The sequence below is a fragment of the Strix aluco genome, chromosome 20, assembly GCF_031877795.1.
Source record: "Strix aluco isolate bStrAlu1 chromosome 20, bStrAlu1.hap1, whole genome shotgun sequence".
Classification (NCBI taxonomy): domain Eukaryota; kingdom Metazoa; phylum Chordata; class Aves; order Strigiformes; family Strigidae; genus Strix; species Strix aluco.
The window spans coordinates 15,887,371-16,029,738 of record NC_133950.1 but is presented as its reverse complement, the minus strand read 5'-3'; the positions used below and the strand labels follow the sequence as shown (position 1 = coordinate 16,029,738).

At 53.9% G+C, this 142,368-nt stretch overlaps 1 protein-coding gene across 7 annotated transcripts; it reads right to left on the bottom strand.

Annotated features, from left to right (window-relative positions):
• Positions 1-26,996: 26,996 nt before the first annotated feature.
• MVB12B (multivesicular body subunit 12B) lies at positions 26,997-93,977 on the bottom strand. 7 transcript variants are annotated; one of them, XM_074846671.1, is made up of 11 exons: positions 93,929-93,977; positions 88,649-88,735; positions 87,458-87,580; positions 81,512-81,619; positions 78,203-78,299; positions 75,176-75,305; positions 74,759-74,881; positions 61,361-61,458; positions 41,175-41,230; positions 39,864-39,923; positions 26,997-27,605 (listed from the first exon to the last, which is right to left on the bottom strand). In XM_074846671.1, exons 3-11 carry the CDS (start codon positions 87,566-87,568, stop codon positions 27,507-27,509), a joined length of 882 nt encoding a protein of 293 aa, XP_074702772.1. In that variant the 5' UTR covers positions 87,569-87,580; positions 88,649-88,735; positions 93,929-93,977; the 3' UTR covers positions 26,997-27,506. The 7 variants fall into 7 exon arrangements, with proteins under 7 accessions (XP_074702772.1, XP_074702769.1, XP_074702771.1 ...); XM_074846668.1 differs by lacking the exon at positions 93,929-93,977 and adding an exon at positions 93,568-93,767; XM_074846670.1 differs by lacking the exon at positions 93,929-93,977 and adding an exon at positions 93,568-93,632 and having other exon boundaries at positions 88,649-88,767.
• Positions 93,978-142,368: the final 48,391 nt, after the last annotated feature.

Sequence of the window (142,368 nt, the reverse complement as noted above, 5' to 3'; positions counted from 1 at the left end):
ACTCCTTGCGGACATGAAAAGATTGAACAACTTGGGCCAACACGCCATGAAATCCAATGAGCTGATCGCTGCAGGAGAAGGTGACGTTCTGAACTTTGGTCTGGAAAATACATGTACATGTATGTTTGGCTATGGCATGGCATGCCTGGTGCTATGGCCCTTCTAGCGAGAACTGATGGAAGAAGCTATAGGATGCCTTGGCTCCACGCAGTGCAGCAGGTACCCTGTTACACAGACGACACATACTTTAGAAATGGGTCTTACGTGCCGTCAAAATAACAGACACGTTTTGTATCCAAGAAACAAACATTTTAGTCCATTACGGTGGGCCAAAGCCCTCTGCTGCCTCGTCATTTGGGTTCTGATGGCACTGGTGAATCTGTTTGAAATCTGAACGTACAGTCTGGTTGTGGGATGCTAAACCTGGACTGTGAGATGCGTTGCAATGAGATGAGAGGGAAATTGCTATGCCATTGAGGATTGTATGGTTTTGTGTAGTAAACATGCTTCAGAAGCCAAACTTTGCTTATTTTATCCATACTAGAAGCCTACTGAAAAAATGTGATATTAAATAGTCGAGACAGGCAGAATTTGGCCTGGAATCTGGATTTCACATCTGAGGTTTTTAAAAAATCAGAGGAACAGATACAGCAAAATAAAATCGGACTTTTTAAACGAAGGAGTAACACACACAAAAATTTTCTATTGGGTTCCTTCTAATACTGATTTGGGCTTCCACTCTTATTGCAGGAAAACCTGACATGGTCAGTGTTGTCAGTAACAAATGGCAATCTAGCCCAGAGCTCCATTTGCTCACAATGAAGCTTGTAAGTAACATTTCCTTCCTAACTACTTAACTCTGTGGATAACTTTCCCACCTTAAGCTTTTAAAAATCCTGCAATAACTTCTGACTGCTTTTGCTTCCTCATCTAGATACACAAGCACATGTTAGATCCTCAGAGACCATCTACTTCCCATCAGCAATTCAGTGCCTCTGGGCATACTGAAAACTTTTAGCCGTGCCCATGTAGTTTTAATGTTATTTTACAGTGTCAGGTGTAACCAGAAGGGCTAATTCCTTTCCATGAGGTCTCGCACCCCGATCTCAGCACAGGGACAGATTCACTCCAGGGATTCTGTGTGGGCAGCACAGGCTGCGACCCGCCAGTGCTGGTCCTGCCTGTCCCGCGGCCTCGGGGAGCACCTTGCCCTGGGCTGGGAGCCCCCAGAAGCCGGGGATGCCCGTAGCAGCAGCCCCAGCAGCTCAGCCGCTGCCTTGCCGACCCCAAAGCCGGAGCTGCGCCCTCAGAAGCACCCTCTTTGCTGCCTGACTTGGGGTGCGGGAGCCTCGGCCCCTTTCTTGCCTCAGTTTTACCCAGTCACACCAGGTGCCCGCACTCTGATCGAAGAGCTCTAGCTGCTCTCATGATAGCAGTAAACGAGCCATCATGAATGCGGCCAATTATCACAGAATTGGCAACATCGTTTGGGCAAACTCCAGCACCTGCAGCTGGGGTTGGCCAGCGCCTGTCTCCAGCGCTGACAAACGAGTGAAACCGGAGTGAAAACAAAAGCCTGGACACCCAGAGGGTTGTGGCACAGAGGGGGAAGAGGACGGCCCCCACGGACAGACCCAGCGCTGGGATGTGCCGCCAGGCCTCACCCGTCACCCCGCGGCAGGAGCGGCCGGGCCCCCCGGGCCCCGACACCAACCCCCGCCCCGTGTCCGCGGCTGACACCCGCGAGGAGCCGGGCTTCGAGAGGAGAAACCCACGGGGGTGCGTCCCCCCGGCCTCGGAGCGCAGGGCACGAGGACTTCAGGAGGTTTTCATTAAACTTAGCACGCAGGAGTAAAACTCAAGAAGATTACACGTAGGCCCAGATACTGCCCTGAGCAGCATCCTGACAGGTTTCAAACGGAGCCTAAACTAACATGGGATCATACATGTGTTTTGAATGTTTTTGGCATTTCTTTAGCGTGCTCGCAGTGTTTGTACTACTAAACCACAGCTTCCTTCTTTGGGGAAAATAAGAAAGGTCAGAGGAATATCTAATAAACACAAGCAGAAAAAAAAAAGCGAGACGCATTTCACATCCTGCTGGTATGCAACCGAAATGCTTAAGCTACCAGGAAAGAGCAGGTTTGAATATTTGCTCCAGTAGCTGCACGGCTGCCCCACGCGAGGCCGGACACCCCCGGCCCGGTTCTGCTGAAACCCGACCTTTTGTCCAGCGCTCGCACCCCGCGCGGGGCAGCTCCGCCGAGCCCAGGGACCAGGAACGTTGGAAACGCCCCATCTTATGAGAAAGAGTGGGGTTTTAAACTATTTCAGTTGAGGTTCACACATGAACAATTAAGCCAAGCCTATGAAGTTTCATGTGTTAAAATCCAACACAGGAATTTTTAGTGTGCAGAAGAGAAGGAAAAAACCTCAGTCTCTACACGTTCAAATGTTTTATCCTCAGAAGAGACAATCTGGACAGTCTAGCTGGAGCTTTCGCTGTTGCCGATTTCTGCATTGATCTCGATAAGTAATGCTCGTGTTAAGGCAAACCTGTGCCTCCTCCGGACTTAAAAGCTCCACAGAAGGCAGCATTTGCCCCATCCTTGGTTATCTGCAGAAAAGCTTAATTACTGTTATTACTACAGATAAATGCTTTATTCTAGTTTTATCTTATTTCAGTGCATTTGGTGTATTTGGTCTCCCAGCTCTGGATGCCAGGTAGAAGTTGTTGAAACTTTGGTTTACTAGTTTGTTTGTTTTTTTCTTTGCTGCTAAAACATTGTATCATTAAACTTACTGAAAGAAAACGTTGAGATTTTAACAAAACATTACTGAGTGAAATAAACACCAAACATTGCTTAAACTCCTGCAGTCATTTATGTTTTGCATTTTCATGCATCCAGTCTCACTGTTACAGTTCTCCCTTTCCACTCTAGTGAAATAGCTGTAAATAAGAGAAAATAGCTGCAAGCCTAGCTATTCTCTAATTTTTAAAAGCAAGCAAACAACAGAAGAATGATTTCCCCCCCAGCTTTCCTCAGGGAAAAAAAGACAGAAATGAGACAGAGTCCTCCTTCCACTTCCTTTTTCTAAGTTTCTCTTCCCCTACTAAGAATTCAAAAAGAAGAAAACAAGTAAAAATACAGTGAAAAAAATTAGGTTTTTCTATGTATTTTAAAATGAGAGATTAATTCTTAATACAAATTTTATAGTAATAAAGCCCTATGACAAAATTTGTATTTCTGCACAAAATTACTTGAATGTTACATGATGCTCTTAAAAAAAACCCCAACTTTGCTTATTACAGCAAGTGGTTAGATGGGGGTTTTTGGCTGAACAATCATCTGGAGGGGTTTTATTCCAAGCCCAGAGCATCCTCTGCTGTCTGGGTGCCTACGAACCCTGTGGGCTGGGCCCTGCCACCCTCTCCCCGCACCAGCGTGGTCCTTGGAGTCCTGGGCACCCCGCAGCTCCATGGGCACGGCCGCAGGCTCTCCACCGACAAGGGGGCGGCAGCAGAGCCCCCGTCCCCAGGGAAGGGCACAGGGCAAGGTGAGGGACGGGCGGCAGCCTGCAGCCCAGATGGGGAGAGCAGACACCTATCCCGCTCAGCAGCGCTATGTGGGCACCTTTATGGCACGAGAAAGCAGCTTTTGCACGAGACACCTCATGTCTCTCTCATCGCAGTAGCATTGCAACTGTAAAAATCACACCTGTGGAATATTGTATTGGATGGATTAAGAATAATTCACTTCAGTAAAACTTCACGAGAGCAAATCTTGCCGTTTTACAGTGTTTAGGTGTGAATTTTCTGTTCTCTTGATGACTTTTCTTGTTTACAACCAAGCTGGCACAGGACAGTGAAGAAGTACATCCCCAGCCTGTTGTGACTTTGTGCAGAACCCACCCCAGGGCAGCTCGAGCCAGCAGAGAACATCGCAGGTCCTCCAGGGAGGAACAGCCCAGTCCTCAAATGACCAGTTTCCGACCTGCCTCGTTCAAAAAGGCCCCCAAACAGGGAAATCCAGAGCCCTCAGATATGGTTTTGTGCATCAAGCTAAAAATAAACTCCCAAATTGAAAAGAAGGATCAGGTGAAATCAGTGAATTTTGCCTGGTTTCCATCCAAACCCTCAAAGCCACTCAGGTCATACCAAAACTCACACAGGTTCACCACAACCTCACCTGGTTTCCAGTTCCATTGCCAAAGTTCTGCATAGCTTTGCAGGAATCCCAATTAAATCCAGAGCGAATCCCTTGTGAAGCCTTAGGTATAACACTTCTATATTCCACCTTTTTTATGTCTATACCCAAATTGCTGCCAAATCGAGGCATCTATAAGTATTGGAAACACTTAAATTATTTAAGAGTACATGCACAGTGGAGAGTCAATTAAAATCACTGACGTGCGCTTTTTTTTGTGTTGTAAGTGTTTCCATTTGGAAGCAATTCAACTCAAATTCTAGCAAAGCCCTTCAGAGCATATTGAACTGATTTAAGGAGTTTGCATCCAAAAAATTTGAAATTTAAACAACGAAAAAAAGAGGTTAAAAGGCGCATTAATGGTTGTTTATAAATCATGCCCTCAAATGTTAAGAAAACACACTGCCTTCCTTGTTGGCAGGAGGGGAAAAAAAGAACATACAGTAGATGCACAGATGTGGGCAGGGGATTAGGTGAGGTTCCCCCGGTGCTGGGGCAAAGCAGCCCAGGCTGAAGGCTGCGGGCAGGGGGTGGGCGAGGGGCCGCGGCCCTGGCTGGGCTGAGCTCGGGCCGGCGGCACCAGAGCCACGTGGCCACTGTCCCTCAGAGGCGTCGGGCCCCGCTGTGTCCTTGCCTCTCCCCACTGGGGCAGCTGAAGGCCCCGTTGTGCCATCAACCTGCTCAGACCCATTTTCAGGGGATACTCTTTTAAAAAAGAAAACGCTTCTGCTATTCTTGAACATCTCATTTTTAGACGAGTTGAGAGCAAGCTCCACCAAGACAGAGCCTGAATCCGAGGGGATAATATTAGCACACCTGAACAGCACTTTTTTTTTTTTTTCCACTTGCATGCACTTACAAAAACCAAAAGGGATCTGCTTTCATCTGTCTGAAAACAACAATTTCCTATGAAAGATCTTTAGCCCTGAGGGTGCTGTGGGTGTCTCTGCCCCTCCCCATCAATATTCTTTTGCCTGCACAAATGGAAAAAATTGGGGCAGCCCTTAGGCTATTAATATTTCTCCAAAGGTTTCTCTCAAAATAAAACAAAAAACAAAAGCATAAAAAACCCCCCTAGTGAATGCTGCAGATTCTGTATGGAAAATCCAAAGACTTTCCAGAATTGCTCAAAATTCAAAATCCCCTGGGGAAATGGGCCTTGTTTTATAACTAGCACAGGAGCTGGCGACTCCAAAAGGGTGGAGGCACACACAGACCCGGGAAGAGACTGGTACTGAGGGGAGTCACCCCCAGGCTGCGGAGGGGGGGGGGGGGGGAGAAAAGCAGGGACAGGGGGAACGATCCCAGGGCTGCTCTAGGGCACACGGGGAGCGGTACCTGTGCCCTCCCTCACCACCCCTCCTCCCCGCAACTCCCGGGGCTGCAGCACGGCTGAGAGCCGGAGGAGACCCACGGCTGCAGGAGATGGGGGTGTCGAGAGCGGCCCTCGCTCTTCGGAAACAGCAAACGCCCCCAGTCCCACAGCTGCCTTGGCACGCCTGCGCCACGGCTGTGGGGCTGCTTCGGGGCCAGGCAGCTCTTCTGGGCTCCCAAAATGCTACGTGCCAAAATTAGAGGCAGCTGGCGAGAACGCCGCTCTGCCAAGCCACAGGGAAAAGCGAGTTTCGGCTAAGGGGCTGCTTGGCCGGCCGGGGTCATCCGCAGAGGGGAGCTGTGTAAGGCTGAAGTGGGTTCCTTGGTGCGGTTTAATAGCAAAGGGAAAGCACGTAGGGAAGAAACACAATAGAGATGGATTAAGAGCAAATCAGTGTTAGACACTTAACGCCCCGTGACATTTTTGAGAGCCTATCTGGCAGGAGGGGATCCAAGTCAAACCTCTCAGCGGCACGAATGTTGCTGAAGAAAACTGAATCAAAGTGATACAAAACTAGTGAGAAAAGCGTCTGTGCTGTATCCGCATGGACCTTCCTCGAGGATAGCCTGAAGGGACCGAAGCGGCACACTGAGCAAGTGTAACTTTCCCACACTGTTTCTTTGCTCCCATTTTCTCCCATCCCTTACCTTTCCCGCTACTTATCAGCAAAAGAAGCAGAGACATTTCTCCCCAAAATAATAAAACAACGATTTGCAAACAGTGCAAATGACGGTGTGGTGGGCTACAGGCACGTGTATCCCACCGGTAGATCCTCCGAGCTCCAAATGTCTTGACAATGGGATGTCCTGCCTTGGGATGCCACAAACCGGGCTGAGCAAACCGGGCTAACTGGAACCAGGATTTAACACACATAAATGGATTTTCCCGTGGTTTCAGTACTTCAGGCAAGTGTTTACTTCTGCAGGCCAGGCTAGTCCGGGGCCCAGACACTTACTAACAGCTGTTCACAAAGCAGTTGTGTCATACCCGGGATCAGCAAACCACTGAAAATTCTGCAAGGGAGCTCACTTTGTGTTGGATTTCCAGGGAAAGCCCCGCAGTCTCTGAACATCAGATGCCTAAGCTGAGCCCCGAAGCCCTCTGATTTGCCGTGACAGAGGGAGGGCTACACAGCCTGGTCATCCTCTGGTGCTGGGTGATGCGTCTGCGCGACCCTGCCGAGGCGCCGGGGCCATCTCGCTGTGCCGCGTCTAGTGCAGACCCAGCACTGGGCTCTTTAATCTCTTCCCCTCCTCCTTGCTGTTATTTATAACTGTTTAAAGCACCTACTGAGCCCTGTCTGTAAAAGGCCTGGGTGCTTTTTGATCATGCCATGAATCTTTTCCTCGCAGGCTTCTCCCGGACCTACGCAGCTTTCCTGGAGCGCTGCACACACTTCTGTTCTTTCCAGAGGAGGAGTCCCAAGCGAGGATTACGGAGCTATAAAAGCGGAAGCGGGCTGCTTGGCAGAGCATTCCTTGAGATTTGCCAGCCTAAGCACACAGATGTTTCTCAGATGGGTGAATTTGGAAATGAAGATCTACGTGGCATCTGTCAAAGGGCTAGTGTTTCTGATCTGTGACAAACACTGCACAGGATCCTGTCTGTCCTGCCAGGCTAACGCAGCACACAGCAGATCCACCCATCACTGCAGCTAATACCAAGTAATTTATTAATCTTCTTGTGCACACTCGTTTGTACCTCATAATTCTCTTGTCCATAATGAAAAATTATCTCTTGTTGCAGTCGTCCTTCCAGAGCCAAGGAGAGCTGCAGCAAAGGCACCCAAGTGCTTTTTGGACGATGGACCACCCCTTAACTACATGTTTGCCACAGCAGCCCTCAAATGTGCCTGCAAACCCCCTCGGAAGGAGGTGTTTCCGAATTGTAACTGCAGACACTTCCTTGCCAATTATTTTCTCCCATGAGCTGACGAGAACATCAGCGAGCAGCTGCTCTGCCAGGCACCGGCGCGGGGCAGAACGATGCCAGCACACTCCACACAGCTGCTGCAGGAGAAGGAGCTTTTTGGTCTCCAACCAGTCCCCAAATTTGTTCCTCCCTACAGCCTGTGCCCCGGTGACAGCAGGACTTTTGCCTCAAACAACTCAAGTGGTGGCCACACTCGAGGCTGACACCCGCCACTGCTTGGGTCGCTCTGGTGTTCAGGGTCCAGTGCGAGGGCAAAGCGGGAACAACTGGGAAAACCCCGCGCTGGACCCACTGCAGCACTTCCCCTTCGCCCCAGCACTGCGGAGAGGCCCCACAAGCCCACCCGCCTGCTCACTGGGATGTGCCCGGAGCCAGCTGGTGCTGGGCCGACGGCAACAGCTCCTGCTCCAGACGGGCCCGAGCGCCACGGCAGAGCTGCCTCAGAGCCCTCGCTCCTGCGGACCGCAGGAGTTCCCTGCTCCGAGCAGGGGCAGGGAAGATGAAAAGGATGTACAAACACCAGAACACATTTGCTCATCATGAATCCCGAATCATAATTCTTCACTTTGGAGTATGCAATAAAAATCCAACTGCAAAGTGCTTACAGTTGTTGTAATATTCTGTAAATCACGAAAGAAAGAGAAAAAGAATTAGGCTACAGGTTTCTGAGGAGTTATGAATAATGGATTGTCAGCCTCAGTTCAGACCCACACTAAAAATCTTTTTAACTAATGCATTAACTCTTTCACTGCTACTGCAGATGAAAGCGTTAGGGTCACGAGGTGTTAGAATTTCAACATCCTGCTCCAATTCGCTCAGATATATTGTAGGTGCCTGTTGGACCCAACTCCCCTTTCTGCAGAGTGAGATTTCACATTCAAAGTTGCTGAGAGTGTTAACTAATCATTAGAATATTGCAGAAAACATCAGAAACTTGCATGCCTACATAAAAAATGTCTGCCAAAAGTCATCAAATGAAGAAGCCATGAAAAAGGGAAAGGGATTACTGGTCATCCCTCAGTGATATTCATGGCCTGCAACATGCAAGCCTTGCACAGAGGCTGAAAAAAAAAAAAAAAGTAATCATCTACAATTGTCATTCAATGCTTTTTTCCCCTCAAACAGCGCTGCCACAGGACTCCTCGGGCTCCCGCGGTACACTCCAAGTTGTCCTTACATCTGCTGCTGAGATAACGCTCACGAGAACCACCGTCCCGCCCCATGAGCTCCGGCGCGGCCCCACACGCCACGGCTGTGCCAGCAGCGGGCACGGCGCCGCCTTTGCTGGGCTAAAGCTGGGGCAGATCCCCCGCCCTGCGCTCCCGGTGCAGCAGGACAGAGCACAAGCACACATCCCTCTGCTCTGCTGCTCGGATTCACTTCACAGGGGCCCCCGGGATTTCACCCCTCAGAGCGCGACGTCCTTGCTGCTCTGGGGTGAAGATGGCGGCGTCCTGCCCAAAAAGGGACATGGCTCCGCACGGAGAGAGCAGAGGTGGCGAGGTGACACGACGCGCATTGGGCTCATGCAGGGGCCTTGCCCTTTTCCTTGGGGTTGCTGCTCTGCTGCTGCCTCCCGCTCCCCCTCGCTACCACTGACCCCTGCGGCCAGGGCACCCCCAGAGCCCCCTTGGTGCTGCAGAGGGGCCGCAAGCCAGCGGCCCAGGAAACAGGTAACCCCCAGCAGCAGCACAGCAGGCGAGTGTTCTGCGAGGTGAGCCTGCCTGGCTGCTCATCTCTCGCTGCTGGCACCTCCTCACCCCTGAGTCGCTGGGTGCTGGTGTCCGGCGCCGGGGAAGCGGGTCCCTCCTGGCAGCTAACGGGCAGGGGAGCAGGCAGGCCCGCTGCCAGGCGAGCACACCAGACAGCACGTCTGACCTCAGGAATATTGATTAATACAAGGACATGACTGTCTGCAGAATGTCTAGCAGAGTGCAGCACTGAATTTTATTCATAAACGTTTAAAAAGAGGCACAAATCCATCTGCAGGCCTCCCGCCGTGTTCGTCCCCTGCCCTTCTCCAGCAGCGAGGCGAGGGGCAGAGCAGCACCCCAGCGCGGCCAACTCCAGCGCGGCCATCAGCTCTGCCAGTAAAGACGCTAAACACTAAAATAGCACACTGGCAACAGTAAATAACAATGTTTTGACCTCGTATACTCCTTGACCTAGGGATAACAAACATTTACAAACAGAATTTAGTGAGGAATAAACCCTCCAGTGCCAACTGCCTCTGCTCTGCACCACTCGTGACAACCCTGCCCCAGTATTTGTTTTTTTTATTTCCGTCTCTGACCTGGCAGTTGTAACCCGACTACAGCCGGACTCTGCGGGACAGAGGTGGCTGGCGAGGAGGGGTGTTCCCAGCCCAGTGCACTGGAGGACAGGCCGCTTGGAAGGGCCGCCTGGGCTAGTGGGTCGCACAGGACAGTCACTTGCCCTCTGCAGCTGCAGGGAGAGCTGCAGGATGGAGCAATGATTCAAGCTGGTGCTAATTACAAAATAATTTCTGATTTTGAAGAGTGCTTGCCCTGCTATTGCAAAGGCTGTGATGAAGGGCTCAGCCACTCCGGCCTGGCAACTTCACACCTCTCGCCCGTATCCTCAGCCGACGGCATCGCGGGTCCGGGCACGACTCGCGGCGGTTTCGAAGGGGAGAGGAATGAACCAGTCTGCCGCTTCTCGCTGGAAATGGGGACCCCAGCACGTGGACGAGCTCCCTGACCGGGCAGGGTGACAGAACCCGGCTCGCGCCGCAGTTGCAGCCGGCGGGGTGACACCCCAACAGCGGCGACAGAGCCGGGGAGCTCCGGGGGGACCCCTCCGGCCCCCGGCCCAGCAGCGACGGCCGGGAACTGCCGGTGCCGGCTCACCGGGGCTCCAGCCTATCGTGACGCTATCGCGACAGCGGCCGCGCTGGCTCCTGCCCCGCTGCAGGGGCTCGTCCCACGGGTCACAGGGCGGCGGGTGCCCCCGCGGCCGGGCAGGGGGTGCTGGCCCTGCCCGCAGGGGATGGGAAGGACGTTTCACCCCCTCAAGCTGCGCCTCCCCAGGGTTCCCCGGACACCCCCCCCGGGTGCTGGCCCCGGCCCCGGCGCTGCTCGCCCGGGCGAGCAGCCCCTCCTCCGCGCTGCTCCGCGTCCCGGCCCTGACCTCTAGTGGCGGCTGCGAGCGGACCCGCGGGGCGGCGCGGACACGCGTGGGGCGCCGACGGCACCGCCCCCCCCCCAAGGGTGTCACCGTGACAGATTCACGGTGAAAGCCCAGCGGGAAAACCGCCTCTGGTTCCTATACAAAGTTGCCGGGTTTTTACCCAAATCCTCCCCTTTACACATCTGCCACAGGTGGGGGCATCCACCCCCCCAGGCAGAGCCCGGGGATGGGATAAAAAGGGATTGCAACTGAGTTACAAGCAGCACAAAATAATTCTCCAGAATAAGAAGTAAAAAAAAAAAGATCAAGATAAATCAAAGAAAAAACTAAGACCACCCAAAATAAAGACGTACGGAAAACATTCAGTTCTGTCACGTTTGAGGTAAAGTTCCCTCCGAGCAGGTTTAGGGGTTGCGAACACGACGGCACGGAGGGGATTTACGCGTGTTCTGGTCTTGCCTCTCTCCCTCCGTTGCTCTCGCAGCCTCAGATCTCCACCGAGCCGCACCACGCGTGTCACTGCATGGGCATCCCTGCGCCGCCGCAGCAACCCGCACGCGATTCCTATGGGGGCTTTAGGCTGAGGCAGGGCCCGCGGCAGCCCAGCTGCCATCAGTGCTGGGAACCGGCTGGATGCAGGAGGCCCATGTCTGCACCGAGCGTGCGAGGCCTTGGCCTGCAGGATGGACGCTCCCGCCCTGCCAGCGGCGCCCGTGGGCCAGCGGGGTCTGTCCTGCTCCCGTGGGGCTGCGAGCTGGATCATCGTGCTGCACCGCTCACCCGCCTCAGCGCCCCGACTCACCGCAGGTGAAAACATTCCTGTCCTCTTGGGATGGACAAAGGAATGAGAAAAATAAAAGACCCTTCCGCTTAGTTTGCAATTGGCACAGCTGGCAAAGCTGCGATCCCAGGCACGAGGCTTCCTGGAAGGGGCGGACGCAGAGGACGGCGCCAGGACACAGCTCTCGGGGTTCCCGTGTTCTTTGCTGCCCATCTCCTGCACACCCCCCCGCCCCCGTGAGGGCCCTTCCACCAGCCACTTACACTTGCTCCCGGCAGGAGATGCTCAGCATTCAGGCACGTGTTTCCGTGTGTCCAAAGAACTTTTTGGTGCAACAGCAGATGGACAGAGGCTGGAGAGCACTGAGCGGAGGGTCCAGGGCATGTGCTCCTCTGGTCCCTGCTCTTCCAGTGGCCTTTAGCTCCAGTTATCATGAACAAAGCCAGATATGGACAGAGCCTCCACCACCAGAGCACAAGTGTTCGCATCCCTCCTGCATGTGTCCCAGTGCTGTCTGTGCACTGGGCCAGTTTGGGGCACCAGTCCAGTTCACACTTCCTCCTTTTGGGCAGCTGCCGCCCTGTGCAGCCCTGCCCAACCCAGGGCAGCCCAGCTCTGAGCCCGGCCGTGTCACCAAGGTACATGAAGGTGTCCCTCTTCCTCTCGGGAGACCATGGCATAGCCAAAAAGCGCTTCTGCTCTGGGAAGGAGCCGCCTGCTGCCTGTGACACTGGTCGACGATACACGAGGTCAGGCGAAGCTCAAAGCTCAGCCCCTCTCAGGCTAACACGGTGTCTATGCAGCCAGCGTCCGCCTCGGCCCGCACAGCCCCGGCTGCAGGTGTTGAGCTGAACTGGCGCCATGCGGCAGCGACTGGGCAGGACCCGCCCAGCAGCGGCGCTCAGCACCAGGGACCGCATGAAGCCGTCTAATAGTCAACATATATAATTATTATTTATACGGTGTCAGGAGTGCACATGCCGCTTTACAGATTAATGAAAGGAAATGCCTTACCACTGTGGTTTGCAAGTGCAGAGATTCTGCAGTTGATATTCATACAGTTACTCATACAGTTGATACAGGAGAAAGTAGAAACACATGTTATATCTGCAGCATACTGTACTCCCACTGAAGTTATGCTCCTTATCTCTAGGTACAGGTACAGAATGTCCTCCAAGGCTGCCATTCCCTGCATATACATCTGTTAGGAGCATCTCTGAACACTCATCCCTGTGGGCTCTGGAGCTCAGCGGCTCCGTCATCCTCCCTGAGCGGGACCGGGGCTGCTCCACTATCTCATAATGGTCAAGACCACTCTCCCCGTTTGTCCAAGGCAGAGGTGGTATTTCAGACTGGAAGCCAACAGCTAACACAGAACTCCCAGGAACGTCAGACACACAAACCCAAACTGATAAAATATTCCAAAATAAACCCTGCAAATGTCGGCAGCTGACGGTGCAGAGTCTAATCCAGCCTGGCTGTTAATATCCAGTGACGTATTGGTCATTCTTATTCATTGTGATGTTCATTAGTACCTGGGGAATTCATTACTAAACACATGCAGGTTACCTCCACTGCCGCTACTGGAAAAACAGGCACTTCTGTCCTCAGTTATATATTTTACAATTGGAATGACATCAGTAAAAGGCATTTTTTGGATCGTATTTAGAACTGAAAAGTCAAGGCAAAGCTTAGATGCCGCAGTTGTGAGGAACTGCCACAAATAGCTTCAGCAGAGCTGGATATTAAAACCTGTGAGCTTGTTTGGTCAGAGTAAAGTAATAAACCACTATGTTCAATCACATTGGAATGCAAGGGCTGCAGCGAGCATGGGGATGCCTCTGTGCTGCCATGCCCTTTCCAACGGCTGCCTCTCGCAAACTTTTCAGCAAAAAATCTGAAGGAAAAGTAAATTCTGATGCAGAGAATACATAAAACAATATTGCAAAGAGCAGCAATGACTAAAAACTAATCATCGTGACACTTCAGTGTGTATGACTGAAGAACAAGAGACCTGTTGCTGAGAGGCAAAGGGCAGCTGGGCTAAATTAGCTGAGCAAGTTTGAGTCTGGATAGTGTCATTAGGAGAAAAGCAGAACTATGCCATAAACTCTAATGAATGCATTAATGGATGGCTTGTGCCTCTCAAAAGGGGAAAAAACGGTTTAAATAAAGTTATTAACACAGCCCACCTGTGTTTGGCTCTTGGACTATGTTGTTTAAATAGCCCATTAACTCTTGGAGTAACTAATCTTGAAAGTGAATATAGCCTTTCTGAAGTAGACATTTAACTACATTCATATAATTCAATTAGATTGAGCATTCTTAGTCCAAAGCCAGTATTCTACGCTTTCATCTCTAATAATGGTGCACGGCAAACTTGGTTAATATGGTGTTAAAAAAAGAATTTGCATTTGTAATGGTAGCCAAAAATAAATTGCTGGACTGAACCCTAAAATGTAACATGTAATTTAAGTGGTATGAGTTCGCATTGTTATAATGATATAGAATTTTAAGGTTGTATGTAATTCTAAAATCAGTATTACAAGAGTGAGCTGAGTTTTATGGCTCTGCCTTAAACTCACAGGGGAAAACTAATGATTTCTTAAAACCCGATATTGAGATAAAGTTTTTTTTCTGGGTACCAGAGCCCACATCAGTTAACAGACAATGCCCTGGACTGCTTCTGCTTGGGTTTTTGGGGGGCAGGGGGTGAGAAAGAAGAAAAACAAATCGCAGCCTGAACAAGTTCATCCAGTTAATAAATAGTTAAAGCAAATTCATTAGGAAACAGGAATTTTATAGATTTAGTTAAAGGTTTCTTCCTATTTATGTCACTGAGAAATGATAAAATTCCTTTTATCACTCTACAACTTGTTAATGTTTTACCCCAGGACCACTTCATCTGTAATAAACATCTTAACAAAATATGCATCCCTAGGGAGGAACCGTTAATTTCCTTAAGGCCTCACACATGTAATAGGTTTTTATTGCATGCAGGTGCTTTGTGAAATTGCATTGACTTGTAATAAACGTCCAGTAAAGAGCAGGTAGCACCTAAAAGGGGGAAGTGTTTGTGCACCTGTCTGAGGAGAGACTTAACACACCCTAATCCTCCACGGGCTTCTTCTCGACTGCACATAGACACATCACCGAGCCTCCCCTTCTAGGGCGTCTGCTGCCTCTAATCACAGCAAGGTAAATGCTTGGATTTTTACAGTTGTGTTTAACCAGCTTAAATAAATGCTAGGTGAATTTAATATCTATTCAAATATATTTATTGCTGCTTTGGCTAGAATCGCAGCATAAATTACAATCAAACACACTCTAAAGTATAGGGAAAATAATTGCATGGCAGATTTTCCTTTTCTTTTGCAGGAAGTTATCTGTGTGAGACTCTTCATGGAATTAATATCTTTTATTAATCTGTTTAGAACGAAGTATAAAAAAGTTTAACATAATTCTTACCAGTAATAACATACCTTAGATATTTCAATGAGGGTAGCTTTGCCTTAAGTGTTTAATTTTGAGAGGTTATTTTTAAAAACCCTTTGAACAAAGGCGTGTCTGTGGTTTTCCACGGACGCTTACTGAAGAGGGCTATTTCGCTCGTCGCAGTAACTAACGGGAATGAAAACTCTGCATTTCAAGAGAACCCCCATCTAGCAGCAGCCCCCCGTGCGCGTGCTGAAGCTCTTTGCTGCTCAAGCAGTTGCTTTGCCAATTCCCCGTGTTCTGCCGAACACTTGCAGTACCTGCGAGCAGAGAGCTGCTCCCCCTCCTACGCCCGGGGCCAGCGGCAGGTATGTCTAAAGGGCAACATCCGCAGAAAACCAGGGACTTAATGTTCTGTGCCACCATTCGAGGCAATATGACAGAGTTTGTATCTTTGAGGAATTTCTAAGCTTAGTTACAAAGTCCAGAACTTACACAAGTTCTTCAGTAAAACCTCCACATATTTCCTCCCTCTCCCCCCCCCCTTTTTTTTCTTTCCAAATACAATTTCCCAGTGAAGTGATATCAAGGCAAAACTGCAGCTAGAAGCCAAATAAACGGTTCTGGAGCTCTCAGGTAGCTCAGATTAGGAACCTCTGAGATGAGGTTGGACCTGGTGCCCTGGTCTGAAGCCACCCAGACTTCACCCACGGCAGGGTCCCGGGCGCAGCTGGCTCAGGGCAGCGGCACAGACACTCGACGCGCCCCTTGGCAAAACACAGGGCAAACTTTTCCAAAAGCTCCTGTGACACTTAAAAATCCACATTGAGTTAAAATTTTCACCCAAGTCTGTAGGAGAGCCTTTTGACCTTTAACAGGACTGTCACTAAAACACTGAAGATGCTTTTTCATTTCAAATTTGGACATTTTTGAAAACTGTAACCATATGCAAGATTATGTACTTAAATGTTTTGACTAGCCCAGACAGAAGGACATAACACTTCCTAGTCCAAAGCATCACCTGAAATATTTATTAATGACTGAAACATTTAAGCTCAGGAAAAGTCTGTAAAAATCTGAGAAGTATTTTAGGTGTGTGTTTAATTAAAAAAAAATACTTACTTTTCACCAACACCTTCCTGAACTGGGTACATAATGTAAAAAAACTCAGCTGTGATGTTATTGGAGTCATGAATAACAACAAATGAATATACCAAAATGAATCCTGACTTCTGGGGGAAGGGGGAGATGGGGGAGGTAAATTTACTCATTACCAAGTTATAAGAAAACTATTTGTATCCAAGTGTGTGAAAGAGACAAATTTAGAGTCCTATCTGGATAAATAATAAGTAGTAGGGAAAAAGAACCGAACAAAAAGAATTTAAGAGCAAAGACTGAAATGGTGGATTCAGAAGAAAAAAATCTCCCTGAATTTAGAAGGCAGAGAAAAAAGAAACAATAAGTAACCTCACACCTGAGCTAAGATGGCAAAGAAATAAATAGCACTGCAAAAATCAGGAAAGCATTTAAAGACATAAGTCACTGGTCCGCAGCCCCATTAAGCCCGAAGGGGCTGTGCACGCACAGAGGGCTCTGCTAGAGCCGGTCCCTCGGCTCTGACCCCGGCGAAACACCACATGCCCGAGAGGGCTGATGAATTACACGCACGGCATCTACGAGGGCTCATTAGAAAATATTGCAGCAGGCTGTGGAGGCGGGAGGAGGTCCCGGCGTGCAGGGGGACACCACGGGGATACCGGGGGGCTTCGGGAGGCTCCCGCAGCGGGTAATGCTGGGGACAGAGCACAAGGCGCTGCCGGGCACGAGGGCCGTTCCCTCCGCACCCCGACACGTGCAGGGCACTGCTCCCACCCTGCCCAGCTCAGCCAGGCCAAGAGGAGAGCCAACAGAGGCAGCTTTTTGGGGCTTTTAGCCAGGAAAACCCACCAGTGATGGGGCTGGGGAAGGGGCAGCCAAGATGTACATCCCTGTGCTGGTGGTCCCAGCCCATCCTGGGACAGGATGAGTGGTGGGGGCTGCATGGTGGAGCAGGGGGTGCTTGGGGGACCCTGCTGTCCCCAACCTGGATGGGAGAGCGGCGAGAACGACTCCCAGGACTGTGGTTGTGATCAGTGGGTGCTTGGCCTGGGGCCAGTGAGAGACAGTGGCATGGACAGGGACCCCCACCCCCCTTGGGGGGCAGCATGGTGAGCAGCAGAGCTCCCTGCCCTCCTCTTCCTCACAGGCATGGAGCCAGCCCTGCTCAGCTTGAGCCATCTCCTGTGCTGAGACCCAGCATGGAGCACTGAACCACAAATAGGCCAGTAGGACTTAATGATAAAAGGAAAAAAGCTTATACTTGTCAGTAGGCAGCATTTTAGCAATATCCCCCCCTAAAATGGGCATATGAGCGTTTCCTTCCACTCGAGCAGCTCCTGGAGGCACCCCCAGGCTGCGCTGCCCATGGGCACAGGGCGAGCATCGCCCTCACCGTGGGCCACCGGAGCCCGTCCTGTGGGGAAACCCCCTCCTGCACGGAGCCCCGTGAGCTTACGTGGGTGGAAACAAGGAGCTGCCACCACGAGCAATTTCTGTGATTTCTGGTGAGAAAGACTCCCCGTTCCTGCCAGCTGCCCAGCTCTCGCCCACATCCTTTCCGCCCCCCAAGACTTCACACCCCACCGCCGCCACTGGAGCGGGTCGCGGCTGTCGGAGCCCGGATCCCCGCGAGAAGGGCAGCGGCACCGGGGCCGTGCGGGACGGCCCGAGCAGCCACTCGCGTTTCCTGCAGCCCTGCCCGAGCTGCTTTTTAAAGGGGTCAAATAGTAGGAATGATCATCTTCAAAGAGAGAGGATTTATAGGCGCTGCCAGGTCCCAGCTTTGCCCGTCGCAGCACTAAGCAGACGGGAGCTTCCTTTGCTCGTTATCTCTCACCGGGCTGCCCCAAGAGCTGCGAGTTCTGAATCCCGGTGGTTGCCACTTTAGATATTCCCTCAGAAAAGCTTGACGCAGCATCTTGATTTTTTTTCAAAGAAAAAAACCAAATGCAACCAAAAACAAACCAAGAAAAACAGTCAGGCCCCTCAGTACTAAGGAAAAAATAGAGACAGGAGTCGTAGAGGCAAATGTAATTAGGAAACATATGAGAAGATTCAAAAAAAAGTTCAAAAGAATATGAGAAAGGAAATGTATAAAAAGTAAATAAAACACATTGTTTAAAAATGTTTCATATTAGACTTCCCCTATAAACATTTTACTTTTTATTTTATAGATTTCATGCTATTCTAATCAACTTTATTTTTGTAACTTCACAACTGAAACTGCAAACCTTACAGCCTGTTTTCACATTTCTGGTGTGTCCTGTCAGTCTTTTATATCTCTCTGGATGGGGGGAAAATAAAGTCAATGAAGTGAGCCAAAAAATTCTAATTTCAAAACTTTTATAGAAATTTCTCCTGAAGAAACTCAGGCACCACATCATGGAAAGATCATAAAGGTTTGGTGAAAACAGTTCCAACTCCCAGACAAATCAAAGACTAAATAGTTTACTATTGCTTATGAAGAGTATGTAAACTTGTAAAGGATATTAATGAAGGTGTAAACTCTTACTGAGGAAAAACAAATCTTTGCTGTAGAGGACTGTGGTATTAAAATAAAGCAAACACAACACCTCATCTGCCATGCCTTAAACTGCGCCAGAACGTTGGAATTAGAGAAGCCAGGTAATCTAAAAAACAATTTAGAGATGCAAGGCTTTTGCTGGCCTGCAGTCATCTGGATGAAGGTCCCATCTCATCTTTACAATCAAAGAGTTAACTCTGATGTCCCAGCACACAAATAAGTAAATGTGGGATAATTAGGAAACAAATTCTGCAAACATCTTGAAAGGGGCTGGAGACCTTTGATCTTTATAGAAAAGAAAACATTACAATACAGTCTAGCTTTTGGGGTCTGCACACGTTTTATACCAAGGCAGAGGATGGTATCTTTCTTAAAAATCAAGTAACACCTAATTCCATCATACCCTAATTATCTTAACTGATTTCATATGTCTAAAGGTATTTCACCAAAAGATTAGAGTAGAAAGAGGGACTGACAAAATAATTAAATATGCAATTTGCCAAGCTTGGGCAATATGGCTTTGAAATCACCTTTTCAGGAAGTTTTACAGCTTGTTCATTGACATATATATTGCAGCCTTCAGATTCTTATTTAAGCTCTTTTGATTACTTTAATGGATTAATACCCGAGTACCATCAATGTAAAGTCTAATACTCAAGCCTGTTTCTAATTTGCCAAAAGTTCCACTAGTTTCCTTTTGGTGTTATGATAAGAAAAAAATAATCTGTATCTTGATACTTTCTTTTTTTTAAATAATAAAATTCCTTCTTCCAGAATAGTTCTCTGAACACAGAAATAGGCCCACATCTAGTGTCCTTTTTGGTTACACGAAGCGCTTTTGTGCTGTCTAAGGCTTTGGTGACCTAACCAACACACATGCAACCACCAACAACACGTGGGGTGTTGTGTTTTACCAGAAGAGTGCAGAATTGCCGCTTTAATCCTTTCAGATTTATTTTGGGTGAAAAAACTTGCAACAAATTCATGTCTGGAGCCCTCACCACTGCACTATTTTTAGTGGCATGCAAACCAGGGCCGGCATGGCAGCACCTGCCCTGGTGCCCCGGGCAGAGGTGTCCAGCTCCGGCGGCATCGGCCGCTCCCCCCTCCCGCCCCAAGGACGGCTCCAACCGCACCCCCGCGGCGCCCGCGCCGTGTTCCCAGACAGACGGTTTCTACACTCGCAGCAATAACAATATTCCTACTTCTCCTGCTCTGCATCTTTAATGGTGCACAGTTTGCAGGAAAACTTTCCACCTAAAATCTGTGATCTGCTAACGGAAGCTGTGAAAACAACCACGAGGGTCAAAGCAAGAGTTGTCCTGCCAAGACTCTCTGACACCGGTCAGGAACAAACTCCTGAAGCAGAACGGTGCAGCCCGTGGATGCTCCTCTGACACTCCATGGCCAAGGAGTTTCCTGAGACACGGGCTGTTTCTGTGTCTAGCAGCCCTCCACAAGCTTCTTCCCTCCCAGCTCTGATCACAACCCGTGGTAACGCATCTCACGGTGTAATGACAGACTGTGTGAAGAACCACCTTCCTCAGCTTGTTTTGCACAGCACAACACAGACACGGTTAACTCGTGTGATACATAAATACACACACACAGAGCTCATCTGGCTTCTTGGTATTTAAGGAGCCAGGTGTGGCTCTTTCACCCTGATGAACTATAGGAGGGACACTGCTGAAATTGAAAGACATTTTAAAAAATGAAATGAAAATACCCATCTGAAGAGTTAAATGATTCAGCCACAGACACCCCGAAGCATCACTACTCAAATGCAACTCAAGCATGAACCAAACAAACAACTGTGTGGCAGGGAAGAGGCAGCCAACTTCTCAAACACATTAAGCAGTAAAGCTCATGTCACCTTCCTAATTCACCTACCAGGGTTTCTTGCTCTGCCCTGTGCAGAGACAAAAAAACCATCCAAAATTCCTTAGGAAACCAGCCTTCTCCTTCTAACACTCTTATGACAAACCTTCCTGGGCCGTGCACACCGTAAGGGTTCGTACGGCCAAGGCCGGTGCAGCCAGGGCTAACCCGGCTCCTGCTCCCTCAGCCTGCAGCAACAGCACCTCTCCAGGTCAGTTCAGGTTTTATGAAACCAAAAGCAAAGACAAGCTTTAAATATTTAAATAGAAAAAAATTCAAGTTTAGAAATGCACAAGTCTCTGGATACCAGAAATGGGAAAGGTCTTCAGCCATTTCTCCGGAAGTCAGCACACATTTTTTAATGAAGAACAGTTTTTCTTGAGATTTAACAAAACAATCTAACCCAAACCAGCATGGCCTTTGCCTCTTCCTGAAGAATTCCAGCCTAATCATAAACTTCCTCTAGAAGATGAAAAAATATAGCTGATACTCACAGTTTGGAAGAAGGTGCAGCCAGCAGCAGCTCTGACACAGCCATTCTGCAAATGGCTGCTAATTGGCTCCACACCTGAAAGAGATGATGAGAAAGAGCTCCCCGGGCAGAGCTCCCTGTCAGGTCCCTCCTTTTATGACGGGAGATCCCAGCCGTGCGGGCTTGCACCTGGGGAACGTCCTCTGCCTGTGTCGCGCTGGCTGCAGTGGGGCTCCTGGGTGCCCTTTGTCCTCCCCCATACACAGGCCCAGCTTGAGATCGTTGGGGTTGTTTCCCGACTGAGTTTTTCCAGGTTTATTATTTCTCAGCTGCACGTTATCATTTGAAGCCATCAGCAACGCCCAGGACAGGGAAAGGGCACTGGCTGACCACAACCACGTGCGCTGCTCTCAGGCACGGTGGCCCGCGGGCGGCTCGGCCTGTGCCGGTGTGCGGGGGGCACGGGCTCCCCCGGGGCTTCCTGCCTTCGCCAGCGACACCCGGAGAGGGGCAGAGGGTGGGAAAGCTGGAGAGGATAGTGCTGCTCTGATGCCGAGGCATCGTTCAGAGCTTGATTGTTTATTAGTGTCCGTAAAGTTTCGCCAAGTGACACACGTTAGCATTACCAATACAGGTAATGTCAGAAATGTTCCCTGGGAGCCACAGTTCAGCAGATGCCTTTAAAAATAACTAATTGAACCACAGCAGAGAGACACCAAACTGACCCAATCCTTTCCGTCTTGAAACTCACGTACATACACTATATTTCAGGGTCAATTTATCACGACATGCCCCTTCCTCACTGGTGCATAGCAAAAGGGACTGCACAGACATATTTATAGCAGTCGCCGCTTATCAGATGGTATAAATATGTCCGTGCTAAAGTAAATCAAGACGTGGATGTGGAGCTCGGTGACCCATAGCGAGAAGGAAGTTGCTGATGAGCCTGTGACTGGCGGGGTCCCTCCCGCGGGCACGGGGCAGGCAGGGTGCTGAGCACAGGGCACTTGGGTGCGGGCTGGTCTTCTTGTTTTCTTTCATACTCACACGGGGGAGCAGATGGAGAGGATTAAAAGGAGCCTTCTCTGTATTCTCTTTTTCTGATCATTCCTCTGCAGGTGTTTACCTAATTGCATTTTGGATATAATGAAGCTCCCCAAGACAAGGGTTTGTCTCAGCTTATCCTAGTCAGGTCTTGGATGTGCCTCCTGTGATATTAGTGTTAAGGCACCGTTAAGGCATGTCATGCTCCTCTGCTGAACTATAGAAATAATAAATGGTTTTCCTAAACTTTTAGCTGTTACCAATTTACTCTAATCTCATTAGCACTGTTGTCCAAATTCTAAACATCCCTGCAGCTGAAAAAGCCCAGGGAAGTTTCCAGATAGTATGGGATTAAGGAAAAAACCAACAAAGCGGGCTCCCCGTTAGCCATTGCTTTTAGGGAACAGTATGTAGCGAATCCCCAGGTACAGAAACAGGCTCAGAGTGAGGTGGTGCGCAGGAGAGCGGCAGGGAGACTTTTGATTCAGGGTCATTTCTTGCTCATTTGTGCATCTTGTGTCCCCTGCAGCCTTGGAAACAGCTGAGATTTAAGGTTTGCCAAACCGAGAATACAAATATACTGATAGGAAAATCCGTTTAACTTTCAAAACACAATAATTCACAAATCAGCAGAAGTCTTGGGATAGAGCTGCTGGCAGTGGTGCACAAAGTATTCACAAAAGAATTACAGAAACTGCACAGAACTGGCTTGTTAAGACGACTATTTAGTGAGCAAAAATGCAGCAAACGCTACCAAGCTGGAGCTGCTGTTTGCTTATGGGGACCTTTTAAGATAATGCCCACTCCTGTGCCTGGACAGTTAGGGCCTTCTAAGAATAAACTGATTAAAGAACATTTTGCAACCTATAAACCTGGTGCAGTTTAAAAGAAGTCTTTTAACCTTGGAGGTCTTATTTTCCTTAATAAGAAGTTGGGAAACCCCTTGCTTTCCCCAGTTTGATCAGCTCATTAACGGACTGACAATATCTCAGGAGCTGCTGATGCTCAATGCTTTGATAATAACATCTGCTGACTTCCTCAGGGCCCTTTTCAGAAGAAATTAGGTACAGGTTTGCATGCCAAAGAAAGCAGGGATGTCATGAATCTGCATCCAGCTGGGAAAAGCAGACAGGCTGCAGAATCGCTGCTGCCACACAGCCACGGCCCGCGCACACCCCGGCCGGGGGATGCAGGTTTGTTCCCATTCCCTCCCCTGTCACCAAGAGCCTAAACCCGACGGCCACGGGCCCCCCGCCCCGAGCACCGCCCTGCGCCAGGCCAAGGGGGGGTGCCACCGAAAGGGCTGGTGACTGCTGTGGGATTTTTTTAATCTAGTTTCCTATGAAAACAAGGTTCCTGTGATCCCTGTATGCTTGTCTGTCTGCCTGTCCTGCCCAATAACTTTGAACTCTTTTCTTTACTGATTTAAACCAGATTTCACAGAGAGGTAGAAGTCTCAAGGATAATTAAGTTCCTAAAAGTTTCATATAAATAGGCATTTGGGCAGAAAAAGGAATTTAGAGTTAGAACAGGCAAAAAGTTTGCATTAAGGGCTTTGAGTCCATCGACTGGCTTCTGCTGACTGCGACAGGTCACTGCCGGGAGACTGTGGGAAAAATTTTAAGTGTAGGTGGGAAGAGCAGGAAATCTTTGTATAATTCAGATAAAAGTCAGTCGCAGGAAACCACCTCCATTACCTCCAGTGCTCGTGAAACAAACTGATTCCTACGTATCCCTGAAGTTTGTGCTTCTCGTTTTTTGCCAGCAGCGTGGCCCAATTCACAGACACGAGGGCTTTTCCCCAGCCAGTAGTGAGCTCGTTAGTCACGACAAAATAAAAAAGCGCCTGTTGTGCAGCCCATTCGCTGCTGCCCTTGCTCATCACGGTTTCACGCGGCTCAGCCCTGCTGTGGGTGTCCCACTCGGGGATGGCATCGGGCAGCTGTGGCACCGTCCCGCGCAGGCTGCCAGCCCGGGGCTGCCCCGGCCCCGTCCTGCCGCTGTTGAGGGGTTACAGTGCTGAGGGCTCCTGTGCCCTGGGCCACCGTGCCCTGGGTCACCGTGCCGTGGGGTCTGTGCCGTGTGGCTGCGGGTAACTCAGGCTGTTGGTGATCTGGGAGTGGGGAGGAATTTTGTACGTGGGCCTGTTTATACAGGTAAGAGAAGTGTCGCTTCAGACAGGAGTCCGATTTAGCAGCGAGTCCTGGCGTGGTCGTTGGGTCCTGGGCCATCTCACCGGAGCGCCCACCGCGCCCGGAGCAGCTCCACGTCCCCGGGACGGCGCTGGGCAGGCAGCTCGGGAGAAGGGCCGGCCTGGCTGCAGTCACTGTCCCCCTCTCCCCCTGCCCACCTCATGCCCTCAGTTTTTTGCCTGCTGCATCCCGAGCAGGCCCTCGGGTGCTCCTGCAGGACACACGCCCAGGAATAGCACTAACGGGCTTCTTGCCAGGTTTTTGAGGAGCGACTCCGTTCAGACACTCCTGCTGGGAGCGTTTCCCTGGCAGGGAAATGACCTGAAATGACCTTACGGCATGTCAGCTTCTGGGGCTCCCTGTTCTCCTGAACTTCGGTGACTCTGTAGGCACCTCCCCCCGCTTCCAGAACCCCAACATCCCCAGTCCCAAACCTTGGCCATGACCGTGGGAACAGCCCACCAGTGCTCCCAGTGTGTGCTGCCAGAGGAAGGGCAGCGCTGGGGCGACGCAGCGTTGGGCGTCACCTCCCCTGATCCCAACAAGTGTTTAGCAATGACAACGACGGTGACCACAGGTCCCGCCCAGGCCTCACCTGTTTCCCCTTTGGGAAGTTCTCTTGATATCCCATATGGATTTTCTTTGATATCACTTAAACCTGGCACTTTTGGTGCTGTCAAAGGAGAGGAGACCCGCAGAGGGGAGGGGTCTGTCACCAAGGAAGCGCATCCCTCCCCGGCCTCTTCTGCTGGTGCCCTGGCTCTGCTGGCTGCAGCCCCCCACGGCCAGGGGCCCCCGGGCCAGCAGCGCCAAACCTGCCAAAAAACACCCAAACCGGCCTCATCTAGACACAACCCTGCTCTTGGAACCTTTAAAAGTTGAAAATGGGATTTTTTTTCTTTGCCCAGCTGACAGCGCAGTTCAATTAGGTCAAAAAACCTGTTCTGGACAATCAGTATCTTTATCATTCCATGCCAGATTAGTTTGAATTATAAAACTATAAGCAAACCAGTGGGCAGGGTCCCCTGTTTGCCGGGGGGGTGAGAGCTCTCCCGAGAGGAGGGCACAGCCTCCTCCTCCCCGCTGCTGCGGAGCTCTGCGGCCGCCTCGCAGAGCACCGGGACCTGGGCACAGTCCCCTCCCTCTCTCCCCTCCCTCCTCCATTTTCCAAGCAGCTGGAGAAACGACCAGTTTGCTCATTTTTTGTGATAACTGACAGTGAATTTTTGCTCACGATTTAACATATTTTCTTTTTTTTAAAAAAAAAAAACCCCACAAAACAAAACAAAAAATTCAGGAGAAAAAAGGTCCCAGTGAAGATGTTCCAGCATGGGCCATGGGGCGCGAGGGGCTTCCCCGTGGGGCTGCTCAGGGTTTCTATGAGGAGCTGCAAGGGCAGCGCAGGAGCTGATCTCCGGGCACTGCCAGCAGCTCCGACTGGGGCTAAGCCTTCCTGGAAAGGCCTTTTTCTGATGATGAAAAGCAAGACTTTAGCTATAACCGCACAAAAAGAAACAAATGAAGGACGACGTGTTTTTTTCCCAACACGTGGCCGCCGTTACTCGAGGACAGAGGTAACAGCCGGCCTTCACAGCAACATCCTGTTCACGGCCAGTTTACAATCACGATGTGAACCATCAGCCCAGGGCTTTGCATTGCACTCGCCAAAACCAATTCTTCTCCTCCCTGCGGGGGCTCACGCTGTCAGAGCCTGGGTGCCAACAAGCACAAGGGCCTCCTGCCGCCACCATCACCGCTGCCACCCGGCTCGGAGCCCTGGCAGCGCGGGGCGGCGGCGGCAGCAGCGGTGGTGGTGGCGGCGTGGCTGGCAGGTCTCTGCTCTGCCTGCGTGGGAAACCGCCTGGCATCGGTCGTCCCTCCCTGGGGAGTGCCCGCCCTGCTCCAAAGCCCCAGGAGTTCTGGACTTCGGGTGAGGACGCGCGTTATTTGAGGTCAGGTTTCTTCACCCCTTGTGTTCGTTTCAGAGGAATCCCCGAGGATCTGCTCCAGTTGAACGATGGATGTTAAATAGGGGTCTTAAGTAACTACAGCTGACAGCTCTAGCTACACTCAGCACAGAGCATGGAAAGGCCCGTCCCCTCCGAGGGGATCCCCTGGGGTTTGGGTTGGGCTGTTTCCAGCAGCAGCCTGTACTGGCGAGGGGCAGAGCGCTCCCTGTACAGGTACTTTTGGAAAGCTGCCAGACAGCACCGTCTCCATCGCAGGAGCTGGTGGGAAGACTGTAAAATAAAAACTGGCAGAGCAGCTGGATGAATACTCCGTTTAATTTAAGATCCAACACTCACAAGTCAAACTACAAAGTGGTCCCACTTGGGGTATTCTCGCAGTTTTTGGTTTAATCGAGCAAAATTCTGGAGGTCAAATTTCACCCTCAGTAGAAGCATGTCATGAGACTTCTAGCATTTCTGGCGGAAAAAAAAGCAGCCTAGAACCCGCTTCCTCCAGAGAATTGCACTACGGTTTGATCGGGCTTTTTCTCCTTGACACGTCGCCCATTTTATTAACTTCTGCTTTGCTTTAAAAAGAGGCATCTACCGTTTTGCTTCCCTGAAGAAGCTCATAATGTTATAATTCAAGTGTCAGGACAGATTAGGTTAAATGTACTGTGTGATTCCCAAAGGAAAACAAACTTCCAAACATACTCTATTTGCCTTGTTACATGTCATGGATTGCATTAGAGCTGAACATGTAATTCTGTCGCCTAATGTGTTAAAGTTGGCATGAATTTTATTCTCTGTGCAAGGTGAGAAATTACTTAGCTAACAAAACATTTCGTTTCCCCCTCTTTGCGTTCCTTCTTTATGAGATTCTGAATGTGACATTTTCACAAAAAATCCCTGCACTTATTTGTGAAAAATGTATATTAAAACCAAAACACATCAAATGGAAAGAAATCACAGATGGTTTTATTCACAAGCAGTAGAATTAATGGCCTTCCCTACTCTTTATAAATATTGGAAGCAGATGAGTTCATTACTATTTCACTCTAATAAAGAAAACCTGCTTTATTTTGACAAGACATCTACTTATCTAGTGTTTCTACTGAATAATAAATCTATTTTCTTTGAAAAATAAAAGAAGGGTTATCAATAAATGAAAACTGCCTGTCTACCAAAAAAAACCCCAAACATCTTCATTTCTGATAGTGCAGACATGGAATTTGAGGGATTTTGAAAATGTCACTAATTTTCAGAATAGAAAGTTTTGAAATGTTTACTTTGTGGTTGTCTTAAATTTTTACATCTTTCAACAAAGCAAGCAGAAAAGTGAAAACATCTGAAAAGGCTTTTGAAAAGAAAAGAGTCAGCACAAGCTGGATAAAGCTGTGGGCTCCTTTATCTTCGAGAAATCTGCACACATGGAGTGGAGTTTAGGACTTTTTTTTAAACTCTGCATTCAAACACTTCCCAGTTCACAATCCAGGCTACGTCGAGTTTGCCAGACCTTCAAAGTACTGTTGGCAGCTTTTCCTGCGCTGGGATAAAACATCTTACCCTGGGGAAGCAAAAGCTGAGTCATTTTTAACCCCAAACAACATTCACTGATGTGGTCATCTTGTTAGTCATGGAAATCCTGTGTTATTTCTATTTATGCTTCTTTCAACACTTATTAACCAAGAAGTGAGGAGGTTTTATTTTAAACTGCAGAAGATGTTTATCCTCTCCAGGGCCATGACAATCAGTTACATGGCTTATCCATCATTTCAGAGAAAGGAAAAGATTTTGAGAAACTCCCCAGGCAAGTTAATTTTTAAAGCTGTAGGAGGGAGAAGAGAAAAGAAAACAAACACCACCACCAAAGCCACAGGCACACAAAGCCTGACACGATGGTCTAACGCCGCCGGGACCGCGCCTGGCTCCTGCCAGCCCTCGCGCCTGCTGCTCCCCCTTTGTCAAAAGGAGGATTTCCCCGGGGCAGCAGCAGCCAGCGGACACCTCGCCCGAGACAAACGGCGGCTCCCGGTGCCGGCAGCGCTGAGCAGAGCAGAAGAAATTAGAAATCAGAAATTTTCCTTAGAAGACAAATTCCGTGAATGACGGCCAACGTAAACCCGCCCCGGCCTCGCCCCACGCGCCCGCCCGGGGATGCTGTGGGCAGGGGGGGTCGGTCTCGGCAGCCCCGCCGACACCCAGGACCTTTGGCGCGAGGTGGCGGGGCCGCAGGAGCCAACACCCAGCGCCCGGCCGAGCCGACGGCCCCGCGGGACGGTGCTGGCACCTGCCCCTGGCCCTGCGCCCCGGCACCGGCTGAGACCCTGCGCAGGGCTCGTGGCCATGGCCCCTCTCGGCACCAGCTGAGCTCTCCGCTTGGCATCAAAACACCCTTTGCAGTCAAATTTAAATTTAGTTTGTCCAAAAAGGACAAAGGCAGGAGAAGGAACCGAAATATCAGAGAATATTGTTCGAGCTGAGGGGGAAGGGATGGTTGGAGATTGATGGAGATTGATGTTTTCATAACAAAAGGAAATGCTGCTCAGGCACTGGCTTGGCCTCTGGTGGCACCGAGGGACACGGCAGGTGAACCTCTGGGTTTTCTTTGTTTTTATCACCTTCGCCAATTTGTGCTTTTGAACACCATGACCACACGCCAGCTTGGCCTGGGGGTAAAACACCTCCAGCCAAAGCACGACACGACGCCTAGTGGGACAGACAGGGATGTCTCCTTGAAGCAGGCAGGGAAGAGGGAGGAGGATGCCTTCGCTTCCCCGGGCTTTGAGCATCGCTGCTGCTCCTAACGATGGTGACCCCCTTCCACCTCATCCCCACCTGTAACAGCAACTCTTGAGACTGTGGCTGGTTCAGAAGAAATGCTGCAGAAACAGCAGAGAGATTTGGCGAAAAATTAATTTTAACATTTAAGAGTTACCCCAAAATTCTGAGCAGCTGAATGAGAAAATGCAAAGATCAGGGGCTGGGCAGAAATACTGGGGTTTGGTAAAGTCTGGAGTATTTCAACAGCGGAGTGACCCCAGAGGCCTCGCGGGGGGAGGAGTGCCGTCCACAGCAGCGGGAGGAAGGGCAGCTCGGGCACCCAAGAGCGGTCCTGGCTCCAACCACAAACAAAAACAAGGGTTGGGGGGAGGCTCCTCCCTGGCCCGTGAGCCTGGGAGCTCCGGGCAGCAGATGCGCGGCCCTGCGTGGCCACAGACCAGAGCCCGTGTCCAGCGGCAACAGCTAATTAGGCAGAAGCGCTTTGATGTTCGCAGGCATCACCCGCTCGGCGATGGCTCCGAGGCCGCTCTCGTGCCGGCCTGGCGCACGCCGACGCGAGAAGAGGCCAGCGGGCGTGCGGGACGGGCCCGCTCTGGTTTATGTCCCCCCCGCGCCACCTCCTCCCCGCCTGGGATATTCAATCGGGTGCCGGTGATGGCTCCCACAGCAGCTCCAAGATGCAGTTTCTTAGTTTTTTGGTGGAACAAGTGGTACTCACATTCAAAAGGAGGTTATAAAAACACGTGTCTGAAGAGAATGTCGGGACGTTGGGTATTAATCTCCTTTAATTCAAAGACCACTCAAAATAAGTGAGACAGAAATATTGGCTGGGGCGAGAGAAGATGCCAGAGGTCGTATTGTGCACCACCAGCTTGGGGCAAGTTCAGAAGAATAATTTAGCACAAAGAATAACAATTTTCAGTTTTAGTGGAGTGGTATTAGCCTCTCGCTAGTCGGGAAGCCCGTTTCCCCGCAGCGGCTCGCTGCCGCCGGCCACGCAGGGACCTGCCCCCCACGCCGCCTGCCCGGCAGCCGCGGGAGGGCTCTGCCCTGAGCCCAGCGCTGCCCTCGCTCGGGGCACTGCGCGGTGGAGCAGGCAGCGACAGCCGGGGGCCAGGGGCTGCATCGCCGGCAGCTCCCAGCAAGAGCCGTCACCACCCCGCGCTGCGGTGGCAGCGGCACCCCCCGGCTGCGCGGAAGGGCCGGGGCAGGGACCAGCCCCACAGTAAAAACAAGCAGCTCAGGGAAAACCTGCACTGACCAGCCAAGGCCGCGCTGGCGCTCCCGAGCTCCGAGGCCGACTCCGTGACTTTAACTCGACCTCCTGGTAATGACACACAATGCAAATTTTGCAGTTGGTAATTATGAGTGACTGAAGTTGTTAATCCTTACAAACAAGTTGTTTCGCTGATGTTGCCATGACTTTCTGCAGTGACATGCTTGTCAGTCACACACTTGTTGCCACGTGTATTTGGGACACGGCCGGCGTGGCAGCACAGATGTCACGTGTGGTCCCTTACGCTCCAGAAAACACTTGTAGCGCGCCTTCGGAGAGACATTTTGGACAGATTCTCCAAGGCTTTTTAAATTTAATTTCCAAGGACAAAAAACCACAAACAAAAGCAGATTACCTCCAGTGGACCGCGCTGCCACCTCTGAAGCTGACCCTTCAGATCCACGGGCAGACTGTAGCTGCTCCGGGCAGGCAGAGGCTGGCACCACTGCTGGCCAGCTCCTCCTCGGAGGCTTCGCAGCCCCTGGTCCCACTCTGGCGATGCCTCTGCTCCCGCATCTTTATTCCTCCTCTGCCTGAAGTCAGGTGCCACCTTCCTCAGCGTCCTTCACCTTCCTGGGCAGCTCAAGAGCAGAGGGAAAGCGTCTCTGGTCTCGGCCCTCACGTCCCACCAAAACTGCTCAGAAAGCCCCGGCAGCCCCCAGCAGGCGGCAGGCTGGTCGCCGTGGTGGGGGAAAAGCACCTTGTGAGCGAGTGTCTCGCATTAAACCTGCAATCCCTGATCTCCACCCAGACCCTCCGGCCCCGGGACTGACACGCCAGAGGATCTGACGTTTTCTTCCAGACGCGGACAGGAGCTGGGCGGGGAGGGACACGCGCAGAGCTCTGCACGACACCCCCAGGCCACCCCCCGGCTCTGTGCAGGGCCGACCCCGCGCCCCGCTCACTCCTTCACCAGCGCCCAGCGCCTGCAGCCGTCCCGGCCCAGCGCGGGAAGCGCCACCTGTCCCCCCAAACCGACGCGGCTCCAGCCGCCACGCGGCCGCCCAGCTCACAGTGAGCACGGACTCCCGGCTCATTCCTCCCGGTGTTTTTAACCACTCTTGGGTTCAGGTTTGGGATCTGAAGAAGCCAACACAATGAGGGTGCAGAGCGGCTGGTCCCACCGGACGGCCCCTTCTCGCTCCTGCAAGTCAGAGCTGCAGCGTTCTGAGCTTCTGAAACTCCAAACGTACAACACAAAGCACAGAGAATAAACTGATTAAAACGAGTTTTATTTAACAAATTATATTAAGAATACAGACTAAGTTATCACACAATGAAACTTCCCTTTGTAAAATACAGGAGAGTCATCTAAAATAAATATAAAACGTAGTAACATTCATAAGATTAATGCACAGTAAATTCACTTTCAATAACCCAACAAAATGCATAGCATCTTAGAAAAACACTTTGCAACTGCATAAAAGGTTTCTCTCTTCCATTTGCATGATGACATTTAGAACTGTTGCTGTTAGGAAACAATTTCACAATAAACGACCAGAATATCCAAACTGTTTGGTTTCCCTGTATTGAATGAATCGAGCAGCACCTGACTGAGCTTTTTCACAAGCAGGGGAGCACCCGCCCTCCTGCAACACTGTCAGAGTTCTATGGCTCAGGATAACCAGGGCCGACGCCGCTCGGCTGCCCCGCTGCCGGGAGAGGTTCCCGCCGCTCGCCAAGGCCCGGAGGCTGAGGTAACTGTTTGAAGGCAGCGGGACGCGCACGGCCCTTGGCAGGAGGGAGCTGCCCTCGTGCCGCTGCCACCCTGGCCCCACTGTGGGAGGGCAGACCTGGGGGGCAGAGCCGGGAGACAGAGCCCGTAGAGCCCGTGGCGCCCGCGGGCGGAGGGCGCGAAGGCCAACTCCAAAGGCACCGCACCCCGCGTTCCCTCCCCCAAGGGCGTTTTTAGGGTCCCAGGCCTGCGGGTGCATGTCCCGGCCACCGGCGTCCCCCAGCCGGTGCCGTGCCCACGTCGGGGCTGGCTCTGGGCTCCATGGGGTCCGTCCAGAGAGCTGGGGAAACCAGGGGGGCAGGGGCGGGGTGAAACCAAACAAGCCCAAAGCTACAGACTACCAACAACCTCTGACTACACAGGGCCTGCGGGACCCTCTACAAACATCGTCGGCAAACTCAGCCACCGCCAAAGAAGTTTGACAAAGTTTATTCCTACGTAACTACAGCTATGAGATGCTCCCACAGGGAAGACACCTGCTACGACTGTCCACACTTGAATTTTATCACAAAGTTCACACTCTACGTTACTTTCTGGACTAATTTCTTGCCTCTCCATTGTTAACACATCAGACAGCACAGCCTGGCCTGGCCGGCCCACGAGTCCTCTCGGCATGCTACCTGCTCCTTGCCGTGAGAAATCCAGGAGGCAGCGTGTCGCTACTAATTCACATCAGAAGGTGTATTTTACAGTAAGCAAACCCCTCACTGCTGCTTTCCTGTCTCTGTTGCAGACATATGATAATTTGGCAAACTGATTTCTCCATCAGCCACAAGATTAAGCTACCTAGAGACTAGTTTTGTTCTAGAAATAGAGGCAAGGTAGCCAAGCACATCTGGTAAAGCTCTGCAAATCCGCTTCTGGTGCTTTCCATTAACTCATCCCCTCCCCTTATGCTCCGGGAGGCCTCTCCGCAGCCAGACAACACCAACCGTGGGCTCCCCGAATAGTCACTGCCTGGCCCAACCGCACCACAGTCGCCTCTCGGACAGGGAGGAAGATGCAGAGAGATGCTGGTGCTGGCTCTGGCACGTGCCGAGGGGGAGGACTTGCAGCGAGGATGCAAGGACCAGCCTTGCAATGCCTTGCTGTGAGTACAAAAGTTACAGAACAGCAAACGAAACCACCTGTGGAAACGCTGAGCTGACGCCCAAGATCTTGGGGATTCAGAGGTGTGATAAAAAAGCTTCATATCACGGGCGGGCTGAGAAGACGACCTGCAGGCAGCCACCCCGCACTGTGTGTCTCAGTGTGCTTCCAAGCACTGGCTCCGAGCCCTCTCCCCTTTGGAAACGCTGTTTTCCAGCCTTGGCTTCACAGGTCCGAGAGCTCAGCTGGCTCTGGGCTGCCGCAGCTCTTTGCTCCAACACCTCTACTGCCCTTGCACCATGGGAGCTGTGGTTGTACCACCGGTGCTCTGAGCACTGGGTACCCCGCAGTGCCACGGCATGAACACACTGGGAAGCTCAAACGAATCTCTTGTGTTTGTCTGCAGACGCACCTTGAAGGAGCTTTGCTGGCCCGGTGTATGAGAGGGAGGAGCAAGGACCAACTGTACAAATAAATCCTGGAGCTTTCTCAGATGCTTGTTGCAGCTGCGCGTCCCGTCAGCGTTCTGAGCCATCCAGTGTTTCTTGTAGGTCACCGAGGAGAAAGCTGAGCTTGCCATCTCTAAGAAAGCTGAGCAACCCTCACTGTTGCTGTAAATACCAGAGCACCTATTTCATGTACTGACGCTCTCTCTAAGCTAAACCTCACAGGGACTCGAAGCTACGTGCCTGTTTCTCCGAGACATGCCCGGGGAGTGCCCATGGGACGTGGGGCTCAGAAGCTCTTCGAAGTCGCTCCCGCTGCTGTGCAGCCAGCCCTGCCCTTGGGACGGGGCTCCCGGGGGGAGCTCCTGGCAGCTGCCCCCCACTCCTGGCGACAGCTCTGCGCTGGCTGCCCTCGCTGCGGCACCCCCAGTAAGGGGGAGGGGGGGGGCAGCGCTCTGCAGCTTCGCACCCCGATGCGGGGGACACCCCACTGCAGCGTCCACCCCGCTGCGGGAGAAGCTAGAAATGGATGCCTCAGAAAACTGCACAACAAACTACAAGCAGAAAAATAGAAAGATAAAAGATGGATGAGATGGGCATAGTACTACAGCATGGAGTGGATTTGAACTTCAAGTGAACCTGAGCCGAATGGCCAGGCTGCCATGGTATGTTCATTTGTCGGTGTCGGCGTCATCAATCTAGCCTTTGTGGAGCTTGGCAGCGAGGTCTGGCTTCGCCTTCCTGCAGGATAAATAAGAACTAAAACTGGTGCTGCAGCCTCCAAGTAAACGAGCAGGTCCGGGGGTCGCCCAAACCTTCCCAGCTGGTGCAAACAGCACAGCTTCAGTTCTGCCCAAACAGGACACACCTGCAACCAAACGGGCCTCTGCTTTCCCATCGCACAGCCTTGCTTTCAGAGGCAGTTTTAGAAAAGGATTTACCTGATTGGAAGAAGTTGAAGCAAATACTTGGAATCAGTCTGTCCTGAACATTATGGTATTTTGTGCTCATTATCCCAGCAATGCGGTTTGGTGCCTTGAAACCAGAAATGAATCTTTGGACAAGAAATATTTTACATATGTACAAATAAAAAATACAAGCTGACAGTACAAAACCTACTGTTAGTCACCGTTCTGTCCAACTAGAAAACGCAAGATCAATCAAAAGCAGTGCAAAGCAGGTCGGGGCATACGTACGACCCAGGCTGAGAGCGACAATACTGTTATTTGTTACTGTGGCAATCGCATTTCAATAGGGTTAGGTAATCAGTATTTTACAATATAAAAACTTGTACGTTTTAACACTTACTTTAAAATTGCCATTTCGCTGCCATGATGTAGCTTTGTTCTACAGCAGAGACTTTAAGAAGCAGCACGGAGTCAGATGGGCACTTCTAAATAACTTATTACAGCAACAGACTTCTCCAAGACACGCGTTTGGCCCAGGAGTGAGCTACGGTCAGCGATGAGGAGGAGGCTGAGGTCAGGGTCTAACGCAGCCCGCTCTCGCCCTGCGCCACGCCAGAGTTCGGTGCTTCCCCGTGAGCCACGAGGGAACAGGCACATCTCTTCTGTTTCAGCAGCCAGCGGGGCGGATGTTAGAGAAGTGTCCAAAGCGAGGGGCAGGTGACAGCACCCACATTGTCACAGGGCCCAGCTCCACAGGCAGCTGCAGCTCGGGCGGGGGTCAGCAGGGCGCTGCCGGGCTCTGCCTGCGCCCGGCCCAGACACAAACCAGTCGTTCTAGGTCCTGCCAGACACGCGGACGCCCTGTGCCAAGCGGAGGGGGAAGCGCAGCGCGGGCGGTGCTCTCTGCGCCCCTCTGCCTCGCCAGTGCCTGGGCAGAGCCCGAGGTGGGGCTGAGCGAGCAACGCCGGCTCTGCCAGCCCACCGCAAACCTGGGGGATCCCAGTCTGGGGTCGATCCCGGCCACGGCGGAGCGGCTGTGTGCCCGGACCCCGGCGGAGGCGGACGGGGCGTCTGCCGTGGCTCGGTGCTGCCGCTGGGCCGAGCGCCGCGAGGCGTCGAGAGCCCGTCAGCTCCGTCTCAGCGCGGGCAGGATGCCCGGGGGCTTGCGGATTAACCAGCCGTATCTTTTACTCTTCCTTCCTTTTAGGGCTCGCTGCTGAGCGCTTCCCGACGGCCTGCGAGCTCATGGCTGGCTGTTGGCGGCAGTTTGTTACAGCTCTGGTTTTTGTGACCGTGCCGTGGCGGAGGTGACGAGGTGGGGACGCCCGTGGGGCTGCCGTCAGGCTCCCGGTGACGTGATCCCACGGAGAAGTGTCCGCAGCAGCGAGGGAGGGTGGGGGGCGGCCGCCGAAGGGCCGCACGGTGCCAAGGCGCGGAGCAGCGAGTGCAGGAGGAGGGGGTGCGGCGCGGGGCGGGCGTCGGCGGCCGGGCGGAGGAGATCTGCCGGCACGGCCCCGGCGCCGCGTCCCGCTCAGTAGTATGGACGCACGGGCCCGCGCCGGCGTCGGTGGCCCCTCTCAGGACTGGGGGGCCGGTGGGCACCTGGTGGGGCTGGGCGGCAGGCGGGCGGCCGCGCTCTGCTCCGTCCGGAAGCTGTAGTCGTACTGCGGGGGCAAAGCGAGAGAGGGGGGACCCTGGGGCGCTGCCCGGCACCGGCCGCGGCCACGCTCCTGGCCCCCCCCAGCGCTGCCCCTACCCAAGCGGGAAAATGAGCCTGGCAGCACCCTGAGGGGTGACCTCGGCCCCCGGCAGGGCCAGGCTGGGCACTGCCCGACCCCCCCCAGGGAGGGTGAACCCCCGCCCCGACAGCCCAGCGTTAACGCCAGCGGGACCACCCTGCGCATAAAGCAGCAGGTCGGGAGGGGTCCCCCCGTTGGTGGCCTCGTTTACACAAGCTGGTGGCACCGTCATTAACGCTCCTGGTTTGGGAAGGTGGGTGAGAACTCCTGTACGTGTGTCCCTGCACCCCAGAGACATCCCCGCGACCGAGGGACATCCCCATGGCCGAGGGACATCCCCGCGACCGAGGGACATGGCTCCAGCTGGCTGTGGCCGAGGGCCATCGCCGGCCGAGGGCCACCGCTGCCGTGTGCTGTCGCAGTGCCACCTCGTGGCACGCCGCGGGCCGCACCCCGACGGCCCCGGGCCCCCCCCCCCCGGACGCTGCTGCGGCCCTTTGGCCGTGCCGGGGCCCCCCCAGGAAGGGCCGGGGCTCCTCTCCCGTCCGGGAGGTGCGGCCGGAGCGGGGCGATGCGCGGGGCAGGAGCGGCGCCGGGCCCCGGCCAAGCCCCGTCCCGGTTCCCCGCGCAGGGACCGCGCAGCCCCGCGGGGTCCCCCCGGGGCCCCCCTTGGCCGGGGGGGGGGGGGGCGGCAGGGCGGCGCGCGGCCGGCAGAGGGCGCACGGGCACCGCGAGCGCGGAAACCGCTCCCGCCGCCGGCAGCGCGCCCCAAGGCGGCTCGCGCCCGCTCCGCCCCCCGCGCAACCCCCGCGCAACCCCCGCCCGGGGCCGCCCCTGAGCCCGCACAAACTTCGTGCGTGTCACCTCGCAGCCGTGACGTCACGCGGCAGCCCCGGCCCCAGCTAACGCAGCAATCGGCCTCATTTTTCAACGCGCAAACACATAAAGATGTCAGCTCAAACTGTTTACTAATTAACACTTAAAAAGACACAAATTAGATATGCGTGGCTAAGAGCAATTATAATCAAGACGAATTTCTCTAGTCATTTGGGAACTGAAAAAAAATGCCTAATTGCTGGAACCAATGTTTTAAAAACTGAAATCATGCCAGTTAGCAAATATGTTCATTTAAAGAACATTTCATGTGACTACACTCTGGAGAATTGACTACAAACACGAGAACAAGGAAAAATATTTCTGTCTAAAATTAAAATTTTAAGCTTTTCTAGATTTACAACTTCTTCATTAAATATATTCGCGGAGAGCCGCCCATGAAAACTTGTAGCAATTAAGTGGTTAAACCAACAGCCTTCCTCGTCAGTTTTAAAGGAATGATTAATATTAGACGCTCACTTTACTAATTAGACTCCCTCCAGACTTTTCGCTCCGTGCCAAGCTAAAACGAAGCCGGAGTGTGCTCTGCCAGCGCCCGCGGGAGGCCCGCGGTAGCCCGATGGCTGCCGGCAGTGGCCACGCAGCATGGCAGCACCCGCCACCACCGGGCCCGCTGCCCCCACGGCCACCCGCACCGTGCCGGGGCTGCCGCGCCCGCCAAGACACTCGGTGACGTTCCCCTGCCCGGGCCAGGCGGGAGCCGCGAGGAGAAACCCCCCGCGCCCCGAGCGAGGGCCAGCAGCGCCCTGCGCCCGCCGGAACAGCCGCGGGTGGGCGAGCGGCGACGTCGGCTTAAACCTGCCTTCACCCGCTGGGCCTCACCGCCCCTTCACCGTACACCGCCCCTCCCTACACCGTACACCGCCCCTTCCTACACCATACACGGCCCCTTCACCGTACACCGCCCCTTCCTAGACCGTACACGGCCCCTTCCTACACCACCTCCTTGTACTCCACCTCCCTGTGCACCGTACACCATCTCTTCCTACACCACCTCCTCGTACACCATACACCGCCTGTTCCTACACCACCTCCTCGTACACCATACACCGCCTGTTCCTACACCACTTCCTCGTACACCATACACCACCCCTTCGTACACCGCCTCCTCGTACACCATACACCACCTCTTCCTACACCGCCTCTTTGTACACCACACATCACCTCCTTGTACACCTCCTCATACACCGTACATGGCCTCTTTGTACACCACCTCCTCGTTTACCACCTCCTTCCTCCTCCTACACCACCTCTTCCTACACCATACACCTCTCTGTACACCACCCACCACCTCCTCACGCTCCTCCGGGCCCGGCCCAGTCCTGCCACAGCGGGACGCTGACCCCAGGCGTGGCCGCAAGGTGCAGAACAGGATTTGGGCCTCTTTCCACCGGTTCTCCTGGAAGGGTGGCGTCCGTTCGCTCAGCTCGCCTCGCGGCTTGGAGAATGGGCACATACATCTGCTGATGTGGTGACAGAGAACAATAACTCTTGGAATTCTTTGGGAATATTTTTTGCAAGGCATCTAGCTCCAGGGAAAATGTTCTCGCTGCTTTGGAAATCCAGAAGATTTGCTGTAATGGTGCTATTGCTTGCAAGGGAAATAAAGCCACGCAGAAATTCACAATATTTATATGCGCAGCTATCTATGTGCAGACAAGATGCTTCATCAAGGAATATGGGCTGCATAATTATACTTTTCATTACTCTGAAACGCACACAGCCTGTCATGAACAGGAGGGTGTGGGGAGAGCCAGCAGGTATTGGCCTCTCCCCCCCCGGCCACCAGGATGGCGCCGGTGTCCCTGCTCGGGGCAGGGCCACACAGCCACCCCCCGGGCAGTGCCCCGAGCCGCCAGTGCCAGCCCACAGGCCGAGGGCTGCAGAGCCAAATCCAGCACCACTTGGCCTCCCGGCAAGCGTGGGGGCAAGGAGGCAGGCACGGGTCAGGGCCACCAGCCCCGGGCACCCCCAGCTCACAGCGCGCGGGGCTGTCGCGACAGAAGCCCGGCACGCGCGCAGAGGCAGCGCCCCAGGCAGCGGGTGCTTCTGTCAGCAGTCGCCCCCGTCGGGCAGCATCTTCAGAGCCGCCAGCGCCGCTCCCTGGGCCCGCCGGGTGCCCGGTAAAGTCCCGGCAACCAATCACCTTCTTTTTGTACTCAGACCAAACTTTCAGGAAGGAGAAGAGGATGGATTTAGGGAACCAGGCTCACAGCTGGAATCAAAATGCAGAGAAGCCACAAGGAGTCTGGGCGCTCTGCTGCGCCATCTTATTTAACCCAGCTGGTCGGCACCAGAGGTGTGTGTGACTGACGGTGCCTGAAGCTGCGTGTGCTGCCGAGACGATTCTCCTCCTGGTCTGAGGCGTCGGCAGAGGCAGCCCCGGCAGAGCAGGCAGCTCCTCGGCACCGCACAGCCCAAGCCAACATGTGCCAACACGCTCCCTCGGGAACACAAGACCGCGCTGGGTTCGAGGGCCGTCTCCTCCCCGAGCCCCTGGAAGAGGAGCTCTCGCCGAAAGCGCAGCCCGGTTTTCCCGGTAACAAGTTACCAGCACTGCCAAACTGAAAAATGCTGAAGTAGTTCACCTGACACTGCTCAGTCGAGTTCATTTGCTTCCCTGGGACGCGAGAGGCAACCTGACACAAAGAGTGTCCTGCCTGCAACATGTTTTGTTAATAAATGAGAAATAAAAGTTAACTAAGACAGACACCTGGAATTAAACAGAGGGCAGATGACTCTGCCGTTAGATTCAACACCTGAAGTGCCTTCACCTGGCACAGGTCACAGCAGACGTCCCTCAGGCTGAGCTCATGTCTGACTCCACGCTGAGTTTATCCACCAGCTGTGACTCGGGACAGACAAAAGAGGCCTCTTCCACGAGGGAAGGATCTTACAACGAAGCGAACACAGCTCTGACAGTGCTTGTGCTCAGTGCCTGGCTGGCCACCTACCTCCTTTTCGATTTCTGCAAGGGTTTTGATTGTGATGCCCAAGAGATCAACTGGCTGCATCTGGCAAGTAAAAAAAAAAAAGAAACAGAAATATCAAATTTAGGGTTTTTTGGTTTGGTTTTGTTTTGTTTAAAGTCAGCAAATACTCCACCACCAGAGGTTCAAGGCACCATCTGTGAACACATGCATAGTGCTGTTTCTCAGTCCCCCTCCGGGGCGAGGAGGCAGAAGCGGGTCGGGGACAGCAGCTCCAGGGCCCGTCTCCCCGCACGGGGACGGCTGACGCTGCCTGTGGCCGCGCTCTCGGCAGATACCACCGGACGGCGGCTCCGGGCCACAACACCCCGGGGATCTCCCACCGCCGCAGCACGTTGGTGCGAGCAGCACCAGCTGTGGGAAGCCCCGACCAAACTGACCATACGGTGGCAATGGTGTCTAAAGGATCCGAGGGGAGGATCAGCACGACCTCATCTCTCTGTGTTTGTCCTCGCAGCAGGGACTCTGGCTTTCTGGGAATAACGGCCCATAAACAACCCCTTCAGAAAGCAACGGTTGTGAAAAACCACGTCCGGCTGCACACGCAGGTTGTGTCAGCAGGAAGAAGAAAGCACAAAGCAGGAGCACGACATGAAAAATCAGGTACGGCTGATGGCTTGGTGTTTGCCTTAACAGCTTCCTGTAAATTGATTTTTAAATAGATCCTGTTTTAGGATCACCAGAGGGCAACGGGAATCCTAAAATCATTTTTCCATCCCCGCTCCTGCTCCCTGGAACCCAGTCAAGGTCCGGCTGTGGCGTCATTAGGACGCAGCCACCGCCGCGAGCTTTCCAGGCTGGAACTGGCCAACACAGGGATGCAGCCTCCCCACTGCACGGGACTTAGGCCAGTGCAGCCAGGGCAATCTGTCTGAACTTCTGGGGTGCAGAAGGCAAGTCGTAAAGCTGACTGCACCATGCCGTATCCGCAGCAGGTTAGAGCCAGGAGACCTGTACATCTGCCACTCTCTTTACAATCTGTGCTAAGGAATCAAAAACGCTTCCAGCCAGAGTCCCACTGCCGTTCCGTTCCTGACGGTGACAAACCTTCACCTCCCGGGACAATGAGGTTTTAGAAGTGATCTGGCAAAAGCCACTCGCACCCCATGGGAAAGCGTTGTGAAGTGCAACCTCGGGTCATCTCAAACACTGGGTATATATTAGGCCCCACAAAATAAAAGCTCCCACAAGCAGGTAATTTGTATTGATGCTTTGTGATTGCTCTCTGCGAGAAGAGGAATTTCAGACACAGGGAGAACAACAAAGGCAACTCACCCCTTCAGGAGCGCAGGCAAACTTCTCCGAAATCATAAAAGGCACTCCATCCATCGCTGAAAGGGACAAAAGGAGCAGAGGCGTCACGTTTCCAGCTGACTTCTGACATACAACTTCACACATTCCCAGCGACAGATCAAGTGCTCAAGGCACTGACACATGATTGATAGCTCACAGAAGTTACTGCCAGCCTTTTCCTCCCTCTAACCTGCCAGGGGTTTCTCTCTGTCCAAGACACGGCTGGGTTAGTCCCCACCAAACCAGGAATCCAGCGAACACTCCTTGCTCTATCTATACAATTTCATGGCCTCAATTTTGAGTCTTACAGTTTGTTTCAGCTGCCAAAACAGGACAGTGTTTGAAACACAAAACAAATACACCCGGTTTAAGAGGACACATCTACTTCCCACTGCCACACAGAAACATCTGAGCGACCTCAGTGGTGTCTGAGCAAGAGGATGAGGAACGTCCCCGGCTGGGGTGAGCTGCACCTCCCCACAGCCGTAAGCGCGGCTGCCCGGGCAGCGCGGAACCAGGCAGCGGGGCCGAGCGTCCTGCCTGGCCTGGCTCTGCCAGGGACACTCCGCAGGGAGCTCCACCGCCTGCCACAGCGCTGGAGGATGGGAAGCGGCAGGGCCCAAGGGCAGACACGCGGCCGTCACGGCGCAGCCTCGCGTCACCGGGCCAAGCGCGCGCCTTAGCGCAACCTTAACGACACCGAGAGGATTGTTTGCCTTTATCTTTTCCTGTGTACTCTGCTTCATGCAATGATGTTTAGCGTTTCTGTCTTGCTATCACCACCTCGGAAACTTCACAGAACCCTCACACAAGACGTGTCAGTACAAGGGAGACACTTATTTTTAAAACACGTAACTCAGCAATTTCTACACAAGACTGAAAAGGGCACATTTCTAAGGCAGAGTGCAGCCCCAAATACACCTGCTTTATTTCAGTTACACCTTCAACACTTTAAGTCTTTAAAGTTCAGCTCTGAAAGAAATAAAAACTTCAAACTAGAGCAAATTTAAGCCCTGAAATGCCCTCAAGTAATCCTCAAATAGGGTTTTCTTTCACAAAGCATCTGCACCCACGAACCCGGCATTTCTCTGCTTGCTGTCTGTAACTTCCATCACCACCGGTCAGTTACGTTAGTGATTTAACAAGGCTTCTTTAAGAATACTTAGCATTTTAAATTTGCTTTGTATATTTTTTGACTTTGTATATTTTTGACTTAAAAAAAACCCTCCACTGCAGTCATTTCATTATCAAAGGTGCTATGTGGCAGCCAGGGCGCTACATGAAACAAAAGGAAACAGATGAAAAGCAGCATCACCAAATCCAGGAAGTTTTGAACCTGAAAGACCATCTGCATTTGTTATCCCGACAGAAACCTGCTTTGATCAGTCACACGCCAGCTTTTGTAAAGTAATTTAAAGAATAAGCCACGCGGAGCATGCCCGCTCCCCCGGCAGCCCCCGCCGGACTGCCTCCCTCCGTCCCCCGGTCCTCGCGCGCTCCAGCCCTCCCCGAGCTTGAAACTGCCGAGCAAAGCAGCAGATGAAAGCAGGGTGTGCCAAAGGCTCAGCAGCGCAATTAGCACTCTCCTAAACAAACGAGCTTCAACAGAGCTGTAATTAAGCAGGCCTGTAATTAAGTATATGCCCTTTATCATAACGATCATGCTTAAAAATGGCATGATGCATGGAAGTGTGTTATTAATGCTGCACTCCCAAAGCGCAGGAGCGTGCACAGGAGCTGGCGTGTCAGGCCTGTCACTGGGCTGCTGGTAAAATACATTAAAGGCAGAAATCGGAAAACAAGATGCTCATTCAACAGCTCTTTTCGCAGCCAGGCACTGGGAGACACGAGGATTTCAATACCCACCAATTCAGGCAACTTTACGGAAATAAAGCACCAGGCTGCCGCCTCCCCCAGCGCTTGGCCCCGTCGCCCCACAGCTCAGCCTCGTCCCGGAGCCCGCGGCAAAACAAACGCTTCGGAGCAAGGACCCCCCCACGTCCCCCACCTCGCTCTCGGAGGTGCTGCCCACCGTCCCGCAGCACCGGAGGTTCGAAGCTCCTGGTGCCTAAGGAGGGGTGTTTGTGTTCACGAGGACACCTGGAGCGAGGCACCCGGCTTCCTCGTAGGAGCACAAATCCAAACCCAGGAAGGTTCAGGAACGCAGCGACCGTTTGCCCCGGCACAACCACCTCACGTTAACGTCAGCTCTTCCGTCTCGTGGACAGGACAGCCTCACGCGACGTGCAGCACGTGCTTCGTGAGGGCCCCGTGCACACACTGCTTCCAACAAAGCTCTGGCTCCGCGTGCCCGGGCCTGGCAGAGCCCTCTCCCTGCAACTCCCGGGGGCAGCACGGCCGCTCGTGTGTGAGCTCACGCTCGCAGCTCTCGCGGGCCCTTCAAAGCACTCCCCGCTGCACAGCAGCCCACCCCGGCTGCCAGAGAGGTTGGGGGGTGAGTGCAGGCGGCCAGCTCCAGGGCCAGGCGCCTCCAGCGCCGGGCAGGAAGGGCTGGAAGAGCTGCCATCACGGTGCCGCAGCCTGCCGGGGCGTCCAGTGCCGGGGGCTGGGGGCCACCGCTCCCTCCCAGCACCACCAGACAGTACGCAGCCGCCGCTTACAGCAGCCAGCTAATTTCATAATAAAATTAAATCAAACCAGAACTGTAGGAGGCTTTTAATTCCATGTCCCTTGTTCTGATGTTGTGCTGTAAATAAACATCATCAGCAGCCTCTGATTCTTCCCTTTTCCCCTTTTTTCCCCTCCCGTGGCTTTTGAGGCATTCCTGGCAGCCCCCGATGAGCGCAGCGCTGAGGTCCCGCCCAGTGTCCCCGTTTCCTGGGCAGAGCCAGGACTCACCAGCCAGGCCTTGGCCTGCAGCTGCAGCTCTTGTTTCAGTCTGGCCAAGAGCTGCTCAACGCTCCTCGATGTCGATTTGCGCCACGTTCGAGACCAGCAGACGGTACCGCGAAGGGATAAAAGGAATGGCGGTGGTGGATGATGAAGCACAGCGCTCCAGAGGCACCATGTGCTGATCCACGACAAAACAGGGGGGCAAGGGCTCATTCTCACAGCGATACCGCCAGTGCCATTACCCACAGCACCACCACGTGCACGAGCTCACGCACTGACCCACGGAGGGTTTAATATCTTTAAAGGATTGTGACTTTAAAATATTTTTAAAGACCTATAAAATGTCTGCACCTTGCACGTTTCACTTCAAGCCTCCTCGCACAGGCAAAGCTGCTCCTGCCCCGCCCGGCTCCGCCCGGGGCCAGCAGCCACACCAACCACCTGCGCCTCGGCCCGCACCGCGCCGGGAGCAGCGGGTTCTCCCCGTCCAACCTCCCGCAGCACCTGCGACAGATGAGGGAGCTGCCTGCACTCTTCTCCCTCAGAACAGAACAAAATAAAAAGGGATTTCAGAAAGAAAAAGGTTTTCAATGGCTGTTTGCCGTCTCCCAGGAGCAACTCCTCCCTGAGGGTCCTGCCCAATTAGCTCAGTCACTGTAATTAGAAGAGTCGAAAGGAGCCGGTGGCCAGAACCGCGCTCCTAACGCCAGGCCCTGAAGGTCGCGTCCCCTGAGTCCCCGACGGCAGCCGGGAGGAGGCTGGAGCCTCGGTGAGGGGCACCCGGAAGGGCACCGGAGCCACCCCCTTCATCCGTGCAGGACCACCGAGAAGCAGGACCAACTTCTAACCAGCAGCCGCTTCTTCGTTACAAGACTTACTCTCAGCCTTTAAAGGGCAGGCCACAAAACTGTGCTTTATAAATGCAACTTGTTAGCTCGCTTAGAGACTCTCTCTTTAATCTGAAAAAGTACTGTCACCCTCCTCTAAGCACACGATAGATGCTGCCTTCTGTGCTGTAGACTCCAACTAAATCTCAGTTGTCAAATTAGTAATTCATCTTTCTTGAATAACTATATTTTTAGCAAAGCTACCAGATTTAAATAATCAGACCTGCCAATGCTACCCTAATTTAAACACGCTGACGAACTTTCACAGGCAGCATCAGCTAACATAATGACTTTCTGGATGACAAAGAACTTCAGACTGTAGTTCTCTACACTACCCAGCGTAATAAGCACTTGTTCTTTTCTACAATGTGCACATAAAAGAGGAATCTAAATAATAATTGCTGTAATTATCTTGAAAAATATGTGGTGATTAATGGTGATTATGAAAATCTGTATAATTGTTCATTGAAATCTCCAACGATCAGATGCTTTCTTGAAGCAGCCGTTAATGAGGAACTTCAGAACACAAAAAGCATCACAACTCAAGCCAAGCTCCGGCCGTGGGGAGTGTGAGGCCGCGGGGGCACAGGCCCCGCTCAGCGCTCGCCCCTCCCGCGAACCCTCCGCAAGAGGTTCCGAGATGTCCGTGAAGCGACGCATATGTCATTGCGGTTCAAAGCACGAAGTTCAACCTGTTATTTATGCAAATAATTAATTACTCTTGTATCCAACTAGCAGTTTGTCATGACACATTAATGACTTGATAGACTTCTATGAACTAGTGAACACAGGACAGCAGAGCGCTTTTATCGTCATTTAATTTAAAAACGATCCTGTGTGAAATTATCTAGTCGTGAGTGATGGAAGCATAAAGAACAGACTCAGCAAAGCTTCTTTTGGATCATTGCTTTATTAATGGTAACGTCAGGGAAATGAAAAATGCTAACATTGTCATATTTAGCTCCTGGGTATAGATGAATAGCTGCCTCAGTGCTTGGCGGGTTCAGTTTGCACACTGCAGTGAGCGCTAATTCTTCACACCACTATTGTGGGGATACACAGCCATGGAAGAGTTTATATACCTCAACTCCCAAGGAAATAACAGCTGTTTCTGCATTTAAATTCTCACCATAAGCTTTCATAGCTCTGGATTTCTTCATTGCTATTTTTGCATGGCCTTTTACACTTGAATTTTCAACTGCTGTTACTAAACATATTTAAATAAATAAACCCCTTACAAAACACTTTCCTGCGTGACTTTGAAAACTAAGCATTGCTAATCCAAACCAACAAAAAAACCCCAATGCTGGATGTACCACTGCCACCTTTAAAATTTAAATGACCTTAGATTTCAGACAGACCTTTCTGCGATGCTGCAGAAGTCTTCCGATTTTCCCCAGACCTGAAACGCTCATGGAGTGTTTATGTTTTACCGAGACGAGTATCTCATAAACCAGCCCACAGCAACACTGTAAACCCAGCAAAGCTCACCTGCTTAGAGAAAACTTCACTTTCAGCTAAATGACACCAGAGGAACTTGGCAGCGGGCGAGGGCCGGGGGGCTGGCAGGGAGCGCCGGACAGGGCGGCCGCACGTACCCACTGAGGGAAGCCCTGGTTGGAGCAGGGGTTGCGCGACCCCCTGTTCCGCATGGACGCCCACCAGAAGAGCTCGCTGCCCCCCGGCACGCAGCCGGGCCCCGCTCGAGGGACAGCCCTTCGAGTGCCGTTTCCACGCAAGCCAGAACCCACAGCCCTGTCCCCCCAGCTCTTGCCATCAGAAGCAGGGCCCAGTGTGGGCTGAGGCGGTGGGAGGCTGGTCGGGGGGGACCCGGCCATCCCCGCTTCGTGCCCCCTCCCAGGCCCCCGCGCTCAGCCCCTGCTCGCGCCTCTCCACTTCCCGGCACAAGCTCCGCGCTCCTGAGCCTTCCCCCCGCGCGCCCAGGACACCTGCACCAACCCAGGCACGCCAGGGGATCTCCGTGCAGGGGGAAGGCATGCAGAAGTACGGAAAAAAATGTTTTACAATGGTCTGCAACGCATCAGGAGAAGGATGCAAGCTTTCCAAAATAAACCGCACTCTCCGTAACGTGCAGCTAAGCCTCCTACTTCTGTATTTCTGTACACAGCAATTCAAATAGCAGTCTGAATAGTAAACATGTGTGTGCGCTCTCCGTGCTACCGTGCGCGAGTCCCAGATGGAACAGCACCACGCTGCATTTCCAAATCACTAATGATAGCAAAACCTCAGCGGGAAAACAAGAGCAAACTCTCCCGCGAGCTCCTGCCAAGGCGGCTGCAAGCGGGAGCGCCGCGACCGCCCCAGGCTGCAGACGCCGCCCCCAGAACACACACCCTCCTTTATTTCATAAAGAAAAGCACCCGCATATTAAGGCATCGACCCCGGCTCCTCTGGCTCCCCTCCAGTCCCTTCTGGGCCTCGGGCTCAGGGACCCGGGCGAGGGGCACGCAGTGCTCCCCCCCGCCGCCCAGCCTCTCCGACATATTGCAGCTCACGCGGTGGCCAGGGCTCGCCATCTGCGCCCGCTGAGCCGCCGGCTCTGCCGAGGCGAGCCGCGCTTGGCCGGCCCTCCGCGGCCCTCGTTAGCCAAAGGCGCTGCCGAGAGGAGAGTGGGGCGGCCGGGATGGCCCTGGGCTCAGCCCCACCGGACCCAGGCACAAGCCCAAGGCTGGTCCCGCCGCTGCCGGGGGAGCGGGACGGGCGGGGGAGCGCAGGCTGGTGCCCAGGCCTGGCAGGGGGACGGCGGCGGCACCGAACCGCGTGACGCTGGGTGCGGTGAGCGGGAGCGCAGGGGCCTCCCGGGCTGGGGAAGGAAACCTCCGCGATGAGAAAGGTTTACAGCTTTCCTGCTTGTCTTGAAACGACTTTGATTAAAAAAACAGACCTGGACTAAATTTTCATTTTTGCTAATTTGATTGTCAGCCTTGATTTTCTCTGTTTCCTGCATAGCTCATGACATGGCACAATTAGTTCTTTACTACTAGATCAAGCCACGAAAACACTTGAGAAAATACTCCTGGTTTTGATTATTTTCTTTTTTAAATAAAGTGAAGGTTAAGTACTGCATGGTGACGAGTAAGTAGTACCTCAGCGCTGCGGCTGTATCAGCACCAGAGAACATGGAGAGACTTCAAACAACCTCTCAAATTGCAAGTGTTTAGGAGCTCTTGATTTTATTATTTTTTAATAAAATGTCCCCTTTGAAGTCTCCGCACCACACTAAACTTCAAAGATCACACCTAAGCATGTGCTACTTCCAAGCAACAACCCTTAATTAATTAGACCAGAGCAGATACAAACCAGGGCAGTGGTGCGGGGCTGCGGCAGGGCCGGGGCAGGTCCCGCTCGAGGACAGGGAGGCGAAGCGGAGGCTCCTCCGGCCGCCGCACACCGGCCGCGCGCTGAAGAGAAACACAGACGCTTTTCAATTACTTTCAGCTCTGGCTGTAATGACAGACAGACTCCTTGGAAGTCGTTAAACATGTAATGTCTGTCTGCCGCAGAGAGGCAGGGAGGCGCAGGCAGGCGGGACTGGGGCTGGAGCAAGAGGCGGCGGAGGAAGCACCCACAATAGCTGCAGTGTTCCCGGCCGGCGGCTGTAAATTTATCCGGCCTGATGAGAGAAACATCCTGTTGGGTAAGGGCTGCTTCCTCCCAGCACGGGTATTTTTTGCACTTCAGTCATTTCAGTCCTGCAGGTTAGGAGCAGGGAATATTAAAGGAACACACTGCATTTTATTACAATACCTTGCCCTGGAAGCTTTGATTTTCCCTCGCTGAGACGCCTGCGGAGGTGTGAGCTGGTACAATGGGGCAGGGAGGTTGTCGCTGCGGGGGTACTGGGCTCCCCGACCTGGAAACCTCTGGACGGGGGCCAGGCCAGCGCCGGCCCCAGCCGCGCACCCCGCGACCAGCATCGGGCCCACAGGGCTCCCGGCGGAGGCCAGGCTGGCAGCACCCCCTCTTAGCATGGCTCTGCTTTAAAGCACTTCAGCTTTTTTAAACACACAGGCAGGTTTTTGCTTTCAGTAAAAGGAGGGGAAAGAAGACCATGTGCTCCCCATACCCCAGACACCCCTAAACGTGGAGGGGAAGCAGAAACTCATCCCAAGCACGGCTACAAAGGACGAGGGGCTCCCGCCTCCGGCCCGGGAGCTGGCTGACGCACAGAACACGGGCTCCCACCACCCAGGGATGCGACGCTTCTCGGGGCGCTGGCCGTGCCGCACGAGATGCCCCCAGCTGCAGGGGACTGCTCCTAAGGCCGAGCTCTTGGGGGCCGGAGTGACGGGGGGCGGGTTCCTCGTCCTCCCAGGGGCTGACCCACGGAGCCACAGCCCCGCAGAGCCTAAAGCCCTTCTGCAGGAGGAGATCCACCCTGCCACTGCGCAGCCACTCAGGATCCAGATCTAATGTAATTTAATTTTTAAGTGCTCAGAGTCATTAGTGGAGCCACATATTTCTATCAGGTAAATTTCATTTGCATATGCAAATTATATCTAAATACACCACACCATTAATATGATCACTAATTACATAATAATAGTCACCAATCTCCACACAGATCAAACTCACACTTTTGTAGCGATTAAGGAAATTGTGCTTTGTAATTAAGATAATCCTCATTTCCAGATGCTAATTAACTATATAATAATTAGCTTCTTTTGCTAATGCAAATTAAGTATTTTCATCCTTATTGGTAAAAGAGTTGCTTATCACTTAAAAAAGAGACAACCTAGAAATAATCCCTCCCCCCCCAAAGGTGAAAAGGTAACTCCATTTTTATCAGTCTCATTTGCGAATGCAAATTAGCCCTGATTAATCAAGTCACAGATAAATGCCCCCGTCTCGGACGGCACGGGGAGCTCCCCCCACCCTCAGTGGCCGGGGACCATTCGTGGCCCAGGGGACACTCGGCCGGGCCCAGCTCCTTGCTGCCGGCGCCGGCCCAAGGCCCCGTGTGGTGAGGAGCCGCGGCCGCTGCGGCCACGTGTGGCTCGTGCCACGGCGCGAGGGCCAGGCCGACGTGGCCAGTGAGGCCAACCCCACCCGCCCAGGAGCCGCCGCCGCCAGGCAGCCCGGCAGCGCTCGGCCTCGGCTGCAGCGCATCCATCATCTGCTAAACCAATCCGCCCGCTCCGCACCACCATTTGTCATTAATTATGCTAATCAGCAAACCATTACTCTCCGATGACACCACAGCACTTATTAGCTAGTTATGGCTTTTCAAAAGCACAGCTTATTGTGTATGCAAGTGCCGTGCATACATTAGCCTACAGGGAAGAAATGTCCAATTATGAAAAGAAGAAATTTGCTATTATCTCCTTCTAACAAACCAATTTAGTAATTATAAAAGTCTCTGAACTCAGAAGGATTTTTTAAGAAGAGCTGAGTGATGAAACTAGAGAATTTTGTTCGCAATAACTTTCTGAGTTGGAACTAAAGTGACAATAGGGGAATGAACAGTTTTTATTATCATAATTACCATTCTTGCATCTTAACTTTAGATGATCAAAAAGCAGAATTTATCTAAAAGCGTGACTGTATTTGGCTCTTTCCTTAACATATCCCATTTATTTTAGTAGATACACAACCCAATTCGTGTAACACGTCAGACACCGGCCCAGGTCTAGCCCGTTCTCAAGCGTGGTCACGCCCCACACCCGTGGTTCCACGAGCGCCGCCAGCCCCTGCCGAGCCCTCGCACGCCCGGGGACGACGTCAGGCTGAAGGCACTGGAGAGGGCGTCTGGAGACTCAGCTGAAAAACGGCCTTGTTGGAGCATCCAATTCATTTACAATTCCTAAGTTGTTTTGCTCACTGCAAGAGGAATACCACTAGCTTTAAAAGCTTAATATGTGTTAAGAGCTCATTAATATCATCAGAGTAAATGGGCCTATTAAAACATCTTTAAGCAATATCTGAACATAAATCTCCCTAAACTATATTTAATGACTGTACTTAAGATACATTATATGCAAGTCTTAATGAGACATTAGATAGCATTTTGAAGATTAAAATTAGAGAATCCATATAAAGTCTGTCCACTTAATGTAGCCTTAAGCTACACTGATGAAAAACATTACTACCAAATTATTACTTCATTAGAACAAATATTTTCTAATAATTTCTGATTTATGCCATTAGTCGTCTCCATATATATTATTCGAATATATACAAGAGTATACACAAAACAATTTTCTAGTTCCACAGGAGATGGGAGAAATTTTGAGCTTTCTAATGGCTGAGTTAATTACTTGTCTTTTTTCTATGGAGTTAAAAACAAGCACTCTTTAAAGTCCATTTACTGTATCCCCACTTTTCTAATTTAGTTGGAGATTTTAATTCCATTAACCACAAGGGCATTTTTTAAAGGTTTGCTGTTTTGCTTTGGAAAGATCAGTAAGATGCCCTGGCCTCTGGCCCGACTGTCCCCTCAGCCCCTCACCGCGGTCTCAGCGCGGCGGCCGAAGCCCGGCCCGAGGGACAAGCGGGGCCCAGGGGCGCGGGGCCACCCGCTGCACATTGGCGAAGGCACCACAGCCCGGGTGGGCCCAGGGGAGGAAAACGGAGCAATTTCAGGCAAGTGTCCGTTGGGAGGAAGGCGGCACGACACGGGATGGGACACGGCCCCAGAACTAGCCGGGGCCGGGCGTTACTTCCAGCCAAACCCGCGGCAGGGCACAAACGTCCATCGCGGCGTCCCGCCTGCTCGGGCAGGACCGCGAGCAGCCGCTGCACCCCCGGCCACGGCCACACACGGGCACCCACTGCCGGGCCCTGCCACGGCACGGCTGGGACAGCGAGGCCACCGGACACCGCCGCCGACAACCGAGTCACCGCCAAAACGGACCGCAATAACCTTATTAGCAAGAGGGCTTTATGTGTGGGTTACTTTGTATAAACAGCTTTTCATTAGATAAATGAAGCCCAACAACCTTTATAAATGTTTTCAATTATGAAATTACGCCATTGAGATATCTGGATGACGATAATCAGGGAAAACACCAGTGACACCTCTTGATAGGAGTCAGAGTGTGCTGCCTGGATGACTGCTCCTCCCAATAAAATACAGCCCAGCCACACCAGGCGCTTAAAAAAATCCTTATTAGATGAAATCTGTAGCAACAAGACTATTTTCATTTGTTCTGCCCAAGTCTTCTATCCAAAAGAGAGAACATCTCATCGTAACAATTTTGCATTTTTAACTGTGCAAATTAAGCATTCTTCATAAATAACAGCCTGGTTTTCTGCACTAGAACTCCTTTTTATTAGCAGCACAGTAACGAACAATGAGCAATGTGTTCTATTCTTCTTTGTCAAATCACAGAATGCTACATTAGAATAACTCTGCTGGTCAATGTAATATAGTAGATTAAATTCAACTTCTGTGCAAAAACCACTGTAAAACAGCATGATAAGAAGGCTATAAAAAATTTAATTTTACTCCAAACTCCATCAGAAAAAAAAAATGGTGTGAAAAGTAATTTTGCATAATCAGTACACGCCATCTGGAACAATTAACCGATTTCTATAGAACTATGAGGATCAGTCATATCTGCTTATTAAAGATCAGAAATTATACAAGTAATAAATCCTTGAAAAAACTAAGCGTACTCCCGCCTGTCAACGCTATTTTAACTTCAAATACTGAAGAACGTCTGATAAGGCTGAAAAGAAGAGATTAATATATGCAAATTACATCCAGCATTTAAAATCCCCAACAACTGTCTCCGGTTTTCTGTCCCTTATTGCTGCCTTTATGTTTTATTCATACACCAACTCACCTGTCACTTCATAAGCTATAATATTATGGGGGTATTATTAAACAGCATAAAGCCGTGCTTTAATTGGAAAGCTTCATTGCATTTTCCAATTATTTGGAGTAAATTAAAAGCAGATGCACATAGTTTAATAAGGAGTCTAATATCAGTTCCGGGAAATCAAAATTCATTGTCATTACTATGCCGTGATAGTTTTGCAAACTGTACTCAATTTCAGAGGTTTTGAAAAGAAAATCTGTCTATGCAATCTGTTAATTGTCATTCGGTTAATAACTGTTTAAATATCCAAACCACAGAGCGGCTTCCTATTTAAAAAAATTAAACTATGGCACTCAGGAAAGCAAAACAAATACAGCGCAGCCCGCCTCAAAGGTTGTGCTCCGCGAGCAACCGGTGCGGGTCCCGCCAGCCCACCCTCCTCCGGCAGCCACCTCCCTGCGCCGAGCGGGGCTGGGCCAGGGCAGCACCCCCGCCCCGCCGGGTCCCCGCATCACCCGCCGGGTCCCCTCCAGCGTCCCCCTCCCTCTCGACACAGCCCCGCCGGCGTCGACGCCTTCGTCCCGCCACCGGCCGTCCCGGCACCCGGCTCCCGGTACCCGGCACCCCTGCTCGCACAGAATTCAGGGCTTCGGGGGCAGCAGCCAGCCCATCCTCCTGGCAGAGATCAACAAGCGGCTTCCCGGGAAGGCGATGCGTGAGCTCGGAAACACGGGTGAAGTCTGTCGCTCTGGTGCGTTACGGGAGGCGACGAGGCTCCCCACGGCACCCGCAGCTCCACGGGACGGCCGGGACTAAGGCGGGAGGAAGAGCAGCACCACAGCCAGAGCTGTCGCGCTCTTGTACGAGTACGCCCAAGTGAGATGATGAAGATAAAGAATGCCACTTCGGACGACAGCAGGTTAATCAGAAAATCACATGTCTGAAAAATTATACAGGCGGGAGAACTCGTGGCTTCATCTTTCACCGTTTGGGCCAAGCCTGCCTGAGCGCAGCACTGATAACGCGGGGCGGAACGCTGCAGCAGCGAGCGCGCAGAGTGTGTGTACCACGGATGAGCTAATTTAATAAGAAATACAGGTTTTTGAATCTCATTAAATATAGTATTAAGTAACACTTACATTTTCCTTCCTGAAATACGCAGCTGCAGCATTTTACATGAGACTTCAGTCTCCCAGAACTGCTGGATATTAATAGAGCCTTTTGTATTTTGAAGATTATCCAGGTCTCAGCCCAAAGACTGGAAATTGCAATAGGGCAGAGAACAGGCTGTCTTTAATCTCAGCCTCAGCAAAGAGGTTTCAACACAGAATAAAGCTTGTGTCACAACTTGTCTGTTTTTTGGACCATCCTAATTAAAATTCAGTGTCACAAAAAATAAATTTAGTTCCGCTTCTGTTCTTAAAAAGCACAAAGTATGTACATGTGGGAATCGGGATCGACAGTGAAATGTAGCACAGGGCCTCCCCCCTCCGAGAGCGGGGTGTACTAAAACACTCGAACATAGGAGGGTATCTCAAAACCACCAGAAACTACGCTGGAAGATGAAGATAAAGGCAATTCTTGTGCAGTGATCCAAAAAATAGCATCTTCCTTTTTTTCAAAATTACCTGTTTTAATAAAGCAGACACACTGTGCCAAGCGAACCATTTAATTATCTGCAAAAATGATGAAGCAAAACAATAGTTTGCAAAAGTAAATGACTAACCTCTGATTAAAACGTCTGTCCTCATTACATACAGATAAAAGATACAGTATCTTTTAAAAGAGAACGTACACTGAAGAGAAGTAAGTGGCAGTTGTGGCATAGATAACCTGACATTTTGCAACAAGAAAAGTTGACGTATGGACACTGAAATGTAACGAAATCTTTGTTTTTTCTTCCATTTCTTAATCTAGAAAGACCTCCGAAAGATTTCTTTTGTCATTAAAAAAAAAAAAAGGGGTACACACAAGGAGGCATTGGGAGTCCATCGCTGAGCAGGGCAAACACAACGCTGCCCACACCCAGCCCCGGCGCTGCCGCCGGGCTCCAGCCTGCGGCCACACACCGGCACTTCGGAGCAAAACTCACAGCCACGCTGGATAAATCGACCGAGCTCCCGAAAGGGAGGAGGAATCTGGAAGCAAACTGCTGCCAGAAGAGCAGCGTGTGAACTAAACGCTTCCAACAAAGCTACCCAGACAAATTACAACGCCCCCCTGCCAAGATCTGCATTATCCAATACAGAAAAGCAACTTGGTTTCCTTTTCAGGAATCCACTGGCTTTGATGTTTTTCCAGATCATTAACATCAGTTTCCACTCTCTCTGCTGCCTCCAGAGATCTGGATTATAAACCAGCGTGGAACGAACACCAAATCTCACCGTATTTCCTACGGGAGCAGCCCCTTGCCCCACAGCCACGCCGCGGACCGACCCCCTCGCCCCAACCCCGCCAGGCTCTGCAGGACCAAGCCCACTCACCCCCTCCCCGGCGCGACCTGGCCCCAGGGGACTCCTCCTGCCACCTCAAACTGACCTCGTGCTGGGTCAGCCCGCCTGGGTGACGGAGCGCAGCGAACTCGGACGCTTGTGAACGTTCCCCTCTACAACCGCAGCCCAACCGTCCCACCGCACGGCGGCAGCTGCTTCGGCCACTCGCCTGCCCTAAGTCACTACCTACGGCCCGACAGGTACTGCAGGAAACCCATCCTGGCACCCCATCAGGGCATGAAGTTTCTTCTGACCTTTCCATAAAGTGTCTTAAAGAGGTAAATAAATATTTAAATATAATAAAGAAATATTTATGAGATAGTAGCAATTATATAAGTAAATATTTACATCTCCAAGGCAAATATTAAGGTAACAAACACTAGCATGCAATTCCAAAATAAACAAATCAGAGACACCTGCCAGAGCTGCCCACAGAGCACCCTCCGTGACAGCGAGCAGCAAACACGCACCCGCCAGCACCCGGCCCTGCTCCCTTCCTCGGCGCTCAGCCCTGCTTCGCACAAGGAACTGTTTTCATAATGTGGTGAAACACAATCACAAAATAGCACTTTTACAATAAATATAAGCAACAGCACTGCATCAAGTAACTGCTTTGAGAACCCGCCGCTCCTAAACAAATAAATGGCAAATATTCAGCCTCATTCACAACCACGGTGTTGCTTTAGCAGTAGATAAAGCGTGTGACGTTTTGGGATGTGACATCTGAGCTCCAGCCCAGAGGACAGGGCACTTTTCTTCCAAAAGAAACCAAAAACCTCCCCCTTCAGTTCCGTACCAGCATCGCTGGAGAACCCCGGCACTTTCAGGAAGCTGCAGCCGGAATGCCGGATGCTCTGGACACAAGGGCAGGATTCTGGGGAAGCGAGACGCGGCGTCTGGGCGGCAGAGCTGCACGGGGAGCCACACACCTCTACCTGTGCCGTCCGCCTGCAGCGCGGCACGCGTGTCCCCGTGCCAAGAGAACACCAACTATTGCTTCAAGGACTTGCACAAATGCTTTTATTGTCTTGGGCTGACAGCTGGCAAGCATTATTTGAAAATATTATCAACAAACATACATCAAAGTATGTTCGGCTTTTGTTCTGTTGCTTTTTCAGCACAGTTTCCATATTTAAGTGTTCAAAAAATGAAACTTGGACCCATCCAAGGGTAACTCTGATCACCTTATCTCCAGGTTTCTGCTAGAAGAAAAATCCTTGGAGACAGGTTTATATGGCTGCAGTTTGGTTTCTGCCTACGAGATGACGGCTGTAGCAGTATCTGGAAGTTCATACGCTTGTTTCATGCACAAAACTGGTACAAAGAGGCTTTAATTCCTTTGTGCACATTCTGATGAGGCTGTGCAGTACCTGACAGACTCCGCGCAATGCCATTTCTGTTCTGAGTCTGAGAAGGGGTCAAGAGGAAGTACAAGTACTGACTGTCCTGTATTCAAATCACATAAATTTGTACCCTACAACCGATGAACGTGTCTCCCTGCCACATGACACTGAAGATGGCTACAGTAAAATTTCAGGGCAAAAAGAGACAATGCTGCCCAGCAGCGTGCAGGGTCACACACCAAAGCCAGCCACGGCCTTGCCCACCTGACTTTAGCAGAGAAAACCCACAGCGTGGGGAAGCAGAGAGCTTGGGCTAGCTCGTGAGCTCCTAGAAACCACAGCTGAGGGCCTGAAAATCTCCCTTTTGCAAACTCAGTCACTAGTTTCCAAGGCAGGATCCTGCCATGTGCTCTGCAAGGTGTGTTAAGCCTTTTTTCTATCCCTAATCCTTTTCCTGAGACGAGTCGGTTGAATACGTCTCAAACTGGCAGGTTGAAGCGATTCTGAAAGTGAAATCAAAGGTTAGAGCTGGCGGGGGAGGCTCTGCCAGCTCTGGCGGCCGTGCCCCCCGCGGAGGGGTCCTGCATGGCTGGCTGGGCAACCTCGTCCCCAGGCAGGAGACAGCTTTCGCCTGTAATCAGAATCTGAAGGGGGCTTTCAGTGGAGGATTTTGTAATGCGAGAGGTTTATGTTTCAGTGGCACTTACACAGCAGAAAACTTCCGGGAGGTAAGATCCCCAAGAGGCACCAGCACGCTGGTCTGAGACACACTGTTTATTAACTTCAGAGCGCTGCAGCAGTGTTAGAGCCCATCCAATTAGTGAGGCCTGCAGGAATATCTGCACTCCTAAATCTCTTGGTTTCTGAAAGGGTTAAAGCTTATTATTAGCATATAATTTACAGGTCCTTTCTCCCAGGAAAGAAATAATGCACAGTAAATGCCACATTCATTTTAATAATACATGTTACAGTCTGTGCCCAACATCTGCACAAAGGTAAAGCAGACAGATTTTTTTGACATGTCCCACTCTGCCATCCAAACACAGGCTTTTTGTTTCTTAAGTGACGGAAGGTTTAATCAAGAAAGCAGGCAATTCATCAATCGAAACAAGGCTGCTCACACCGCCCTGACAGCACACACATGGTTTTATACAGAAGAAACCTGGCCACCTGTCAGCAGCACCTTTTACATCAGGATATACAAATACACCGAGTGATCAATCCTCCAGCTCTTCCCATTCATTTCTTCGTTTTCTTATTATATTTTTCTTTATGCTAGATGTTGCCCTCATTCTCTGCAGGGATAGATGGGAGACAAGGCAAGCTATGGCTGTTTATACACTATCATAAAAATTTATATACCCTTAGAGTGACTTATTTCCCTTCTATTTGAGTACCATTATTATAAATAATTTTTCACTTCATTCAGGAATTTTCCCTGTACATTATTATCTGTGGCTGCCTGAGAGGGCTCCCTCTCTCCCTCGCTGTCCTTGTGGCTCTGATAAGCCAAAGCAATATGCAGCCAGAAGATGCTGAAGTCTGAAATGAAGGCAGTATGTAGTCACAACAACATCTTAATTAAGCTGAAGGCCATGAAGAAAGACTACGCTGTGAAATACTGAGCAGTGTCTGTCGACAGGTCTGTCTGGAGCAAGGCATTCTTCTTCCAGCAGCTGCCCGTTCCAACACGCACATTAAACCTGTCAGCTCCTCAGCACCGCGCTCCCAGCAGCACCCAGAGACCTTCTGCAGATCAACCCAGAAGTAATTCCGCCCCCTGGGTGCGCGGCGGGCGGGGGGACGGTGCCAGCGGGGCGAGCAGTGCTGCGCCGCAGCGGCACGGGGCAGCTCCCGCTCCAGGGCGGGCAGCGGGTTCCTACGACCGGTTCATTCCTTTACTGTGCAACCAGGAGTCTCCCCAGCTTTGTGGTCACCCAGTGTTTCATTGCCAAGACAGAAATGACAAAAGGCTGGTTAAAAACTGTAATTACTACTTCCAGGATCATGTTTTCCTTGACTCCAGCTTCGAGATAGTAATTGCAGTGCACAGCCCAAGGAGCAACAGGACAGTTCCAGCAGGGGTACGGCAATTTCTGCCAAAACGTATTCTGAGATACAAGTAGGCTCGACAGCCAAAATTCTTTTCGCCTTCCATAAATAGGCTGAACCCCAGTTGGAACGGTTCTCTTCATTGACTACTGAGAAAATCTTGGGTGTCTACAGAGAAGCGAGACCACGCAGCAACTCTGCATTTCACCCCCCTTTCCTAAGTGCCCCATCCTGTCCCCACCACAAGAATTCAGACTGAGGCGATACCAAAACTGGAAGAAAAGAGACCATTCCTAACGGCTTTTGTTTCCCTGCACCAGCACCAGGAAACCTCCCATTTTGCTGAGAGCCAAGAGAGGGAGCCTGCAGGCTCGGCCGCCCCGGGTCACCACGCCGGCCGCCGGCCGCCACAGCCCCCCGGCACGTCGCTGCCAGGACCCCCCCGCGGCAAACCGCATCCCGGCAGAGCAATTAGGGACGGCAGTGGAAGCGCGTTAATAAATTTCCTGTTGCCATGGCACTGCAGCGAGGCACTCGCATCGCCACGCAGATAAAACGGACTGGCTGCAAACGACACCGACGTAACAGGAAACTTCGGAATGGTTTCCACAGCGCGCCCGGGGGCTGATCTGCCTCGGCAATGGTTACGCACGCAGAGGGAATTGTCACAGCACCTCATCACGGCTGCTGAAAAGGCAGCAGCGGTCAGGAGTTATGCGTGAAGATCCCTGCCAACGCACAGGATGTTTCATATGACAAGACCCTTTCTTCAGAAACGATTCACAGCTGCAATAGCCATTACAGCACGTGTACGCACAACAACTCGTATAACAATGTGTCTGGAGGAGAACGTGCACTCGGGGGCGGGGGGCAGAGTTATATACTTCGACTGAAACGTGCTCGTGCAAATGCGGAGGACTAACGCCATGCCGTTCTGCAGGCCTGCTTTGTGCTTTGCCTGTAATTATCCGGTAAAGCATTCAGGTTCTTGGCAAAATAGGTCATCTTTCAGGTTGCACCACACGCAGAGGCAGCCCTGGACGTCCTAGAGCAGGGCTGTGCTCAGGAACACTCACGTGGAGCTGCTGCCTCGCGATTTGTGCGTTTGACGCTTTCTCAGGAGAGGAAGCGCAGCTTTCTGTCCTCCACGGGGGACTGTCTCTCGTGTGAGCACAAGAACATGCCTTCCCTTACATTTCTAAATCTATTAGGGCAGGAGAGTAACAAGAAAAACGAGTACTGACAAGAATTATGCAATTGTTATATTCCATCTATTTAGGAACCTGAAGCTGCAGTTTCAGCCAGAGATTACCTTCTAAATAGCCCTTTGATTATGGTACATGAATTAATGCCATGTTCCCATGTTAGAATTGTCACTCACTATTAATAGCAGGAACCTGTGAACGGCACATTTTTGCCACCTTCTCTTCCCTGACTATGCACAAGCACTACCTGTCGTACAGCCCACTGAACCCACCGCTGCTGCTTCTGCGTTTCCAAACTGTCCTGAAAAATCTCCTTCAGCCAGACGCAGGGACTGCACCTCCGGTACCTTTTGACAGAGTCAGGTTTAAAGCCAGTATTTCTCTCCTCTTGCAAAAAATGACATAACAAAGAGAAACCTGTGGCTAAGTGTGATTCTACCGTGCCTATCACAATATTTGTTCAGATGTAATACTACTCCCAAAAAAATAATTCTAAGGAAAACCCTCTTGCACTGCTCAGCTGAAGCAGAGTCTGAGCCAGCCCCACAAGAGAAGAGGCAGGTGAAAGGCACTGTTGTGTCACAGCTGCGCCCAACGGCTTTCTCTAGCTTGCAGAACCAAAAGTCCTTTTTTGCTGTGGTTCACGAACAGCTCCAGGCCTCGCAGCTCTCGGCATGTCCAGGAGCGACAGACCCCATGAAATACAACTCTAAGGCACCCCGGCCCCTGGCTCCCAGAGGCATCTCTTCCTGCGCCCCTTCCTTCTCAGCTCCCTCTGAGGCAGCACTCAGAGGCCAGGCCTGCTCCAGGGGAGCAGAGCTGCCGGGACAGCTCACAGGGACCCCAGCTGCAACCCAACCCACCGCAGGGTCCCGAAGCACAGAACAACTACCTGTACCTGCGCGGGTGCACGACGGGCTTGATCCTCTCTTTAAATACACATTTTCCCTGCTGACTAGTACTAGTTAAAAATAAAAGCCAGCTAAATTATTCATTGGCAAGTTTTTTCCACAGTGACATCTGGAAACTATCACTGGCTGCAGCACTTGTATATCAGGCTGGAACAGTGAACAGTGAGAAAGCTGCAGCTGGAGAGACCGAGCGTGCCTGTGCAAGCACACGCTTCTTATGAGTGACACAGAACCCCTCATATCCAAACATCTTATTTCAAATATGTCCTAATGCAAGACAAAGCTTCCCATGAAATGGGCAGAGGTGTCATCTCTCATGACTCACCTGTGAAGACCATGAAAAAGATGAGGAGCAAAGTCTGTGTCAGTGTTACCTTCCCTCAGAGCTCCCACCCGGCCCCTCCGCGGGCAGCAGCATCCCCCCCGCAGCGATCGGTAACGTCTGCTGCCAGTACACGTGTGCCTGGGCACGCCCCGGCGTCTCTCTGCACCCCCTCTGCTCCCGACACTTAAGTGGCACCGAGGAAAAGCCGGACGTAGGTTTCACAGGTACCACACAGCTGGCTGCGTGCACAAGCTTCACTTGGTTACGCTTCCGACTACACAGAAGAGCAGAGAAACCTTTGCGTGTGCCGGCTCACCTGAGATGGCGTACAAATTCGAGTGCTGGTGCTCCAAGTCCAGGCGAGTGCTGTGACTTTTCCCTCGAAAGCTGGCGGGGAGCGTCAGCGAGATATGCCTGAGGATGAGAATGGGAAATGGAGATGACGTTACTGCAGAGCGGAAGGTTACTGCTGCTGCCAGGTCACTCTTGCCCGACGATTTAAGCAGCAAACATTAATTTTAACACTGCTTGTAAAAGCCGGAGCAGGCCCCCAATCCCAGGAGGAGACCGAGGGTGGTTCAGCTGCTTCACCAGCTCCTCAGCCCAGCTGTGAGCGAGACCATCCACACCCTGGTGTGATCCCCCCTGCCCCGCTGACCGACGGACTCGGCCAACAGCCAATGCGCTACAGAGGTGGCCACCCCCGGCCCTGGCAGGACACGGCAGCTCCTCACCAGCTGGCACCCAGGGACAGCCTGGGCCAGCCTGGGAGCACGGTCCCCCCTCTGCAAACACAAGTGTCAACATCAGGAGCGCGCTCGAACACCCCGCAGGACTCAACCGCGTCTTCTTCAAGGCAGAATGCGCTAACAGCAAGTGCTTTGGATTTATCCATACCAAGAACTTCTAGTACCTTCATAAATAAGATCTTTGAAAGTTTCCTGATGACCGAGGGCTGCCCCAAACCTCCCCGGAGCAGCTGCAGGTCCCCGCGCCCCCTGAGGCAGAGGCACACGCCCAGCGCCCCTGCACCAGCCCCGGGGACAAGCGGAGCCAAACCTCCCCTGGCCCCCTCCAGCCGCAGCAGCGCGGGACGGCCTCTTCCCAGCAGTGCTCTGCCCCGCGCTCCCACGGCGGGGAGATATTTTTACACTTCCATTAAACCTCCCTATAAATAGGAAAAAGCAGAGCTCATGGACGTGAAGTTGAAACTATTTTCGGTAGCTCAGGAAAATCCAGCACACAGCGAGCCTGGGCACAGGCTAGAAGAGGAGGTGGGTGACTTCCCAGGAACAGGCGGCGTGGGAGGGCGGGACGCGGCACCCAACAGGCCCCGCTCCCGTCGGGCCGGGGCTGCTCACGAAGCCACTGGAGCCTGGAGCTGCTCCATGCCAGCCGCTGGCACCGAGGATGGACCCAGGCACGGGTGAGCACGAGCAAGGCCACTGGCCGCAGGGGACACGGCTCTGCCCAGAAGCCTGCTGCCAGGAAGGACTTCCTGCTAGTGACGTTATTGATGGCCCACGGATTTCTATGCTTTGATGAGAGATTTGGGCTTTTCCCTTTTAATTCGAACCTATATTTTTCTAACGCTGGTCCCAGGTCTGCGTGAATTTTTATCAAATGCTATCATTAATCTTCTGGACTGCGTTGCCACGCGTAATGAGGATGCTCCCTCTTCCCAGAGAGGCGCAGCAGGAGGCAGAGGCAGCAGCAACCGTTCCACAGGAGCGAGAGTTACTGGGCACGGTGAGAGCCTCGGCATCGCCCCCCTGCCAGAACAAGGCACCCTTTGTGTCCCCTCACGGACGCCCAAGCTGCACAAAAGGGCCCTGGGCGTCCTCCAGCAGAGCATCAAATCCACGTTCTCAGCTAGCAGGTTTTATCTACCAAGCAGATCATCTGGAAATTATCTGCCTTTACAAACAGCACACATTTTGTGAAGGCCTATGTATTTTTAGCCCTTGATGCAGCTGATGGTGAACAGCACAGATAAAATAAGAAAAAGCAAACATCAGTTTGAGTGTGCTTGTGCTTCCCAAAGCTATTTCTAACCAAAAAAAGATGGTGTGAAAATATTTTCAAATTTGGCTAAGAGTTTGCTATTTAAAACACAATCCATATGAGACTCTTTGTGAGCAGAGGCAGGTTTGTCATGAACACACTTTAAAACAGAAGACCACTGCCTGTAGGCATTACACGCTTTTCATTTGTTTTTTAATAGCAGTATCCAAAAATACTTTCTGAGGCACCAAAACAGCTAACAGAAAGACTTTTGAATTTCTCTGGCTCGTACGGGGGACTGCTTTCTTCACCCCAAACAAAACAGCGGGAATAGCTTCGGAAGTAAACAAAGCAGATCTACTTAAAAGGCCCATTTCTGAGCAGAGTATTTCAAAAGTTTCTACCAGCTTCTGCTGCAGGAGAGGCCGACCCTCTTTCCCCTCCGTTCAGCCCTGTTCCACAGCCACCACCAAGCCTGCCGGAGCACGGCAGCAGCAGTCCTGCGGCGGGCACCATGTGCGCGCCAGGAGCAGCTGCGGGCTCCGTGCACGAGGCAGCAGCCTTCCCGCAAAGCTTCGAGCCCTCAGTTTGCAAAAAGACTCTCTGAACCAAGTCCCCAGTCGCTACCGGCGTGCCTGGCAGCTCAGGCGGGCGCCAGGCTTCCGAGCGCCATATGCTGAAGCAGAGCACACGCTCCACACGTGTAATTAAAATGAATCGCTCGCCGGCCGAGGGCCTGACCACACGTGCCTGGATACGGCGCAGGAGATGACGTATCCAGACCTCGCTGACCAACTCCGCAGGGTATCCCGTCTGCTCTCCGCTCCGGACTCGGGGCTCAGGAGCCGAGAGCGCCCATTCAGCCGCTGCTGCCAGCGGCCGCCAGCCCCGGTGGGCTTGAACAGGGGCCGTCACGAGGGCACGTGGAAACGACAGCCGCGGCCCCCTGCCACGGCCGCTTTTGGACACACGGGCATTTCATGGCTCCCAGCCAGCCGCGCCGAGGACAGCCAGATCTCTCCAAGGAGACCATTTCGCTGCAAGACCACCAGACGGAGGGCAGGAATTGCGAGAAGATCAGCTCCCCCCTTCCCCCTTCCCTTTTTTAAAAGTATGACATTGCAGGGAAAAATGGGAAACAAAGTCTAATTTATTTTAAATTAATGCAAACTTTGGCCAGAATCAATATAACTTATACCTACTAAGTTGATTGCATAATGCATTTTCCTTACGCGTCGTGAAAGCCAAATCATTTTGCATTGTAGAAGACAAAAAAAAAAAAAAAAATAGTCTGCCATTGAAAAGCAAGAAAATCCCAATTACAAAGTCCCCAAGTTCCTAAACACATATCGTGAAAGTATGTGCAGCTCTGCGGCATATGGCAAATCAATTACTAGTTTAAATTTTAAAACAAAAACATGGTAAATGTGTTGCAGAAATAATCAAGAACAACGGTTTGGTTTAGATTACAGCGGCCACTAGAGTTTTGAATACAATTAATCATCATTCCAGGCAATGGGAAGCCATATTGACACTTATTCCTAATTTGAATATTTAATTAGGGTGAAGTTCTTCATCAAATTATCACAGAACTGGGAGGAAAGCCTAAAAGATTTAAACAATTACTACTTTAACCCTTCACTAACTGCTCACCTGTGAGCACAAGAATCTCTTCCCCGTTCTGCAGAGCAAGAACGCGCTGGGGTAACGTGGGGTAACGGGAAAAGGCCGGAGTGAAGAGAGACAATGGACACCCCGGGGGGGCGGGCGGGAGACGCACGGACACAGGCTGCCCACGCTCCTCCACCTTCAGCGGAGCAGAGCTTTCAGGCCAGATCTCTATTTTACCATCAGGTGTGGTCCCTCCTAGGGCTTCTGTGTTTTGCCGGGTTTTGTTTGGGTTTGTTTGATTACTTCATTATGTTTTTTTAAACTGAAGAGCCTGCCCAGTGTCACCCATCAGGCCCCTGGGCCGAGGGACACTGCAGCTGCTGCCCACCCCGCGCGGGAGGGTCCCAGCCCCTGCCCTGCACCCACGGGACGGGGCCGGAGCCCGGCGCTGCTCCGGACCCACCGCCCCTCCCGCCACGCCACGGGCGCCCTCCCTCTGCACAGCTCTGCCTCAGATCGCTCAAACATCCCTTTATGTGCTGTATTAATCCATATAAGAAGATCTCTTTTAATGAGGAGTGATATAGTTATGAACTCTCTAGAGCCATAATTAGAGCAAACTAATTGAAGTTGTGTTTTGACACACTTTCCAAATTCACGGGTACTGCATGACATATTCACAACACTACTGCTGCACAGCCATGGTGACAGCAAAATCATTAGGCTAATAACGCTTATTTGCATTCTTATCATGCCAGCAGCATGCCGTTAAATACTGCCTCAACCAGTGCTCGTTTACTCTGAAAGTTTCCACTGAAAGATATTAACAGTAATTATTAGTACTTTAGTGGAATCTCTAATGTTAAGGAATGGCAACTCACATTAACTATCCCCATGCCAATTATTTTCCTTTTGAACCATCACAAAAAGCACTTTTCTTCCTCCCTGGCGAGGGAGGCAACGAGGCGGATCTGGCGCTGCCAGGAAGGACAGACACACGCCTGCCTCGGCGAGGCCGTCGGGGCTCCAGCCGCGCTCTCCAACGCCAAAGTCAAAACCACACTGCTCCAGCACGGGTTAAATGTAAAAAATATTTTTCCCCAGCATACAATAATTTCCAGGATGAAACTACTGCAACAGCACAGTTCAGGACAGGGCAGATTTAATTACTCTCTTAACTTCAGCTTTTCTTTCAGCCATTAAATCTATGGAACAAGTCCACATACACCAGCAACAGAAGCAGCACGTGATGAGAGAGATCCTTCACGTGCTAGCAAAGGCGGTTTGAGGTCTGTGCACATTATGGTCACTTTTTGAATGTTTTTGTAGAGAAACTCGCATAAAACAGGCCCAGGAATGCCTGACAGTTCCAAATCGGTTATTAATAACTGTCTGCAGGAAGGTGATGGACTGCTTTTGAAGTCAGGGGGAAAGTACTCATAAAAGGTAACAGAGGATCATAAGGGGAAATGCCAGATATCAAAGGATGCTTCGTAATTCATATAAAAATATCAACAATGCACAGCAAAAGAACAATGCTAAATTTTCACTTTCCAACTGGATTGGATGACCATGGTGGAGAAATCAGGGAAAACTTTTAAGAACCGCCCCACGTTACCAAATATATTAGAAACCATCCTGCATGCTGCAGACTGGGATTGTCCTGGTCTTTGACGTACCACCGTCACGACTGCAATTTAAACGAACTTAAAGAGCGGTGCCGCAAAAACTGCAGTCTCCTAGGAACACCTTCCAATAAAAAGAATCGTATCTTCCATAATCAATGGATTATGCAAAGATCATGCCTCATGAAAAACTGAGGACAGAACAATTAAATTCCAAGCTGTAGAAAGCTGAAAACACACCTACAAGAACTTAATATCAGGCTGGAGCTCTCAAGAAACATAACCCAACTTGAAAGCTTTGCCTGTGGAGGCAGGAAAAAGCCCATTTCTAAGAAACGAGCTGCTGGAGCTGCTGACAGACGTCAGAGGACCTCGCAGCAACCGCTCACCTAGCAGAATGCATTTTCCAAACTGCAGCTCACAGACAACCCACGGCAGATATCTACGGCTCTGGCAGTGTCCAGAATCCCATCTACAGTATTTATTCACAGTCCTTAACTTTTACTGTGCTCAGGCACTGCGATGCCAGAACACCTACCTCATACTCCAAAGAACTGCAATGAAAAACAAAACTGTGAGGCAAGAATCACCTCGGGTAACGGACTTCATTCCAGACAATCTATTCTAATCGTGTAAACCAAATATTTAAATACTTTCTAAAACCTTCCTGACCCTTTCCCTAAAACAAGCAACATATGGGCTTTGCAAGCATTTCATCTCATTCCAAGCTACTAAAATATCCTGTTTCCCAAAAATCAATGAGAGCTGGTGGTGCCAGATTCAGATTTTATAAAAGCCCAAGCGCATGGGAGAATGAAAAAGGGAGTGAACGCTTCTTTCCACTTTTAGATCTACCCGTTTCATTTTGCCAGCTGCAGAGGGGAGAAGGCCTGTCTGCAGCAGACGTACCGAGGCAGCGCACACAGCGTGCCTCCGCGCAGCGCCCCCGGAACGACCACGCCTCGAGGAGAGGGGGAAAGGATGTTGCGCTCTTCTGTCAAAACTAAAGCAATCCCCAGCTGAACGGAACAAACCCCGATGACGCTAACAAGGGAGCGTGATCTACTGCAGACCAGCGACCCAAAATGTAAGGCTTAATGCAGAATGAAGCTCCTGCAGCTTCCTCTATACAGGGATTAATTTAGATCAGAGGACTTAAGTAACCAGGATAGAACAGCTGCCAAACAATAGAAAAAACCCAACAAGTTTAATTTACGCTGCTTGGAAGTCTGAGCTGTAGCCCATTAAATTGTTATAGGCAGAGGACTGCATCAAAGAACGGAGACCTCGTACTGTAAGCATGAAGTGCTTATGAAGTGGTTGTCTTAGATGAGCAGCGCGGTGTCTCTGGAGGCTGCAGCGGGAAGAGCGCAGCTTTCCACATCCTTCACTAGCTGCTCTCCAGAGTCAGGAGTTTTCAGATAATGAAGCAGTAGGGAAAAATTGCCAAACAGCAGAAATACTCCAAAAAGATAAATTACACACGGTGTAAGCTTCCGCGGTTAGGATTTTAAATTCTGTCAAATTAATCAGCACAACAAAGCCAGGGCTCAGGCGTCGGACGAGAAGCATCTCTCGGAGGCAGAGGGGGGCTGCGGCCGAGCCCCCAGCCCTGGGGTGCTGCAGGCACAGCCCAGCCCCGGGGGAGCAGTGACGCCGGCCCTGCACAACCCGCTAAACAAATATTCCACATAAAGACTCATTTGGGAAGAGCACGTTGTCAGCACTTTGCCAGTAATAAATAATGACAGTCCAAACACTTTACTAAAAGCAATAAACTCAAGAAGTGTTTTGGAAAATGGTGAAAGTGATTGATTTAAAGAAGGAAATATCTGAACACAACCACATGCACTTCAGGGTGAAAGCACAGATTACAAATCAACAGTGGCAGAGATCATATTAAATAGCAGACAACACAAGTTTTAGGGAAAAAATGCTCGATTCCCCCGCAGGGCTTATTTAACAAGTGAGTATATAGCGTCTTTGAATGAATACCTTCGGTTCGTACTTAATGACCCTACGCTATACCCTGAAGAAAACATGCCTCCAGGAATATTACTGTAGCAGCAGCAGGGCTCTATAAAGAAAAATGACTCTAAGGAGATCGAAGCCTCTTCACTCAGAGCACTCCCCAAATTTTTCAATGCATCCTCAAAATCAGCTAAATCAATCAGACGACTTCTAACTACAGCTAATGTCTGTCTCTCTCAGCTGCTGCAAGGGATCCTTGTGCCTGGAAACCACGCGTATTGTTCAAACATTTTTTCCTAATCATCATCTTCTACCACTAAAACATACTGGACTCTGACCAATTTTTGCACGTCTTCATCCAGCTGAGCTGGATCTAAGCCATACGGTCAGGGCAGCTTCATAACAAATTCCTTATGGGAAACAGACTCTGGATAAACGTACGCCAGCACCCCTTACCCACTCAGACAATCACGTTCAGATTTGCACAGCGTACACTCATCACGGACATTTCATCCTTAAATTTTGCTTCTAACCATACCCACTGGAAGGGGTCTGTGGAAACGCTTCTTCCAAGCTCCAGCTTATTGTTTCAGTCTCATTGTGGTTTTTTTATCCACAGCTACTGTGATGTGAAACCCAGCCCTTGTACCGCTCTTGGCCTCTTGCAGGGTACGTAGTTTTAAAACTAGGAATATTGTCCTGTATTTCACGATACAAGTGACTTGAGCATTCAAGCCAAAGAATATGTTTTATTAGTTGTAAATCAGAAGGTAGTTTCACTTTAGAGCTCTTTTGATGAAGCAGATTAGAAAATGCAACTCCACCAAGAAGGAAGCATTTTGCAGAAAGGATCAGGCTGTCGGAGATCCCACTGGCAACGTTTCTCAGAGCAGTCTCCAGTCAAACCAGAAACGTCCATCCAAAAGTACTCCTTATTTGGTAGCATTTGGGTCCGATGAGGGACTTTAAGGCAGACCCCCCCACTCTGTGGAAGCATCCTGGCCATTGGGCTGCCAGCGGCGTCTGCCCCCGGGCCCGCGGCAGCTTTCTGAAGTCTTGGCTTTGTTCCACGCCAGAGCAGAATAAGCACTGAAACCCTGGAACCTTTTCCTCTACAGACTCTCCATAAAATTTATTTTAAACGTCTTAAAGAAAAAGTTAAGATAGTTATTTCTAAATAATATTGTAGCTACTTAAGAAACAGGGGAGGCAAAAGGCTTCCCACTTCCCTTCAATTAACCCGCGGCTGCGGGAAGACGCTCACCGGCAGAGCCAGTCCCGCTCTGTGCCGCACCGCTGGCTGGGGCTGCTTTATTAGCTGCCACCTATTGCACATCATCAGCCTCCAGCAGAAAGCCACACACTGATCATTTTCCAAGCTTACACGACAAAGTTCAAACACCATTAATAAATCAATTTGAAAAATCAGACTTCTCTGCCTAGAAAGGAAATTCTTACATTCCTTAACATTAAGCTCCACTGGGAGCAGAGGAACAGGAGCAAATCATTTCCCTTTCCTAAGGAGGGGTAGTTTAACTATTTAAAAGGTAATTGGGAGCACGGGAGGAAAATTTACACATCCTGCTCTTATTTCAGGGGTTTAAGTAGGGCAATTGTTATCTTCTTATCAAAACCAGAGCAGCGCTTCCCTGGTGCGATGCGTTGCCAGATCGGTATTTCAAGGCCCGAGCGCTCGGCGGCACGGACGGAGGCACAGGGCGGGACGGCTGCCAGCCCCGCAGCTGCCAGCCCCGCGCGCCGCAGCGCCAGCGAGCCCTTCCCGTAGCTTATTAGCCCTGTGGCTCAGGCAGGACTCACAGCCACCACAGACGTGTGCGGCGGCCCCGGGGCTGGCCTGGCACACAGCCCCACTGCAGCAGAGCCAGGACCCCCGGGGAGGAGGCCGGCAGCAGGGAGAGGCGCAGACCCCTGTCCCCCCACAGACCCCCTGTGCCCAGGGAGGCTTTGCCTGGCTCCGGCTCACCCCACGCTCGCTGCCTCTGGGGCCAGCCCTGCTGCTCCGCCTTGCCAACCGGGAGAAAACCCTGTGCCCTTTCCACCCGGCTACCTTGTGCCAGCTTCAGCTGGCAGCACTGCGTGCCCCTCTCCCGACCCTCTCCCCAGCTGGCTCCGCAAACCGGTGCCTCCTTGGTGCTGGTGCCCGGCTGCGCCAGGAGCCCCGCGGGCGGGATGCTCGGTGCTCCCAACCACCACCCCGCCAGCACGGCAAGTCCCTCCTGTGCCACTGGGCTCTCCTGGCCAGGCCAGGCGTCCCGCGGCGCTGCCACCTCTCCCGGTCACCGGGCACGCCTGAGGCGCGGCACTCGGGGCCAACATTGCTCCGCTCGCCCGTGTCTTGCACCGGTGACCGGCTCGGGGCTCTGCCTCCCAGGCGGCAGCGGGCACCGTGAGCCCCACCGAGACCCACAGCTCAGGGTCACCCCTGCCCCAGCCTGGCCTGCCCTCTCCCCAGCGCTGGGCTTCTCAATCCGAGCGGCCGTGGAGACGTGCCAGAGGCAGCCCAGGAGGAAGTTCTGCCCTTCTGAACCCCAGCGGCGAGCGCCCAGCCACGCTAACACATGATACGAGTACAAGTGGATTGCGGCAAGATCCTCCTTCTCCCTGGTAAGCCATTAACCTTTCAGATGACAGCCTTGCAAACTAAATGACTGAACGATTCCCAGGGTCAGCGCGAATCTACATTTTCAAAACCTGACATCAACAAGTAAAAGTTGTGACTGAATCCTGGTCTCTGCGAGAGGAAGATTAAACGCCTGTGACACATCATCTGCAATCAGAGTGCTCCATTTCCCAAAGTATCCGTCACAGATTGATAACATCCACGCAAAAAGTTAAGTGCAATTATGTCTGTCACTGTAAAACACACTTCAGCAGCACTGACTGACATCTTGCTTGCAGCTGACAAATTGTGAGAGGGCTGTTTGAGTGACGGTGGTAGAGACTCCTGCCGCACCTCGGGAAGGGATGCGGAATGCGCTCCCGAACCACAGAAGCCACACGGGCTCACGAAGCACCACGGCTGACGGGAGCCATCGCGCAGGCACCCACAAGGCAAAATGGCTCGAGGCTGGCTCTGTGAGCACTCACAGAAGTCGGGGACTTGCCCCTAAAAGGCTGGAACTGGACCTGAAGAGGAGAACGTCACACACAAACCCTGCTCTAGCCTGCTCCGACAGAGCTCAGGGCATGGAGGGGCTGAGCCCTGAGACGCTGCTCAAACGCTCGTGCCAGGTCCCAGCCCACACGCTGGCAATCGCCGATCCCCAGGCGGGGCGAGGCAGAAGTGGGCAAAGGGCCGGGCGAGTTACCTGTTACTAACACCTCTTTTGGGGGAGGATCACCTCTCGCTCCCCAAAGGGGTGTCACCATGCAGCACCGGCGAGCGTGGGCCCTGAGCGCAGAGCTGCTGAGGAAAGTCACATTAAACTCCCACTGGTGACTCAAGTCAACAAACGCAGCCTTCTAGGATGGGAAACTGCAAGTGCATTTCTCCAGGCTGCCATTAGTGCCAAGAAGCTGTCGCAGAATTTGGAGAGAAAAGACAGTAAAGCAGCTTGATGCCTTGCACAATGGCAGGGCTGTGCTCCACAGCACAGCATGCCCCCCTTGCTGGGGTGCGCGAGGGCTGCCGATAGAGCCCATTAAGCCAGATGCCTGCAGTAGGAAACACCAAGGAGGAGAAATGGCTGAAAAATAACGTGTGCAGTCCAGCACGAATATCAAACAAAGCCTCCCCTTGTGCAGCTCCGACCGCGAGCCGTAACCCCGCGACACAAGCGGTGGAAGCAGCATCGCTGACGCGCAGCAAGCTGGGGAGGTCAAACCTCCAACAGATGACAAAGCTCTGATGTGCCGCCCTCCGCTGCCACCGGGAACTTTGTATCACAGATCAGAGCAGGAAACATGGCCGGTGCAGAAACAAACGTCTCCCACAGCAAAAGCCCTTCCATTCAGGAAGGTTTTGCTGTGCAAGAAGCTCACTGGTGTCTTTTACTGGTCTAGTTTATGTCCAGTGTTAGCAATTGTTCTGAAGCACCCAGGAATACCCTCTTGATTTAAAATTATTTTATAATGCTCGACAGCAGCTGAAGAGAGCAGCCAAACACCTGACCAGCCCGACGGCAGAATCTCCACACACGCTCTATTCGGCACTGCTCACCCATTTTCTCTCAGCACTCACAGCAGCATCAGCAACTCGCTGCTGTTCCTGCCAGTATACATCTATGTGGAATAAACCAGCAAACTGGCTACCAGTGCAACCTCATCTCTCTATGGCGATGTAAAAATAAGAGGTTACTTGTGACTACAATCTTCCACAAACATTAAGTGTTGAGTAACTTACCACATTGCTGATAAAGTATTAGGAAAGGCTTTCAAGTGGTATGTGTTCCCCATAATAATGAAATATTTGCAGGATGCACCTTTATATACATTTCTATTTCTTAACAAATATATTGGATAATAAATAATCAGAGTAAAAAAACAGACATGAAAGATGCTTTGAATGATCAGGCTGGTGGTGTAAAAGTTACCTGTAAATCATGCACAGGGCATGAGAGTGGAGCTGGCTACAGACAGGTGGTTTTTACTAGGAGGCATTAATGTAACATTCAATTATTCCACTGCATACTGGCTGTTTTAACTCAGCCAAATTAGAATACATTTTATATTGACTATTTTGACATTTGCTTTATTTGGCAAGTAAAACAAAACTGATCCAATTTCCTTGCAGCCATTGTAAACCATAAACTGTACAACAAGAGGTTATAAAATATATAAGCCTTGTAAACACTTCTTTTCAGACTGTCGCTGATGCTCTGAGCTCTAATTTTGGCCCCGTTCCCAATAGCTCTGACGCTGCTCTGCAGCCTTCCCTGCTCGGCCATAAAGTGACCCTTCCACACTTAGTGATTAAGGACCGCCATTGACATTCTCTTGCTATGATAATTTTTTCTCTTTATTGTGGAAATCTGCCCAGGCAGGAATTTCTTGCGGACAGAAAATGAAGATCTGTGCTCTAAAATCAAGACATCTTTTCCTCTGATCTCGCACGGCCTGTGCTAGCATGTAGCTGATGTCCAGCAGAGCTTCAAAACAACGTATCGGCTCCCGGGGGGGCAGGCTGAAACCTCCAGCAGACTGCTGGCTTTTCATCTCTCTTGCCTCCATCTCTGCTTGAGAAGCAAGACAGCATGTCTGCCTGCAGCACACCTGACAGCACGGGACCGCCAGCAGCGTGCCACAGCGTGGCAAGAGACCAGGCAGAACTCTCAGTGAAAGAAACGTCCAGATGCTTTGGGGAGCTCCAAGAGCCACTGCAAGACAGTGGATTTAAGTCTGGGTCACGGGCGAAGGCTCAGAGGTACACACGTGCCTTCACAAGACACCCGATAGATTTTTCGGGAAGTTTACAGCCGTTTAAGAGCATCACTCTCTGAAGTGACCTGTAAATCAAGACTCGGAGGACAGGACGATAGCACGACCTTTTCACACAAACCCATCCCCCAGGAATTCGCTCCCGCTGCCTCCTCCGAAATCCCAGCTCTCAATGGTTATTGTAACACCGTAAACGGGTCTGCAGCGCTAAATGCCTCCTGCAAAAATCCGTGTTCGCCTAATGAAGCCAAAGCCCAAAGGGACCCGCAGAGAACGTGCTGTCCCCTGGCACCAGCCCGGCCTGGAGCTCCGGGGACGAGCCTCCTCGGCAGGAGCCCACCCCACGCCAGGCGCTGCGTTCCCCGGCGAGCCAACGCCAGCGGCGTAAAGCGCAGTTTAACCTCTGTCTGCACTGGCTTGTGGCTTAACACCACTCTGCTTCATCCAGAGAAATCCAGGAAGCAAGCTGTCAACACAGGACTCCTGCTAGATACACACAAGCGCGTGCATCCATACACACACACAAATATTGTCTATAACGCCGGGAAAACGACCCGCGCAGGCCCTGAGCAGGCGTCTGCCTGGGGGCACCGCTCAGGCTGCTCAGCACCAGCACTGGAGCACAGCAGTCGGGTCCAAGAAGAGAAAAAACAGGGGCAGTACCTCAAACCACGAGTGGACTGATTCTGGGGAATGAGCAGAACTTGTCTCCCTGTGCATTGAAATCTGTGTGAACGCTTCTGCCTCCCCTTGGTCGAGGAGGGCCATCAGCTTGGCTACACTTCTGGCCCACGCCCCAGGGGTGACACACGTGTACTTTTTGGAAACTACAACATCCTACACAGTTTAAAGCAAAGATAAGTTGTAGTTTGCTGTTTCCCTTTCTCTGGGGGCTTCTTTCTTCTGACTTCTTCACCCATATGTCTTTATACAATGACAGCCAAAGGCATTTCCAGTAGGCAGATACCTGAAAGAACGACCCGTTCCCTCGTTACCGGACCATGCCACGTAATGCTCACACTGATGTGGCACCCTGGTCTGGATTCCGCCAGGGAAGGTTCGCAAGGCAGCATCCAGCAGGAGGGGCTGGAAAGCAGAAAACGTACCTTGGCAGGTTAGGAGCTGGTGTGGAGGACGGTACTTGGGAAGGAGGAGTCGCAGGCTGGGAAGGTTCGTGGTTGCGTGGAACTCTGCCCATGCGGTACCAAATGCCCATGTTGTTCAGCTCCCTGCGTGAGCAACACAGAGACATTAATGCCACAAGCAAATGCTGTGCAGGCGCACAAGTATCAGGCGCTGATGGGTTTCACAAACACCTCGGTTGGTGAGAACCAGTCTAATGGGAAAAAAAGGGGGTTAGCTAATTCCTACATCAAGCTCAGTAAGGCCTGTTCTTAGGTAGGCTCTTCTAAGGACAAGCTTCAGCTCTTACAAATTACTGCTTAGTAATTACAGGAAAAGAGGGTGCTCGGCCTTGGTCCAACCGGGTTTATGAGGAAGCTCCTGGAGCGAGGGGTACTCACCCTATGAACGTGTACTGAGGGGGGGCCTGCTTAGATCTGCCCAGGATTCGGATATCGCAGATCGCTGCCTCTGTGGAATCTCGAGGGATGAATTTAATGCACAGCCTCTTCTTTCTGAAAGCTATTTCTTCTGCAGAAACAACCCAGAACCAGAACACAGGGAGTTTTTTATGCAAGATTAGGGTGTAAATGTTATTTATTGTCTTTCCAGATATTAGACAGATAATTATGGCAGGAACTGGAGCCAAAGAACAGATATATGTCAGCAAACCAGACAGTGCAGTGCCATTCAGTGACTGGAGAAATCTTCTATCAGGAGCTCTCTGTACACTGCCTGAGAGTTGTTATTAGGCACCCCGATAAACCAACACCCCCCCTCCCCTCTGCAGAGAGGATAAGGCACCACGTGTACCACAGAGTGCTGCACCACAGCAAATGGCAGGTGATTCTCCCACTGCCACGTACTTCTCACCTTGGCTTTCTCCTTCCAAGGTAATGTTTGCCTTACTGGCCGGACAGTCACATCTAAACATTCCTCCCACAAGCATCACCTCCAGGAACATACCTGGAAGCTGCTGACATAACCCGTCAATTTATTCTGCCAAGTGCTTCCAAAGAGCCAACCAAAGCACGTGGAGGAGCAGCAGAAAAGCAGATTGCCACGCACAGGGGCTGGCAGCAAGAGCCTCTGCCCAAGCCTCAGGCATCCCCAGTGCTCGTGACCTCTCCTGACTCAGTAAGAAAACACCAAAATGATACTTCCACTGCATTTGCCCTGGTATCTTCGTAGGGATAAACCAGATTTATAAAGCAGTAATTGCTGGGACCTCCTACAGGGCAACTGTTACGTACTGACGCGTGTTCAGAGGGCGGAGGAACCTGCTGCCCAGCCCCTTCCTGCTGTGCGGCACAGCAGTTGCACTCCTTCCACGTTATCCGTCACGAAAACCCGATGCCTACCGGAGTTACAGCTCATGGGTGCAGCGAGCCCACGTGCGCTGTCTGGCCACATGCAGACACGACCCACCCCCACGACGCGTCAGCCGCTCGACAGCGGGTGGTGCGGGCACACGCAGGCCCGTGGTGCTCAGCACCCCCCTCTCCTCACCCGGAGGAGCCCGCGGGAGCCTCGGGTCACCAAGGCGAGCTCTCCATTTGTGAATGCGGGCACTTGAAAGCCGTGACAGAAGTCTATTGGTAAACTGAAAATCTGAAGTGCAGACCCCGAATGAAAAGCTGGAGAAAAACAACTACAAACAAGTGCCTGCAAAATAAAAACCCTTCAGTTTAATATGAATAAATATCCTCCAGCTTAAAAATATGCTCTGGCTTCAACAGATGGCAAGCAGCCCTGTCTCTACAGGCTCCTCCTGTTTCGTAATCCGCACCTTGGAGAAAGCAATCCATCCCGGCCGCTGGAATTTGCTGTCGCACCAGCGCCAATAAACGTGCAGAGAGTGCGAGGTGTGTCACAACCCAGCATCTGTGCAGCTGCAGTGCTGCTTCGCAGGATGGTAAATACCTGTATCCCTGAAGTCTAGTCTTCTGCTTAGCAAACTAGGGCTTTTATCTGAAGTGCCTAAAACTGATTTTAGGGGCCCAGGGTTTAAGGCTTCCACATCTGGTCCTCAGAACGCGGTAAGGAGCACTATATTTCATTATATTTACTACACGTCAGCTGCCACTTAGAGCACAGAAACATGCATGACCACAAGTTTAACTCTGAACAAAATCAGTGCCTCTTAGCTGAATTTCACAGTAAGCACAAAGCTGACTGTTTGCCTTTGGTCTCTTCCACTCTTGGCGAGAGTCTGCAGTCTGTAGTAAACTTGGTTTAGGAGCTGGATTCATTAATGGCACATGCTTAACCAGAGTTAATTTTAAGTAAACAGATTATAAACAGTCAATCGAAATGTGTTCATTCATGCTAATGGAGGCAGGGACATGCCCCACTTCATTAATACAGACAGTGCCTCTGCTTTAAAGACTGTATGGGTTGCAATCCAACGCATTTTAAATTAATTACGGACTCCTGTTCCAACAGGACTTTCACAAAAATTGCAGCAGCACGTGGTCAGTGTCCAGCGCCCCCAGGGATGAGCCGATGACTCTGCCCCGCGCCACACGTGCCCTGGGACTGTCTGGGGAAAGGGGGTGACCCAGCGGACGGGAAACGGGCTGCAGAGCCCTTCACTTCCCGGTCACGGGTTCAAATCAGAACCAGGTCGGTAGCAACTGAAAAGCCATCCCCATCTGCTGCAGGCCCAGACGAGCGATTCCCTGCAGAGCAGGCTCACGGAACTCCCTTCTCCTCCCGGCGAGGCTGGATCTCATTACCGCTGAGCACCGGTACCAGCCCCGCTCCCGAGCGGCCGCGTCCCCGGGCTCCCCCGCACCCCAGGCAGAGCCACGTGCTGCACCCAGACGTGGCCCCAGCTGCCGCCACCACGACTCTCGCAGGACCCGAACACACCATGTAGGAACTGCTGGCTTCAGCGCTGCAGCAAAGCTATTTCTGCTTTGTGGAAACGAGGATGGTGTCTTCCCTGGGCATCGCCCTCGCGCCTTCTCTCAGCAAGGGCGACCGCACCCCTGCCCTCAGCACTGCCTGCCGGCACACGGCCGCGGCTTGTTCACGGCGGGAGGCAAGAAGCTGGTGTGTGTGAGCCCAGCACCAGAGCATGGGCCCTTCTTTTCGGCACCCGTTTGTGAACGGCCCTTAGCACAGCAGCTCTGCTCCCCCTCCGCCTAGTCCACCCTCGCAAAATGAAGGAATAAACTATTCCTGGCCCGGTGTGGTGCCGCTCCAGCAGGCAAGCTGGGGGCAGGCAGGCAGCAGATTAAAAAGCCTGAAGAGTACAGGAAAACCGAGGGCTGCATCACTGCAGGGAGCTGCCCCCAGCGTGCACAGGTAACCCCGAGAGCCGCGGTGCTGAGCACGTCCCCTTGGGCCAGGGCTCCCCCCTCCACCCCCCCCACGCAGGCACCGCAGCCAAGGCCGGGGCTGAGGAACAGACCCCAACTCACGTGTGTCGATGGTCTCCTGGATGGGGATGAAGCCCACCGGTAAAGTGTCCTTGATGTCAATGAGCTTCATGTCGACCAAGACGTTGCCTAAATGACTCTTTGGAGAGAGAAAAGAAACAGTTGGCTCTGACGGTGTCACCAGATTCAAACCCAGCTCTTCTCACCTGCTGAACCCCAAGATGCCTTGTCATTGTATCTGACCACCAACTTCAACAATGGTACCAAGCCAACATTTGCAACTGTCCCCTCCACGGGAACCACATAATGATCGCCCAGGAGATGCTGGACAACTTTCAGCATTACAGATTCTCACAGCTCACCCGCTGCCTTACTTCTGGATCCCCCAAAGCACAACCAAACTCCTCCCTTTGGAAACAGCAGTTCAAAGCGTTACCTTCCCCAACTCATCCACTAAGCAGGTCACCTTAGTTCTCACACACTCTACAACAGCAGCACAATATTTCCGTGACAGTAACAGCAGAAAGCATTATGGGAAGATGGTTCCTGCAGACACAGCCAAAGTTATTACATGTATTAGCTAATTAGTACTGAATAGACACGGTTCTAGCTCCAAACACAGGCACGCTCCAGAAGAGCAGGCCATTTGGAATGAAGAACTTCACTTGGAGTCCATACGAAATCTGAACTGATGCCTTGTCCTATTAATCAAGGCTTGAAGAGCTCAAAACACAATTCAGAATGACAGCCTCCACAACTGTTTAGAGACCAGATTTTCTTTGCAGTTCTCGTTAAAGCCAGCATTGCTGCCAATAATCTGGATTCACGTATGGAAGAAAAGCACATTTTAGTTACTGCACAGCCTTATAAACAGAAATGCAATACAGAACAATTAAAATTTCATCCTAAGCCATCAAACCACGTCAGTGTGTTTTACTGTTACTGGTTGCTAAGTACCTCCTTTAGTTTTTATCTGACAGAGTATTTCAGAAAAACCTCTACTCCCCGATTACTACCCTGAACTATTTTAAAACATATTTAAATTTGCAGCCTCTGCAATAAGAGGAGATCAGGTCTGAGCGCATTTTTCGGAGGTTCTGTGTTCCACCAACGCCTCCAGGAGGGCCGCCGCGCCTGCAGCCCTGCCCCACCGCACACAAGTGTGGCACACGTCCTTCGCCCGCGCAGCCCCCACCCACCCCTGTCCCCGCTTTGGCCAGGGCGTCTCAGAGCGAATAACGCTGGATGCTGTGAAGTGTATCAGTTAACGTGGTCCTGGCATGGGAAATGGTAGATGAAGTGGTCACTGCTGATTCATCTTTCATGTTTTATTTATCCAAACTGTCTGGCTGTGCTACATCAGCGCGCAACTTTCAGCTGAACCAACGATTGTTCCTCCATCAACAGCAGGCAAGGAGGAGAGATGCCCCGGTAAGCTCGTTAGCTGCCGAACACGGGGACCAGCACTGACGCTCTGCCATGTACAGAGGAGAAAAGGGCACAACGCCTCCCATCCACGAGATGCACCACGCGGGGCCCCCTCACCGCGACACTCAAACACCAGCCACGTCCTCACTATCTGTCAAACGCTGTAAGCTGTTGAGAATGATGATTCTGCTAAAGAGACACTACAGACTGCCTCCGTTATGAACCAGGTATCTGAGGTGCATTAACTCTGCTAACTACAACACGTTCTCCAGGACAAATAGTTCCCAGTGTTTTGTTAAAAACAGAAAAAAACCCTGAGCAGTAAAACTTCCAACCCAAAGTGCAGCAACACATCAAGGTCCAGGTGAGAGGAGCCTCCTGGTCCCAGAGGAGAGCTCTAGGTCACTGCCACCGGGCAGGGCTGAGGCCTTTTCACCCTCGAGGTCCCCGTCAGGCAACACATCGTGCCTGGCATGGCTGGGGAGGGAAAGCTCTTGCTGGGCCACGAGCCACAGCAGCACCAATCCCACAGGCAGTGCTGCTGGGGGGCTGCCCAGGAGCTCCCCAGAACCGCCCCTGGGTCTCACGGCGCTGACATGGGGCTCAAGGCAACCCGCAGTGACTCGTGCCGCAGCGGCCAGCCCTGTGCGGCCGGCACCGGCGGCGCTTCCCCACGCTCCCTGTAATTCACCTCTCATCGGTATGAGGAATGTGCCCCCAAACTGTGCCGAGCAGAGGATTCGTGCCAAAAGCCCAACAGGCACCGACTGAGGGTATTTACACTGTCTCTGGTAGCCAGCAGTTGCTGCTATCTTGTAATTATTTCTGACAACCTCACATTTAAGGTAGCCACAGATAAACTTAATACTCAAATCGTCACAGATCTTTCTGTTAAATACCCTCCCTGCCTATTCCGGGGCTATTATTCCTGCTACTGCAGGTACTGCAGGATGAAAAGCACAATTACTGTCCATCCACCCCAGGAAGCGATATTTCCCCTAGCTCTGGAGCTTTATTTTAATCTAGAAGCAGGCAGGGAAGCGGATGGAATAAAGGTCAAATGGTGGAAATTGGCAGCCCCCGGCTTTCCTGTCAGGACCCATGATCAGGCTCTGAAGTCGCAGCCGCTTTTCTGTTCCCGTCGTTGGTGAAAGCACAAGTACAAAATGGTATCTCCATACCCTGACAACTGAGACACTACGAATATCCAAAACACGACCAAAAGCAGGATTACCCACTAGATGGAGTGCATTCATTGTAGAATTAAATAGTTCCTCCAGAAAGGAGGAAGTTTCCACACCAGCCTCAACCAAAACCACAGTAGAAGGCATCAGGCTCTCACTGCACATGGTCTGCCCTCCTCCACGGAAGGTGTGGGCAGACAACTGCCATTAATCAGAAATTAACTTATGCTTCATAGCCACGCTAGAAGATTAGGAGAATATAGTAGTACATGCACAGTGTGGGCAAATTTTCAAGAATCAGCACCAAAACCAACAAAGAATGGAAAGCTAATCCTGCAAGAAAGTATCTGTGATGCCCCAGGATTCAGAAACTATCGCTGCCTTCACCAACACCGCCTGCAGCATTTGCTTCTCTAGGTAATTAAAGATAGAAATTCGTCAGGATCATGAGCACGCAGCGCCCACTGCTACAGCTGGAAATGCTGGCATGAGGGGGTTGCTGAAATGCAAGCATTCCCTTTTCTGCTGCTTTTATTGCAAATTTTGCCAGCGCTTTCTTTCCATGAAGAACACAGACAAAATGCAAATATCCAGTTGCTGCAATTTGCCTCCTGACTCACCCAAACTCAGTGAAATGCCTGCCTGAATTATAATTGGCTCTATAAAATGAATCATCTTATGGGCAAGAGCATATCAGGTACAGATGCAAATCATGCAGACACTCAGCAAAGGGACTTACATTTTCTTTTGAAAAGGCTCTCGTGAAGCACAGGTATCGTGTGACCTTGGATTTAAATAAGCCATCTTTCCAGAGGTCAGCATCCAAGCCATCTGCTGTTTGTGCAACCTGGAAAGAAGAGACAGAGGGAGAGCAGAGACACGTGAGCCAAGATAAAGTTAATATATGTGTAGTACTTCTTCCTCAGACCTCTTCTAATTAATGGTAGCCCGAACTCTCACAGCATCTCATTAGTTTCTTCATGAGGTGCAGTGCAGAGAACTTCCAAGAGGAGGTATAAAAAGAAGTTCTAAAAACACTGTCTCTCGGGAGCCCGTTGATTAAAGATGCTCTGACAAAGGCTATTCTAATGAGGAAACAGCAACTTTGGTTACAGTCTCCAAACAACAGTTTGGGAAAGTCAGCACACTGCGGCTCTCATTACCAGCCTCCATGCAAGGGCACGCTGGGGCACGCCGTGAGGAGGGGTCCGTGCAAACAAACCACAAACTGCCCAACCTCAGTATTATTTTTACAGAAAAGCCATCGAGGAATTCTGGCTCCCAGGCCAAAAAGCGGCGTCCAGCAGCCAGGGAAAGCCCCAGTCCCTTGTGGACTTCAGCAGCGGTGCTGCGTGTGAGGACGCGCCCCACCAACGTCCCTCCCCAACACAACCCTGCGGCCAGCCCGGTCGGTGGCACGCACTGCACCGGGGCCACGGAGCGGAGCCCGGGCCCTCCGCTGAAGGGACACAGGCCCGCAGGAAGAGGAAGCGGCCTGGTTTAAACTATTCTAGCTACTGAGAAGAAAAACTGACTGCATCCCAGCCGAAACCAGGACAGCACGGCAGGAGAAGGAGGCCTCAGCCCCGAGCTGATTATGAGGAGTGGGCACGAGGCAGCCGCACGCCCCGGGAAAGGGCTCTGCTGCACCAGCAACGGGGCACTCGTCCTGCACGGGGCGAGTGGGGAGGGCCCCTGCCCCAAAGGGTCTTCGTCGAATGGGAGAGGAGACACGGAGGCGAACACGAGGAGAAGGCCAGCGGAAAGGAGACCACCCCACCAGACTCGTGCCCGACTGACGGCTCCCAACAGGAGACTCCAGCGTGGTCTGCACCACGCAGAAGCAGAGCTGAACTTCTGCCTAACGCCTCTCAGGTGGGGGCAAACCGCCCCGCTGCAGCTCTTCCAAGTCTGATCTTAGGGAACTGAGCAAGACCTCGGCCCCAGAGCAGCCTGATCACAAAGCGCTGACATTTGTTGTTACTGATTGCACCCCGGCTCTGTCGAGCAGAGAGCGAGCAGGGCACAGGAAGGAAGAGATGTGTGTTGGCAAGACCCTCTGGATACCCAAAGCACACGACGGAAAAGCGTGTTTATTGTCTGATCCGCGAAGGGAGCAAAGTGCACGGGCTGCTCTCGGCAGTCCAGCAGCCCCTGCTCAGCTCAAGGCCGCGAACGACACACGCAGCTTTTGCAGTCAGGCTTCTGCAAAGAAACACGCATCATTTTTAAAATTTTAAAACAGGATTTCGGTGGGATTTTTGGTTTCTTTATTATTCCTCAAATTCAACTCTTCCCTAAAGTGCTGGTTTAGGAATATATAAAATCCACCTGCATCTCTCCCCTGTGGGTAAGTCAGTCCTGGTGAAAAGATATTCAGAAAACAGACTGCTTCGAAAAGCTGTTGGCATATAGGGACACTTGGCCTGAACTCCAGCCCTTGTTAGAAACAGTTTGAGGGACTACAACCCGATTTAATCACTTTGTTAATTAATATGGTTCAAGATCTATATTCCAGTTTTTCTTGTGTTTTGTTTTCTTTGTTCCCACACTAAAGATGCTGAAAATCCACCAGGCAGCAACAGACGCAGTCTGCAACTGTAAAACTGGTGCTATACGAGTTGCTGTCAAACGCACTTTTTACCCAACCTCTGCACGCTTTAGGAACTTTACGTTACTTATGACAATACCAAATATTTCTGGAGGTGGAAGCACACGGCTTCAGTTGATTCCACCTCCTGTACAACGCACTGCCCAGGGCACCGCTGGATCACAGCTGGCCGAGACATCTGAGGGGCACCCGTGCTGGCACCGCACCCCCCTGTAGCAAGGGGGGCTCGGCACCGTTATCCTCTGACCTAATGAAAAGCCCCCAAAACCTCCAACCTGCACCACCCCTCCTTTTAGGAAGCACCCTGCCACTCTAACCCATCCAGTATCTAGTTGGAGGACCAGCTGGTTCCACGGGCAGGCACAGCAGCCCAGGGCGGCCCCGCGCTCCCCTTCCTGACGGCCTGGCCTGGGCAGCGCGTGGCAGCACCTGACTCCTTGGCTCCCTGGAGCCAGCAGCGCCCGGCCTGGCCCTCGGGGACAGGGTCCCCGCCGAGCAGCCGCTCGGGCCCGTCCGATGCTCCCGCCCCAGCAGCACCAGGCCGGCTGCACCGAGCCACCTGCAGAGCCTCGCAGGAGGATGCGAGCAGTGGAGCCAAAAGCAGCTGGGGATAAGAGCTCGCCAGCCCCGGGGCCCCCCGGAAACGCTGTCAAAACCATTTTCCTGCTTCTGCCGAAACGCAACAGTCACAGGCGACATCCCCAGTGATTCGCCCCGAGAGCTCTGCCGCCTCATCATCCTGCTGAAGACTTTTTCCAAGCCTGGAGAAGGTAAGCGTGCAGCAACTTGTCAGAAAACTCATGGGGAAAGAAAACAGAGCAATACAAACAGGAAACTTCTTGCCTCATCGGCTGGGCTGCCGCAGGCAAGGAGGATCCCCAGCACCTCTGGGAGCAGAGCTTCGGCAGCGTGCCCTCGGCGCGGCAGCGCAGGAAGGGAGCCGAGGCGGGACGGGCGCTGCGCGGCCCCAGCTCACCGAGCCCTCTGCTTGGCGAGGAGGCGAGGAGCGCGTGGCACGGAGGACGCGCTCCCAGCACTGCGCACCCACAGAATCATCCGGGTTGGAAAAGACCTTGAAGATCATCTAGTCCATCCCCGGGCACAGGGAACGGCCCAGCTCCTCGTGCAGCCGGAGCAAGGTGCTCCTCAGCACACGCTACGAACAGACCTGGCACAGTGACCCCCAGTAAGGAAGGTGCCCCCCAGCCCACCCCTCTGAGCACAGGGTGACCTACCCGCTGCCCCGCAGTCACTGTGGGGTTACTGCTACCACGGGATGGACCTCTGGCAACAGGCCCCCCCACAGCCGCCTGCCCCGCAGGGCTGGCCCGGGGCAAGCAGCATGCTGGGGCTCTGGCCCAGAGCAAACCCCACCACGGAGCTGGCGCTCAGCCTGCAGCAAGGAACCCAGGAACCACACCTCTCCTGCCCCGGGCGCCCTGCCTCCCACCTCTCCTCCCTGCCCTCCCCACCCATACACTCAGTCCTGCCAGTTTGGGCAGATTTTCAGGAATCTAAGTTCAGACGCACTGTACGTTTTGGCAAAATCAAGTCTTTGGTGTTTCAGCTGTTAAAAGACCTGGCTAGTCATCACAAGTGTCAGGAGCTGGTTTTCAAGCAGACACAAAGGCCATGAGATTCCTGAGTAATTAAAAAAACTGAGGGAAAAAGATTTCTGACCCATTTGCCAAGACTCCCCCAGGTCTGGTACCCTGGGCTCGGCCGCACCATCACCTCCAGCCGGGTGGTACGCTGCACCCTGGGGCTCCACGTGAGCCTGGGAGCCGTCCCGGGACATTCCCGGGCATTTCACTCCCTCCTGGGCTGGAAGCAGCCCCGCCTTTGCTTCTTTTAAAGGGGAGCAAAGGGAAAAGGAAGTAGAAGAATACAGTGGTGGTTGTTTATTGGAGAATGAAAGGGAAACTGGGTAAAGCCTATAACTAACATGGCTGTCTCAAAGAGAGAACTGGGTACTTCGTCACAAAACCCAAAACCAGTGAAACTACCTGATGTCAAATTCATCACTAGTAAGAGGAAATACTTTCCCGTGCAACTCTGATTCCACCTGTGGAACCGAATGCTGCAGGGCTGTAGCAAAAGGCAAAGTGATCAGGTCCCTAAGGGGACTACAACCACCACCCAAGAAAAACTGGTGCTAACGCTTCCCAGAAGACGAGAGGGGTTCTTGCTTTCTGGGTGCAGCCTGCGCCTCTATCAGGGCTTTAGGGAACACGCTCCTAGGATGGAGCTCACAGCTGCCTTCACCGAGGCCACACACCCAGAAGCGACACCCAAGTGTCGGTGTCTCGTCAGGGAGATGCATGTCTGGAGAAGCACAGCGCCGAGACCGCCCCAGCCCGCGCGCTGCCCACGCCTCAGAACACGACGCTCTCCACGGCACCGAGAAGTCCACTGCCGCACGCTCGGCTCTGGGCCAGGCTGGGTTCCGGAGAGGCGACGGGGAAGCGACAACCCCACAGAGCACACGCTGCTCCAGAGCCCCAGCTGGCGCAGAGGAGCCGCTTCCCCGGGCACGAAAACCACGGCCCTGGGCGCCACGGCCCGCGGGCTCGGGCACCAGGACATCCCGGCCCAGCCGTGCCGTGGGAAGGACACCAGCCACAGCTGGCAGCGTCCCGACGCAGAGCCAGACCGCTGACGTGCCGTCCACGAAGGAGGAAGCGTGGGGAAGCCACGCTTAGGGTAAGCTGACAGCAGGCACTTCCCCACGGCCCCGGGGTCAGAGGAGAGCTCCTCGGGAACAGAGAGGAAGGCAGAAGAACCAGAGGAAAGGCAGCCTCCTCTCTGTGCCCCCCAGGAGAGAGCGACCCACATTCACAAGCATTATTACAACACCCCCGTAATTGGATTAAGCCAAGGAAGACTCTTTTATCTTGTTTAGTTTAAACTGCATTAGCACCAGAGCTCCCTATTAAACCACAGCCAGGCTATCTGGGGTGAGCGCTCTCTCTGCCCAGTCATTTAGGCAGAATGCAATTCTGTTATCACAACTCTCACATTGTCCCGTGCTCCTTTATCAGGCCAAGCAGCTAATTACACAGCCTGGCTCAGCCTGGTAATGAGCACTCAGAAAAACGCAGCAAATGCAAAAACCTTCCAGGCCTTCAAGGAGCCTTTTCACAGCTCCCTCCCTTGTGCCCTTACTTCAGCCTGATCCATCTTCTTCCTTCTCACACCGGACAGGGCACACAACGATCCACAGCTGAAAAGGTGTGAGCAAAGCCCCAAGTCAACTGGTTCCCACTCCCGACCACGCAAGCTGTGTGACTGGAAACCCAAGGTGCGATGTAGCACAGCTGGAGCAGGACACACAGAGAGGTGAGCAGATGGACTACGGGCCAAATCTTTCCACACAGAGCTCTGCAAGGTCAGTATTTTATGATATTTCAGCGTTTGGGACACTAATCTATGGGGAGAAAAATGATGCTGTTGGTCACACAGCAACTAATCCAAGGAACAAGCAGCTGTTAAACAGTGACCTTCCTTTAACCATTCACATACTCATCTCAGCTGTACCCAGCTGCCTGCTCCTGCTGCCCAGCCTCCTGCCAAAGCTCAGGTTAGAGGTTTGCATTCCGTCCATCAAAATCATCCCTGCAATTTCGGCTGGATGCAAAACTCCTCGCTTCCCATTCTGGAGCTTATCATCATCATTGTGCAGTGCCGATATGTGGGATTAAACAGCTGATGCGGGATCCATTTATTCAGAGATATAATTTGTGCAATACTTAGGACTCCTTCAGGATGAATGTTACTAGGATTATTAAATTTGCATGCCACAGTGGCCAGCTGTTCTGAAAACCCCTCCTCCAGGTAATTATGCTTCTCCAGAGTGGCACAGATGAAGGAGCACAACTGCACCCCCAAACCTCCACTGAGGGAAAGTGCTAAGTGCTGTGGGCTGAGAGGTGGGCAGCTGGATATCAAATTACTTCTTAAGGCACACATCTGAAGGCGAGCCCTCTCTGGAAAAGATGCTGTTCACAGCAAAGTAAAGGCTCATTAGTGCAGAACCGAAGCGTTAGCAACCGCGGCTGAAACAGCTCTACTTACAACATCATAACCAGTGGGTGCTCGGTTCCGGGACGCGACCACCCCAACGCCCGTGATGGGATCCATCGGCAGGTCAGGCAAGGCATCGGAGAGGTCTCGCACTTCAGGCATGATGGACTGATCCTGAAAGGAAGGAGCAGAATTAAAGGGCTGCGGGGCAGCACACCCCAGCAGGAGACAGAGAGCACCCAGAGCCTGCATGCATGCCACAGAGCCTGTGCTGACACACCACAGACTGCCAAGTTAAACACGGGACTAGGCCAGACACACCTTCTGCACTTTCATTTGCTTTTGATAAGAGGGTACGTTTGTGCAGTGCCCAATAGGTTTGGAATTTGGGCCAGAAGTCTCTTCTGAAATTAATTTTGTTGTTTCCAGGATAGTTAGCATGGGCTGGTCTCCATCTAGCAATGATGGAAAAATCAAAGCTCGTTCCCTTCCCTCCCAGAGAGCAAATTTCATCCCCGACTCAGGCAGGCTGAAGCTGCTCTGACATTTTAGAAGAAGATTTCTTGCTGCTTAATGGCTTCAGTGGGAGGTTCCCCCTCCACTACGGGTGTCAGACACGCCGGGGGTTCCCCCGCGAGTCTTCAGCCCCCTGGCACCCTCCTGAGCCAGACCATTTTCATGTAGCAGCACAGATGTATCTGGCGCTGTATGCAAAACCACGCTTGCTGCAGAGAGCCTCAACACCAGGGAACACAGACGAAGCGGCACGGGACGGTCTGATGCAAAGCAGACAGAGGCCTTGAGGAGGCCCGAGCATCTTCCAGGAGAAAGAGGAGACATCACCGAGTAGTTCAGGGCAGGGAGATACGCAAAGTGGGACAGAAGCAGGTAAGACCAACCAGTTTTGGAGAGATGCTGTTGCAGGAAGCAGGAGAAGACAAGCGAGCTGCTGAAACAACTCGCTGAGGAGGAGGAGGAGGAGGGGGAAAGGTGCCACTGCCTCAGCATGTGGTCTCCTGCAGAGGCTGCCAGTCAGGGCAAGTCTTCTCTGGCTTTCAGGCAGGAATGCCCCGGGAAACCACCCCCCACGCACCCCGAGATAAAAGGGCAGTGCTTTGTGTAAACAAGCGTCACTGCTGCGCAGCCAGACAAGCCGTGAACCAGAGCTACCTAATTGAGTTCCCTCCTCAGAGCAATTAAACCCCAGCATTTCTAGGCCAGTGTAGACAGCTGGTTACTTACTGCTTCTAGAAAAGGCAGAGGTGAGTGCTGGTGCCAAGTGGGACCTGGGTTTACACTTCACAATGCCCAGTCTGAACAAACATCGTGCTGCAGGCAATAAAAAAGAGCAAGTCTGGGCCCTATGTAAATAATAATAATGTCACACGAACAGCCAGACCACCTGGGGAGTCCAACAGGACAGAAGCTAGAAACCAGGAATGGTGAAAACACTATCGCTGAGGAACCACACCCAGGAGAGCGCTCTGCTCCGGCACCTGGACGAGACCCAGCACACACAAAGCGGAGCAGACCCGCTCTGCTCCCCAGGCAGTTTAATCCCCCGAGCACGGCTACAAGCGCACCCTGAGCCGCGGGGGCTCACCCTCCCCTCCCGACGGGCTCCCTGTGCTCAGGGCGGCCGAGGAGCGGAGGTCCCTGCTGCAGAACGCTGGCGGCAGCCGGCACAGCCCAGACAAACCCCGCGCCGCTGCCTGCGCGGCTCCACCGGCTCATCCAGATGCCTCACAAATAATCCAGAACCCGCTGCCGAAAACGTGCCATGCCGAGCAAATGTAGCGTGAATTCAACAAAGAACTTACAATCTGCTCTTCATAGAGGCACGTTTTCTGAAACTTCTCCAAGTCACTCTCAATAACGTGATGACTTGTTATTACGCATCGGGAGGGACTGGGAGATAATGAATGCTGATAGGAGCTTCTCTTAGGCCGTTCCAAACTGAAATCCAGGCAAGTGACAATATTCCCTGGCACGCTAAGAACACCGCACGGCAGGTTCCAGCACGGCCACAGCGATGCAGATCCACTCCCCCGCTGCCTCCGGCCTCTGTCAAACCCGCCCTGACAAAGCTCCGCTTGCTCCACATTAACGGGGGAAACGGGTGGCCGGGATGGCACCGACACCTCACTTTGGGGGGAAGCAGAGGGGCTGTGCCCCCCCTCAGAGAGCCCAGGCGGGCAGGGAGCCCCCAGCACTCTTCACAGCAGCGATGGCAGGGCCGGGGACCTGCTGCCGAAGGCTGCCCCAGCCCCGGCTCACTATGCTGCAGGGAGGCCCAGCTGCCCCGGCAGGACCCCGAGCAGCAGCAGGGTGGCCTGGGAGAGGCTGAGGACGGGGCCCTGGGGGTCCCCGATGCCACCGCAGGAGGGGGGTGGGTGCCTCTGCCCATGCATGGTGCCGTTGGGGAGACCCCTCAGCGGGACAGCACCCCGTCCTCGGCGGGAGGAAGAAGGGAACCTTTGTCGGAGCCGTTTGTGGTCCCACTCAGCGCGGCAGGGGGAGGGGAAGCGGCATCAATCCTCACTTTGTGCCGGCTCACACAAAGCCTCTCTATGGCGGCGGCTGAGCACGGAGAGCAGGGCTTTCCGCCTGGAGAGGGCGGGAGGCGGAAGCCACAGCGCGAGACGCAAGGCGGCACCGGCGCAGGGCCCGCAGCAGCACCCGAACACGGCGAGGGCCGAGCCGAGCTCCCTGCGCCCGGCGAGCCTGGCGCCCCGCAGCCGGCGGGCAGAGCATCAGCCCAGAAACCCACCCTCCGGGTCTGCCGGAAGGCGGCTGGGCACGCGCCCGGCCACCGCGGCACGGCAGCTTCCCGCTGCGCCGGTGGCATCGAGGACACGTCTGGAACCGACACGGAGCGGCAGCAACTGGGCTGCACGCTCGGATAAATGTTTTTGTGAACTCTGCCCAGGTCAGAGGGGAGTCTCTGGCCGGGCCATCATACAGACAATTAGTTATGTTGCACTTCTCCCCCAGGGTGCCTGCAAAGTTTGGTTTCTTTTCTATCACACCTTTGAACTTAAAAATAAAAAACAAACAGTGAAAGAACAGACTAAATTAAGGAGCAGGATTCTATGAGTACGCCTATTAGACAGCTTGCTATTTTAAGGAAGTTCTCTTTAAACAATGTGAGTTTTGACCTATACGCCGGCCTAACGCCATGGCAGCCAAGAACTCAAACCTTCCACCATCCTGCGCTAAGCTGCCTTTGCCAAGCTCTGCCAAAGGGCCTCCGCCACTCCAGGCCTATTCTGGGAACAGCCCAAAACAATCAGAAGAACATTTTTCCCACTGTTGGGAGCATGCTCCCTGGAGGGCGTTCTCAACTGCAGGGCCACGGCCAGCCCCCAGCAGGCCCAGGCAGCGAAGGGAAACCAGATGCAAGCGCTGGGGTAGGAAGAAGCTTCAAAACACCACGGGGCCGCTTGGACAAAGCCAGCAGGGAGAGGATGTGCCTCCACCAGGGAAAGTCACGGAGCATCCTGCCGGCACCGGCCCCCAGCAGCAGGACGAGACGCAGGGAGCAGGCTCTGGGCACGCAGCCGGCTTTATCCCGAACGCCTCCCGCCCCCTCGAGCTGGGGCCGTGCGGCGAGGCTGGAGGCGCGGGCAGCCTGGGGGTCTCGATGCCCAGCTGCCGGAGAGGCCTTCAGGGACTCTGCCAGCCTCTGCCACAGCCTTTTGCCCTCAGCCAAGGCCCTGCTTTATCCTCTTCATCTCCTCCTGCCTTGCAGCCCAGGCCCGCAGTCGCACACACCTCCCAGCACCTCCAAGATTCTCTTTGCGCATCCTTTTCACTCTCCCCTATTTTCTCACTAGCTCATCTCCACTTTTATTACTTTATCCCAGGCCTGCTTTTCCACTGGCTTCACTGTCTGTTTCAAGTATTCCACCAAGGTGACTGACCACACACGCTGCTGGGCTGTGGCTGGGACACATACACAGCAGAGAAGTATGTTTTCAGAAATGAATGTATTACTGTGAGTTTCTAGGGCATTCTTCCCCCTCAGTGTTCCTTTTCACAAGTTAGGCCCGCTCAAGAGCTGGTGGGTACATGATCAGCTCAGGCCTGATGATGTATTTGCTACAGAAGCATCACGCTGCCAGCAAAGCAGGTGAAGTTTGGAAGTTAAATAGCAAGGGACGTGGAGAGAGAATGGTCTTATTGTTTCAACTACAAGCCCTGCACTTTGACACTGACTTGGCTCTTCCCACAGGCAGAAGAGTATGAGCTAAGGCAAAACTAGAAAAAAATTATCAGCTACCTCACTGAATTCCTGCATCCTGCGGGAAATAATCCCATCAAACCAAATTAGACGTGCTGCTAAAACCCTCGCTCGCACGGTCGGGTTATCGCTCCACCGTTTTGAAAAGGCGGTAGGTACCGCTGGCACAACGGGTGCTTGGAAACTGCACTGACATACTCCTCCGCACGCCCCGTCCTCCCACCGCATCCGGGAACAGGACACAGCCCCGGCCAATTTTCTATTTCTGTTCATGGAATAGGACATAGTTTCACTGAGAAAAACAGGAGACCGTGGCGGGACACGGGGTCAGGGCCCTGGAGGCCTCCATCGCGTGCAGGCAGAATTTCAGTTTCACATTTCGCCCCAAACGAAGGTATGTCAGGAATCACCCCTGCACCAGGCTCCTGCCTTTGAGACAGCTGCCCCGTACCAGCTGCAAAATCTCTGCAGTTTGCGACTGAACTGGATGGAAACAGGAACTTAAGTCACAGAATGAGCAAAACCGAGATCTCGTAGTGCTTCACAGCACTTCTAACTACGGACACACGTTTGTGAAGAGTGTCTGATTTCAAACCAAAATAGGTTTCCATACACAGATGACCTTGCACCGGGGCAGCGAAATTTAAATGACATTCAATTCAGTTATTTCTATCTTGTCACATGTATGAACAAATCCCTGGGGGCTACAAGAACCCTCGAGCCTGGGATTCACTTTGTCAGAACAGCACATGCTACAGGACTGAAACGCTGCACGTTTTATTTCACACCTCTGGAAGCTCAAGCAAAGCCTTTGTCCCAGTATGCTGAGAAAATCTAGTGGGTGAGGCTACCTCAGCTGAAAATGCCAGGGATGACCCTGCCAACCTGCCAACAAGGCGCAGGCTCCGCTAAGGTGTACACTGGTACGTTCTCACTCGGTTAACATCAAACACAGGATGGAGAAACCCAAGTCTTAGCCCGACACCTGCTGAAGCCCAGGCTGTCTCGTCCCGGCTGAAGGACTCTGCTTGCGTTACCGTGACCCAGCTGCGAATGCCCCAGCTCAGAAAATCCTGAAGCTTGGTGGATCTTTGAGAACCTCTCCAGAAAGCCCAGAGGAAGCTCACAAGGCTCGGTAACGCAAGAGGTGAGTACATAAAACCCAGGCAGCTCACAATCACCGCTCCAGCCGGTCCTGCAAAGAGAGAGCCCACATTATCACCTCCAGATAGGCAGAAACCCGAGAGCAGCCGAGAAAAATGGGCACTCGGGCAAAACCCACGCTGTAAACACCTGCATCAGAAGGCCACGCGAAACACTGGTCTTTTTGTTATTTTCCTCTAACCAGTCACTAACAAAATTTGCAGTGAAGTCCAGCACAGGTCAAGGTCACCAGGGCTTTCCCCCACCGCTGGTCACAGAAGCTGGTCCAGGACCGACCGCCAGCCCCACCTGAGCCCACTGGTCAGACTGGGAGGGCACGGGGGAGCTGGGGACCAGCCGGCGCAGGGAACCCGACCCGAGCGAGCTCAGGACCCGGCCCAAGCAAGCTCAGGACCGGGCCGGAGCTGGAGACTCGGCCCAAGAGAGCTCAGGACCCGGCCCAGCCCTGGGGACCCGGCCCGGCGCTCAGGACCCGGCCGCGCTGCGAAGTCGCGGCCTCCCCACGACGCGCGGCCCCGGCAGCCCCGGCCCGACCCCCGGCCGCTCCGCCGCTGCCGGCCCCGCGCTCCGGGGGGCCCGGGAGGGCTCTGCCCCGGCGGGGGTGGGGCGCCCGGGCCGCTCACCGGGGCCCCGGGGCCGCTCCGAGCTGCGGCGGGGGAGGGTATGGGGGGGGGCCCGGCCTGCCCGCGGCGCCCCGGCCGTGCGAGCCCCGAGGGCCGGGCCGGGGCCCGCGGCGGGTCCGGGGACACTTAACTGTTGCCCGTGCGGCGGGCGGCGAGTCGCGGCTCCCCCGTCGCAGGCAGAAGCAGCTCCTCATCGCCCGGCGCGGCGCGGCCCGGCGGGAGGAGCGGGGGAGCGGCCTGCGGGCCCGGGCGGAGCGGGGCGGGGAGCGGAGCGGAGCGGCGGGCAGGCCGCGGCCCGGAGCCTGGCCCGGCCGGGGCGCGCTGAGCCGGGCCCCGGGGGAGCGGCGGAGCCGGGGGGCCGCAGCGGCGCAGCTCGGCGCAGCCCGGGCTCCTCCCGCCGCCGCCGCCGCCGCCGCCGCTCCGCGCCCACCCGCGCAGGGCCCAGAGCCCGCCCCGGCCCCCGCACCGCGACCCGGCCCCCGGGACACTCACCGCGGCGGCCGCGCAGCGCTGCCTCTCGCCGCGGGGCCCGGGGCCGTCCTGCCCCGTCCCCGTCCCTGCCCCTTGTCCCCGTCCCGTCCCACCCAGGGCGGGCGCGCCCCGGGGCTCCCCGACCCCCCGCCCCGCATCCCCGGGCAGCGGGATCGGCCACGCCGACACCCCCCACACCTCGGTTCCGGCCTCGGGGCGCAGAGGCCAACCCACCCCACGCCACGAAAATTTAAACTTTCTAGAAAAAACCCCACGGTTCCTCTGCTGACCTCCGCTTGGGTGGAAGCGTCGCAATGTCCGGGGGTCTGCCCCAGGCCCGAGCTCTGCGGTCCGTGAGCCTCTGGGAGGTGGAAAAAGAGCTGAATAATTGTGATTTCGGCAACATAACCGCAGTCCTCCTGCTGAAACAAGCCGCGACTCGGAGAGGGGCAGCAGCTGCCGTGGCCTGACGACGGGCAAATGGTGTCAAACCAAGCTTGGGCTCTTCTTGAGACAACAGCCCCTGGGGTTCGGGGATAAGCAGTTTCGGGAGCTGCCGTGACTTCAGTAAGGTATTTGACGCTCTCTCTTGCCACGGCCTGGAAACCAAACCCAGCGAATCCCAGGGTTTGCCAGGCTGGTTGGGTCACCTGAAGCCCTTAGAGCTCCACTGGCAGCACGGGAGACACCCTGGGCTGAGGTCTGCAGAGGCCTGGTTCTGCTCAAAATTCTCATGTGCCAGTGATAGAACTGAGAACACACTTATTAAATTAGCAGATGATGCAAATCACAGCATTAACCTGGAACAGCAGCAGGGCCTGCAGCTATAATCATATGGACTAACCCTGCAGCTGTCCTGCGTTTGGTTTTGAGCACCTCACCTCCAGGAAGGCCGTCAGCGATCATCTGGAGAGCAGCGAGGCTGGTGTAGGGGCTGACATCAGCGGCCTTTGATGCAAGACTGAAAGAGCCAGAGCTGCTCATCTAAAGCAAAAGAAAAAATCCTGCGGTGAAGAATGAAATAAAGGAGGGAGGAAAACATGTTAATTTGTAGGTGAATTAAAGAGGAGGGCAGTAACCTGTTCTCCCGCCCTTTGTGAGAGAAGTGATGGGTGTGGAGTGCAGCAAGAGATTCTGCAAAGGGACAGTGAAAAACTTAACAATAGCAAAGAGTGAGACACAGCTGGGAGAGTTCTTATCGCTGGTCAAGTTGAAAGCCCTCCTAAAAGCACTTATCAGACATGACTCAGTCGCTCCCTCGGGGCAGGGACCAGGCAAGATGGTCTCCCTGGTCCTTTCCAGAGCTGGTTTCCTCTAAGTATTTTCCATGATGTGCTGCCTGCTCAGAGCCACAGTTTCCTTTGTGCTGGAAATGTGGCCTCTGTGACTTATGAGAAAGATCTCACGCAGACAATGGCACACAAATTTCCCTCACTTGTCCTCTTTTGCCCTGACAAAATGAGGTACCATGGGAGGGGGTGGTGCATTTAACGGAGGGTCCCTCTCTGTTGTTACAGGGTGATTCCTTGTCTGATAGTCTGCCTTTAACTACACCCTAATTCCCTGTTTTTTTCCCCCTCTCCCATTTTCTTTTTGCTCAGATTTGGTCATCTTTGGAGGAGCTCTGTTCAGCCTGTTTCTTTCCCACCTGGATAACTTTGCTTCTTCCATCCTATTTGGACCCTGTCTATGTACATCCCTTTAGCCAGGCTGAACTGAGCAGGAGTGGTTGAGCAAACAGCCCTTCTCTTTCCTTCCCTGGGTGTCTCCAGGCTATTTTTGCACCCCTCTGGCTCTCGCTGAGGTAGGCAGGAGCTCGGCTGACCCAGAGTTTCCCACAGCTGCGCCTGGTCTGTAGTTGCTGAGGTGCCTGTGGAGCTGGGTGCAGGCGGGGACCAGGGGAGTTCTTGGGTTTGATACTCAGGGTTGTTCCAGCTCCTCGCTCTTCCTCCCGGTGTGCTCAGACTTACTACCAAGAGAAACACTACGAGCTTTCCTTGGGTAGTGTTTGAGAGGCTTGTCTGGAATGCAACATACACATTAGTGTTTTTGTCTTCCTGTCCGTAAAGCAAACAAAGTGTTCTGCGACAGCAGAATCCTGGCGTCCCGCTTCCTCCTGGGTACAGCCCTGGCCCGGGACCAAACCTTCCTCCTGTCCTGGCTGGTGCTTCTTTCCAGTAACGCGTTTTGGGCTGGTGCTTGCTGAACCACGGTAATAACTGGGTATTCTTAACCACGGCTCTGCTCCCTCACTGTCGGACCAAGGCTTTGTGGCTTCTGCTGCGCACAGCCCTGATGGCTGGTAGTGGCTTCTGGGTCCAAAGATTAAAAAAATATATATATTTTGAGCGATAAGGAATACAATGCATTTTTTTTTTTTATTTGGAGAGTAATTTAGAGAGAAGGAAAGATGATGCCTGGTGGAAATGAGAAATATATGTCCCATACATAATATATGCCCCAAATGCCCTATTACAAATACAACAAGATTTCCTGAACTGGAGAAGTTGTTACACATTACAGTGTGCTAATGCTCCCCCATGGAGATGCTGATACTGAGAGAGTCTTTAGTGTAATAATATTAAAAATCCTAGAGTTTCAATAAGATCCTCCCTGCTACCACGGCAGTAGGAAATGAATTGATTCCAAAGGAAGACTCTAATTGCTGCTTAGCATCCACAAAATATTCTAAGATTCACTGCAAACATATATCCCAACATGTCTGTGGCATGATCTGCAATAACATTTTTTCCAGAGAGACAGCCGCTTTCCAGCAGGGTTTAGCTGCTGCCTCGGTTTTGCCCTCGGAGGAGAGCACGGCGCTGCCGCAGCGGGGCACAGCACGGGGCGAGCTCTCGGAGGCCTTTAAACCTGGCGGGAGAGGCACCATTGTGCTCTTTCACCAGCCTGAGCGCAGGCTCTGAATCAGCAAATACTTGCACACTTGGTATTAGGTACATGAATAACAATACTGGAGTTGGTTAATCTACCAGTGTAAAGTTACTCAAAAGCATAAGTATTTGCAAGTATAATGTTTTCCTCTGAATATTTTACATAAATCTTTTTTAAAATGCATTTATTTACTCCTGTTTATTCAGAGCATGTCTTTTCTCACGAGTTCTGCAGTCATGTACACGCTGCCCAGTTCGTACCAGTGTCTTGTTTTCAGGACGCTGAATAGGAGGAATTTCAGTCAGCCTTGGCTGCGGTGCTGGAGCCCCGGCTGAACAAACACGGCTCGCTCATCCTCGAGTGGACGGACGCCAGAATTGGCATCCTCCAGGACACTGTTCCAGTGAACGTGCACTGGGTGTGTGAGCGGCGCAGGACCTGCTCCGTTCGCGTTACCCCCCTCCGCTCGACCGCAGCAGCGCGGCCTTGCTGGGAGGGTGGCGACCACTGGTGCCACTGCTGGGGCTCGGCACTGGGGACGGCAAAGCTTCGCACCTCGCAGCGTTCGCTGCGGTGCTGAAGGTGCCCAGGGAGCTGCTCCCGCAGCCGCCACGGGGGAAGGCCAGCGCTGTGGCTGGCAAGCAAACCCCTCCTCGCCGGCCGTGCTCTCCACGGGCCCAGCCAGCGTGGACGGGGCTGTGGCTGTCCACGCAGGAGGGCAGAGCCCACGTCGTGGCGTCTGCAGCCCTGCAGCACCTCCGGGGAGCAGCGAAATCTGCTCAGAGGTGAGAGGCTGGACTGAGATAAGAGATTGTGGTCGAGCCCCACCACCCTCTTTACATTTCAAGCATATTGTAATGTAAAATCTGTCCATTCCCAAACGACGCCTCAGAAGAGCAGCACAGCACAGGTTTCTACGCTTCCAGCAGAGAACAGGCAAAATACAGGGATCCTCATTTATTATAAGCAAAATCTGTGCTGAAGTGCAGCCTGCACGCTGCTCCCAGCTCGCTTGGTGAGGCACAGCGCCATCGGCGGTGGGTGCTGGCTGGAGCCAGGATGGGGATGGCAGCACTGCGGGTTAGTGGCGGGGGCACGGGCCCAGCTCTGCCTCACACCCTGCTCCTGAGGGGAACAGGAACTCCTGGCAAGCGCTGGTCAGGGTTTACCACCAAAAATGATCCCAGTTTGCAGGGGGAAACACTATGACAAGCTGTAAAGCATCCTGCATCCTCATCCTGACTGTAAGCTCAAGCCCTGGTTTGCTTAAAATCCTTTATGTGGCAGGAATTCAAATCTCTCTCCAGCCACATTTAGTGTAGCAGTGAAATATGCTGCACGTACCATTTTTTCCATGCCTGCCTTTAGAGAAAAATCAGCCCAGAGTTTAATTTTGTGCTGGAACCGCTGCAGGTCAAGGCTGAGCTGCTGCCTGGTTTTAAGGTTTCTTGGAGGTAGGTTTAACCTGCTGCCTCTAACTTAGTGCACCAACATGTCTCTTTGCAGCCACAACTTCCCTCCTATATTTCTATATTAAATCTTCACTATTCTAAAAGGAATGAGCAGGTCCACAGAGCTCCTTGATTCAGGCACCTCTGTAAGTGGGAAAAGTGTGGCAGGGCCGTGCCCCAGCAGAAGATGGAGCTAAACCCCCACTTTTACAATAGCGGCAAGTTCTTCACTAAAGCAAACGAGCCACTCCGCAGGTTTTTAAAGACCGTCAAACTCTGCAGTAGACACCTGCTTTCTACCAGGATGCGTAGGGGTTGCTTTTTAATGAAGAGATCCCATTGCAGGTGACATGATCCCGAGAAGAGATGCAGGGATATTTCAGGAGCTTGGTGTAGTCAGAAACCCCCAGACCACCCACCAGGTTTCACAGCATTTCTGCATTTCATTTCACTTTTGAGTTTAATCTTTTGTTCTTGTTCAACAAGGCTGTGTAATATTTCCTGCAGAGAAAACAGCTCACTATTTTACTACTGCAGTCCTCGTTTTTGGCAGGCTGTCTCAGGCACCCCGGTGCGTGTTACCGCCGGCAGCCCAAGCGCAGCCCCTCGCCGGCTGGACCGGGCACGCCACGGCCAGGCAGACACTTTGCTGAAAGCCCAGCAGCCCTCGCTCGCCTCCGGGCTGCGCTTTGGTTCTGTGCCACAGCAGCACCGACACCTTCTTCTGCCCCTTTCAGTTTGGTCTGGCCATGACACCGAGGAAACGTGTGACTTGAGCCAAGGTTAAAAGACATCATTTCTGAATTTAAGCTGAAGAGTGGGCTGGCACATGGCCTCACTGCGTCTGGGGCCGTGGGGCGATGCGTGCCAGTCTCAAGTGGGAGCCCAGAGGCCTGACCCACAGCTGGCAGCACAGCTGCCCGTCTGCTGCCCACCCCGCAGCCTCACCCCTCTCCCACCGCAGCCGCGGCACCAGCCCGGCCGGCAGCTTCATTAGCCCGTGTGCTGCGTGACCCCGCGATGGGGCAGGAAGTGGCTTTTAGAAGCGGCAAGTCCCTGTGTGAGCACATGGCTCACAGACACCTTCAGCCGGCGCAGGACTGCAGTGTGCACAGGGCCCTTTGTGGCACAAAGCAGCAGCACTGGGCCCACTATTTATATATTATGGATCATAATATTTAAGTGGCCTGGTTATAACCCTGTAACTAGTTTTCCTTGACAGAATGAGTATTGCTCAGCACGTACTAACAGCTGTCTGTAAAACACGTTTATGAATCGTTCATAAATTTCCCAACAGTGGCAAACCCCACGCTGAGGCCCCCGCGCTGCTCCCGGAGCCCCCCCACAGACAGGTCCCTGCCTGTCCGTCCCCCTCCTGCCACCACGGGCAATGCTGGTGCTGGCTGCACCCCGGAGTGAGGAGCCCAGGCTGGGGGACCAGGGGAGCTGGGAGAGCCCGGGGCAGGGACGGGAGCCAGCCCTCTCCAGAGAGGCCTCATCCAGCCGGGATATCAGCACGGACAGTAAAGAGCCCTGCTGCCGGGGTGGGGTGTCCTCAGCCCTGTCTCTGTTCTGGCTCCTGTCCTACCTGGCCAACAAGGTGCCCCGGGGGCAGGAGCATCACCTTGGGCCTCCAGCAGAATGGAAACAGGGGGCAGCTCGCTCCTGTCCTCAGTCCCTCATGTTTGTGCTGCACCTCCTGCCACAGCCATTGCCGAGCCCCGAGGAGGTGCCGCGACTCACGCAGGAGCCCACATTCCCAAGGAAAATGCTGTATTTGGTGCTACCGGCTCCTGGCTTAGCCCCAGGTCAGCAAAGCACCGAAACCCAGCATTCGGTCTCAAACACGTGCTTAACCAGCTCCTGAAGCAGAGGAGCGGCTGTGGGGTGGGTGACTTGATGGCAGCCCCCAAGGACCGACCTGTGTGGTGGCTCGTGGTGGTCAGGCAGCGGCGAGGCCAGCGCTGTGTCCCCGCTTTGGCGAGTCCCCATGGGGCACAGGTGGCTGCGGGGCCGGGCACGTTCGGACAACGCCTGCGCCCTCCCACAGGGCCTTGTGGGCACCAGCTCCGACTCCTCTTCAGAACGGGGTGGGGGGGGGGGGTGTGTGTGTCATCAGACACCCCAGAGCACATTTGCTGTGGGGCAGGGGAGGTGCTCCACCCACCTGCACAAGCCAGTGTCCTGCTGGCGCCTGCGAGCGCGTTTCCAGGACCTCACATGGGAACCAGTGCGGGCTGGCGGCCGCCCTGCTCCGCTCCCGCCACACACACGTTTAGGAAAGTCTTTGCTTGCGAGCGTGTTCACTGCTGGGAGCGTCAGACTCACAGGGCACCGGTGAGCAATGCCTGGAGAGTTACTGAAACAGCCTTGGCAGAAAATTGCTCCGAACCGTTGTTTCAGGGATCCACTCTGGAAAAGGCACTATTTCTTGATTTATCTCCCGTTTACTTTCCTGTCTCATCAGAGTTATCAGATAGCCCTGGTGCTGTATGGGCAAGCGCTCACACCTGCATCGCAGCCCCCATTTCGGTTGTGAGACGCCGAACAGCTCCTCACACCACCGCTGCTCTTGCCGATGGCAACTGCTCCAGCCAGGGCAGGCATCCAGCCTCCCCCCTCCCCACCCCCCCAAGAGGTTCCAGCATTGCTCAGCCAAGGATGGACCAGGAGGAGTGACCTTCACCAGCCCCTCGCCACCACCAGGGAACCAGGGCCCAAAGCACCCTTGGATCGTGGGGAGCCGCTGGCCCGAGGTGCGCAGGGTGCTGGCACCCCTTAGCGGCACAAGGCTGAGCCCTGGGTTCACGAGCCCCATTTCAGGGCCAGCCCTGTTTGTTCCGCAGAGACACCCCAGGACCGAGGTGCCGCTGCTGTTCCACCCAAACGGAGGGCAGGAAACCCTCCATGTGGCTTAATTACCAAGGAGAGCCACACATCCAGATTCTCAGATTATGAATAATAGCCACAGTGAGATGGAAACCTTTGCTTGAATAATTTTGAATGATGAACACATTTGAGGAAATAATGTTTTCTTTGCAGACCTCCTCCTCCGAAACACTAATGCTTGCCTCACTGTCTCGCCCGGGTGGGCCCTGTCCCCCCAGCGCTGCCCAGGCCCGCGCCCTCGGCGGCTGCGGCGGGAGCCCGACCGAGCAGCACCTCCCCACTTTGCCGAGGCCTCCCTGCGGGTACGCGCGGGGACAACCCACGCTCAGGGCTGCGAAGCTGCTGTCCCGGGAACGCGCTGGCTGCAAAGGGCGTTCAGGTGACCAGGCGACTGCACGGAGGAGTGCCAGCGGGCGAGTTAATAGGTGACCGCTTGGCAGCGCTGGGAAGTCACTCATGGTTCAGCTGCTCTGGCAGACTTTTCCTTCGGTGCAGCCCCTTCTCCATTTAGCCACTGGGACCCCCAAAATACAGCTCTGGTCTTCAAACCCTCCAAAGCAGGACCACAGCCAGCACCCTTTGTGGCTCTTAAACCAAAAGAAATAATTCATGTACTGGCTAAACTGCTGCAGCCAGAGAATTAATGCCCCCGTTCCAGCCCCAAGCCGTCCCCCCGTCCCGCTTCCCACCACTGCTGTGTGTGCAGGAGCACGGCGGCACCGGGTAACGCCGAGGGCCCCGTCCTCTCCTGCAAGAGCACGTCGGCTCCCTCCGTCGCAATTCCCAGGCCAGCTGGCAGCATTAGACGCTGCCGCTTGGCTCCTTGGCTACTGCAGCTTGTGCATATTAGCACCCCGGCGAGTTTCTCATCCGTCTGACAGGATTCAGTGTGGATAACGATGCCAAAGTCGGTCGTAACTGGACAATTACAGTATCACTGGGAGACCAGAAAAATTGCAATCCAAATATCCTTAATGAAGAGCCAGCGGGAACAGCAAGAGCCTCCCCAGCGTGGCCTGGCTGTCCCCAAACACAAGGTCACCGCCCCAAGGGCATCCCAGCACCCTGGGCAGAGGGCAGGATCCGGCCAGATGAATGACGCAGCTGCGGCCCAGGAGCAGAAGTGGGGGTACAAGCTCCGAAATGGGGTCTCCATGGAAAAACCGAAACCTGCCGAGGCCAGAGGCTGAGGCAGAAGCTGTGCCTCTGCCGAGCGGCTCCGAGTCCCACCGTGGTGCGACCGCGGGCAGAGCTGCCTGCGCGGGCAGCTACAGCAATGGCAGGGAAGGGGCTGCACGTGCAGCACCTGCTTCATGTCCTCCCAGCGTTACCGAGACTCGAAACATCACGTCTGTAGGATCCCGTCAGGGAAACACACTTAACAATCCTTACAAGGAGGGAGATAAAACCAAAATGAAGCGCATCAACCAGTTCCCTCAGAAAGATTTCTGCATCGCTGGGAAGTACAAGAGGATGGGTATCGTGTGATGGGGGAATGTACAGATCACCCAGCATCACTAATGAGAAGCCATTCTTTGAATACATAATTTGACATTCCATTTTATTTTCTTTCCAGCTTTGAGTTTACTCCTACGTAAGTTTTAAGGTTTTTGTTCCACAATTACAGGCCTGCGGTTCCCTCAAAGCGCATCCGGAGAGAGAGCGCAGACACTTCTGATGTGGGACTCTCCCCACCCCCCCGCCAAAATCATCCATTTCTTGCTAAGCAAAGGGAGGCTCAAGGCAGAGCCAGAGGGGCTTTGCTTTCAGGGTGTACAATAAGCCTCAACAACGCGATAATGAGCTGACATTAGAAAGAGAAGGGCTCTTCCAGCTCCTTTCTAGCTGAGAGGATGCTTGTGCCAAGCGTAGCTTTCATATGGAAAGTGGTGCATTTTTTCAATGTAAATATTTTAAGAACAGTGTTTTAAGAGAGAGAGAAAAAAAATCTCACCTGAGTTTAAGAGGAAGGCCTGTTCAGAGTTTCTTCTTTTCCTGTCAAAGATCTTGTTGCAGGACAAGATCTCACCGTGTCCTGGGTAATCGGGGGATTCATTACAGCGACTTGTCTCGTATTTAATTTCCTGGCGGTCCCGTTTCTCCGGGCAGTCGTACCCCGCCCTCCAAGAGCAGAGGAGTGGGGGCACCAGCCTCAGCCCAGGGCCAGCCCAGGTGCCCACGACCGGCACCTTCCCAGGGCTCAGCTGAGTGGGGAGCGGGTCCCTCCGTGCTGGGGGGCCAGCGGCAGAGCCCCGGCTGCAGCAGCGCTTGTGCGAGCTCGTGCACACTCGTGTGATGGTGCTGGGGCCCTGCTGAGGAGCAGGGCAGGGACCCCCTCCTGGGAACCCCTCGTGGTAGCGGAGCTGGGTGAGCAGGGCTGGCCATGGCCATGGTCACGGTCACAGTCACCCCCCGTCCAGGCTGCCCAGCAGCTCCACGGGGTGAGACGGGTCTCAGGCCAAGCTGGGGAGCCGACCCAAAGCCGAGGAAGGAAGCCAGTCAGGGCCTGGGTCTCCAGGGTCCGCAGGGCAGGAGGCTAAGCCTCTCCTGGCATAGCTCAGGCGGAGGCTGAGGGCCCAGAGCTGAGCTTAACTGGGCTCCTGGGCCTATGGGCAGGGGCGTGGGGGGCCCAGGTGGGGCTGGTCAGGCCCGTTAGGGCAATTAGTGCCCCAGGCTCTGGCTGCAGCTTCCCAGAACTGCGGACATCTCCCACAGGTGTGATGAGCTGTGCCCGTTCTCAGACAGAGGCCGTTGGGTGCTGCCGTGACAGCCCACCGAAGGAACCCCAATTACAGCTGTGCTCAGGGCACCCTGCCCGCCCTCCCCAGTGACCGGAGACTCTGACCCTCTGTCTGGAAAAAACACTCAGACTAACAGGAGACAAAACCTTGTGAGGTCCCCGGGGTGCCCGGGCAGAGAGCTCCGTGGCCGCAGCCCCCACCAGCACCTGCATGCCGGGGCCGGGCTGCCCGAGCACGAGCTGCCCCGGGGATCTGACAGAGGATGCGGCCACCCAGCACGTCCCAGCGCCGGACGAGCCGCCCTCCACCCTCCCCGGCCACTCGCGTACCTGGGCAGCAGGGAAAGGGCTGAGAAACGCCTCGTCCTACCCTGCCCCATCTTATTGCTGTTTTCATCTTGGAAGTGACAGTAAAACAGCATCCATATTACAGTGACATTAGCAGAATGGCTGCCACAGGGTTGCCTCCTGCTTTATGCTTTTCAGGCAGAGGCCAGCAGTGAGAGATCAAAAACTGTTTTTATGTTGCTTCAGAGCTGTGTCGGCTCAATGAGCCAACAAACCCTGCAGTGCCGGCTGCGTCCTGCTAGCGCTGCTTAGCACTCCGAGCATTAAATTATTGACAGGATGCTGCTTGTGAACCTGCAGCACTCCTGACCCACATACTGGTCGTCACTAAACCTGGAAGACAGAAGTCTCTGAAATGTCAAATTTGCTGAAATATTCATGTTGTAAATACAGATGGTATAAAATCTCCAGCAAGGTTACAGCCTGCGTATTTACTTATGTCAGCTCCACTACCGAGAGCGAGTGAGTCACAGCCACTTTATTAAATTCACACGCAATAGCAAGGAAGGCGACGCACGATGTTGGATGGGCTGTAGGTGACACAAGCTCCTTGCATACATTACTGCTTCCAAGAAAAAACGCTCCTCTCTCCTCTCTGCTCCGACACAACATTAACTCTGCTCTCTCCATCGCCCTGCTGGAAGCAAGTCAGAGCTGCAGCATTATTTCCGCAACAGAAGGTGCAACAAGCAAACGGGCATTAATCCTGAATAATGGCTCCAGCAGGGTCAGGGACCAGCCGCTCCCACTCCCGGGGGATGCAAAACCCGGGGGAAGGGAGGTGCCCCTGGCCAGGGCTGGCTCCCAGAGCAGCACAACCATCCGTTTGCAGGGATTAAATTCGGCTCTGTGGTGGGAGAAGAGCCTCTGTCCCAGAGGTGCGGGAAGCTCTGGGTGGAGGCTGCCGGGCCCCTGCCCTCTGCCCGTCTCTGAGCAGCCTTCGACGAGCACCCGCAGTCACCTCCCGCCTCCAGCTCCACGGGCTGGGGCTTCCCGGGGTGGACCTCACCCCCAGAATGCGTAGACGTGCACCTCCCTCAGCGACCTGACTCCCACCAGCAGCCAGAAACCTCCCGTTTAGGTAGAAGCACAATTTTCCCTAAACCCCCGACGAAACAACTGAGCAGGTTTCAAACTTCCTTGTCTAGAGCCCAGCCTGCAGCTGCCCTTCCTGCCACCTGGGTGTTGGGGCAGGAGAATCACTGGACCCATCCCGGCCCTGCTGCAGCAGTGGGGAGTTGGGCCAGTCCCAGTTAGCACAGGAGTTAGCGCTGGGGTCACAGGACCAAACGTCCTCCTCTTCCAGGCAGAAACGCGCCCAGCGCTGACCCTGTGGTGATTTAATTCTTTTTAACGACTCCGCGGCATGGCCAGGGCAGGGATGGGCCTCCACAGCCTGGTGCATGCTGGTCCGTTGGCCAGTGGTGGCATCACGACTCTGTCCACACTTGCTCCAGAGAAGGTGGGGGTCATCCCCCCCAACCCCACGGGGAGCTGAAAGAGTCGCCATTTCCGGGGAGACACCTTTGATGGAAGCGACGATGAGCCACAAACTGGAGACTGCTCCAACCCAACGGTTTCCCGGGTGTTACGAGGGTGGGCTGGTGCAAGGGGGGGTCACACGTTAGCAGGGGCCGCACACGCCCACCCAGAAGGACCCTCCTTGCCCGTGGGCTGCCCCGTTCACCCCCCCGCAGGGCGTCTGCACCCACGCGCAGACATGTGCATGGGTGCTCTGCACGCCGAGGGGGCGGGGGGGGCACGGCTGCCGGGCCGCGGTCCCGGGCACAGAGCGGTGTGAACCCTTCCCTCGCCGGCGAGCGGAGGGTGTGAACCGAAGCGCTCCAGCTGCCTGTGCCTCGCTGCCCTTGTGCAGTTGTCTGCCAGTTGTGTGTGCCGATTGCTATGAATGCCACCATCTGGTGTGCCACGTGGACATCATAATCTTTTCTTAATTACATTAGCAGTGCAATCAGTTACTGCATTACAAGGCCGGCGATGAGCTTTTAAATCTTGGTGGAAATCATAAATAATTGCACTAAGTACCAGGCGCCAGATGTGAGTGCCAACTTCAGTTGCTCTAGATAAATAGTAACCTTACAACAGTGTTAGATAACGGTCCAGTTGCTGCTTTTCATGGCTTAACAGTGGCTGCACTCCCATTTTTTTCCAGACAGGCTCTACCCCAAGTGGTAGATTAAAAAAACCCACAAACCACAAAAAGGATTTTTCAAAATGTTAAAAATAACAGCAACATAGAAGAAAAATATGTTCCAGTTTAACACGGTGGGGTGAGTGGGTTCCGGGCAGCCCCCCTCACTGTGAGCCCCTCGTGACACTGCTGGGGAGGAATGGGGGGCTGCTGAAATCCAGCAGGATGGGGGGGGACACCTGGACGTACAGACACGGCCGTGGGACCCCCCCACCCAGCAGCAGTCGTGGTGGAAAGGGCCCCGCTGGACCATCCCCGGGTGAGACGCACTGGCCACGAGGTAGGGCGGCCCGGGCTTACCCCTGAGCCAGCTGAGCTGGGGCTGTGCGAGGAAAAGCCTTCTCATTTCCCCATTTCTGGAAAATTGGGGAATTTTTTTTGTAAAAAGAGGATGTCTGAATCACTGGCAGACTTTTTTCCCAACTTCTTTGGAGTCAGGAAATTCGCTGAAATGATCCTGCCACGACCCGAAGGAGGAGCCTCCCTCACACCAGCCGAAGAGCCTTGTGCGATCCCCCGCGTCCCGGAGGCGCTGCCAGCCCCGCGGCTGCACTGGTCCCGGGGGAGCACACGGGTGTCAGCCGGGACCGGGCGCCGAGGTCGGATTCGCCGTTGCCGGAGGGACGTGGCAGCTCGGCCACCGCGCCGCTGGCAGGAATCGGCTCCTGGCCGGTGCCCGTGGGATTCCCAGCCTGCGCGCGCAGCTCCGTTTGCCGGACAGAAACCAGCCGGTGCCTGGAACATCGGCGGGAGCTGCCGTGGTGCCCGGCTCTGCGCCAGCCCTGCTCGCACCCAGCGCGGCCCCCGGCCGAGCCGAGGGGGCTGTTGGGTTTTCAGCATCGCTCGGAGATGGCAGGAGGAGGCACGGCAGGGCTGTGACGGTGCCGTCGGTGTGACACGGGGGACGGGGATGCTCACCCCTCCGCTGCGGCCCGGGAGAGCGCACGGCGGCACATCGGGATCCATCCTGAAGGAGAACGGGAGCCGGTACCCTTGTGGTGTTTAAATAAGCAAAGTTTTTGTGCAAAGCAGAGGTTAATGTACTTTATTGTTCAATGTCATGTTTATAGTGGATTGTTGGAGGAAAAAAATGTGATTAATTGCCCAGAAACCCACGGATCTACAATTATTTGGTTGTTGTGAACAAATAAAGGGCTACAGTATTCATCATATTCAAATGAGGCAGTAAAATAAATGATGGCATGCCGTTTATGAACAAAACCTAGCCGTGTTCCCTCACAATCTGAAAATGTACTCGAAAAATTGTAAATGAGATACAGCCATTGTCGAGGGCTCACTGGTGATTTGTCTTTGTGTAATGTTTTGCAGTGCTGACCCATCACTTGCCTGTTTTAATTTATGTCACAATATGCACCTTCATTATGCACTTTATGAAAACGAAGTGCCAATTTGTAATAAAGACTTGTTTTCAATGAAATCTCCTCTTTTTGGTAGGTGTTCTGCTTTTCATTAGCACCCATTTCACCAGGCCTAGTTAAAGAGCACAGGTACAGACTAAATATGTCCGATCATTCATCATAATTTTGCTTTCCACTTTGTCACAGCTTGGGTATTTAAGGAAGATAGATGATACAAGATGTTGTCTCCTTTTCAGACTCTTTATGCTCTGGTAAGTGTGTCCGATGCAGAATTATTTTGCCACTTTATTATTTTCTAGTGAGTGTTTGTCACAGCCTGCGCTGCCTCTCGGTGCGGCGCCGGTGTTTGCTGTCACTCAGCGCCGTCTCACCGGTCGCGGCAGGGCTCGGCCAGCGCTGCCGGCAGCTCCACGCGGAGCTCGGCCCAGCCCCGCGCTGCCACTGACACGGCCTCGCCACGGCCGAAGCCGAAACGTCGGTGCCGGTTCCTTGGGGAGCTGGTTTTTCCCACCTTGGGCAGCCACGTGCGGGCGGCACTAACGCCCTCAGGGGTGTTTGATGGGGCTGGGACCTCGCATCCGTCCCACGGACCCCCCTCCCTGTGCTGCCCAACGTCAAGCCCGTCCCACGTCCCGCCCGGACGGTCCAACGGGCTGTCACCCGGCTGCCGGTGCAACGACAGAGGCCCGGCCCTCCCTGGCACGAGGGGAGGCTCCTGGCACCCACCGAGGTTTCCCCGCTGACGTTGCTCTGTGACAGCCAAGTGTCAGTGAGGAATCTGCAGGCGCTCCAGGACTCCCTGGCCACGGGTGCCTTTACCCTGGGGAGCTGCACCGTGCCTCGAGTTTGGCTGCTGCGTCCCTTGGCGTGGCTGCATCTCGGCTCACGCTGCGGGAGCAGCAGCCCCACGGCTGCACACAGACTGTAAAAAGGACAGCGGAAAACTGGTGAGAGTGAGGTCTTTGAGGCGAGGGCTCTCCATGGGCTCTGCAGTGTCTCACGCTCCTGGTGAGCATCCTCAAGGATGGCCCCAGCTCCCGCACCTCCCTCAGACCTCTCCGGCACTTAAGGAGGGAGCAGCTGGCTCTGCTTTCCACTCCTTGGTGGATGCAAAGGCGGAGAGCAAGCTCACCTCTGGGCTGCTGCACTGGGAGCACTGGGAGTGGACCAGTGCCCTCAGCTCAGCACCGCTGCATGCGGAGCAGCCCACGCCGTGGAGCACCGCAGCCGCACGCCTCACGCCAGCCCTAACGGGCCAACAAATGTCTCACAGGTTTTGATAATGAGTATCTTGCCAGAGCCAAAGCCCCGCTCCCCCTGCCCACGCTGCTCTCTGACTCCAGCCCAGGCGCCTCAGCCCACCCGTGTGTCAGGATGGGCCACATCCAGGCACAACACTCTGGGAAATGCTTGCCCGTCCCCTCGGACTGGGGAAGGCTTTTGAGCAGCGTGGTGTGTGTAGCCGGTGCCTGGGAGGACGGCGGCTGCAGGCGCTGCTCGGCGGCAGGGCTGGCTCTCCCCCCGGAGCCGGCGAGTGGAGCTGCCAGGAGGCTGGTGGCCGTGCCAGGGCTCCTCATGCTGCTGCGTCGCTGGTGACCGGCTGCAGGATGCTCCTCGCGCGTCGCGCGTGGCTCGGGCGCTTTTGTGTTTTTAATCTGCTTGTCCCCACATTCCTCTGTTTGGTCCTTCCCAGCTCCTGCTTCCCTGGCACGGGCACACAGGCTTGTCAGGAGTCATGAATTTTCACCCATTCCTGCTGTCCCTGGAGCCTTTATGTGCCAGGCACCCTGACCTCACGGGGACAGGGGCTCTCCCCAGTCAGCAGGAGCAGAAGGGCAGAGAGCTGAGGCTGCCCGAAGGATTCCTCTCCCATCTGGAGCCCTCCCTGATATTTAGACACTCGCCAGCAGACGCACAGGCCGTGCCCAGATGTCCCGGGCAGGGAAGAGCGTTTGCTGCACAGCAGAAAGGAGGCTGGGTACGTTTTGCCATTGCCCAACTTACCTGGTCTGCGAAAATCAAGAGATTCACATCCAAAGTCCTGAGTCAGGACGACCAAGCACAGCCCTGCCAGCCGGGGCAGATCCCCAGGCCCAGGGGGGTTGCGGGTGGCGGGGCCGGGCACTTCCCTGCGGTACCTGTCGGGGTTCCCCCTGCACCCCCCGAGCCGGCAGCGGGGGGCTCAGTCCCCAGAGCTCTTGGAACAGAGGTGGCTTTTTTTAGGGCGATGCTTTGAGCTTGGAGAGGTGTCACACGGGGAGCGGGGCTGGTACCCACCTCCAGGTCAGTTTGGCTCCCATAGCCCCTGTAGCCCCTATAGCCCCTATAGCTCCCATAGCCCCTATAGCTCCCATAGCCCCTATAGCCCCTATAGCTCCTGCAGCTCCTGCAGCTCCTTTGTGAGTGGCGCACAGACTATATGAACACATTAATTCCATTTCTAAAAGTGTGAGGAAAAAAGAAATACCATCAGTACAGCTTCCTGTTCTGCTCTTTAAGTATCATATAATTTAGATTAACAGATATTTTGCAGATGCCACCATACTTGACAAGATATAATTATTTTTAACAAGAAAAAGTTGTTTTTTTCTCCTGCTCTCTGAATGCAGGGCTGTTCCCAAACAGTGATCATGCCGTGCGTTGTGCCGGAGAGAAAAACTCTTGCGGCAGAGCTGTGGAGGCTCCTCTCCTCTTCGCGTGCAGTATTTGTGCAAACCCCCAAGATGTCCTCGGGAAGTCTGTGAACCCTCCCAGGGGCAGAATCTCCGCCTGGTCCAAGCCGGCGTTTTTCTGCCCGTTCTCGGCCCGTGGCGGGTGGGATTTGCAGGGGGGTCGCGGCGAAGCGCTGGCAGGAGCTCGAGCGATGGGTGGGCAGCACCTTCAGCTCCCCGCGAGGAGGGACCCGCTGATGTGTCTGAGCAGAGCGGGAGGGGCGCGGGGCTGCGGGGGGAGGCGGAAGGTGGGAAAAGGAGGAAAATCCAGAGTTGCTGCTGTGCAGCGTGTCCATGGGGCCAGTGTCCCACGCACGGCCCAGGCCCCGTGTGCCCTGTGCTGTGCTGCTGGCGATACACACCCCATGACCCCCCGTGTCCCCCCCCCGTGACCCCTTGTGACCCCCTGTGTACCCCCGTGCCCCCATGTCCCCCCCGTGCCCCATGTGCTGTGCTGCTGGCGATACACACCCCATGACCCGCCGTGTCCCCCCCCCGTGACCCTTCATGTCCGCCCGTGACCCCCTGTGTACCCCCGTGCCCCCATGTCCCCCCGTGCCCCATGTGCTGTGCTGCTGGCAATGCATGACCTGTGTCCCCCCATGTCCTCCATATCCCCCCGTATCCCCCCATATCCCCCCATATTCCCCTGTGACCCCCCGTGTCCCCCCGTGTCCCCCCGTGTCCCGCGTGTCCCCGCGCCGCGCGTGGCGGGCAGCACCCACCAGGTGGCGCTGTCGGAGGCCGCCGCGGGGCCGGTGCTGCGGGGTCCGTCCCCGGGACCCCCCCGACCCCTCCCTGGGCTCCCCGGGACCCCCAGACCCCCCCGGGACCCGCTGGAACCCCCCAGAACGCCCCAGGTCCCCCCTGACCCCCAGCCCACCCTGAGCCCCCTGACCCCCCCGGGACCCCCAGGCCCCACCCTGAGCAGAAACCTCAGAGTTTGGGGACAATAAAGGGTAAATGGGAATGAACCAGCCGGGATCTCCGTTAACACATGGATGAGGGAAAACCATGCGCAGGGAAACGCGACGCAGAGGGTCGATCTCCTGTTGGACCTGGGAAAGTTCATTCCAACCCCGTGGCCGGTCCTGATGAAAACCCACGGGGCGATTTGTCGGTAATTTCGGGGAGATGCCGGGGAAGCCGGGAAGCTGCCCCCACCCTCAGCGCCTTGGAGGATTTCCCATTTTCTAGAGCTCGTCCGCATGACTGCTTGAAACCCCTCGCTCTTGGGTGTCTCTCGGTAACGGGCCGGGCGGGCAAAGGCAGAACCAGCCCCTGGAGGGGACAGACAAAGCAAAACCCTGGTGGGATTCACAGCGGGGTGGGGGGACCGGGGCTGTCCCTGCGCCCGGGAAAGTTGCAATCGGCAGCAAATCACAATGGTGAAACATGTCGTGCGCTCACGGTTACACCGGCGCAACTAAACCCACCGTTATCGCCAGCGTCTGAGCCACATCCCGGCCGGAGCGACCGCAGAATGATCTTTGTGTTTATGTGTGAACGATTAAATCTAAAAGCAGCAAAGGAGGAAGAAGCAGGAGGACGCACAGGTTGGGGGGGACCCAGGGCCACAGGCCCCCCCGCCTCGGCGCTGGCCAGCGCCGAGGCGGGGGGGCCTGTGGCCCTGGGTCCCCCACATCCCGCCTGCCCGCGCTCGCTGACCCCGCAAATCCCGACGGGTGGAAACTGCTCTGCCTCTGGGGCAAAAAACAGCCCAGCGTTCTGATTAAATAACGCTATTCCAGCGAAAAAACGGCCCAGAGTTCTGATTAAATAACGCTATTCCGGCCGGGTCCTGGGCTGAGCGAGCAGGGCCTGCCCCGAAAGCAGCACAGCTGACCCCGCTGAGCCGCCCGGCAGCAGCGCAGAGAGCGGCAACACTTCTGCAATTCTTTTCTATTTTTTTAAAGGAGAGCAGTTTTCCATGAAGGAAAGCATTTTCATTGAAATGGAAATACTCGTGGGGATGTCAGTTTTGATGACACCTTTGATGGGAGAAAGATTAAACAATTTTTTTCCTTTTTATATTTGGTTGAAATTTTTGATTTGATAAGGTAAAATATTAAAAATAAATACATTCACTGTTCTTACTTAAATTACTTATGCTTAAAATTGCATATAACATTAAATATTTAGCATTATAATATATAGCGTGTTGTATTTGATAATATATTTTGATACATAATGAAACAATCTGATATTATCAAGAAGGCAGCTGAGATGCTTCTAAATTAAGGTTTGGGGATGGTTTTTTTCCTATTCTATGGTGAATATTTAAGTTTTGTTCCAATTTGAGAGGAAAATGCATTTCAAAGTGCCAGTATGTTCCATAGACCAGAACTGCTCTTCCCTGACCGTTTCAAATCCCGGGTTTTCCTTTGGTTTTGGGCCGCCCCAGCCCGTGGGCAGCTGCACGTTCCCCCACGCTGGGGCTTGCTCTGCCTCCTCCCACCCCCCCACTCCCCCTCGTTTTAGGACACGCCAGACTAAGGAGTAATGTTATGCAGAATGATCTCAAACCGTTGCTTATTAATAATCGTGTATTATGTGAGATGCATGGTATTGATTTAAACCCACGGGGCAGCTTTGGGAAGAGAAGGTTTAATTTATAGAAATGCTGATGTCTGATAGCAATAAATAATTAGGGAGATTGCAAAAAAAGGGTTCACAGGGCACTGCCCTCCAACTCCAGCTGGCTGCTCTTGTCCTGCTAATAAATTGGTTAATAAAAGGAGAGAGAGAAAGCCTGGATTCTGGGGTTATAAAAACAAATGACATTTTTATGTTTAGTGGACAGGAAAGAAACGGGAAGGCAGAGAAGTCAGCCGGGAGCACCAGGAATCACTTTGTGGTTCGCCGTCTGAATTCCTTAATGACATTCTCATTAAAAGTTCTTGCTGCCAAATGCTGTTTGCGTTCGCCTTCAGAACTGTCTGCATTAATAATGAGTAACTCCGCTTGGAAGTTATTTACATAAAGTATTGTTCTCATGTCACCGCGCCGACAGCCGCGCCAGCCGAGGGAGGGGGACACACCCGGGGAGCCCGGCACCCGCAGCCAGCGCGGCGGCAGCCGCAGCCGTGCCAGAGGCAGCACCGGACGCTTCAAACCTGCGATTCCTCTCCCGCTCGAGCCAGCGACGACCTGGGGAGCAGGACCTGTGCTGGAGAAGGGTGAGCCCGAGCTCAGGACTGGGCCTGCCGGAGCCCCGACCCCCTGCTCACACCTCGCTCCCCAAAGAGGGGCTCCGGGCAGCGTCCACCCAGCGTTGGGGGTGTGAAACCCCCCGGAAGACTCCGAGAGGTGACTCCTGCAACCTTGGGGATCCCAGCCAGGGAAGCAACTTGTTATTATCTAGAACAAAATTAAGATGCTTTCCAGATGCAAAGCGCTGACGTTCGGGCAGGCTCTGCCCTGAGGCTGCAGGCCGAGCCGGGGGTCCCGGCACCGCCCGGGGCTCATTCCAGCTCTGTCCCCCTGCCCACCCTCGCTGCTTTTGACTCGTGTCAGAGGCATTTGAGCCATGTCCTCGGGCTTCTTCTCCTTGCCAACCTGAAGGCTGCTGGTCCCGCCCCAACAGGAGCGTTTTTTGGTGAACGCGGGACCACGGCGCTGGACGGGACAAGAGGAGCCGAGCTGGCCAGGCACGGGGCGCCACAGCCCAGCTGCAGCGCAGCAAACGCCCGCGGGCACCGGCCAGGGCTGCGCCTGCCTCCGCTCCCACCACATCACCGGCACACGAGTGCCGTTCTCACTGGGGCTCTACGTCCCTCAATAGTATTATTAGAAATTTTGTTACTTATATTACAGTAAAAGCAGCAAGCCCCGCGGGAAAGAGGAGACCCTTTCACCGGGAGATAAACCAGAGCAAAACAGAAAGCCAGACCTCGCTGTCCGAGAGAGCAGCTAAAGCTGGGCTGGGCGAGGAGCCGGGTCCTGCACAGGGAGAGGTGAGACCATTCCGGAATCTTCCATGGAACAAAATTCTGTGGAAAGTCTAATTTCAGGTCAACAAAAATTACTTGCTTCAGGAAAATGTAAACATTTAATTCAAAATGTTTCTTTTATTTACATTTTTAAATTTAATTTTAAATTTGAAAACTGAAATGAAACATCAGGCTGAAGTGGAAAATTGAAATGTTCTGCTCTGAAAAGGTTGAGGCTGAATGTTTTGACCTTATCAGGAAAAAAAAATCCCCAATTTTTCTTCCGAAACAAATTTTTGTCAAAGGCAACATGTTCCTACAAAACATCTTGCTTCTGCCCAGCTGGCAGTTGCTGACGGCAGCGGCCCAGCCGGGAGCCCCTGGTACCTTGGTTGGCCAGATGGGTGCTGGGAGCCACCCTCACCCCTCGCCCCATGAGACCGAGGTGTCACCCAGTGCCCAACTCATCCCCATCAGCGGTGGCTCCCCCAGACGGGACGTGCCGAAGCATCACCAGGCGCCTGCAGAGAGAATGACGCCGTGCCACGCCTGCTCTGGAGCACCGCCTGCGCACCCCAACGCTGTGAGATTTTTTTTCTAAATATATTCACTTGGCTTAACAGCAGGTTTCACCTTTCCCTGCAAACCTGGCCTGGCCACAGAGGCACAAACAGATGGAAGCCACCACCCCGTTGGCACTGGGGTTTGTGACCAGCACAGGACCTGCTGAGCCCCAGACCCGACTCACCCACGGCCACGCCTGGCTCCTCCGCCGCGGGATCCCCCGGTGACAGTCACCTGCCAAACCACCCCCTGCTCCCGCAGCTGTTCGGGATGTTAATTCCCAGTAAATTTTGATGCATTATGTTTACTCCCGGTTTGACTGGCGGAGCCGTGCCCATCCCTGCGGGCATGCTCAGGCGTCACCTCCCGAGCAACCACCGTGGCCGCCGCCGGCTCGGCCGCAGCTGAGCACTGTCGCTGCCTCCCCTGCTGCCTCGCAGAGCCAAGAAATCACCTTCGGAGCGCTGCAGGTGTTTTCACTCCTGCTCCTGGCACGCTGTGCCCGACGGCCTGAGTGGCCACATGCTTCCAGCAATTCCCCCGGCACAGCGACAGCCCCGTACACGCGTGCGGCCCCACGGGCTCTTTGAAAACGTCGGCCTGGAGATTCGCCGTTTCCTTCTCCTCGGGGATGCCATCAGCTCACCCACAGCGTCGCCGTCACCGCCAGGCCGCGAGTGCCGCGCACAGACAGTGCGGGGCTTCGCCGCTCGGCGAGCGAGAACCTGCCGTTGGGTGCCGAAAGGCAACGGCGCGGTGCCTGCGGCCCGTGAACGGCCCCGGGGGCACCACCGGTGCTCGGGGTTTGCGGCGGGTCCAGGCGAAGCCGGGCAGCGGGAGCGGGGGCAGAGGCTGCGCGGGTGCAGGGGCCCGTGCGGGCGGGTGGGCAGCCTGGTCCCGCGCCGCAATGCACATGCGTGAACAGGCGTGTGCGGCCGTTCAGGCCGGCTCTTTCCCAGAGGCGCCAGCAGAACGCTCGCCTGCCCGTTAGTCATCCCGGCTCTGCCTGGATCCCGAAGCCTCACCGGCGGCGCTGCTCTCCTCCTCCTCCTCCTCCTCCTTCCTCCTCCTCCTCCTCGTCCTCCTCCTCATCCTCCTCCTCCGGAAGCAAAGCGGTGCACAAAGGGCCGTAAGAAATCGCCCAGATGCGGTGAAAGATTTTCATGGCAAGAAATCAAATAAAATGTTCATAGTGATGAAGTGAAAAATAAAACATGCTTTCAGAAAATGGTCCTTTTCTTCTCCGTGCCTGGGAGGGGGGGCCTGAGGGGGAACACAGACAAAGGTGCCGAAGGTCTCAATCATCTCACCGCTTAATTATTCCATCTCTCAGAAGGCATCTCCAGGCAATTAGAATAATCATTCATGCCTGCGCTTTACCAGGGACTCTTGCATTCTTCCTGTGAAGCATCAGAGCTAGATTGTAATTTTTTTTTTTTAACTTTAGCAGTGACCTGCAACTAAAGGAAAAATAAAAGTTTTTTGAAATATTAGTTTAATAAGACATGAGAATAATATTAAGGATATGAGCCTCCCTTATTTATTATTTATATGTATAGTGTGATTTAGAGATGCACTTGAACCAAACAAGTCACTACCAAAGAGTGGATCTATCTCTCTCTATATATATTAAAAAAACCTACAATATTCGCCTGGAGATTCTGTCCACATATTCGGAGATTGTGATTTAACATACACAGTTTATCAAGGCTGGTGTGCTGCACAGAGAGACTGGGGTTTTATGTAAGGGTATAAATAATCAATGCACATAGCAACTTTAAATTACTGCTAATGTGTTTTACTTATGTTCCCACTAGAACGATATGTGAAATAACAGGGAGTTGCTAGGCACACACTTGACAAATAATATCCATGAGTTTCCATTTTTATTATTTTTATACATTTCTTATTAAACCAAGCGGTATAGTTCACGCCGTGCCGCCAGCCCTTACTGGAGGATTGCAGCGAGCACGTGAGCGGGGGGTTCATGCTGCCGGGTGCTGGGACCAGGGCTGGGCTGCGGCACCGAGGGGCTGCGTGTCCCCCTCGCCGCCCCGGGGCCCCTCGCGGGGCTGGCTGCCGGCACTGGGGCCTGTAAATCCTTCGGCAGGGCCAGCAGCCAGCCCCGCGCTCCGGCCGAGGCGGCTCAGAGCCCCCTCGCTCTCCCTCCCTCGCGCAGGATTTTGCCGCTCGCCTCTTCCGCGTGTTCGGGCAGCAGCACCCGGGCAATCGCAGCCAGGATCCGGCCCGTGTGGGGGCTGCTGCTGGCTGAACGTGGCCCTCATCGTGTTTACACTGGGCTGATGGCTAAAACTATTTCTTTTAATTTCGTTTTTATGCCTTTTCCACCTTTCCTCCCAGGCTGTTGGGGAGGGGACGCCAGGGCTGGGCAGCTGCCTGCCCAGGGCAAGCCCCTGCCTTCGAGCGGGTCTCTGGGGAAGTCAGCGCAGCTGGGTGACCGTGCGTTCAGGACGGAGGATGTTTGGCTGCTCTGATGCAAAACAGCCCCTGGTCTCTCCAGACTAGAGCTGAGGGTGCTCTGGCCCCGGACTGGTGTGCAGGGCAGTGCAGTCGCAGGGACAGGTTCAGGCGAGGGGTGAAGAACGGTCCCACGAGCTTCATGGTGCTCAGGCGCAGCCCAGGCTCCCGTTCACTTGTCACTGGGACTGTAGAGATTTCCTTAAGTGCAGTTTCTTGATGACTTTTTCATCCCCGTTAGGGTTTTGGTGTGAGAGGAGGGGCACACAGACCCACTCCGGCTGGTTTGCCTCCACAAGCTGCTACATTCAAACTGTAATTCACCTTTTCTCTTCTGCCATCTACTTTATCCAGGGTCTGTAAACATCTCTGCTGGACCAACCCCTGGACCTGAAGGGCTGGATTCTGCAATGGCCCAAATCCCCAGTAATTATCTGGGGATAATACGCCGTGGCACCGTGCAGGCGGGTGGGCTGGCACCAGGAGCAGGCAGCCCAGCGCCGGGCACAGCTGGCAGCAGCCCAGGCTGGGGGGTCACCCCCCACCCCGGCCCTGGGGACCAGGAGCCCATCCCCTGCTTTATTTTGCCCCCGAATCCGGCAGCAGGCACCAGCCGGCCCGTGGTTCTGCTAAAGACGGGCAGCTGCCGGGCTGCGTGGGCTGGTGCCTGCGGCCAGAGCCAGGCCAGGCACAGCTGGCGGAGCCTGGAGCTCGGGGCTTCTCCCAGAGATGATCTTGTCCTCATCCCGCTGGGGAGGGATCAGTTAAAGCAGCGTCTTGCAGGAGCCGCGTGCAGATGTCCCGTCTGTCGCACGGCCTCACCAGGCGGGCGTGGAAGATGCCATCCACAGAAACCCAAATATTAAACATGGCACTGATAGGAAAGACACTTGAATAGATGGGAGGAAAGATTTGCTTTAAAGCAGGCAATCATCTGATGTTTGGGCACTGGAGCTGTTACAAAAACCTTTTCTGCACTTAAGTAATTGGTACATGAGACGCAAAGAGCATGCTGCTTCGGGCCTGCCCACCCTGCATCCGTGGCAGCCCTGTACGAAACCCCAGCAGGGAGCTTTGCTGTTTTCCATTAAAACTATTTAGCAAACAATAACTATTTCTTTGTAAACAAGTCCTTAAGTGTTTATTACTATGTCACCATCAGACACACATAGCTTTGTACTGTGTTTAATGGAAGAAAATTAAGAGAGTGTTTTAAAAACCACTCCACTAAGAAATGCTCAAGTGGCAAATGGATTTCCCGAGGGCTGGCAGCGTGGGGCTGGCCCTGGCTCGCCGGGAGCAGACAGGTGCCCCTGCTGACATTGCCACCGCCTGTTTCAGCAGTACACCCCCCCCCTTGCCATGCAGAGAAGCAATAAAGAACCAGCAGCCTTCACACAACATGCTCACTCACAAACCCAATGTCATTCTTTGCAAGGAGAACAGAGCCCAGTCCCACACTATTAACGTTAATTGAAAAGCTTGCGTTAACCTCAGTGAGAGCACACCCAGACTCAGAAATACGAGACCTGAAGTAAATGATTGTCATATAGGACTAGTAGCTTGCAGGTCCTTTTTGTCGTGGGTGAACTAACAGCTGTCAATAAAGGGTGTAGCTGGGTTATGGAGCTGGGAGCCAGAATGTTAATTTGGTCAATATGACTGTTGAGATGATCCTTAAAACGCGTTTCCAAAGAGCGAGGGGTTGTGACTGCCCGCGGCGGCGAGCGGCGGGGCACGGGGCTGCGCAGGGCTGAGCCCTGCGGGCCATGGCCACTGCCAACGCTCCGTCAGGTGGCTGGGGCACGGACACCCCGAGGCGGCAGCGGCTCTTACGTGGTGCACACGCGCTCGTGCACAGGCGGAGTGGGGGGAAGTCACCACCGGCACCGGATTCCGTATGGGGGGCCGGGGGGGAAACCCTGTTCAAGTGAAAAGCAGCTTTGGATCTTTAATTAAAAAACAGGGTTCACAGCACCAGGGCATTGACTTCCACTAGTTAATCTCCATCACTTCATTTCACCACCAACTTCCATACTCTACAAAACTGCTGGAGACAATTTTTATTGATTGCTCTTCAAGCCGTCAAAAGCGTCCCTGGCTGATCATATGTTACCCCCAGACACCTTGTGCATTTCAGATAATAACTTGGTGCTCTAGAGAAGAAATGAATTGGATGTGCAGTCAGTAACTGTCCAAGTGAATCATGTTACTATATGTCAGCGGCCCAGGCTCTGACTATCATTTTAACAGAGAGAAATCCGCTATTTTCATGGCTGTTTGAAATTATTTTCCAGATGAATAAGATATAACAACAACTACTTACAGTAAAGAATAATATGGGGAATCTATTTGCTACTTGGAAACAAATCTTTCAAGTGTAATACTGCTTAATATTATTTAATCTGTAACTACAAACATGGAATTTTGAAACTAGCTTTCATGTAGTACAAAAATCTTGTGATGCGAGAGAGTAGGAAGCTGAAGTTGGTGTGGGTGCTGGGTGGTATTTTGTATCTCATAATTGCAAAAATAATAATTTGTACAGAAAACAGAACATTACTAAAATACTGTTGACAAAGATGTACATGAATGCCAAACATCAGCAGTGACAGTTTATTTTGCACGAAGAGTGACCACGTACCAAGATTATTCCCTTTTTTCAGGTGTGTTTGCCAGTGTATGTTTCATTCAGAACCGCTATAAATTACTGCAAGTGGATTTTGTGAGGTGAAAAAGAAGCAAATAATTTAGAAGCCCTTATCAAACTGGTAACTCTTTAACCATAAAGCCTTATGTCTTTTTCTGGAGCTGTACTAACGCTGTTTGCTTGCGTTCTCATGCCGTACTCGTGACTTCCCTTTGTGCTCTGCTGGCAGACGCTGCTGCGTGCGACTTCTAAAGGCTGTTGCAAACGCGGGGGAACGTTCTCCTGCTGCCATGTGGAGAGCGGCCGGACGCCTGGCGAGGACGCGCCCGTGTGCGCGGTGCCGCTGGGAGCCACGTCTCCGTGCTCCAAGTGTCGACCCTCGTGTCATGGTGTCTCTTTAAAAGCACTTTTAAGCGAGATATTCACGCATCCTGGACTGGAAACAACGCACAAAATACCTGCTTTAAAGAAATGCGACCTGTGACTTCTGTTCCCTCGCCCGGCGGTGGCAGGGGTGGCCCGCGGGCTCTGCAGGGCTCGCCGGGTGCTGCTGGGCGCTGGCACGGGGCTGGCATTGACTCCTCTGCCTGTCAGTGGATGAGCCGCTGGATGTGGTGAGCTCAGGAGCAGGAGCCAGGGCAGGTGCTGCCCGTGGGGCTGGACCCCAAGCTCCCTCTGGGTACCCCCAGCCTCTCTGTGGGGCGGGCAGGGCTCCCCAGTGCCCCAGGGCAGAGGGGCCTGTCAGTGTCCCTGGGCTCTCGGTGCTTGTCGGGGCTGCTGGGGCAGCACCCCACGGCGCGGGCAGGGCAACGGAGCCCTACCTGCGCCTGTCGCGGGGTCCCCTCCCGTGGGAAAGTCCTCTGGCACTGACAGATCTGCTGCAGGGAACCCCCACCCACCGCACAGCGAGGGAGCAGCTGTCCCTTTCACTGCCTTATCTCCTGCTTTACAGAAGACTAATGAGAGGGATTATTTGACTGATACCAGCCTGCTTTCCCCGTCCATCACATGCAGTTTCCCCTCCAAGGGCTCCAGACTCCGCAAGCGGCTTTCCAGCCCCCTTTCAGGCAGCTGCCTGCAGGCTCCAGACTGCCCCATCCCACCCTGGCTTTTCGCAGGGAAAGGGCCCAAAAAAGGTGTTCCCTGGGGACATAACTCTCCAGTCACTCCCGCAGAGCCCCCGGGAAGGGCTGGGACCCCCTGATGCCTGGCCCCACAGCGCCCCGTAACCCCACTCAGCCAGGGGAAAAGTCCCTGAACCGCAACGGCACCATCCCAGGACACAGCGGCCGGTTGGGGCTGGGCGACTCTTCATGTACAGATGTTTTCAGAGACGTGTCATATCTGTGTGTTAAAGCAGCAAAACTGACAGAAATAAAGAAAAGGTTGTTTGGGGACTTGGAGGAAGTCCGGTGATGGCTGCAGCTCTGTTATCAGCAGGGACAGAGGTCACAGCCACTTATAATTACTATTGTGTATTAGCTCATTATCTCTATTACTGCCGAGTTATTATTCTGAAATGGTTAAATACGTCATGAGACATAACTGTTGAAAAAGAGCAATTTACACCTTCAGTGGATGAAAAAAAGTTGAGGCAAACCATATTTATTCTGATGAGTTCTGGGGTTTTTATGAGTCTAGAGACCAGGATTTATCTGCATACAGGTTTGCATCTGTTACATGAAAGCAGCCATCCCAGCTAGGTACTGGGACCAGTTTGCCACCCCTTACTGGGATGGTCCAAGACCAGTTCAGGAGCCTGTACCTGGGACTGGTTAACCCCGTTGAGCACAGCCGTGTCACCGAGCAGATGGGCCTTTCTCAAGAAATCGTCCTTTTTCTGCGGTGCCCGTCCCAGCACGCCAGGGCCCGGCACAGCCCCTGCCTGGAGGGTGGGAGGGGGTGGCACAGGCCAGGCACCCCCAGAAGTGTTTCGGATTTGTCAGGATGGAACACCACCACCTTCCCTCCCTCCCTCAATCTGTTCCCTGGCTTCTCAGCTTCCTGCGCCGGTCCCTGATGTTCTGTCACAAGCTCCCCGTGGGAGCTGGAAGCAGAAAATGCTCCTGCCACTCGCGACGGCTAAGCCTGCTCGTGTTCCAGCTGGTAAGTCATAAAGAAATGGTAAAACACAACCCCCTCAGGGCTGCTGGGAGCCGGATCGAGTTTTTCCATCTCTCCCCAGAGACAGCTCTTTATTCTCACACTGACAAAACTAATGGCCTCGACGAGTCCAATGGTGACAAAGCAGCCGATGGCGTTGGCCCCCCCAGTGCGGTGTCATGTGTGGAGGGGCCGGACCCCCATCCTGGTCTGGGGAGGGGTCTCTGCCCGAGTACCCCTCGTGCTGACACAGGCCCAGGCTCCTCACAGCTAGAGATTGTGTTTCCAGATAAATATTTAATATTAAAGAATGAAATCTTAATTACTACACCTGGTTTCGCAGTGAGACTGTAACACAGGTGCCCTCCCCGGTGCTTGGGCAGGTGCCGGTGGTCAGGGTCCCTGCACCCACCCAACCCCACTGCAGCACCCCCCGCCCGCAGCCCCTCGCCGCTCGCCGTGTCGTGTTTGGGGTCTGCGCCGGGGAGGTCCCCGAAGAGCCGAGCAGGCGCCGGGAATGGCACCGGCACCGGCACCGCCTGCACGTCCTGCCTCGAGGTGTCCTGCAGCCGGCAGGTTTGTGCCGGTGCCGCTCGGCGAGGCCGGGCAGGTGGATGCCTGCACGCGGCGTGCTCCTCCATCATTTAATCTGGAGTGATGCATATAGAAATTTAGATCAGGCAGCTTGACATTCCTGACTGCTGAGGCTGTGAATCGATGGCCTCTCTACTCCCTGCCGGGGAGATCGATTCCCCAAGCACAATGGATTGGTTTCATCACTTTGGTTTCACCTTGTCAAAGTCATGTCTGATTTACTTTAGTCTGGAGGGCAGATTTTAAGTATTTCATTGCATTTTGTAATCTCGCTGCGTGTCTTGCTAATCGCCCTGCTCTCCGTGCGGCAGGAGCGGGCCTGGCACCCGGTGTGGACAGCAAACAACCCGTGAACGGTGCTCGCCTTCTCCCCGGGAATGGGAATTTAGCGGGTTTGCCAGCGCTGCAGCTGCGGGACCCGACTTCTGCTGCGGGGCTCGGGCCAGTGCGGGGGGTGTCCCCAGCTGCCCCCGTGCACTGACCCCCCAGCTCAGGCCGAGAGGGCAGCGCCTGACCCGGGCACGGGACCGGAGGGCCGGGTCTGTGTGTGCACTTCCACGTGGGTGAAGAGAGAGGAACAAACCGCCTGGCCGGGCCGGGCTGGGTCAGAGCATCCCTGGGAGTTGGAAGCGAAACGTTGGCAAGACTCAGACATAGCTGGGAAATGTCCCGGGGTTGGTGTGTCCTTGGGGGGAGTCCTGAGGCTGTCCCGAGTGGGAGGGGGCTCGGTCCAGCCAGACCGTTCGGTCTGGTCAGAGAAAACAACATTTTGCATCCTTCAGCAAAAGGAATGAAAATAAAAAAAATGTTACTGCAGCTAGCGTGGCTGTAAACTCACCCTGGGATAGATGGTGGCCAGTCCTGCGAGCTGCCTAATGGCTTGTTGTTAGCAAAATTATTTTCCCGGTGCTCGGTTTGGCCCAAATTCTGCTTTGTCCAATTATACTCCTGGGTGAGTTTCCTGAATGTAAGTATTGATCACTCTTCAGACAGGTTTTCTGTCTGTTCTGTGCATTACCTCTGCTCTTCTTCAGGTAATCAATTATATTTTTATAGCTACGGGTATTAATCAATATACAGTAGCTATCTTAATTGATTTGTCCAAGGCCTTCAATCCGCAGCCCATCCGTTATCGGGGAGGGCCGGGGCCGCGTGTGCGGCCGGGCGGTGGGAGCGGGGTGTCCCCCCCCCCAGGCCACGTGAGGCGGGTGCCGGGAGGGCACCGGCCCCAGGCCCCTTCCAAACGCCGACGGGCTCCTCCGCGTCCCTGCCGCCGCCCGACTCCCCCGTCGCTGCTCATTATCCTTATTTATCTGTTACGGCTGCATCTGCAGGCCGCAGGAAGGGTCAGGGAACATTCGTATGGAGAATTAGCAGTAATATTTCAGGGGGGAAACATATATCTCCTGTTTTAAACGGAGTTAGAGCCCGAGCTCCCCGCTCCTCCCTCTACCTGGTCCATCCGTCACCCCGACGGCTCCCCCAGCCCCGCGCTGCGCCGGGGGACGCGCGCTTCACACCGCCGGTGCTTTTATCGACGCTGGTTAAATGGATGACATAAAGTTTTGATACTCGCGTGGACAACAATAAACATTTATGATTGGAAAGGACCCTCGGGACACTCCTGCTCTCCCGGGGCGGCGGGCGAAGGCGGAACCGTGTCGCTCTGCCCCGCTGCCGGCCTCCGCGAGCGGAGCAGGGCACAAGCCGGCCGGCGGCACTTGCCTGGGCGAGCACCAGGCTGGAGCCAAGCGGGCGTGCGAGGGTTAATTTGGGAAGATCTGTGTTGATAATAAAGCTGCTTTTTTCCTGGCGATGATATGATCGGAGCAGGGTTGCTATGGCAACGGTGGCTCTAGAAACCCCCGACCGCTGGCGGCGGCTGCCGGGCGCTCCCAGGCCGGGATGTGCCCACCGACCCCCGGCCCACACCCACCAGCCCGGGCCCCGCTCACCCCCCGGGGATGTGGGGGGTACCGGGCCGTGGGACAGAGCCCCCCACAGCAGCCTGGGGCTGCTGCCGGGCTGCTCAGGGACAGGCAGCCCTGCCCGTCCCTGCCTGTCCCTGCCCACCCCTGCCCCTGAGCTCTCCACTGGCCACGGCCATGCCCAGGCCCCCCATCCCAGAGGGTCCAGGCTGTGCCGTGTCACCCACTCCACAGTCGCCACTGGCAGGTGCCCAGGGGCCTGCGGTGCTCATGGCAGCCCTGGTGGCCTTGGCCTTGGCGGGTGGGAGCTGTCCGGGACCCCCAGCCCCACCCCGGCACAACACTCCCGTGCGTGGCTCGTGGCAGGCCGTGGGCCAGGCAGTCCCGGTGGGTCCGTGGCCCACTCCCACGGGGGGCTCAGCATCGCCCCACGCCCCCACCCCTGGGCCTGGCTGGTGCTGACACGGCACGTGACACGCCGCTCGCTAAATCACGCACCCTCCTCCCTCCTCTCCCTCCTCTCCCTCCCTCCCTCCCTCGCCCATTAATGAAATGAAATAAATTTTCCGTTTTTAAACATGAAGTTTTAAAAAAAAGCTGCAGTTCTGCGCACAAGCAATTCCCACTGGGAGGGGAGAGCGAGGAGCGCGGGGCCCGTGTGCTAAATACAGAACAAAGCCTTCTGTCTGAAAATACCTACGAGGAGCTAACAAATGCTAATGACAAAATAATGTATGGGGGGTTTAACGCTGGATGCTTTTTATCAGCAAATTAGCACAGTTATTATGCTGTAAATGCATTTAACAATAATTTGTTTCAATAACTGTAGAACTGGTATTTTAAAAAATATACACCATATTTAGAGCACTTCATCCATGAAGGACCATTATTGTTTTTTTCCTCCCAAGAGAGTTATAAAGGTCTCTCTTACAAGTGAAAGAAATACAATCATCACCCTTCACAGTTCAGTTATTCTCTTTTATTTTATTCAGAGCCATTTAAAGTTTGTGTTTTTAAAGGAAAAAAGGGAGAGTGTCTTTAAAGGGTCAGGGCTGGAGAGGGCTTGGGGACCTGTGTGCTGTGCTCAGCTTTAAACGGGGATTGCCGGGGCCGCTGGACGGGCTGAGCCGGCGGCGCTGCCCGAGCGGGTGCTGGCACGAGGCCTGGGGGCTCCCGCGGGGGCTGTGGCTCTCCCGGCACCGCTCGCCCGCAGCGGCAGCTCTGGCGTGGGCTCCGTGGGAGCCCTGTGGACCGGCGCCAGGGCCCAGGGCGGGGAGTGAGGCAGGAGCGGGGCAGGAGCGGGGCAGGAGCAGGCAGCCGTTTCCACACAGGGCACGCGGGTGCCCGCTCCTGCCCACGCTTTGGCGCGCCGAGCTCGAGGCAGGGCTCTTGCAGGGCACGTGGCCGGGTGCCCGGTGAGGGCACGTGCGCCCGACGTCACCTCCCGCAGCACCCAAGGCCAGGCAGGAGGGACATGCCCTGGGAGGAGGAGGCCTTGAGGGAGCAGAGCAGCTCGGGGCAGACGTGGGTTCTTACAAACCGTTTGCTATAAAGAGCATTAAACGGCAGCGCCGGCCCACAGATCCCGTAGGCCAGTGGCTGTGCGGGTGGGTGAGTCACTGGGGTGATGCAGGCAGGTACCGGGGTATCCCCTTAGCCAGCAGGAGAGCGGGATGTCCCAGCTCCTGCGGCCCCGCGTCGGTAGCTGAGGATGAGGAAGAAACGCTCTTCCCTGCTGGGATGGTGCCGATGGCCCAGCAGCCCCCACCTCCGTCAGCGTGCCAGCAGCTGGCCCCAGCCCCGATGCCCACTCCGCCTGCAGGCTCTGCCTGCTCTGCCTGCACTGCCTGCACTCTCTGCCTGCACTCTCTGCCTGCTCTGCCTGCACTCTCTGCCTGCACTCTCTGCCTGCTCTGCCTGCACTCTCTGCCTGCACTCTCTGCCTGCACTCTCTGCCTGCTCTGCCTGCTCTGCCTGCACTCTCTGCCTGCACTCTCTGCCTGCACTCTCTGCCTGCTCTGCCTGCTCTGCCTGCACTCTCTGCCGGCTCTGCCCGCGGGCTCTGCCCGCAGGGTGGTCTTGGCTGTGCAGGCAGCGCTGCTCCACACATTTGTTTACAGCCCGGCTCTTCAGTCACAAACCATTAAGGAAGAGAAACAGCTACATAGACACTGGCGGAGAAATGGATTCATGTGTAAATCAGCTGCTTTTAAAATTTCACTGAGCATGAAAGTTCACCTTTAAAATCTACATAAACCACAGCTGTTCCCAGGGCATCCAAGGCGTAATCCTGTGCAGGAGAGGAAACATTTACATGTTTAACACAAGTACAGGGTTGTCAGGAATGCTTTAAACCCCGTCTTGCACTGGGGGGGGTCAGGAGCCAGCGCTGGCCACAGCACCCAGCACCCAGCACCCAGGACCAGGCAGCCGTGTGCCGTGGCCCCCAGTGCCGCCGCTCGCGGTGCCGGTGCTGGCCGGGAGAGCCGGCCACGTGCCCCAGGAGCACATGGGGAGCCTGCACCATGGCCTGGAAGCCGGTCAGGAAAGGCTGCAGGGTCTGGCTGTCTGGGAGGCACGAGCAGGACCCTGTCCCCGCCGGGCTGCTGGCACGGCCGCCAGACGCAGCCCAGCCACGTGCGAGCTCTCCTCCGCTCAGCGGGGCCGTGCCGGGAATGCCCGAGAAGCGGGACCCTAAAAATGCACTTCCTCAGGCCTCGGGGTGAGTCTGGGCTGTGTTTTGGCTGGAGAGCCAGCTCTGTTCATAGCTCGCCCTAGCAAGCACTACTGATTTATAAAATCAAACAATAACTTTCAGGACAGTCTACTCACACCATAAACATCTGAAAGAAAATCCATCTCTTCTCCATGCAAAACCACTGATGAGTTCATGAACTGTACTGTGCAATAAATCAGTTTTGCTTGTGCAGGAGAGCTGAGGTTTTTTAGGTTCCTAATAGGCACTCTGACAACGTGATTGCTCCATATTTCTTTGTAGCTGTCACCTTTGCAGGCCTGTCAATGCTCCTAATCTTTTTTCATTGCGATGTCAAGTTTTGGTAAGTGAAGAGGTGGGAGGTGGGATGGGATGCGGGCGATACTGGGACCAGTTCCCCGAGTCACTCCCGAAGCCCCGTCCCTGCCAGCAGGACCCACGCAGGGGCTGCTGCTCTGCAGGGGGGGCTGGGGGCGGTTGCAGCACCGGGCAAAGCAGCGTCGCCCCCAGCCCCCCTCCCTGCTCCCCGTCCTGCTTCCCCTCTCCCTGCCCTGGCCAAAACCATCCTCCACCTTCTCCCCCTCCCACCAAACCTGCCGCTGCGGGAGCGCTGCTCCCATGACGAGACAGCCCGCTCTGAACTACTAATGCGTACAAGAAAACATACTTTTAATATTCAACATCTGGATAGACAATAAAAACTGGGACAAATAATCTAGTTGAGGCAATTACCTTAGCATAAATGTATATATTATTTATAAATGGCTTTGAATATATAAATAATATTGATAAAATTTGCATGAGTAAAAAGAGACATAATTACCAAATGATGCCTCAGAGCTGTGGATCCTGCTGGCTGCTGGCCGCCCTGATTCTCGTCCTGGGGGACCCTGCCCCAGCCCTCTTTTGGTGCTAAAAATACGGCACACACATTAAACTAGAGCCTGAAACAAGTAAACCAGCTTAGAAAAGTCAGCGCTGCCCACATGGCCCGCCCGAGCGGGTTCGGCTGGGTTTTGGGTGGGATTTTAGAATTCGGTGTTTCCCGGGGTTGTCATTCAGGACGGGTGTCACAGCTCCGCGGAGGCCAAAGCCCCTTGTCCGGCAGTCCGGGGGTGCGGGGCTGCGGCTCCCGGGGAACGCCGGGGCGTGCCTGCCCGCTGCCAGCACTCGCCGCCGGCCCTGGCCGCAGGGTTTGCTGGCCACATGGCTCAGGCCAGCGTGGCCTGACCGGGCCCGTCAGCAGGCACGGGAGCAGTTGCCTCCGCGGTGATTTCCTGGCCGGGCGCTGCCGGGGGGGAGCGCGGCGGCTGCGCCACCCACCCCTCGCTCACTGCACCCCCTCACCCCGGCCAGCCCCCGCCTGGTCGCCCCCTTCTCTCCATCACAGGGCCCAGGATCTCTATGGGTGTTTCCTGCTTTCCAGCCCTCACTGGGACCCCTGAGGAGCTTTTGTAAAGTTAAATTCTCCAGCAAAGTGAAAACACAGAGGAGAAGCAAACGAGCCAAGCCCTCGCCTGGTTTCTGAGCCGCTGCTCGATGAAGTTGTCTGAGCCTGGCGCGTCCCACACACCACACGCGGCTCTTTAATAAAATTGGCTGAGATTTGTTGATAAGCCTGAAGCAAAGTCAATGTGAAGTGTCAATCCCGCCGTTCGCGGGAGCCTGTGGGGGTCAAGCTGCTTCCTCGGTATGATCGTCGTATCAAAGATATGTCAGCCGCATGTTAACTGTTTTCTTATGAATCGCGCTCGAGATCAGACACGAGGCGCAGATAAACCAGAGCAAAGGGGCTGGAGCTGCCATGTGCGCTGCCAGCCAAGGCTCATGTTGGCCCGTGGGGCCTCGCTGGTCCCCGAGCTGCGGCCACAGTGGCCCGGCCGGGGCAGCAAATGCCAGCCGGTGGCACGGGGGGGCCAGGGGCGACAAGTCGGGGAGCCACGGACGCTGAATCCCGTTGAGCCCCGTGGGTGCCACCGGCTGTGCCAGGCTGTTCCTCATGGGATGAGCATCTAATGGTCGTACAGTCTGCACTAAGTGAAGCTGAAAGAGAAGAAATCAAAAGAAGTGGGGTTTAATTAAGTATCAACCAAGATTTATGCAACTTTCTCTCCTCATCATAAATATTAATAAGGAGCAAGCAGTGGCTCCGTGCGGCAGGCACTGTCGAGCCATGAAGGGATGTTAATTCCAGACTCTGTGAGATGGACTAAGCGTGACACAGAGCCTCTTTGATTTGGAATATTCCTTGGGTTTAAAAGTTAAATAACATGAAGGGGGATTTAGTGGGTAGTAAACCATTAGTGAGTCTGGGATTTAAACTCCAGTACGCATGTAGTGTATTTCACGATTGCCAAAGTGATTAATGGAAGCGTTGCCGGAGGAGCTCCCTCGCCAACGCCGGGCGCACGCCACCGGCTGGGTCCGCACGACCGGGCTGGCAGCGGCGAGATGTGGGGCCGTGGGGGCAGCGGGGGGGACCTCCTGGGATGGGGAGCAGGAGCCGGGGTGTCAGGGCCGCCCCCCCCCATCCTGCACACCCCACAGACAGTTATTAAAGGTGACACAGCCAGCCTGAGTAAGGACTCGCAGAGCCCACTAAATCTCTAGCCATCCCTTAAATAAAACTTTATGCTGGCTAATAAATTTTAATGCCACTTGTCAGTGCTTGATAACTGCGATCATTTAACGGAGGAGGAGAAACCCTGGTGGTGGGGCGCGGTGGCTGCGCGGTGCGTGGTGCCCGTGGTGCTGCCCCTCCACGCGGCTGCTCGCCGCGTCCACCCAGGGGAACAAGCAGGGCCTGGCAGTTCCCTCCCTCCCGGCGGCAAATCGGCCCTTCCCGCCGAGGAACAGACACATTCTAGGGCTGGAAACCAGCTGCAGCCCGAGGAGAGGAGCAAAGGGCTCTGCAGGTGACGTTCACACTGAAGCTTAATGACAGCACCACCAGTGTGACACAGCTCACTTTCACATGTGCCACGTCTGCTCAGCTGATGTCTTGATTTTCTCATCCTCAGACTGCGCTGCCTGGTGCAGTTATGAAGTCTGCTGGCAGCTCTGACCATTGCACAGCACAAACCCACGATTCCGACGCCGTGTTTGTGTCCAGCTGAGGTTAAGACGTGTAGGAAGTGTGTCTGTGAGGTGAGGTCTGTCCCCGGGCAGGATGGGCACAGTGGGGCTCTGGCCTTGGCTGCGGCTGCTCAGCCACACTGCAATAATCAATAATGATAATAATTATTACAGGAGCAGTGTGAATTTCCTATCAAATTAAATCACACAATGAGTAATTTTCATGTTTTATTAAACAAAAGCCTCTCTCTGAAGAGCTTTGATGGTGCCACAGTTTGGTTTGCCACAGCAGGGCACCACAAGCGACCCCCACACACTCCTGCCCTGGGGACGGGGACACGGATGCCTCTGCTTCCCCCTCTGCTTCCCCCTCTGCTTCCCCCTGCAAAAGCTTTCGGGCAGAAAGAGGGGGTTGTCCCCGCTCCGGCCGTCACCGTCACCTCCAGCCGAGCCTGGAAGGGACCCCGTCCTCAGCCGGGGTGGAGACCTGCCGAGCCATGCTCTGCCATCCAGGCCTCAGCAGCACGGCTGTAAGCTGGTCTGAATTCATGTGGCTCAAACCCACTCAGCCTCTGGCCATCTATTTTTAGGAAATATATAAACCTAGGGGGAAAAAAAATCCCTGCATGGCCTCCAAGCTGAGCCACCAGCACGTGAGCGTCGTCCCCTCTCTCTGAAGGTCTCGCAGCACTTCACAAGCCCTGTGGGCTGCGGGGGGGTGCAGACCTCATGCCTGGGTGGGCCGGTTGTAACTGGGCTCCGTGCTGTGCCGAGCTTGAACCCAGCCACTGACTTGGGCAAATAATTGGGTTTTTTAAATTTGCTGGGAGTGAGGAGAGTAAAAAGCAATTTATGCCATCTCAAACCAGTAATTTTCAGTGTGTTTGGGGATAGAAAATAAAAGCATTTGCTTTTGGAAGAATGAAATGTTGTGTTTGGGATTTGCAGGGGAATTGTAAAGAATAATCAAAAAAGTTTCCATTTTTCAGAAAACTGCTTTTGAGGCCAACAAATTTGTCAGATTTCACAAAAATTTTCAGTAGTCCGGGAACTGTGTTTTTCATTGCTAATCCGAAACACTTCCCCAGCTTGACTCAGGACCCTGGGCCCGGGTTTACCAGCAGAGTTTATCCAACTGCAGCGTCTCTCGGCCTCCTCCCGCGGATGCCAGAGGCCGCTGGGCCCGGGCCCGGCCAATCTGACCACTCGGAGCCGGCAGACGCAGCCCCTCGCTCCCCTCCGTGCGGCTGAGTGGCTTGCAGGGCCTGCCCGGCAAAACCGAGCGACAGGAACCACCTCGGGAGGTGACGCGGGGGAAGAGACGAGACTCCACTTGCCGGACGGGGAAGCGTCGCGGGAGCCGCGTGCGGGGAGGATCAGCTCGCCCTGCGCAATAGCATCGCCCTCCGCTCGCCTCCCGCGCCGCCTTGCAGCACGGCTGCACACTGAGATTTCATGTAATTTTGTTTTAGTGCAGAATTTAATGTTAAGTTTAAATATGTAATTATCTTTAATTGAAATTACATCCATGCTTTTCATTAACAAGATGCAGAGAGCGAGCAGCCTGACGCAGAGACGGGGGATGCCGGACCAGGGTGCGGGATTGTCGCGGCCGAGTCCCGTTAACTCCCGCCAGAAGTTTCCGGGCGTGTTTGTGAGGGAGCCCAGGCTGGGGGAGATGGGGGGGGGCTTGTGGCACCGCTGGGACCCCCCCTGCCTGCCCTCGGGCTGAGTAGCCCCTGCCCGGCCTTGCCCGCACACCACCACCCGCTCCCTGCGTTTGCAGGGTGCCCCCCCCGCCTCCCCGCACCCCGGGGGGGCCCCCAGAGGCGACCCCCTCCCAGCCCGGTCCCCCCGGCTCGGCTGGAGGGGGCAGCGCAAGGGCGGGGGCCACCGCTGAGAGCCCGCGGGGCGACCGGGCAGCGGGTCCTGGCGACTCACCCACCGGTGCACGGGGGGGCGCGGGGGAGCGCGGGGGAGCGCGGAGCGGCGCGGGGGAGCGCGGAGCGGCGCGTTGCGGTCACCAGGGGGTAGCATTGGTTCGGCGCACGGCGGCTGCGAACGCGCCCAGGCCCGGCCCCTCCCGCGGGACCGGCCGCGGCACCAGGGATCGCCCTGGGGGACGTGAAATCGCGTTTCGGAGCACCCGCAGCCCCCCTGTCACGTTGCATGGGAAAAATCATCTGTCTGTGGGGCTGCTCCTTCCTCAGACCGCGGGGTCAGTGATTCAAGCGGACGTTAAACTAATCCAGCGCGGCGGCGCTGCCGCGATTGTCTGGTGGCTCCTCCGAGAACCGCTCGCCCCTCCCAGACGCTCGCCCCGGGCTCGGAGCCGCCCTGCACCCAGCGCGGGGTCCCGCACCCCTCGGCCCGCCCCCCCACAACCCGAGCGGTGTGTTCTGCACCTTCACAGCTCCGACGGGACAATCCAGGTTCCCCCGCCCCGAGCCCGGCTGAGGGGGGTGAAGCAGCCCCCGTCCCGGCCGCGGGGAGCAAAGGGCCAGTCGCAGCCGGGGCTCAGCAGCCAGCCCTCGCCACAGACCCTGGTTCAGGCTGGGAAAAGCATTCCACATTTTTGATGTAACGTTTCCTAATGTTTCACCCAACAACCCATAAATTTCACAAGAACAAGCCCATAAAGGGTTTGTTTGAGGAGAAAAGGACAGATTGCTACAGGCTCTAACTCTGCAGAGTGAGAGGCCTTTAGAGAAGCCCTTGACAAAGAGCAGAAGAAGCGCCACGCGCCCAGGGCCATTCCTCAGGGATGGAGTCGCCCAGCAGGACCCTGCCCGCCCCGTCCTGGGCACGGCGCCGGGACAGACCCTCGGCCAGCACCGGTCCCCCCGCGGCGATGCCAGCGCGCGATAACGCACCGGCCGGGGCAGAAATGGCACAAACGCTTCAAAGGCGCTTTCGAGTAGAGGGCGGAACGCAGCACGCGGCGGGGCAGCTGAGTTGAGCACGCCTCTTGCCCCGACTAACCAGCTGGATTTAAATTTCTCCAAACATTATTTTAAAAACAAGGAGAAAGACCTTTCTGCGTGTGAGTGACTGCATCGCTCACTGACCGTGCTCCGTCAGCTCAGGTCTTTGTTGCCATGAAAGCAGATTCTGCACCTTTTGGACGCACAGTTCCAACGGATTTATACTAAACGCTCTTCAGACTTGTTAGTCAGCAAGACGATCAGCACATGCTAAAGTCCTGCTCTGACAGTGCAATCAATTAAATATCAATTAATCAGTTAATCAGTATAGAGGCTGCACAGAACAATGCCAGCGATGGCTGTTTCTAACCCTGACCGCTTTGTGCCAGTTCCAGGTGTGTAGCGGGCCAGGCACGTCAGGTTTGTGCGAGGGAGTCTGGGGCAGCTTCCAGTCTGCGGGGCAGCGCTGGAGCAGCGCTGCAAATGCCTTCCCACATGTACTCATTAGAACGGCTGAACAACTCCCTTCCTCCAAATTACCTGTGTTTGCATCTTCTGCTGTGGTCATTTTCAGGCAATATCTTTGCGAGTGAAATTTAGTAATGCTCCTGAAAAGTGCTTTTTAAACTCAAATATCCTCATAACCGCCTTAACGGATCATCAGTGTGAAGCTGACACTCAGATGCATTATTATAACGCTGTGTCCTTGTTACCTGTGTGAGGTGGGGGGAAGGAGAAACAACCCACGCGCCCTGCACAACTCACCACCCGTCAGGAACTCCCGCTGCTGACCCACAGCTTTCCTGTCCTGTACAGCCAAGGCTTTATCAATGCAGAAAATCACTGAGAACTTGGAGAAAAAAAACTGTTCAAGAATTTAGGAATTTGCTTCCAGATAGGAAGATGCTAAATTTGCCATGGAAACTGTCACACATTCCAGCTGTGCGGGTAGGAGAGATGCCCAGACCCTGGCGTACCGATCTTGGCACTCCCCAGGACTCTGGCTGATCGTGTTCCTCACGCGCTCTGCGCAGCCGAAAGGATCCGGCAGCCTCCACCGCAGCCACCCCGGCACCCCGCTGCCCTTCTCCCCTTGGGGACACGCGCGGGGTCGGCGCTGGGGCTCCTCCTGCCCTGGTGACCCTGGTGTCAGTGGTGGTGTGAAACGGTTCCTCGGCACCGGCATTTGTGGCACCGGTGCTCTGGTCCTGGGGGAGTTGCTTGAGGGGTTCTGTTTCTGGAGCACCCCTTCTGCCTCTTCCTCCCTTTCTCCTCCGGCCCGTGCCCGTTCACACCCGCCAGTCTCCCCACCTGCACCCTTTCACCCTCCGAACCCCTGATGGTAAAGCCAGGCCCGGTGGCCCCAGAGACCTTTTCACCTCGAGCATGTCCTGCCTGTGCCTTAACCTGATTTGGATGTGCCTGATGTGAGTGATACACCTACCCAGAGCCTGAGACCTCCAGAAGCCACTGCTCGTTTCCATAGACCCCCATAAATGGATAACTGGCTCTTTTAATCTTGTTACTAAATTGTAATGGAATTATCCCTCTAATCCTTTGGAGCAAGAGCAGAACTCAGCCACCAATATAAAATTAAAAAAAAAAACCCTACAGTAATCATAGATTTTAAAAGTATTTATTTTGTGCTGCTCTCAGATAGGCTGTATATAAAATTTTATTTCAGAGGAATAATGCCATGTAGTGCACTTTGTGGCTGCACTGTGATTAAGTCCTTTTTAATCTGCTGTGCATGTTGAGGTGCAGCGCGTTCCCAGCACAGCTCCCTCCATGCCAGACTCTCTATTAATGGGGTTACCGGCTTATCGGAAAGAGGCAGAATTACCCAGCTACAGGAGGTTTTTACTCTGATCTGCTTAGAAACCCCGGGCCATTTCAGGGCAGGGAGGGCTCAGGGACGCTAAGCCTGTTTCTTCCACAGGACCATGTGCCCCTCACTGCTCTGTTTTCTTGCAAGGAACTTTTTAGCTGGTGAATCTGTTCAGAGTGAGTGGTTCCTGCTGCTGCTCTGTCTGTCTGTCTGTCTGCCTCGCCACGGGCAGTAACTGGCTGCTGCCAGGACAGGCAGCCAATGCTGCTGACGGTGGGATGGGGGAGCGGAGACGCAGCCAGCAGACGGGTCAGCAGGTGCCCGGGAGCTGAGGCTGCCTGGGCACAGCCGTGGGGAGCCCAACAGAGAAATCACGGCCGAGGGGATGGGGAAGCGCAGGCGGCTCCAGAGCCCCGGGGACCTGGTGCCATCGGGAACAGGCAGCCGGTGCTGCCGCGGCACAGTGCACGGAGCCATCCCGCTCCTAACCCCGCTGCAGCATCCCCCTCCTCGCCAGCGTTGTGCAGTAACAGGGTCCCGTTCGCTCCTTTTCAACCACAGGTCCCAAATCTTGGCTCTGGGAGGTGGCGGTGGAGCGGGGATGGGGACTAGGGCGGCTGCGGGCAGGACAAGCAGAGCACGTGCTTCACACAGCACAACCCCGACGTCATGGGGGCACGAGCAAAATCCTTGGGCTGATGCAAAAGCATCCTCTGGAAACAGATGGGGTTAGGACAGAAGCACGTCCCCGCCCGGGCGCAGGGCTCACGGCGGCAGCTCTGCCACGGGAGGGAAGAAGCGTTGGCGTGAGGGACCCCCAGTCCCGGTTTGCTCTGTGCCGGGCACGTGGGCCGAGGTCGGGAGGGACAAAGGAGCGGGTTAGGGATGTGCGAGCGTCTTGTCACAACGCATTTGCTGACCTTTCTGTAAATATTTCTCAGAAAAGGCTAAATGCCCGGGTCAGTTCAGAGGGTGCTGTGCTGCGATCAGCACTTTGCCTGGGGCCACGGCCACGGCTGCCTTTGACAAATAGCAGTTGACCCGAGCCACCGCGGGCGCAGCGCGAGCCCGGCCCGGCCTCGTGCGTCTGCTGCCTGTCGCTGCCGCTGTAACTCCGGGCAGCGGGCGGGTGATGTTTTAGGGAAACAAATGCAATTTCGTCCTTAATAAAGTGAGCGCTGCAGGACATGATGAAACACCGCTTCTCACCTGATGATGTCGCCTGGATTTTCTAACCCCAAATTAAAGAGGCCTCATCCATTCACATCGCAAACACTGGACACGGAGTGGGAAGAGTAATTTCATGGAAGGTCAGATCATCGGACTTAACACAACACGAGGGCTAAAAAAAGGGTTGCACAGGGATGATTTAAAATGTGCATTCTTTCTTTTTTTTGGTCATTTGATGGCAGAAACTACTGCATGGAAATTAAAGCTTGGAGATTCATACAGTGAAATCGCATTGACCAGACCCCTGCAAACCCCGTGCTGCTAAATGCAAACAGCTGGAGAAACTCCCCACAAACACTGTCTGTCAGACGGACGCGCTGTGGCCAGCACGGCGTTTTATCAGTTCTACCATTCCATGAAAAATCTGCCCTGGTTTCTTACAGCAGTTTGACTCTGGATCAGGCTGGACCAGCTTGCGTTGGTGAAAATGAAGCTGATGTGATGGAACCTGGTAACAAACCTTCACGATGGCGTCTGAGCCGCGGAGGCTGCACTAGACAAGTTGGGCTGGAGCGCGGGGGCAGAGCAGCCCCGGGCCCTGTGCGCTCCCGGGGGGAGGCAGGTGAGGGAGAGACTCGCCGCGCAGGCAGCCTTCGACACGCTTTCCCTTTCATGCCAAGTACCTGCCACGCCAGCACTTTCCTGAGCTATTTTCTGTTCCCACTCTGACCCAAATGCTGCTGGCAACTGTGCACGGCTGCTCCCTGCTCCCGCTCACCTCCGGCACGATTACTGCTGCTGACATCCCCCTCCTGCCTCCCGGAGACGCAGACACAGGGAGGGAGGTGTCAGAAGAGGCTAAAGGTGGTGTCAGAAGTTTAACACCCCCACGGCATCCAAAACGCTCGAGCCATGCTCAGGAGGTTGGCTCGGCCGTCGAGGATTCGGCGTGCCTCCCCGCGCTGGCACGGCCACCGTTCCATTACGCGTGTGCGCAGGAATGTGTGTGCATGTGTGCGTGGGAATGCCTTAGGCCCCCAGCCTGCAAAGATTTATGTACGTGCTTAACTCTTAGCAGATGAGAAATCCCATTGAGACTATGCATGTGCTACAGGTTAAAGACAGGCATAAAGCTTTGAAGAGTCTAAATCTTAGATTATAAAGATTATAAATTTTAGGAGGACAAGGACAGCCTCTGTCTGTACGGCAGCAGGGTCCTGCAGATGAGGGACAGCTGATGTGGCGAGAACCGAACACAAAACATGGGGACGTGTCTGAGCTTTGCCAGAGCTGCCGCGCTCAGGTGGGGCTGGAGCCAGTCTGGGGTCTCTGCTGGCCACCAGCGACCCAGCCCCGTCACAGGGAATGCCGCGGCACACAGGCGGCACCAGCCATCCCATTTTGTTTGGTATAATTTCAAAAAGGCAAGAGGAAACTATTTCCTGCTACTCTGTATTTTTAATTCATATTTTCACAGCTCTGCCTGTCCTAAATCCCAAGCAGATGGTGCAACTCAGCCCATCTCCTCCAGCAAGGATGATCCCTGGGGCCTCCCTGCAGAGTGTACATTTCAAAGGATAATTCCACGAGCACTTCTTACCCTGATCCAGAGCATTCTGAGCATCCGTATACTTCATCACTCTTCACACAGACCTGCCCCTGCCTTGCACCAGCTCCCAATGGGGTTTCCTTTTCTCTTTTAAAAGGTAAGCAGAGTCACAAGCTCTTAGATGCGGCCTTGGAAGCAAAGGTAGCTGAGAAATGTGAGAAGCAAAAGTAAAAAAACCAAAAAAAAAAAAAAATTTCTGTATGACTTCCCTGATTTATGCTACAAAAATGGGAACCACCCCCCCACCCTCCAAGCGTGGAGGTAACCCCAACCTCAGTCGGAGCAGGGGCAAGGGAAGCCCTTTACAAAGCAGCCCCTTCCCTGCACCTGCAGCACCTTTTTGTGCTCATGAAGCATTTCTGCACTAACAAATCCCGTTTGATAATTGTGTTGCAAAAGCCTCACTCTGAATATTTAATAGAATTATTGCTAGTTATCAGCACAAGTAGGTGATAAATCACAAGCCGCCTTTACCCAACACCAGGCAGAGCCATTACGGGGTTTCAATCACATTTCCCACCCTGCTCCCATGTCAGAATGACCATGAATTAAACAGAAAAACAAACAAACAACCTGCCCCCACCTCCCCAGGCTTCATTCCTTTACAAAATGAAAAGATAAAGAAGCACTTATAGGCTCTGGCCTGGGCCCAGCTGTCCCCGAGTGCCACAAGCCCAACTTTCCGGTGCCCTCGGCTCCCTCCGGCGCCACCTCCCCGGCAGAGCCCTCTGGCTCTGCCCCCCCTCCGCTGCGTATGAATGAGGTGATCTTTTAGCTGCCCTTTGTCTTGGAAAAAAATTAATTCTCATTTGCATTACCTCGACTAAATGTCACCCACCGATATTTTGTTAGACATTAGCAATGCTGGCAGAGAGGGGCACGGGATAATTGCGTTCTGCCTAGCGGTGGGATTTACATAATTTCAGACAGCAATTAAAGAATCCCTGGGAATTTTTTTTTTTTTCTCTTCCAACCTCTCCTACAAAGAAAGTGTTCGTTTACATTAAGCGCTCAGCTCCTCGCTGTTCATTTGCATAAAATTAAAGGTTTTTGTGTTCTGGAACAGCAGGGTAACATTTAAAATTCCGTTTCAAAAAGCTCACCTTAGAATAATAAAATGTTAATATCATTTCATGGGCTGGAGAAGGTTGCCAGCTGCCTTTCACTTCAAACTTTTATCCAATACTAACTGTTTGGGTGGGTGATATTATTAATATTTTTTTTTGTTAAGATATAAACTTTCTTGAAAAAGTGCAGGGATGTAAATGTGCCTACCGATGGGTCTCTGCAGGGCTACTCCAGAGCAGAATGTTTGTTTACTCCATAGTTTTTTAATTAAAAAATCATGCAAAAGAGCAGCAGTGGAATATTATAGGCTTTAATGTGCCGTCATACTCCAGCCTACAAGAGGAAATGCAATTTGGATCAAAACCCTTTCATTTGCTTTCATGGAGATGGAAGTGGCACTCCAACGCGGGTCCGTAGCATGAGATAACTCCCGCTCTGGGACTGCGTCTCCACGCCCGGCGCAGGGCCCGGTGCCAGCAGGGGGGCAGGAGGTGCAGGCAGTGAGGGTGGCACCATGGGAAGACAGCTGAGACCCAGCCCCTCGCTCCCAGGGCTGGCGGGGTCCCCCCAGACCCCCAGGGAGGTGGAAGGGCTCCAAGGAGCCCCTCTCACAGCTTTCAGGGGTCCACCCAGCCACAGACTCCTGGGGGGCGCAGGGACCACGGGCAGGAGCAGGCAGCCCCTCAGCATCAGCCTCTGCCAGGAGGGGAGCGGGCAGCAGCCCCACAGCTGCTGAGGCGCAGGAGGGCAGCTCAGAGGGGCCCCGTGCCACGGCGTGCGTGGGAAAGGGCTGAGAGCAGAGGCCAGGGGCAGGCTGAGCTGAAGCCCTCCCAGCCATCAGCTGCCTTTATTCAGGGCACTCTATCAGCACTAAATAATAAAAAATGACATTTCCATTTGAAGATGACAACGTGGAGGTCCCTGAATGACCTTTCTCTATCACCAGGGTCGCTGGTGCTTGGGAGTAGCTGTCAGCGGCGCTGCCTGCCCCACGCACGAGGGACAGAGCCCCCAGCAAGGCGCGATGCTGCAAGGACAGGCTCTGCCCGGCCACGCTGCCACCGGTGCCAGGCAGGGAGCCCCCCCCCCGGGGGGCTGGCAGCCACCCGCAGGCACATGCCCTCCCAGGGAGGCTTTGGACAGCAGGTCCCATGCTGGCTGGAAATCCAGATCAGGAGGAGAGACCCTGGCCTGGGTCTGAGCCCTCGGCCGGCAAAGCATGGGCGGCATCACCACAGGGAAGGGGCTGGTGTGGCTCCTCCACGCCACGCGAGGAGGGGGGGGATTTGGGGGGCTGGGAAGGAGGCCGAGGTGCCAGCCCCCAGGAAGATGCACGATGCGGAGCACAGTGCAGCTGGCAACACCGCAGCCCGTGCCGTGCCAGGAGCACAGCCATGCCGCAGGGCTGGCAACCACGCAGTGACAGAAGTGGCCAGGGGCTACAGGGCCCACCCTGCCTGGAGAGCCCCGCGGGCCACCTCCCCTGGCCACCCCAGGGGCAGGCAGCAGCCAAACCCGGGCAGGGGTGCTCTCGTTTTTAAGGCAACATGACAAAAGCACCCTCCCAGCCTCCGCGCCAACCCCGCAGGTGCCAGCCCGGGGGCAGGACCGCAGCGGGTGAGAGGTGGGGGGGCTGCCAAGGGCCCCTCCCCGCCCTCCAGCACTCATGGGGCCAGGGGCTCCCCCCTTCCTCCCTTTGTCACCCTTATCCTCACGCTGCTTACCAGCACTGACACTGGTCCCCCAGGGCCACCAGCCCTGACCCCCTCCTGCCAGGCTCCCTGCCCACCGCCCCATCACTGCGCCGCCGTCACCAGGGCCCCCCCTTGCCCAGGAGCTCACAGAGCAGCCGAGGCAGGAGGAGATCTTCCACCTGGCAGTCCTCTTATCTGCCACCATTTGGGGCTGCTGTAGGATTGTTGCAAAAAGTATTTCATTAAAAATGAATCCGAATCCCAGCCGTTGTGTTATCTGGCTGGTTCACAGGCAGGAGAACATTGAGCACAGTCTATGGTCCCTGGTGCCCATGTTTGATTCCTGCTTTACTCTCCCGGCCACTGAAGCTCCTACCTGCTTGCCAGCAAGTGCCATTTTTCTTCATGATTTGCGCAGGGAATCTACACCTTTGCAGCCACATCGGACACCAGCACAGCACAGACTCAGGCTCATAAGCATCCAGCTCACCAGCAACCTGTTTTCCAAATTGTTTTGTGTCTCTGGGAAGTGAGAATTATCATTGTATCCCTGTAAAAATTAATATAAACTAGGATCCGCGTGCTGTACACTTCACGTGAGAAGCTCACAAGTAAAACAGAAGCCAGCCTGGTGTCAGCCAGCATCTCACCCCCCACGCCGCCTCGTCTGCCAGGACACGTCCCTGCTCTCCAGGGCTTTCTGTGCTCTCCACATGCTCTTCCTGAGAAGTTTTAAAAGCCAACACACAACCTGACTGTATGGTGGGTGAGCAAAGCAACGAGCAGGCAGCAAAGCAGAGGATGAAGAATAAAATATTTCACTTGGGGGAAAAAAGTGGAGTCACCCACCGCCCCTGTGAATGCCCGGAGCAGGCGGTAGCAGAGCTGGGAGGTGCTGGGCGAAGGTCCCCAGAGAGACGGGGAGCACGCACCCCCACAGAGACGGGGAGCACGCACCCGCTTCTCCTCTAACGCCCCAGCCCCTGCGATGGAAAGGAGCAGATGCTTTAATTTATAACGCAAAAAAAGTTTGTGTTTTCTTTCATTGTGCTTTTAACACACTGAATATTTTTCACATCTGTTGCGCGGGGACTGGCGGGACTGACCTTTTCCTGCTCAAAACAGCCCGTTACAGCTGCTGTCCCGCAGCACAGACGCGGTAGCGCACACGCCCGTGGGCATCACACGCCAAGGTGGGGCACGTGCAGAAGCGCAGCCGTGCCGCCGTGTGCCAGGGTCACGGACACCCGGAGACACACGGGGACCACGAGTGAGCTCAACACGGGCCGAGAGCTGGTCAAAACCCAGAGCTCCATCCTCGCGGGAAACATTAACTCTTCAGAAGCCATTCGCCTTCTGGGCAAAAATGAAACAAACTTTCTTAAAATGGAAAGGAAAAAAATTTGCTTGGGAATTTCTCTTAGGAAAAAGTAATGAATTCATTTTAAAATTTTTCATTTCAAAATTTGTTTTCATTACTTTTACATTATTTTATGACATCAGTAG

Bases quoted from the DNA above. Each gene is read 5' to 3' on its own strand.
- MVB12B (XM_074846666.1), bottom strand. From the start codon at position 93,630: ATGAGGAGCTGCTTCTGCCTGCGACGGGGGAGCCGCGACTCGCCGCCC. The intron at 87,581-93,567 runs GTTAAGTGTCCC...CCTTCCTTTCAG, and splicing joins CGCCCGCCGCACGGGCAACA to GATCAGTCCATCATGCCTGA. The intron at 74,882-75,175 runs GTGAGTACCCCT...TTGCTCACGCAG, and splicing joins CCTCAGTACACGTTCATAGG to GGAGCTGAACAACATGGGCA.